Genomic DNA, 142942 nt, shown 5'->3' with positions numbered 1-142942 from the left:
GATACAGATGGCTAAGTAATATTATTGTGATATACCTGGTACTAAGGTTAGAGCAAGGCATGAACGAAAGAAGACAAGTTTCAATCAGAACAAGACTCTGCCATCTATTACCACTGTAGTCTTGGGTCTTCATGGGGAAAAATGAGTGGTTGATAGGTCATTTCTGAGATCTTTTCAATGTTAAATCCTGAAAATCTTTCTTAACTTTACTTCCTAGGAAATAAAGCAAGGTGGGGCAAAAGATGAGACATGAAAGACAGAAAAATAAGGCCACCAGGCCTTTGGAAGGTACCACTGGAACTGCAACTGTTGGTGCCACAGAACCTGCACTCAGGAGATAACCAAGACCTATTTGTTGAACAAAATGAATGTGTGAATACTTGTAGAGGAAATATAAAATGCTCACTCACAGATGGGAAAAAAATTGATGCCACACAGAATACCAAAAAAGAAAGTAAAAGCATAGTTCATGACCAATAGCCAGTGGGAGAGCTGAGGAGGAAGGCTGACACACAGACACAGATCCTCAGGCTTCATGGTAGGGTGTCAGGATGGCCAGTTCCAGCATCAAATACTTCATGTTCGAATCTAGGCTCTGCAGCCCTCTGTAGGGTTGGCCAAGTCCCCCAACCTCTCTGTGCCTTGTTTACCTTGTCTGTAATTTGGAAATAATATTAGTACCTTCCTCTTAGTCTTGGCGGTGAGAACAGTACCAGGTGTTAGATCGGTGGGGTCAGGCGGGACCTGGGTTCAGTAACCTCGGTACTTGAGTTCTGGCTAAGAAAGAATTCAGAGCCAAGACTCAAACTATAAGAGAAAGTTTATTTAGAAAGTCACAGAGGTAGAAGAACTTGTGGTAGAAGAAATGGGCTCAGGAAACAAGTTACTGAAGTAAAAGAAGGGGTCGTTGGAGCTTAGGAGAGAGAGAAAGGTGAAGGTAATGGCCCAAGACGAGGGGAAACAGGAAAGGCAAAGGCGTGCTCCAGAGAGGGAGAGCAGCGATGGGTCCTTTGTCCTAACGGCTTTTAAGGGTGGAGATTTTAGGGGTGGTCCCAGGGGAGGATCTCAGTAGAATATTCATCAGCTTTCCAGTTGTGTCCTTGCAGGGTCTTGGTCTCCACTGATTGGTTGGTGCCAGGGCAGGGTGTCATTAGTCAATGCAACTGGTCCTGAGGTCAGCTGTGGGGTCCTTTGTCTGGTTTTGCTGCTTTCCTGGGCCTGTAGCTAAACACAACTAAGGCCTAGATGTATCTGATGTGGGTCAGACCTCATTGTCCTGGGAGTGTAATGCTTAAGGGTTATTCTTGTCCCCCTTGTTTGTTCCTCGTCTAAGGGGTCTAACCCACATGACTAGCAACAGGACAGGGGAGGGAAAGTTACTCTGGGGCCAAAACTTGTTTTCCCAGTTTTGCCCATAGCTAGGTACCCAGGACTTTCTGCCCTGTGACCTTCAGTACCTGGTCAGTCATCTTTGCTCTATGGTGTCTCGCTATTCAGAGCCAAGACTCAAACTATAAGAGAAAGTTTAGAAAGTCACAGAAAGCTACCACAATAGGGTTGCTGAAAGATAAAGTTTAGAAAGCTACCACAATAGGGTTGCTGAAAGATAAAGTGAGATAAGGCACGTGTAGTACTGGCTCGCGTTAAAGAGCTCTATGAATTTAGCCAATGGTGTTAGTCCCACACTGGTGTGAGACAGACAAGCAGCCTCCCAGCGTTTCCCTCCTGTCCAGCCTGAGTATTCCTTGATGGAAGTTATGGCAGCAACAACAGGGTGATGTGGTCAGTCGGTCAGATCCCCAGCAAATACGAGAGGAGCTGAGACAGCCTTTGTGAAGAAGAAATGTCAAGGTGTAGCTATCGCATGTGTGTGTGTGTAAGCATACTCCTCAAGGAGAGCCCACAAACGGTCCCTCTCCATCTTGAACAATCCCTCTCCATCTCAAACGGCCCCTCTCCACCTCAAACGGTCCCTCTCCATCTCATTTGAGGGCAGACCCAGAGGAAATAAGCTTGCTTCAGGCAGGAGGGAAGACTTTCCTGATAAGGCCTTGGGTGTGGAGTTCGAAAGGAGGAGCTTTAAAATGTAAACAGATACATTCTTATCCTGATGAAGTAAGGGCTTAACCCAGGCCCAGGGGTGACTAGAAGATGACTCATTCCAAGTCTCAGTCCTAAAAACTGAGCAATGGGCCCATTCTTGTGGCTGCTTTTGCTGTATTTGTCTGCATTCAGCCACCACTTGCTGAGCACCTGCAGCAGAGGGAGCACCCTTCAAGGCCCCTCTCCCTGTTTATATCCTAGGCTTTACTCCTTGCTGTGCCTTCTCATGCACCGCACATGTGCATGCACATGTATGTGCAGTTCCCAGTCAGCCTCAGTGCTGGTGTGTTCTCCAGGAGCTTACCTCTGCCCGCGGCACTGCTCAAGTCAGCCTTAGCAGCAACGTGCTTCCCTGGTGGCTGTGCCTGAGGACAGGCTGGCAGAGGTGGCGAGGATGCTTCAGCACCCAGAGCTCCTCCTCGGCTGGGTCCCCAAGTGCCCCTAGCAACCCGAGCCCCAGAAATCATTAGCGCAGGCACTGACTTCTCTCCATTTCTCAAGTGCTGAATAATGGGTGGAAATTAAAGAGAAGAAGCTTATAAATAGACCACTTTAATGAGTGATCATACTCACACACGGGGACCACAAAAGCAAATCCAAACAACAGGGACACGCAGCGCTAATGAGACCAGAAGGCTGTTTCAGTTCCTCGGCTCCGCTCAGCTCCTGTTTTGAAAGGGTGAAGCGACTCAGTTGCAGGAATATCCTGGGGGAGAATATTCCACCAAGACAGGCTATTATCAAGCTGTCAGGGAGGAGGTGGGAAAAGGCTGCCAAGACAGTGCTCTCGGAAGGAGCCAGTGCGGGGCCTGATCGGAGCTCGTCCTCCTAACACTGCCTGACGGCTGGGAAATAAGCGCCCGGGGCTGCACGGCCTCCTCCGGGCAAACTCCTCGGCCTCAGTGGGGCCAGAGCCTGGCGGGAGACTAGAGCCTGGCAGGGGACACTAGAGCCTGGCGGGGAGACCAGAGCCTGGCGGGGGAGAGAGCTGTAATCCGGCCCCATCCCTCGGCGGGCTGGAGGGCTGCCACCAGGCGGGAAGGGAGGCCAGCGTTCAGAGTCCTTGTACAGCCTGAGTTTCTGCGCCTCCGGTCCCGGCCTCCCATGGAACCACTCATTCCTCTGGCAAAACCCGACTCTCAGCGCCGAGGTGCTCTGAGTGGAAAGGACTGCAAGCATGTGTCACCACTTTCCATGTCTTACCAGGCTTCACAGTCTACTTATAAAGCACTTTGGACTTCAGCAAAAGGTGACCCTCCAACTGTCATTCACACCTGATAATTGTGTAGCATCAACTTGGCACCAGTCTGTGCACTGGACATTAAATATATGTATAATATAGATATATAAAATCTCACAATAGCCTGGTAAAGAAGGCGTTGCCATCCCTGTCTCTCTGGCAAAGAAAGTGGAGCCCAGAAAAGTTAGGTAAACTTGTCTAAATTTTATAGAGGTGAAAATGATGAGCATTGAGTCTGACTCTGAAATTTTCCCAGTGTATTACTCAGTTTTCCCCACATACTTCGGATGGCTTCTCCTTGGCTTTTCTGTCCCTTTATACAGTGAGTACCCACTATGTGCCAGGCTTTTTTTTTTTTTTTGTCTCATCTTATATCTGCGTCTGTGTGTCTGTTTTTCTATGTCTTTCTCTGGTCTCACTCACACACACACACACACTCATACACACAGACTCTCGCACACTCATACACTCACACACTCTCACACTCTCACACTCACACACACACTCTCACACACTCTCACACACACACTCTCACACACTCTCACACACACACTCTCACACACACACTGAGCAAGGTGAACAGCGCTCTCATCCCTACAGCCCAGTTATGGGGCAGCCAGTAGTTGTGGGCCCTGCCCCACTAAGATGCTTTCCCTGCTCTCCTCTCCCAGCCCCATCTCATCGCACAGTTCCCAGAAACCTCAGTCCCTATCCCCTGCTGAACAGGACGGGCTCATCTACATGGGCCTAGCAGTTGGAAGGGCAACTCCACCCAAGAGCCTTCCTTGGCAGGGTCTGAAGGGGTTTGTCCATTCGTTGCAGGTTATAGTTCGTTTGACACTACAGCACACACTGCTTTGTGGCAGCTCTTCTGCCGTTGCCTTTGACAACTGTTTAGCCCTTAAATCTTTCACATGTTTGTGTCTTGTTCCTGGAAACAGGAATCACATCTTATGTCTATTTATCTGCAGTTCCCACATGCTTGACACAAGGTAGGTATTCAATAAATATTTGTTGATTTTCTGGCCAATTCCCTCCCCTTCCTGGGAGTGGGTCTGCCTAATTCCCTCTAGACACATCTGTCTCTTGCTGGATACTCCCATCTCCCCTGCCTCATCCTTTCTTGTTTCCTCACTCCTTCCTCTTCTCAGCTAACTTAGCACAAGTCATGGAGTCAAGTTTACCTGCTAAATCATCTACTTGGGTCCTGCAGATGGAAAGAAAACCAAACTTGGAGTCTCATGTCTCTATGATGATGGAGTTTGTTGGCCATGTAAACTTGGCTAAGCCACCACTCTTCAGAGCACCCATTTCTCCCAAAATTATAGTCTCCAGGTCTGTCACTTCCGGAGCCATGCTACTGAGAGGTATCTTGCAAAGGTCACCCACATCCTACCTACAGCTAAATCCAGTAGACCATTTTCAGCCATTTCAGCATATTCGTGCTAATTGACCAGTGTTTCCTAAACACTCTTCCTTCAGCTTTCATGACATCACCTTCATCTGATATCCTTCCCATTTCCCAGCTGCTTCCTCGATTATCCTTATTTTCATTAAAATAATTAACATACTAATGAGAACTAATTGGTGCCAACTATGTGCCACGATATGCTAAACTCCCTAGGTACTGTTCTATAGTGTAGGTACTACTATTGCCCCCTCGAAGAGGAAGAAACCAAGGCTCAGAGAGGGCTTATAACTTGCCCAGAGGCATATGGCCAGCGTGGTCTGATTGCAAAGCATGTTTTCTCAACAGAAATAATATACTTCTCCATCACCTTTACAGGCTCTCTTGCTCTACTGTTCTCCTTATTTTTGGAATTCCTTGAAGCTCTATCCTGGGCCTATTTCTTCTCTCTGCCTATTCTCCCTGGACAACCTCACCCATTTCTTTGTCTTTAGTAACCATCCACATGGAAATACTACCACGCTGCGGCTTCAGCCCATGCTCCTCTCCTGAGCTCCAGGCCTTTTCTCCAGGTGCCCATGCGACAGCAACACATGATGTCGTAAGCGTGATGTGCCACCTTTTTCTCAAAACCTACTCTTCCTCTCAGACTCCTTCCCCCGGTAAAAACACATGACTATCCACCAGTTGCCCAGGTCAGGAAACTGCCATCTGTTTATGTCTCATTGACCCTCCTGAACACGGCTCCCAAGGTCCTCCAAGGCTCGGTTCCTGCCTCTCTCTCCAGCCTCATCTCTTCCAGCTCACCCCCTGACACACTTTACCTGGCTGTGGTCACCCCATTGCAGTTTCCGGCTGAGCCAAGCTCGTGCTTTCCCTCTTTCCTGTCTCTGGGTCTCCTATCAACTGTGCTTCTACCTGTAGCATTTCCCAGTCTTGTCCCTCACCTGCTCAACCTTACTTACCGTTGAGCTCTAATTTAAATGTCACTCCTTTTGAAAATTCTTCCCTAGACCAGATTAAATCTTTTCAACTGTTGATGTAGTCTTGTCTGTTGTAGTATCTTGAGCACCTAACATAGCACCTTGTGCATAAAAGGCTCTCAGAATATGCTGAATGACTGAATGAACTGCAAAATGGAGTTAATTATAACAACTCAGTTATATTGGGCAATTGCAGAAATTGCATGAGATAGTATTTGTGATTGTATTTGCAAGCTGTAAAATTGTAGAACACCCCCCACACCACACAACAGTAAAAATATTATATCATACCTGGTTGATTTCCCCCCTTTTCCAGATTCCTCGTCTTCTTTCTGGACCCACCATCTCCTCAGCAGTTAAGAGATCATGTTGTGGCCGCGGGCTTTGGCACAGAGATGGCCAAGTCCAAGAACCACACCAACCACAACCAGTCCCAAAAATGGCACAGAAATGGCATCAAGAAATCCTGATCACAAAGATACAAATCTCTTAAAGGGGTAGACCCCAAGTTCCTAAGGAACATGCACTTTGCCAAGAAGCACAACAAGAAGGGCCTGAAGAAGATGCAGGCCACAGGGCCAAGGCCATGAGTGCGCTCGCCGAGGCTTCAAGGCCCTTGTAAAGCCCAAGGAGGTCAAGGCCAGGATGCCAAAGGGCGGCAGCCACAAGCCCAGTCGACTTGCCCACATCGCTCACCCCAAACTTGGGAAACGTGCTCATGCCCGCATCACCGAGGGTCTCAGGCTATGCCGGGCAGAGGCCAAGGTCAAGGCCAAGGCTCCAACCCAGCCCCAGGCTGCGGGTGCAGGTGCAGCCCCAGCTTCGGCTCAGGCTCCAGCTCCCAAAGGTGCCCAGGCCTCAGCTCCCAAAGGTGCCCAGGCCTTGGCTCCCAAAGGTGCCCAGGCTCCCACGAAGGCTCCACAGTAGAGGCCTCTGTCTGCGGATGTGAGGACAGAAGGACTGATGTGACCCCCGAGCTGCTGTCTGCATGGAGCTGGTCTCCTCCTGTGCTATTTGTACAAATAAACCTGAGCCAGGAAAAGAAAAAAAAAAAGAGATCCTGATTATCAAAGTACCATCAGGTGACTCCAGCTGAGACTTGCCCCATGTTCTCCCACTTGGAGGCTCCTTTCTGATCCAGGAGCTGCTCAGGGTGTCTTCCAAATCAGCGCTGTCCTGTCCTCAGTGTGGCTCAACCAGCAGCTGCTGTCAAAGCCTTATACTCACCCCTTCATGCCTACAGCTCAACTCGGATCCAATCCAGTCCAGTTCTTTAGACTAATTCTCCCCACCCTAAGCAATCTAGTGACTGTCCTTTCATGAAGTATTAACACCTTGGTTCCCAAACACTCTGGTGGTCCCTCCTGCTTTCACTCACTCCAGAAACTTTGGGAGCAGGGATATCCTGACCTAAGGCTCTCCTGGCCGATGAGAAGTTGATTCGAAGGAGAATGGGGTGCCGAAAGGGTTACCAGCAAGCTCTCAGCCAGCGGATTACAGGGGAGAGACACTGGAGGGTATCAGGGAAGGGAGGAGAGCAAAGCCAGGAGCATATGTGAGGGCAAAGCAGCTGCTGGGCGAGCAGGACCCTGAGTGAATTTTCCCGGGGCATCTGCTCCCTTGACAGCAGCGCATCTCACCAGAGCAGGATGGCACCTCTGGCCAGCTCCAAACAGAGGTGGGGGTCCCTTCTCCCCTTGTGTTAACCTTACCCAAGACATGCACTTGATAGCTTATGATTTAATTTGGAAATAGAGGTGCTTATTCAGAAACATTCCTGAGCTTACAGGCCAAAATCTGGAATAATCTCAAGAGATTTGACTTTTTAATCACCACCAGGACTATGTTGTGGAAAAGTCCATCACTGTATCAGCTGTTTTAAATTCTAAAAATCTCAGTCACAACAGCAAAATGTCCACTGGTTCATTCACATAAGGGGAGGGTGTAGAAATGCCCTCCTCTGACTTTGACCCCCCTCCTTAGACTAACAAACACTCTTTGTGACCTAAAAACCTGCCCTGGTGCTCACTGTATAAAATCCTGCCCTGATGCTACCTGTAAAAACGTATGAAGCACTTAACTTGATGGGCCCTGGACCATCCATACGAGGGACAGACAAGCTATTAATATCACAGATGATTATTTATCTGGAAGTCTAAACACTGGAGACATCCAAATACTGTGCATATGCTAATTTACTCTTTTTAAGTGCCAAGTTTATTTGGAATTAGCGCACAGTGCTGACTGGATGCTCCGGTGTGCACTCCCCCTGTGTTCTGAATGCAGGCACCGGCCCCCAGTCTCTAGGTCTCTCTTCCCCCGTTCTGCTCTCACTCCCTCTCCTTCCCCTGTTCAGAACCTCCTTCCACCATGCACCCCCACCCTGGGCCCAGGGCGGCGATGCTGGCATAACACTCAGGATGCTGAGCTTACCTGCACCTTTCTCTATTTTTACTGTGCAATTTGGGGAAGTGACAACACTGTCATAATGGGTATGTTTAGGTCCCTGAGTTTTCAGTTGGACAGGTAAGGAAAGAGGGGTCTCATGAAGATGAGAAGGGTAGTGGACACATTTATAATTTCTCAATATATTAGTCCAAGAACCTAACTCCCGCCCCCACCCAAAATCCCTGCATAACTACCAGGCAGATTGATGAGCAGTGACCCTTTGGAAGGCAGCCAGTCTAAGAGTATTAGAGAGAGAATGTAATTTTAGAACCGGAGGGAGCCTCAGACCTGATTCAGTCCAACGCTCTCATATTCAGATAAGGGCAGTGAGGCCCAGGGAGGTGTTGTGACTTGCTCAAGGTCACATAGGGAGTTTGGTCTAGAACCAGCCTTCTGGGCAGCCAGGGCCACACTATCCAGACTCAGGCAGGGCCTGAGTAGCAACAGCAGGGTCTGTGCAGAGAGCTGGAGGGAGGCAATGGTGAAGGGAGTGAGGGTGCAGGGTGCTGGAAGAAAGGGAGCCAGGAAAGGTCGCAGAGGAAGATGCTTTAGAAGCACAATTTCAAACTGAATGGTCAAGCTTGAGACATCTGGGCATGAGAGGAACAGATGGGCCTGGAATGGACAGTAATCAGGCCCTGGGAAGTTCAGCAGAAGGCAAGGAAACCCAAAGAGGCTGAGTCAAAGAGGCTGATTTGCAAGCAGCACAGGGCTCTGCATACAGAAGCTGCAGCTGCAAACTCAAGGGCAGCGTTGAGATTTATGGAGTGTGGATAGAACTTCTGATCAGCATCCGTCACCTCAGCCAGGCCTGGGAATCACAGCCAAATCTAGATGAGCTGTATTATGGACCATGATAATGGGAGCATGAATGGAGGCTGTGATTGTCTATCCTGCAATCAACATTTTAAATGGCTAGACATTTTGACCTGACCAGCCCATGGCCCAGATAATGACATCCCAGAGGCACAGTGATGACCGTGAACAGGAGGGCTTCAGGGACAAAGGCCACAGTGCACAGGCCTGAGGTGGAAGAGGCCACTCTGTCATGGGTCAGAGTCCAGGTTAACACAGACCTTAGCTGGGTTGGGTGGGTGGGGAGGAGGGGAGTGAGAGGAGAGCAAATAGCCTGAAATGGAGAGAACTGAATTGACTGTTTTCATCTCGTGGACCCAGGAGCTCTCAGTGGGCAGTAGCCAAACACTGTTGCTACTGATACTAAAATGGGAAACCTCCAAACGGTTCCACTGCCAGTGTGTTCAGAAGACTTTGTCACAGATTTGAATAAGTCACTTAACTTTGCTATGTGTCAAGCTAAAGGAACACAAGGCAACAACATCTGGCTGAAAGTGGAATGCCTCTGTCACTTGTCTGGGTGTTTGTCTACCTGACATCAAACAGCTGGATTCTCATAAACATGTGGATGATGCATTGAATTTTCCATTTTTCATTCAGATCACAAAATCGTAGACTCCCCAGCTTGGCAGGAATTTAAAGGTTGCCTAATCCCTGATATTTGGCATGGCCTCAAATGACCTGTTTTGTATTATTGTGAAAATCGAACACTGAGATATGGGTGTGTTATGTCTGACTGCACATATTGTGTCTTATTTAAACTCGTGTTTAACGTTTTGCCCTCCTTGGCTGTTTAATTGAATTGTAAGATTTCAAGATGGCAGCAGACTGAGTGGAAGCTACACTGACACTCTCCCAGGTCCAAACTGGAATTAAAACTATAAAATAGAATTTATTTAAAAAATAACAAAAGTAAAAACAAAACAAAACAAAAAAAACACTAAACAGAGAAAACTATCCTGAAAAATCAAGTAAAGACGAGCTGGAGAGCACCCTCATAACCAAGGACCTAAAGTGGAGACCACCTAGAGATTGGTAGGAAGTGCAGACGTGAGAGAGGGCTGGCTGGGCTCCCACACGCAGCAGCTAAAGGTCCAAAGGGATATTTCAGCTGTGGGGGGTTCCCACTGAGGACTCTGGGGTCTAAACCCCAAGCTTGGCTTCCCAGCCAAGAGCACCAGAACTGAGAAAAGTATGCACATAACATCTGACTGTGAAAAGCAGCAGGGTTTCTGTCTGCCAGGGAGAGACGGCTAGAACTCCAGGCACCCTCTTAAAGGGCCAACACACAAAGTTCCGTGTGCAGTCACTCACTTTGGGCTCCAGCAGAGGGACGGCAGAGTGGACTAGAGCTGTGTGAGAAGAACCTAAGGTTGTGGGCTCTGGAGACGGAGCTCAGAAGGTGGCCATCTGGATTACTTTGCTCAGTCATTCCCCCATACTGAAGAGGACATGTTTCTCAAGCAACTTTTGCCAGCCAGGCAGTTTTGTCTCCGGGGGGGGGGGGGGGGGGCGGGGAGAGGGGGAGCAATTGCCCCACCCACTGCCACACCTCTCATCCCACCCTGTAGAGTTTACCCCTTGTTGTTGTCTACAGACTGAGGCTCATAAAGAGACTAATATCAATCAGCCTGCAGGCAGAGGTGGACATCTGGGAACTTTGAGTCTTTGCCTGATTTGTTTCTGGACCCAGGCCTTGGAAAAGCAGACTTTGGTATACATCTTGGTCCTGTCCAAACACCCATACCCAGCACAAGGAACCACAAGCCGTGGTCTGTTGATAGCTCCAAAATGGGTACTCAGGGCCACTCACAAAGAGTGTCTGACACTGGCCTGCACCAGCGACCATCCGAAAGACTGAGAGTCCTAGAAGATTCACCTAATACATAGAAACAAACCCAAATAGGCAGCCAAAATGGGAAGACAGAAAAAACAAGCCCCAAATGAAAGAACAAGAGAAGTCTCCAGAAAAAGAGCTAAATGAAATGGAGATAAGCAATCTATCAGATATAGAGTTCAGAATACTGATTGTAAGGATGCTCAACAGCATGAGAAAAGAACTATGAAAAACGACCAGTCAGAAATGAAGAATGACATAGCAGAAATAAAGAATACATTGGAAGGAATAAACAGCAGATTAGTGGAAGCTGAGGATCAGATCAGCGAATTAGAAGACAGGATAGAAAAAAAATCACTCAATCAGAGATCCAAAAAGAAGAAACAATTAAAAAACAGGACAATCTAAGGGAGCTGTTGGACAACATGAATGTAACAATATTTGCATCATAGGAGTGTCAGAAGAGATCAAAATTAAGCAAGGGTTAGAGAACCTATTTGAAGAAATAATGGCAGAAAACTTCCTTAACCTGGTGAAGGAAAAAGGCACACAAGTTCAGGAGGCACAGAGAGTCCCAAGCAAGAAGAATCCAAAGAAGCCCATGCCCAGACACATCATAATTAAAATGCCAAAAATTCAAGACAAAGAGAAAATATTAAAGGCAGCTAGAGAAAAGCAATCTGTTACCTACAAAGGAGCTCCCATAAGGCTGTCAGCTGATTTCTCATCAGAAACTCTACAGGCCAGAAGGGAATGGCATGAAGTATTCAAGGTAATGAAAAGCAAGGATCCAAAACCAAGACTACTCTATCCAGCAAGGCTACCATTCAAAATAAATGGTGAAATAAAGAGCTTCCCAGACAAAAAAAATGCTAAAGGAGTTTATCACCACCAAACCAGCATTGCATGGGCTACCAATAAGATCAAGAAAGAAATCAAAAACTTCCTGGAAACAAATGAAAATGAGCACACAACAACCCAAAATCTATGGGACACAGTGAAAGCAGTCCTGAGAGGGAAGTTCATAGCACTATAGGCCTATCTCAAAAAGTAAGAAAAAATTTTAATAAACTATGTAACCCTACAACCTAAAGAATTAGAAAGCTCCCCTGTGAAGCTGCCCAGACCAGAGCTTTTGTTTGCTGGGAGTATTTTTTGTTACTGTTTCAATTTCATCAGTTGTTATTGGCCTATTCAGGTTCTCTAATTCTTCCTGATTCAGTTTTACATGATCTCACTCATATGTGGAATCTAATAAACAAAATAGACTGAGGAACAAAATAGATCCAGAGACATAGAAGCATGGAACAGACTGAGGGATCTCAGTGGGATGGCAGGGGTGGGGGAGTGGGTGGGGAGAGATTAATCAAAGAACTTATATGCATACACACATAATCCATGGACACAGATAATAGTTTGGTAAAAGCCTGGGGGGAGGGGGAGCGGATACGGGGGGTAGCGGATCAATGGAGAAAAAAGGGGGAACATCTGCGATACTTTCAACAATAAAGATAAATTAAAAAACAATTAAAAAGAATTGTAAATGAATCGTTTACATGGTAAACTAGGTTATTATATATATGAAAATACAATGAAATCCTGTAATTAACCAAGACTTGTTTAAAAAAAAAAAAAAGGCTGTAGGTGTGTTAAGATGCACCAACCTTGGAGCTGCGCTCAGCACAGAGCCCAGAGGCCACTGCGCCACCTGCGCTCCTAGAGCTACCTGCTCAGTGTCGCGGGGAGAAGGCTTGGAGTGGAAGTTTGCTTCGCCTCTCTCACTCCCTCCCTGTCCCTGCCTTTAATGAGCTCCAAGCGGGTGTCTCTTCCTAGGCAGAGACTGAAGCACAACAAGGGCAGAGGACTGTGAAATTCATTACCCCCGAGATCTGCCTCGCATCCGAGTCCTTCCGTCCAGGTGGCCGGAGCCACGTCCCACTCCAGCCCCCTCCCTGCTCAGAGGCTTTCTCCAGAAACGTCCCCCAAATGCGGCTCCACGGAGCTGAGCTCAGGAAGCTCGCCCTCCCGCAGACTCGCCTCTGCCCCGACGTGTGCGGTTTGTCTCCCTGGCAGCCGGTGCAGAGCTCCTCGCTTTTCGAGGGGGCTCTTGTGCCGCCGTCCCATGCACACTGGTGGGTTCCATGGGAATGAGGGCAGCCAGAGTGAGGCGGGCAAATGGGAAGCATTTTCCAAAACTAACCAATGTGTGCACTGAGTTAAAATGAGAGTTTGGGGAGAAAAACGAAGTTAGAAGGTCCAGGAGAGGAAGAAGGGGTGAAATGGGTGGGTGAGGGGGAGGCCTAGGGAGACCGCTCTGGAGGTGGGATCTGTAGACGGGAGGCTGTCATGTTTGCGGGGCGAGTGCTCACCTAGGATGCGGGGGGGTGGCAGGGTCAGCCCATCAGCCAGCCAGCCGGCAGCGTTTGCTCGGGCCCACCCCGCACGGACCGTTCCTGGTGCTAATAACTGCGGGGCCGGGCTGCACCGCACCTTCCAGGATGAGCTGGAAAACTAGTGGAGGAGACGGGCCACCGCAGGGAAACAGCGCTTCTGTGAACCCAGGAGAAAGCAGAACAGTATTAAATAATAAACACAGCTATAACCTAAGTAGGCAGCAATACAACCCCAAGCACAGAATATAACTCAAGCAATCTAGATAGTACAGCTTTAATACACACGTATGTCAGAGTTAACATCAATGGAGTGCTGACTATGCAGCAGGTATGGTATTAAGCACTTTATACACATTACATCGTATGTATGAGAAATATGGACAAGCCAAGGAAATCTAAACATCGCATAATATGCCCGTTCATTTGGGTATTAAATAAAATGAATGAAAGGATATGGAGCAGAGGTGTAAAAACAGACTTTAGCATTCAAGGGTTTGACATAACAGTTTGTGACTATTCATGAGCAGCCTTTAAAGTATAGGACATGGGTTAATTTGTAATTTTTCAGATAAGAGAATGACTTATGGTGGGCAATGACTCTCTTAGCTTTTGGGAGAAAACTGTTCACTGCCTACTGTCTACATCTCAATAAAACTTCATTGATCTATATGTTTCATTGAGTTTGTCATCACTCTTTTGAAATGATGCTTTACTGCATTTTGTGGGGGACAGAATAAACTATTGTTTTAACTCAGAGATTGAAGACTTGCAAAGATCTGAAGACGCCTACTTCATAGAGGCAAAGGGTCCCCTGAATTTAGAGATGTTGACGTGCCCCATTGGGTGTGGGTAGATTCTCCACTGTCTCTCTTTAATCTAGTCCTAGGGAAGGATAGTGTGGAGTCAGAAGGGTCTGTAACTGCAGTTATATTTGAGCTGCTGCTGTGACAGACAGCTTTGCCCTTCCTAGGTCTCCCGGGAGCAACATCTCAGTATTATTCAGGGTTTGGGAATGGAGAACTATAGAATGCATTTTGGATGGGCCAGTTTTTTCTTCAAAGCACAACTGGCCTCATGCCATTCCTTGCTGTGCTGACGTGAGAGGCCCTGGGCTGTTCCTTAAACAAAGATGACACGTTCTCTACCATGAGAGCCTGCTGACCAGATGCCTCGTCAACTCCTCATATAAAGGCAGCCACCTGAACTTCATCAAATAGCCCCAGCAGTGCACCAAGTCGCAGTAACAGAAGTGGTGATTAAATGGGACAATAAGGTTCTTTCAGGAATCTGAACTAGGAAACTCCAAAAGGAAACAGTCAGTATATGAGAAGCATCAAGAAGATGAACACAGAGGAGCACTTGAGATAATAGCGTGGACATGCTTGTGGCAACAGTGTTGGGATGAAGGCCCACCTCAGGGTTTAGATCCGTCCAGTGCCCATGTGACATTCCACTCACCGTGAGGCCCTTGCTGCCAGAGGCTCCTGGGATGTGCCTCCCTCCTGTTGCCACTGGGGAGTCTCAGTGAGCCCCCTGACTGAGGCAGCGGAGGGAGTGTTGCTTCCTGGGAAATAGACTCCGGGACTCTCAGAGCTGCTTAAGGATCATCTATCAGGGCTACTCAAAGTGTGCCAAGGACTAGTGGGACCATCACTGTTCCACAGCGTGGAAACCAAGCATGGAAACTGAGAGTGAGCATTTGAAAACTTTAACAGGAATCTGACCTTGCCTCAAAATCCAATTTCTTGTCTGTTGAATCTAATAAAAAATGCTGTCCTTTCTGGTGGAGTTTTGATCGACTCTCATGACCCCTGTCGAAGCAGCCAGTTTTGCCTTTGCACATTCATTTTTAAATATTCCTGATCTAGAAATGGGCCTGTTGCCTCTGAGATTTGCTTTAGAACCAGGTGTGACATCTGCCTGGCTCTCCTGCTGATTGAATTAAATACACTCTCTAACATGTGTTCATTCTGAATCTGTATAAGAGTCATGATTCCACCCTTTCTTGAGAATTTTGCCAGAGGTCATTTAGAGCTTTCATGCCATCGAAGCTGTGCTATTTGTTTAAACTGAGGCCAACTCTGGTGAAAAGGGAGCAAAGCCTGGGTCCCAGCAAGAAAGGGGCTTCCTCCTGGGTCAGCTTTTGGCAACTACCATGATGCAGATTCACAGGGATTGTGATTGTGGAAGGTCTCTCACTGTGAGGTCTCTCACACGCTGGCAGTGACTCTGACTGCTGCTCCATAATGTTCCTCCCATGCCGTCTTCTCAGGATATTTTAAAGTACAGTTAGTTCTTACTTAACATCATTTATAGATTCTGCACCTAAGCAAAACAACATACAACAATTCACCTAAGGCCGCATAGCTATTAAGTGGCAGAGCCACAATTCAAACCCAAGACTTCTTATGTCAAATATAGTGGGATTTTCAGAGCACCCCCTTGCATAAGATATGCCCTCATAGCTGTTTGTTGAGTTGAATTACCCATGGCTTCCATTATTTATGTCCAGTGCCCCCCGTCTTTAGTATGGCTAACAAGGCGTGTGTGATGGGCGTGTCTGTGTCAGATAAAGCACTGAGCCATTGAGGCCAAGGTCATTGGTTCAGTTCTCAAAAAAATCAGTTACCTTTATCTCAAAAATAGTCATCTCAGTTCCAGTGACACAGGCCACTCCCCTAATCAGCAAGAAATGGGCAAAAGAATTTGAACACAGTAGAGCAAATCCATCACTAATTCTAATTCTAAGCAGTGCGAGGAAGTCCACCTTATTATTTTAATTTTTTCCCAGGAGAAGAGATAGAGAATCAGTGGAATTACCCACAGAGGGCTCTGGGTCAATATTCAGTGACTTGAGTGGATCTAACTCCAAAAAGCTTTACGAAGGAGGGGATGAGCCAGGTGGAAGTGAAAGGAAGGGCATAGGAAGAAATGACAAGCTGGGACATCCAGTCTAGCCCATGTCAGGCCTTCAAAAAGAAGGTGACAGGGTACATTTTCTGCTAGAGATAACTTGATTGTGAGGAGTAGGAGAGTGTCATGGTTCCAGGGGCTAAATTCCAAATCCAGAGCCCTAAACAACACTTTCACTCAAGTTCACCTCTTCCATCTCTACAGTTTAGACTATCGTGCCAACAAAGCAGATGCTTTCACACACACTTGAAAACTGCAGAGCTCTTATTGATAATAATGTTTATACCATTCAGTTCCCTGATCACTGATTGACAGACCTGTTTTACATCCATGGCTCCACAAGGCCCTAGGAGGAGGGCGCATGGAGCCTCTGCCTTTAAGTTATCATCCAGGGAGCGACAGCACTGTAGCATATAGCTCGGAGCAAGAAACGATGGGTGCCAATTCGGAAATGTGTTCTAGGAGCGCAAGGGGGAAAGCTGGCTGTGACCGGGTTCCTTTGGAAAAGCTTTCTGAGAGAGGACTGAACGGAATTTGAAGGATTGTTGGGATCTGAGGGCAGAGGGGGGTGGAGAGAGGTGTCCTCTTCTAAATCCAGTGCCTCACCAGTGTTCTCTTTAGCTGGCTACAGGCAACCAGCTTTGGGCAAGTGACACCTGGCATCATTGTAGCTCTCTGTGCACCGGGCCGTACCCACTTACCTGCAGGAACCTACTCAGCCATTCTGATACCCATGTCATCCTGGACGTTAGCACCCACCAGACATGCTTGGTCAAAGGGAGCAGGAGCTGGCCTACTAATACTTGCGACTTCCACCCTGCGGGCTGCCACGTCTGAGTGCATTACACAAGGGCTCGTTGGTGGGTCCTGAGTAGGCCTGAGCTCTGCCTGCCCGCGGGGATGATCAGATAAATAAATTAATCATGGATTGGCTTCTCTTTCTGCCCTGTTTCAACCTTCATGGACGTCAAATGCCCCAAACCTATTCCTTGGCATCACTTTCCAAAATGAACCACCTGCACACAAGCCCTCATCTTGGAGAGAGTCTGGACTAAGGTTAAGAATGCGCTTGTTAGTTGGTCCGAAGGTTGTGGGTTATTGTTAAGCTGATTAACAAGAAAGCGCTTGTTGCCTGGCCGGTATGGCTCAGTGGTTGAGCTTCAACTTTTGCACCAAGAGTTCCCTGTTCGATTTCCAGTCGGGACTCATGCTGGATCAATGTTTCTCTCTCATCAATGTTTCTATCTCTCTCTCCCTCTCCCCTCCTCTCTAAAAATCAATAAAAACATATTTAATAATAACAATTAAAAGAGTGAGCTTGTTGCTTTAGGTGTTCCAGAGACGGGAGGAAGTTGTGCAATATGACACAGGGGTGGGGGTGCAGATACCACACCTCCCCGGCTTCTGACCAACCTCCTCTTTTGAGTGAGTCCTGTGGGGACTTTACTTACAGCCACTAGGGGTCTTCAGGGAGCTCCCTGGGGCCGAGTGACGGGGAATCCCACATCTGTGTGGCAGGGGACACTGAGGGCAAAGCAGCCCAGCCCTGTGCCTTCCTCTCCTCCCAGATGCCTGTGGAATATGAAAGGGGCTCTTGTACTCCCAGGCCCAGGGCTGTGGGGAGGGAGAGAGCTGAACCTCGGTCTGCCTTCCACACCCTCTGCGCGGCTCTGTACATACTTCCCCTCTAGAGCCCAGATCCTAGCACTCGGGAAGAAAGCTGGGGTCTCCCCAGAACCCCAGCCCATCTAGATCAGTACTTGCTCAGGCTGCAGAGAGCCAGGCTCCCCCGACCCCTCGGCCCCACAGTGTCCCCGCCAGCAAGCGTGCTCTGAAGGGTGGTCAGAGCAGCTCACTTGGATCTTGGCAATGGGCCTGATTCTTTGGTCAGTTGTAGCCTCACAAGTGAAGCCTGATAATAGGAACCTAGAGAGTGAGTGAGAAACAGACCTGGGCTCAGTGCCCAGGGAGCAGAGGTGGTGCAACCTGGTGAAAGGAAAGCGGCACAGGGCCGCCCACCGTCCCAGTGACCGAGGCCGGCAGGCTCAGGCAGAGGAGTGGACGGTGTGAGAGGCTGACCCCAGAGCTTCCCCCTGAAAGGACTGGGGTGGCCTTGGACTTGGCGAGGAGGGGTGGGAGGATGGCCAGGGAGGCCGAGGAGGGGACGGCTAACCAGTGTTTCTGCTACCACGGAGAAGTTAAGGTGCTCTAGGGATGAGCAGTCGCGCCGGGGTCAGCCGTGGCGGCGGCTTGTTCTCAGGCGTCTCTCTGGCCCGAGCGCCGCGTCGGGGCTGATGCCGCCCTGTTGCACTTGCAGGGGACAGGGAGTAATAAGCAAGGGAGGAGCAGAGAGGACGGTGGGAAGGAAAGGTGACAGTAGCTGCTGTGGGAACACTTCAGTGTCACCACAGGGTGCCCCCTTCCAGTCACCCTAAGCCTCGGGGCCTCTGACACGGACGCTGCTGGGACACAGTGGCCAGGGCGGGACCACTGGCGCTGCCGTCCGACCCGCTGGCCAGGACTGTAGCGGGTGCACCACCCTCGCTTGACAAGGACCTTCCAGCCTCAGTTTCCTCTCTGGAATGGAAGCCCCATAAGGACAGGGACTCGGCTGTATTCACGGTAATATCCCTGGAGCCTCGGGGGGCACCTGCCAACACATATTTGCTGAGTGACTAAATAAAGCTATAAAACGGGAATGATGCCAGCACTGCTCCGGAGGCAATAGAACAGTAACAAAGCGCACGCACGTTCAGTCCCGCGCCTCGGCCTCCTCGGACTCAGGCGCCCCCACCCCTTCCGGGGCCCACGGCACGCGAGTGGGCCTCTCTATGCCTCCTGTGCCTCAGTCTCCCGATCTGTGGAATGGGGACAGGAGGACACCTACCTCAACAGGTTGCGGTGCAGCCGCAGACAAGTTAGTATACGTGAGTTGGATACGGCAGTGCCTGGCTATATCCTTGGTAGCTATTATTAGTGTTATGAGGATTAAGTGGGAAAATCCCTAAAACAGCACTCAGCGTTTCACGTTTGATTCTGTACACTCCTGAACTATTCATCTCTCTCATAACAGGTCCTCTTATCAAATATTTTTAACTATGAAGTAGGCAGCGCATCGCCTGCTCTACTGCGAGCTCTCACGCATGTTCGCTGTTATTCTTGTCGCGATCGCCGCTTCTGTTATAAGGGAGCCCTTGTGCTGCCCCTGGGCCTGCAGGCCGGTGATCTTCAGGGTCAGCCTGGAAAAGGAAAAGCAATGGCAGGCTTACCGAGGAAGGATCCCCGGGCAAACTGCTGCTGGCAGTGAATGAGCCGGGGGTAGCTGAAGGGAGCTGGTTGAAATGTTTAGCCTGAGGCTGCAGACACGGCCTGGAGCAGAGCAGAGCAGGAGAAGGGAGCGGCAGAGAAAGAAGCACAGAACTGGGTAGAGCTTGTAATACGCCAGGCAGTTTCTTCTGTAGCTTGTAGCTTCCATTACACACCAGAGGGGCTGCTTCAATTCCTCAAGAAGTATTTACAAAATTGGTATTACTTCTTTCAGCTACACTCAGGATCTTGGGAAACAGAAACGCATCAAATGGCCGCCTTGTCCCCTGGGCTTACAATCTCTTGAAGAGAAAATAATGTTAGACAAAAAAACCAAGATCACATGTAGATATGACCCCAAGTGGACAAAACAGGTCACTGCTGCAATGAATCCTCATCATTTGTTCTTTCTTGCATACATTCACTATTTGGTAGACACTACTGGGCACCCGCTGTGCTGAAGGCCATAAAGGATGGCCTGGGGGAGCTAGGTGCCCGCCCTCAAGGCACGCGCACTTTACTGAGGAACTGGTGGTGATCTGCAGGAGAATTGCTCCAGTACCGGCAGAAGGTTGTGTAAGAAGCTCGCTTGGTGTTAGTCTGATAAGAGGACTCTACTGAGCAGCCTCAGGCAGCTTTCTGAGGATGGTGGGACTTGATCTGATTTGAAAGGTTGGTAGACTCTAAACAGATGGAGGGGACATGCAGAAATACACTCCCAAAAGCAGAGATAAATATGGCTTTTATTTTACTGATTCATCAAGGCATTGAATAAACTTTTTGGGGAAATATGTATTGTAGGTCCCCTGAAAGTAGAGGTCCTATGAAACCTTTGTAAGCCAAATGGGGTAGGGTGAAGAAGCAATTACCATTAACTTGTACGGAAAAATGTTTGAGCATTACACACCCAAAACACTACCTACTAAATCGTATCAAATACACTCAACTACAACCAGTTTGATGCTATACATATCACCCTCACACATCTTGCTAACAGATACACAAAATAAATTGAGGTAAAGCACAAGTGCTCAGAGTTCAAAGCTATGGGACTTGATGCTAAGATGCTGAGTGTGGTCCCCAGAGAAGGAGCCTGGAGAGGACACTTTTGGGGCCAGGGGTGCACAGCACTTCTACAGGGATGGCTCACAACAAAACAAATGCTGGACACTATTTCACTATTTTCACCCTTTTTTTTTTTTTTGGTAAAAGTGAAACCTTCTTTGTGTTTCTTTTTTATTTTTTTAAATTTTTTAAAATTTATCTTTATTGTTGAAAGTATTACAGATGTTCCCTTTTTGCCCCCATTGATCCCCTCCAACCCGCATCCACCCCACTCCCAGGCCTTCCCCATACCAATGTCTGTGTCCATGGGTTATGCTTATAAACATACAAGTTCTTTGATTAATCTCTCCCCACCCACTCCCTCACCCCCACCTTCCCCCTGAGATCCCTCAGTCTGTTCCGTGCTTCCATGTCTCTGGATCTACTTTGTTCATCAGTTCATTGTATTTATTACATTCCACATATGAGTGAGATCATGTGATACTTGGCTTTTTCTGACTGGCTTATTTCACTCAGCATAATACTCTCCAGGTCCCTCCATGCTGTCCCAAAGGATAAGAGATCTTTCTTTTTTACAGCTGCACAGTATTCCATGGTGTAAAGTCCCCCCGTATGACTATATTGCTGTTGATCTCTCCCTTAGAGTCCTCTAGAAGTTGTTGTTTTTTTTTATAAATTTAGGTGCTCCTATATTGGGTGCATATATGTTTATCAGGGTTATATCCTCTTGTTGGATCGATCCCTTTAGTATTGTGTAGTGACCTTTCTTGTCTCTCATTATGGTCTTCATTTTGAAATCTGTTTTGTCAGATATGAGTATTGTTACCCCTGCCTTTTTTTCATTTCCATTTGCACAGAAAATTTTTTTCCATCCCTCCACTCTCATCCTGTGTGAGTCTTTTGTTTTGAGGTGGGTCTCTTGTAGATAGCATATATTTAGGTCATTTTTTCTTATCCATTCAGCCACCCTATGTCTTTTTATTGGAGCATTTAATCCATTTACATTTAAGGTAATTATTGATAGATACTTATCTATTGCCATTTTAATTCTTTATGGCTATGTTCCTCTCTCTATTTCTACTTCTAATTATAGCAGTTCCTTTAGCATTTCCTGCAATGCTGGTTTGGTGGTGATAAACTCCTTTAGCATTTTTTTTTGCCTGGGAAGCTCTTTATTTCACCATCTTGAATGATAGCCTTGCTGGATAGAGTCGTCTTGGTTTTGGATCCTTGCTTTTCATTACCTTCAATACTTCATGTCATTCCCTTCTGGCCTGTAGAGTTTCTGATGAGAAGTCAACTGACAGCTTTATGGGAGCTCCTTTGTAGGTAACAGATTGCTTTTCTCTAGCTGCCTTTAAGATTCTCTCTGTCTTGAATTTTTGGCATTTTAATTATGATGTGTCTGGGCATGGGCTTCTTTGGATTCTTCTTGCTTGGGACTCTCTGTGCTTCCTAAACTTGTGTGACTTTTTCCTTCACCAGGTTAGGGAAGCTTTCTGCCATTATTTCTTCAAACAGGTTCTCTAATCTTTGCTTCCTTTCAACCTCTCTGGCACTCCTATAATGCGAATATTGTCACATCTCATGTTATCCCACAGCTCCCTTAAACTGTCCTCCTGTTTTTTAATTGTTTTTTCTTTTTGGGTCTCTGATTGAGTGATTTTTCTACCCTGTCTTCTAATTCACTGATTCGATCCTCAGCTTCCACTAATCTGCTGTTTATTCCTTCTGATATATTCTTTATTTCTGCTGTCATTCTTCATTTCCTTCATAGTTTCCATACCTTTTTTCATGCTGTTGAGTATCCTTTCAATCAGTATTCTGAACTCTATATCTGATAGGTTGCTTATCTCCACTTCATTCAGCTCTTTTTCTGGAAACTTCTCTTGTTCTTTCATTTAGGGCTTTTTTTTTGTCTCCCCATTTTGGCTGCCTGTTTGGGTTTGTTTCTGTGTATTAGGTAGATCTAGGACTCTCAGTCTTTTTGGAGGGTCTCTGGTGCAGCCTGATATCAGATACTGTTTGTGGCTGACCCTGAGTACCCTATTTGGAGCTATCAAGAACCCTCAACTTGAGGTCTTCTCTGCTGGGGCTGGGTGCATTTGGACAGGACCAAGATAAACACTAAAGTCTGCTTTTCTAAGGCCCGAGTCCAGAAGCAGATCAGGCAGAGACTCAAAGCACCCTCTTTGTATTTCTGTTGGTTAAGGAAAACAGGCACTATTGTAGGTCTTTTGTAAAAGCAGGGGATGTGCCTGAAAGACAAATAAGACATCATTCCTTCCTTCAGACAGTTTGCAGTCTGAAGGGAGAGTCAGGCACATAAAGAAAAACAGTATATTGCAGTGTGATGAGTATAACAGCTGAGGCATGTGTAAAGCAGCCTGCAGAAGAGTAATGAGGTAAGGGCTCAGTGAGTGACAAGGGACCCAAGGTAGTGAGGGCACAAGGGACAGCCTGTGCCAAGCCCCTTTAGAAGGCACGCTGGAGGCCAGGACGAGTGAAGAGTGATGGAGAGTAAGGTGGTGATGGAATGGCAGGTAGAGACCGATCATGAGCGCACTAAAAGGGCAGCCTGTGGACTGTGAGCTTTATTCAGAAGACTGGGCTGGCAGGCAGAGGACTTGGGGATAGTGAGGTACCACGTTTGCATTTGGGAAAGATAATGATAACAATGTCTTCTTCCAGGATTTAGGGTCAGCTGTGGTTCATAAGGCTTAACCTCATAATAACCTTTATCATCTCCAGAGAGATGTGCAAACTTGCCCAAGGTCACTCAAGTAGTAGAGAGCAGAAAGAGGATTTCCTGTTACAAGGCCAAACCCTTAACCCCTCCCTCCGCTACCTCTCTCTGGCCGCAGTATGGGGAGAATGGGAAGGGGGTTGCAAGGGAACAGGCAGAGCTGTAGTCAGAATAAAAGGTAATGAGACCAGAACTAAGGCGGTGGGGGAGGGAATGTAGAGACAGAGTTTGAAAACATTTAGGAAATAGGCTCTCCTGGGTGTGCGATTGATGAAATGTGTAGATTAGAGGAGAGGGAGGGCAGGAATGACTCCTGTGTTTCTGCTCTATGACATGTTTCTCGTGGTGCTGTCAACAATGGGAAGAGCTACAAGAAGTGAAGGAAGTGGGTGTGGAGGTAACGAGTTCAGGTAGCTGTGGGACATCATGGTGGAGACCTTGGTGGGCAGGGGAGGAGGCCCAGCAGGAGCTTAGGAGCCAGATCTGGGCTGGAGAGGAGACTGGACATCGGATATCTGGCTGGGATGCGTGGGGCTGATGAGCCTGTAGAGCTCCTAGAGGACATATGCACTTAAGTTGGAAGACAGTCAGGAGTCACTGAGGCTCTTTGATTAGGAAAGCAACGTGGTCAGTAACAGCTTTTGAAATGTCAAGACTCAAACTGAAATACCCAAGGACCCCAACGGAACTTTCTTTCTGCCCCCATTCTACTCTTTGTTGAAAATAACACCTGGGTGAGGATCAGCCGGCACCTCCGCCCAGGGCAGAGGCCAGGTTCTGTGGGGCTCAGTCAGCACTGGGGAAGGGAGCTGGTCCTTGGCTGTTGTCACCCTTCGTGCCAGGGCCCCTGAGACATCCTCACACCTGTGGGCTCGCTCCACGAGGGTTCCCGCCATCTGCTCCTTGTCAGGACTGCGGGGTCTCTCCTAGCCTGGACGCGGGTCCCAGCCCTTCTTGTTCTTGTTCCTCTTAACACCTCACGACTGAAAGGTAATGGATGGAAAAGATGTTGGGAGTTGAAATGGAGTGGGAAATGTTAATATCTTGAAATTTTTTTTTGGTTAATCCTCACCTGAAGATATTTTTTCCATTGATTTTTAGAGAGAGAGGGAGGGAGGGAAGGAGAAAAACACTCATGTGAGAGAGACACATCAATTGGCTGCCTCCTGAACATGCCTCAACTGGGACCGGGGATCAACCTGCAACTCAGGCACCTGCCCTTGACCAGGAATCGGATCAGAGACCCTTTAGTGCACGGGCCGACACACTAACCACTGAGCCACACCAGCCAGGGTCATATCTTGAAATATTATCCTGTCACATAATAAAAATCATATTTTGGGAAACCAGTTCACAGCATTGGACTGGGTCCAATGGAGTGAGGACAGGAGAACAGGGAGACGAGTGAAGAGCCACCATAGTCACATGTGTTGAACAGGACTGTGGATAATGCACTTTCCCCTCTCGTTTGATCCTCACAGTGACTGTCAGTTGGTATTTATTATCCCTATTTTTACAGATAAGGTCACTGGGAGAAGTTAAACAAACTAGACAAAAATCACCTGGATAGCAAATAGAGGAGCTCGGGCTTCAAACCTGGGTCTTCTGATGAAAACTTTTTTTTTTTTTTTAAATATATCTTTATTGACTTCAGAGAGAAGAAAGGAGAGGGAGAGAGAGACAGAAACATCAATGATGAGAGAGTCATTGATCAAGCCCACAACCGGGCATGTGCCCTGACTGGGAATCGAACCCTGATGGCCTGGGTCCCAGGTCGATGCTCAACCGCTGAGCCACGCCCGGTCAGGCCTGATGAAAACTTTTAAGAGAAAAGGAGTCCTTGCGGCTCCACCACCCACAGCACATCCCACAACATCAAGCTGCCTCTACAGGAACGGGTGCTCTAGACCTCAGAGCCTAAGTGCCTTTGGAAGCTGTATCTTGCTGGAAGGTTCCACTGGGAGCCGCGGCCACACCCGCCAAGCATCCCGCGGGCTGTGGAGGGACCTCCGGCTGAGCGCCGCTTCCAGCCCAGTCAGCCCGACGCCCAGGACTTCACCGCTGAGCCTGAGAGGCCGGCTGTGGCCCCCACCCCCTCATCCAGGCTGAGGAGACCCGGACCCAGCCAGAGCCCAAGGGCAGGTGTGGCTCCCCAGGCCCTTGAATAAGACCCTGCTCGGATCCGTAGCCGCTGCAGGAACGGTTCTCTAAGAAGCGGCTTATAGCTAACCTCCCATCTGCAGCAGGCGTGGGGGTGGCTTTGGAGGGGAAGCGCTGGTGGGGGCAGGGAAAGAGACACCACCCGGGATTCGAGCAGCGAAGGTGGGAGGAGAGGGGCGCTCTGGCTTCTGGACAGGAGAGGCTGGGAGACGGAGCCTGTGCAGGGAAGAGAGAAAGGGTGACTGTGCCCGGTGGAGCCCTGTCCATAGAGACCCAGAGTCTCTGTCTCCTCACTGGACTGCCCGAGGCCCCGCCACCGCTCCAGTGCAGCAGCGTTTCTTCCTAGCCACCCACGGTGACAGGTCCCCCGCGCAGGTGCGCCAGAGCTGCCACCAGGACTGGAAGCCCGCCAGCAACCACCAGGTCAACCTGCAGCTCCACGCTTCCTCCGTGTACCTGTCGAGGCCACGATGATGTGGCTTGGAAGAACTTTGCCAGATATTTCCTTCCCCGATCTCATGAGAGGGAAGGTGCTGAGGAACTGGTGGAGCTGCAAAACCACCGAGGTGGCCGAACCCTCCTTCAGGACACCAGGAAACCAGGCTGACGACCGGGAGAAGGGCTGGGTGCTATGGGGTGTGCGTCACACTTGGAACAAAGTGTGGACCAGTCACTACTGGACTTGCACAAACTGGCCACTAACAAAATCACCCTCATTTGTGTGACTTCACTGAGACGCACTACCTGAGTGACAGGTGAAATCCATCAAAGAACTGAGTGACCATGTAACCAACTTGTGCAGGTTGGGGGCCCCGAGACTGGCCTGGCGGAGTATCTCTGACACGCACACCCTGGGAGACAGTGACGACAGCTAAGCCTTAGGCTGGCTCCCCATAGCCCGGGGGTGACGTCCCTGGTCACCAGGGCAGTACCTGCATGTTGAAGTTTCCTTTCCTTTCCTATAACTTGTACCAAATCATCCACTTATGTCTTTCATTTGTACCATTCCTTCAAATAAAGTAATTTAGTTACACACACCCCCCCCAAAAAGAAAGAAGTCAGCCAAGGAGGAGAGGTGATGGTCTGGAAGGAGAAGATACAATGGATGGGGGCGGGGGGTCCTTTGAGGAGGAGGGTGGGCAGGATTCAGAGAACAGGGAGAGGAATTAGCTTCGACAGGAGCAGGGACACCTCTGCCGTTGTAAATCAAAGCAGGAAAGGCTTGGTTTAGATTCAGAAACAAGGAGCGTTAGACTCTAGGTGACTTGTAGCTCTAACTCTTATGATTCCATGAAGTTAAACTGCACGGTGTCAGTAGTTTAATGTCACCTCTCCTTGGCAAAGCTTTAACCCAAAGACATGAATCTTTCATGAGAGATTCTCAGGCTATGGGAGGCCTGCCAGTGGGGCAGCGGGGCCTCCCCAGGCACTTTGGACACCTACCGTCTTGCTACATAAGGTACAATTAGAAAAACAAGACACATATGTCCCACTGTGACAATATAAGGTCTAGAGAAAGGTCTCAGAGCTACTAAATAGTGCCCAGAACAGATTTAGAACCATTTTCAGCTTACCCAGCAGCCACCTGGCCCACCCATCTCATTCAGCTCCAACCACCTAAAACTGAAGGATGTGGGGGAAGTATTAAGAACAGCTTCTTAGCCCTGACTGGGTGCTCAGCTGGTTAGAGCATCGTCCTGATACGCCAAGGTTGTCTGTTCTATCCCCAGTCAGGGCAGTCCATGTTTCTCTCTTTCCCTTCCTCTCTCTCTCTCTCAAATCAATAAATAAAAATTAAAACAAGCTCTTCCTCTTCCAGAAAGCTGCCAGAGAATCACTCCTTGCCCCCCTTCCAGGTGACCTCTGAAAGTGGTCACTTAATCCAGAAAACCCCATGAAATCATGCCAATCAAGAGGCTCGAGTTTTTGTGTTCACTTTAAGGACACTCATGAAACTGCCCAGGCCGTCAAGGGTATGCGTGTCCAAAAAGCCACCAAGTGTCTGAGGATGTCACTGTACAGAAGCAATGTGTGTCATTCCATCATTACAATGGGGAGTCGGTAGGTGTGCCCAGGAGAGCTGGGCACAGGGTTGGTGGCCCAAAAAGAGTGCTGAATTTTTGCTGCACATGCTTAAAAATGCAGAGAGCAATGCTGAGCTTAAGGGTTTAGATGGAGAGTCTCTGGTCCTTGAGCAAAGGTCCCGAGAGCGGGCGCGGAACTTACAGAGCTCCTGGCGACTGACCCACACGAGCTGTCCCTGCCACACCGAGATGACCCGACTGAGAAAGGGCAGGTTGCTCCTGACCCAGAAGAGGAGGCTGCACAGAAGGAAAAGATGGCCCAGGAGAAACTGGAGAAACAAAAACTTATGGCCCGGGAGTAAATTCAACATAAAATCAATGCTAATAAAAGTAAAAAAAAAATTAAAACAAAACAGCTTCTTCAGTGCTCTCCCACCACCCTCCGGGGAGCAGCCTGCCCTTTCCCCGTCCCCCCTCTTGCCCCCAGGGGCTGTCACCGTTGCCTCTCTCTCTCCTAAGCTCCAAGGGTCCCTTCTTTGCTCTGTAACTTGTTCCCTCAGCCCATTTCTTCTACCGCTCACTTCCTCTACCTCTGTGACTTTCTAAATAAGCTTTCTCTTATTCAGACAGACAAACAAACAAAACCCCTGCTTCTCCCTGGCCCTCGGAACAGGCGTGGAGCGCCGGGTGCACCCCACCTCTGGGGCTCTGGGAAACTCAGGAGGTGACGGGGCAACAAGTTACCAAATGCCTCCCCCAGTGAGCACGCAAAGCGCCCGGAACGCTGCGCCGGGGCCTGGGCACAGGAGAGGTTAGCAAATGCAAGTTGTCACCATCTTCCCCCTCCCCCTCCTCCCCATCATCACTACTTGCCCAGGCACCATGCTATGTACTTATATGTTTATTTTTAAAGCGCGTATTTTCCCTAATTTTAAAAGTAATAGATGGTTAGTGTTAAAAAGTTCCAACAGGAAAAGCATAACATAAGGATTGTAAGTGTGGTGTGCTGGCAAGGGGAAAAGCTCTGGATAAAGGCTGCTTGTGTTCACATTATGGCTCTACTGATAACTATGTGATCTTGGACATGTCACTTAAGTCTTCTGTGCCTCAGTTTCCTCATTTGTTAAAGGAGAGCAATAACAGTTCTTATATCATATGGTTCTTGGGAAATTTAAATAAGATGAAAAATACATAAAGCATTGAGCATAGTGCTTGGCACACAGTAAGCAGTTAATATAAGGTGGTTATTATTGATATTATTGCTGTTTTATAAATATTAGAAGTAATCAAAAGTGATAGTTCTTTTCATATTTTTCAGTTTTTCTATCTATATTTATATCTTTATATCTCTATATCCCTATAATATGGGATCCAGAGTATGTATACTATGCTCACTTCACAAATATTATGAATGATTCTCAAAACAACACTACAAAGTACATATTAATATACCATTTTGTCTATAAATGGATCTTCACATCCCAAGTGTTCAAAGGAAACCTCTGGGGGCTGAAGTATAGGGCATGGGTCAGCAGCCTTTTCCTTCAAAGGGCCAGATAGAAGGAGTTTAGACGTTGTAGCCTGTGTGTTTTTTGTTGTAACTACTTAACTCTGTGGCCGTAGTTTGAAAGCAACTGTAGACAATATGTGAAGGAATGACGGAGACTGTGTTCCAATAAAACTGTATTTATGGAGACCAAAGTGTGAATTTTACATGATTTTCACATATCATGAAATATGATCCTTCTTTTGATTTTTCCCAGCCATTATTGAAAACTGTGAAAACCACTCTTAGGTTGCAGGCTGTAGTGTACGAAACAGCTATAGGCTAGATTTGGCCCGCGGGCTACAGGGAGCAAACCAGACTGCCACTCTGGAGCCTGGTTGGAAATCAGAGATGCGGTGAAGGGTGGAAGTAATATCTTAATACAAACTTTCTGTCTTCTCAGTCAGAAGTACCTTCTCATTTACTTGAAATGCATTATCCCCCCAAATCTGTTTAAACCTTACTCAAGGTCTAGATCACATGCCAGATCCTCTGCGAAGCCTTCCCAAATTCCCCGGAAGAAACAAGCCCTGTTCCCCCTCAGATTCTCATGGCACTGCTTCTGTGGTGCTGTATACTGTACTGCGCCCCACCCCCCCGAATCCCTGCTAGGCCCCAACAGTGGGCGTTCAGTTTATTTGATGTGCTTGGCAACTGAGCTTCCCTATCACTCTATTGGCTGCAAGAAAAAGGAACCCATTAGAACTAGTCTCGGGGGATATTTAGAATCAGGAAGATCTTAAGGGACCTAAATTCAGGAAGCCCCCACCAGGACTAGATTTGGAAAGATGACAACAAAGAATCTTCTTTCTTTCTCTCTCTCTCTCTCTCTCTCTCTCTCTCAGGCCACATAAACTCTCATGAACTCTCATCTCGACCTCTCTGAGTAGGTTGATTTCATTACTTTTTTTTTTCCCCTTCAGCAGTCCACTCAATTCAAGAGTTACTAGAGATCAACTAGCTTCTTTGGATCCTAATTTTAAATTTCTGGGAAAGAGAATCCTTAAAAAAAATTTTTTTTTTTTTTAAATATATTTTTATTGATTTCAGAGAGAGGAAAGGAGAGGGAGAGAGAGAGAGAAACATCAATGATGAGAGAGTCCTTGATCGAGCCCGCAACCCGGGCATGTGCCCTGACCAGGAATCAAACCCCGATCGCCTGGATCCTAGGTCGACACTCAACCGCTGAGCCACGCCCGGCCAGGCTAAAAAGAATTTTTTAAAGAGATTTTTTTAGACAGAGAGGAAGGGAGAGGGAGAGAGAGAGAAACATCAATGTAAAAGCGAAACATCAATTGGCTACCTCCTGCACACCCCCTACTGGGGATCCAGCTCACAATCTGGACATGTGCCCTGACCAGGAATCGAGCTGGCAACCTTTCTATGTACAGGGTGACGCCCAGCCAACTGAGCCACACCAGCCAGGGCTGGGAAAGAGAATCTGAAGGCCCAGGGGAACTGGTTGCACGGGATAAACATAAGTGCTGGAGCTTATCTGAATGGGTAGTCCAGGGGTTATTGTCCAAGAATGGAGGGGATGTGTTGGGCATGCACCTCAAAATGCCTGTAAAACTCGCTGGTCTCAATTATCTCATGGTGGCTTGTACTGTGGTTACCTGTGGGCAGCTCCTTCTTTTCACAGTCTAGACGGTGTGCTCTTTTAGAGCAGGGACACAGTCTTACTCATTTTGGTGTCTCCAGGCCTAGCGGTGTTTTGCACACAGCAGGTAATAGCAAATCCTGATTGAATTGAATTGGAAACACCACCTTCTACTCAGTCTTTAATGCATCTTTCATCTTTACAAAGGGCACATGTTCCATTGCTAGGCAAAGACATGTGGCATAAAAGATAAATTTCCTTTTCCTGGCTTCAGCATTTTTTTAAAATTCAATTGTCTTTAGCTCAGATAACTGCATTATTTCCATTCCAGGTTTTCAGAGGCCATACAACCTCAGGTTCAGATGTACTATGAATGCAATATTAATAGTTTCAGATCAATTATCTCTTTCCAGCTTTGCAAGGCAGAACAACTCGAACTCTGGAGCTAGGCTAGTAAGGAATCCTTTCATATGTACCTCTCTCAGAGTCAGCCCAAAGTGAACTTAAGGCCCTTGGAGCAGAGAATTACTTAGCTGTGGCTAGTGGCCTAGGTAGAGGCTGCCTGCCTGTGTTGGCTTCCAGGCGGGCCTGGGAGCAGCTGAGTGCCCGGATCATACCTCAGTCCCTCTACCCAAGGCTGGGGTTGTTCAGCCACTGCAGCCAGCAAGGTCAGTCAGGAGAAGCAGTCCTTTCCTGGCCTGCTCAGAAACAGCTGGAGAGCCTCTCCCTCGTGGATTACAGCTCCTCTGATCTGCTCCCTTGGGGGAGAAGTTGGCTCATTGTTTACCAAAACCAGCTGCTCCCACCGGTGGCCCTGCTGCCTCTTTCTGCTCTCATAGACTGTAAACTTCACACAGAAGCAGCTTTCAGGGAAGGAGATACAGATACAGGCCACGGCAAATGCACTGTGCTCTAGCTTATGTCTTCCTTGCCTTGGCCAACATTGACTAGAAGGTCTTCTAAGCTCCCTTCCACATCCTGACTGGAAGAGAGGGGAGAAAAGCTAAACTGGCTTTTGGTGCCACTAGAACACCACTTGTATTATTCCACATATACCTTGTTCATAATAGACACCCTAAGACTTTCATGGTTAGGGTACTTAACAATGCAGATCAAGGCTGATCTTTCTCCCAAGAGGACTGCGTGTGAGTGTGCAGTGCACATGTGCTAGGTCTCCCCATGGAATGCATAGGCCTCCCATTTATCATTAGTTAACTCACTTAAATAACAATTATAAATATGAATTGAATGCATATGAACTTAAGCAAATCTCTGATTATCCTTTATCAGGCTCCTTTAAAAGCATTCATAGGTCTTTCACAACAATTAGAGCTTTTTCAGAAAGTTGCCTGGAAAAAGAAAAAAATAATAAAGGCGCTTTAAAAAATGGCATGTGAAGACTTTGGGGCACTTAGTCTGTTGGCCACTCCCAGAATGCTTATTGCCTCAGGCCACTGTGAGCCCATTCTTCTGATTTCTTGTAGTTTAAGATCAATGAAGAAGCTGTATTCATTGATTCTGAAGGAGGGGAGTTTCTGCGTCTCACTACAATGATGGTCTATTTTTACCTGTCATCTCTTACGAGAGTTCAGTAATGTGAATCTCTTATTAATACATTTTTTAAAGTCAAGTGTGTTTCCTTAAACTTTTTTTTTTTTTTTGCCTATAAAAATTGTAGTTCTCAATTTTCTACCCATCTCTTAAAGCTTTGAATGGAAACACATTACAGTTTGTGGGTTACCTAGATGCCTTTGTCTTTTTTCTCTTATACTCTAGCTTTTGGCCACTTGATTTATTGACCTGAAACTTATCTGGGAAGAGAACAAGATGAAATTCAAACTAATAATTTTTAAGTTCTAAAACATGAGTTTGTCACAACGCTGTTCTGAGATACTTGAACTCTACCTTGGATTACTTTGAGGGATCCTTTCAAGTAGTATTTTTAAATAACGACATCATTTCTCCTAAGTTGCTCTGTAAGGAAAATATTTTCCTTGAGTGGTTATGTTTACAGACTAACAGTTCAGGTGGAACCTAATAAAGGTAAAACAAACGATAATGCAATTAGTATGCCCTTTCAATTATCTGTGGTTCAGAAAAATCGATGGCAAGATAGATAATATGAAAGCATTAAAGAGCAGGGGCTCTGCATCAGACAGAACCAGGTTGGGGACACTTACGTTTATGAGCTGTGTGGCCTTATGCAAAGCACTTAATCTCACCACTTCTAAATGAGAACAAATATGACATCTAGCATTTGTTGATTACTTTTTATGTGCTGGGCATTGTGCTAATTATGTCACATGCATTCAGTATCTCATTTCTTCTTCAAAATAATCCCATGAGAAAGGCACTATTAATATCCTCATTTTACAAATGAATAAATTGAAACTCAGAAAGGTTCGGTAATTTGTCCAAAATCACAGAGCGGCAAACCCTGTAACTCGATGCCATGATTGCCTGGCTCTGGAGACCAAGTACATAAATGCCATATAATACCAGGTCCCTGTAGCAGCCTTCTTCTTATAGTGTGAGTGGGAGGGTTAAATGAGATAATGGACATAAAGAGCATGCCTAGCACATAGTTAGAGCTTTTATTCTTATGACACGTCATCATGTTACCAGCTAAAATTTGTACAGCACTTTACAAAGCTCATCGACACAGTAACTCAATACTTCATGATGTCATGGGAAGTATCAGAAAAGTGTGGCTCAAAAAGTTAGAGACTTGGCCAAGGTCATTAGCTTAAAAGACTGGTATCGGAACCTAGATCTTTCAATTTCATACCCCAGTAACTTCACCCTGCCTTTAATCACTGAGGGGTGGCTATATTTTTATATAATTTATTTATTATTAGAAGAGGAGACTGTTTTCAGATTAGATGAGTTTTAATCTTGCCTGCCTCTAAATTGCTGCTTTATCCTGGTAAATCTTGAAACTTGTTTCTCAACTTTCTGCCTGATTGTCTTCTTTATGTCAGACAATTCATCTAGAAATGTGGAGGAGAGAGAAGCCTCCTTTGTCTGACTCCTACAGTTTTCTCCACACTTAAATATATATGAGTAGATAGATATCAAATTATGAATGGGCTGGGTCTTTTAACTTTAATTTTTAAGTTGGATATTTGGAAAGCTGAGCATTTCCCCCTCATTAAAAAAAACACACCAAAAACAAACAAAAACACATGTTTTAAATAGAATTTAAACTCCAAAGACCCTGTAGGAGCCTATCAAGAGCATGAGCTAGATGAAGGGAATGGGGAAAGAGTGCGGAAGAAGGTGAAGCAGGGTCCTTTTTCATTTAATTCCAGGCTTGCCCCTGATAAAATTCTGAAGCAGACCATTTGCCCCTGTTATCTCCTCACCCCCTCATAGTTTATGCTACTTCCTAGTGCCCTTTATCTTTCTCTCGCTCCAATCAACCCCCAAATCAGGCCTACCTTACACCAGAGAGTCTTCTAAGTTCTAAAACTATCTACCTGCTTCCCCTAGTCTTTCAAACTTCACCCTCTGATCTAAGTGGTTATTTGATATGAACTAGGTGTTTGGAGGAAAGAAGCCTAATGAAATAATTCACACTAAGTTATGAGAGACCAATTGCCCTTATCCCCTCTAGAGGTGTTTGCATTTAGAAAAGATTACTACTACCCTGGCCAGGTAGCTCAGTTGGTTAGAGTGTCTTCCCAACGCACCAATGTTGTGATGTTTCTCTCTCTCTCTCTCTCTCTCTCTCTCCCTTCCTCTCTCTTTCAAATCAAAAATAAATAAATAAAATGATTATTACTAATGCAAGTGAATTTGTTATTGGTGGCAATTCTAGCAGTGAAACAAAATAAAGTGAAAAATAGCTATTACGTAGAATTATTTGGAAGAGATGTGCCAAATAGGGGTAGGCCAGCCCACCCAGTGTCTTTCTTGCTCCCTTCCTGCTCCCACCCTCTCCAGCACTCACGCACCCAAACACACCTTGCATCTTCCACCTTGGCTTTTCGTCTTTTCCTCATCAACTGGACAGTTATTAGAACGATTGCATTTCAGTGCTGGAGAGAGTTCTAGAATTAATGTCATTAGTTTTATAATTGAGGAAACAAGGCTCAGAGAGCAGGGCCCGGTTCACACACTGGTGAGTGCTAGAACTGGCACAGGGACCAGGTTTCTGCCCAAGAATCTAGGGCCTTGTCTTTTACACTCCATGCTTAGTGTTCAGAAATGGTGTAAAATAAATTTAGACACACTCATGCATTGACCTTGCTCACTTATCCTCTTGGATTTTCTTTCTTCTCTTTGGGGTTGGCAGGTGGAAGTCATCAGTACTGAGGCAAGATAGTCTGACCTGTTGTTCCTACCAACAGGTTCTGCCCCAGGGCGGGGAGTCTCTGTCTTCTGCCAGCTGTCCTCTGTGACTGTGGAGGGCTTGGAAAACTGAGGCTGTTTGGGGGCCCTGGCACATGCTTTCTTCTTCGTTTCTACTCATGGGAGATATCATATGGTTAAATAATCCAAGTAAAAATATTAGGGTTATCATTGTCGCTCTCCTTTTCCTCTCACTGAGCATTCGGGTTCACACTCCAATAACTGGAACCACCCTTTTCACCCCCTCAGCAGGACAGCACAGTGGTGGAGAGCATGGTCTCTGGAGAGCCAGCACCGCCTGGCTGAGTGAGCTTAGCACATTACTGAGCCTCTGTGCCTCAGCTGCTCCATCTAGAAAATGGGAGCAATAATAGTTTATACCTTATGGGTTTGTTTAACATATGTATGTGCTTAATAAATGTTAGCTGCTGTCATCGTCATCATCATCAACACCTTGTGGGTGCTTTTAGCTTGCCTTTTATATTTTTTTAAGGAAGGGAAGCCTTCTTGGTCTTTGTAACCCAGTGCCTAGCAATCTGTAAACTGTGCAGTCATTAAAGGTTACATCGACCCTTGGAGCATCCTTGCCTAGGCCTCACTGTGCATAGTGAGTCCCTGCCACTTAGAAGAGGACAGCGAGTCTGCAGCCCATAAAGGGACGGTCAGGAGGTCCCCTGGCTGAGCGAGAGGATCCAAACCCAGCCCTGGGGTACAGAAACAGTGTGCTTTTATGGTTAACTGGACTTGGGGTGCTATGGAGAAGCTGGGCTACTCAGGTCAGAGAGCAGATCACATAGACCTGCGTCTGATTTCAGCTCCACTTCTACCTCGCTGCGCGACCTCAGGTAAGTAATTTAACCTCTCGGTGCCTCATTTTTTATCATCGAAAATGAAGATGGTCTTAATAGAAATGGCTTCATGGTATAGATGCTTGGGATAATGCTGAGAATCCAGTAAACAGCTAATCAAAAGTAACATTATTATCACCACCACCACCATCATGAATGGCAGTCGTGGTGACAGGCCGTTCTAGGGGTCGGCCACGATGGAGGCATTAGGGAGAAAGGGCAGCAGGAACAAGGGTGTGTCTTGGATGTGGTGACAAGCCATTTAGTTAGTATCAAATGGGAAAAGTCACCCCGTATGCCTCATTGCACCCTACCAAGGAGCGAGAAATGTGTGTTTACATAATTTGCATTTTGTAGAGGAAGACTCTGAAGAATTTATTATAAGCCACCTCCATGCAAAAATCCAGAAGTGGTTTAGCTCCAGTTAGCTGCTGAGCTTCCCTTCAGATCCTGCCCCTAGAGGGGCGTCCATCCTGGTGTGGCAGAGGAGGCCCGTCAGGTCGGTGCCTCCACAACATGCTAAAATCATGAGTGTCTCGCGGTCGCCCGTGGCTCCTCTCGGTCCCCCGGCCCCCTGACTTCATGCGTCTTCAGATGTGCGCAGCCTTTGTGCTCCTCTGCTCGCGTGCCGGCCTCCCCGGGCCTCGCGCACCCGCACGCTCCGTGCCTGGCCTTCCATTTTTCTTCTTCCTTTTAATGCAGTGTTTGGTGTTTCCTTTCCCCTCCCCACCTTCACACTCCCACCGCCCTCCTCCCTCCACACCAATCAAATTCCTGCTTACTTCTGGCACACTCATTACCCTACCTCGGCGGCCCTCCATTCCTAGAAAACAGCTCGGGGAGCCTCGCCCTGCCCCCTCCCGGCCGTGCGCCCCCCCCCCCGCCGTACCACCACACCCCCGGCCGTGCCCCTCCTCCTGGCCGCGCCCCCCCCCCCGGGCCGTACCCCCCCCGCCTGCCCTTCCCCCCCGGCCGTGCCCCTCCTCCTGGCCGCGCCCCCCTCGCGTCCCCCCCCCCGGTGCCCCCCCCCCGGCCGTGCCCCCCCCCCCGGCCGTGCCCCTCCTCCTGGCCGTGCCCGCCCTCCTGCCCGCGCCCGCCCTCCTGGCCGTGCCCACCGTGGCTCCGTGAAGCCCGCAGCCGGCCGCGGGGAACTTTGCAGCTCGCTCCCCGCCCCGAGTTCCCACCACTTGCCACTACTCTCCTGGCGGCTGCTCTGGGATTTCTGCTTAAAATTTTGTTGTTGTTAAAGATCCAGTTAAAAAATATCCTGGGTACGAGTGGGGGCCCCTGCTAAGTTTGCTCGCAGGCTTTCACGTTTCACGGGTCTGTGTTAACGGAGGCTCGGGGCTGTGCTCGGCTACCCCGCGAGGAAGGGCTGGGGCGGCGGGGACGCGGTTTCCCCGCGGATGCGGCACCGCGCCCGCTCCCGCGCCCTCGCCCGCGCCCGCGCGGCAGGAGCCCCGGGCGGCCCGCTCGTCCCCCTCTCCCGGGCCCAGCCGACGAGACGCCGACGAGACGCCGCGTTCCCCTTTGTGGAGTCGTTTTCTGCTCTTCGTGGAGCTCAGACTGCCTCCCAGCGTGTGTGTGTGTGTGTGTGTGTGTGTGTGTGTGTGTGTGTGAGTGTGCGCGCGTGTGATTGTGTGCGTGTGTGCATGTGTGAGTGTGCTTGTGGGTGCATGTGTGTGTGTGAGCGTGTGATTGTGTGTGTGCTTGTGTGTGCGTGTGTGCATGTGTGTGAGTGTGTGTGAGTGTGCGTGTGTGCGTGTGTGAGTGTGAGTGTGCGAGCACACGTGCGCGGCCGCCGCCGGGCCTCCCGCGCCCCCTCCCCGCCGCCTTCCCGGCCGGGGCCGCCCTCCGCGCTCCCTCCCCGCCGCCCTGCCCCCCGCCCGGCCCGGGCAGTTCCCGGCTCTGAACTCGGCCGGTGCGGCGGCCTCGCCGAGGGGGGGCTGCGTGCGCAGCTCGGCCGGGCGGCCGGCCCGCCTGTCACTGGAGAGTTGGGGTTTGATTCAGGGAAAGGGGGAGGGGAGCGGGCAGGGGGAGGGGAGGGGAGGGGAGGGGGCGCCGAGGAGGAGGGAGAACGTCTTGTTTGTGGCTTGTCAGCAATTGCTCGAGACAAGCTTCCATGTGTGAAAGCTACTTGGCATGAATGCCGGGCCGTACCAAGTGCGGCGGGCGAGGGGAGCCGGAGGCGCGCACTCGGGCCGGAGCAGACAATAGGCCCCTAAAGTGTTCCCCCTAAGTTGCTTTGATGTTGTCCTAGTGTCTTGATACCGGGAGGCCAGGGATTGCAGGGAAAGGGGCTTTTTTTGTCTTCGTTCACTTTCCCCAGTTTCTGAAACGATTCTCCAGAATTTCTCCTCATAAAAAAGGTAAGAGCCCCCCGATTCCTCCGGAGGCCGCTCGCCCGCCGCGCCGGGAAGCGGGGTCTGGTCGCTGCGCCGCTCGCGAGCGGGGTGCTGCGTGGGCGCTCCCGCCGGCCCCCGAGTCCCGCCCGGGCTGGGCCGCCCGCGGCCCCTCTTCCAGGGAACCCCGGGAACACGCTCTGCGCCTCCGGGCTGGCGGGGAGAAGGGGGGATGGAGGGGGCGGGAGGGGCGAGAGGGAGCGGAGGGGAGCAGCGGGGAGCAGCGGGGAGCGGGCGCGAGGGAGAGGGGCCGAGCCCGGGCCGGGCAGCGCCGCCGGAGCGGGGAGGCCTCGGGGCTGCGCGTCCTGAGGCTCCGCCGAGGGCCCGCAGAGGGTGCGGGAGCCTCGTGCGCCCCGCGCCGGGTCTGTGCGCCCCGGGCTCCCACCCTGCCCGGCCGCCGGGGGGGGGTCCCCCAGGCCTCGTCCGGAGCCCAGACCCCGGCGGAGCCGCAGAGCCGGCGGGGAGGCAGAGCAGGCGAACTCCGCGCAAGACAACCCAGAAACTTTTCCAGTCTCGGGGGTTTCCCCGGGGGTGGGCACTGCCGAGCAGTCGAGGGGTGCCCCGTGCCTCAGTTTCCCCATCTGTAAAACCCAGAGAGCTGCCTGGGGGTGCTGTCCGCCTGCCTGGGACCTGGCGGAAGAGGACAGATGATTGTGTCTAAAGCGCGGGGAGAAGCCTTCCAGCCGGAGACGCGGGCGTCGGAAGCCGAAGGTTATCATTATTCTCGATCCTCAGCATCGCGGTCGTAAAACCATCATTAGACACCCGGGGACGAGTAGATGGGACGCAGATCAAGTGCCGAGCATTTCTAAGGGAACAAAAAGCCTTTTTCCACCTGTTGGCTTCTGTCCTTCCCTCTTGTGTCTTTTCATTAGATTTATTGGCCGATTTGTTCAGAGAATGGGGTGGGAGGGGCTGGGTTTTCCCCTTTCCTCCTCACTTGTACATATTTTTTTAAAAGAAGGTCAAAGTGAGATGCTTGGGAGAGAAAATGTGCCGCCTGTTCTAGCAGTTGATTCAAGACCTTGTGTTTTCTGACACAGGCAGGGCATGTAGTCACGTCTGTAAACTCTACCTTGGGGGTTAAAGATTTTTATTGTGCTTTTACAGATTAAATGAGATTTATTTACACTTGCTGTTTATCAGGGAGTAACTGTCTTACTGTGTGTGTGAGGGTAGGAATGTAACGGCCGTTTACTCACTGGTGGTTTTGTGGATAAACCCCTTTGCTTTTTAAAGTGACATCTTGAGGTATCGGAGTAGAGGGCTCAAATCAGTGCCTAATAGTCATGTTTAAAATTTGTCTAAAGAAAAAATGTCTGCTTGTTTTCTTGAATTGTGGCTTTCCTTTCTTCTGATCTTACACAGCGATTGCTTCAAGGCTCTCAGTTGTGGCTCTCTTTGCATGCTCTGGGGGAATGTCCCTTCTTATCTAATTCTGGGTTTCCTGTGACTCTACTTGTCCAAAAATTCTGTGGAAGTCTGGAGGCCGTGCCTCCTTCCATTCTACCTGCAGGTCACACTGAGTCCCTGTGAGAGCCAGACTGAGGCAGAGCGGCAGCCCTGGTTGAGGACATTTATGCTGGAGGCCCCGGGAACCTGACTTCTGGGTGTGGGAAGGGATATTATTGGCTGGGTCTGGCAAGAAGCTACTCTCCTGCTCCGGCCTCCATATAATGTTTCATTGGAATAGAACTGAACTTCATATTTTAAAACTTAATTGTTTTCTACTTTGTAAGCAGAACATCTTACATGGTGTGTCTCTGGCAGGATTTCAGGGTCCAGATATCTTCCAAAAATGTTAGAATTTCAGAACTGCGAGGGAAAAGAAAGGTTATTCACCGAATTTTAAGTGAAGTCACCAAAGCCCAGAAAAGATGAGCAGTGCTCTGAGGGGGCCCAGTGAAGCTGGACACCCGGGGTTCAGGGTGCCCTGAGGGTCCTCACACCAGCTGCCCTCTCCCTGACCTCTACACTTGATTTTGCGCACCCAGCACCTGGGCCCCAAAGACAGACCCCTTTTGGAGTCCTGCCTCCGGTGCTGGCTGTAGCAGCACTTGGCCCCGCTCAGGGCCCATGACACAAACGTGGCGAATGTACATCACAACCTGAACTTTCAGGAAGTAATTCCTATATCCATTTGTTTATTCCACTCATAGATTAGGGGCACTTCTTATGCACCAGGCACCTTGCTGGGCACTGGGGATGTAGGAAAGAGCAAGGCCCATGTGCCCTTGTTCTCAGGGAGCTTGCCATCTTGGTGGTAGAATCAACACTAACCACATAGTTAAACAAATGATAATAATATTGATACTACACATGGAACATCATGCAGGTATTATAATGCAGGCATAAAGTTGTATAAATAACTGACCTGAAGTTTGTAGCATAAACTGTCTTTTCCTCTTGGTGACTGAGTTCTTGCCCTGGCCAACTTCCTCTCACACAGTCCAGCATTTCCAAAGACTCTAGAAAATTCCCTCTCCTTCTCCCCAAACCCCTCTTCTCTCTCTACACAATACAATGGAGACACAAATAACATCTGCTAACCCTTTACCCTGGTACCATTAAAGAAGTTCACACTTGTTGGTGAACTGGCCTACATAACAGTCATTATCTGGGTGATTCGCGTTATAGCCTCCATGTGCCCTTAAACCCTAATGGGCATTGGAAGGGACGTGTGGTCGGTGAGGCTCTCGGTACTTAGTCCATAGTTCTTCCAGTTGATACTAAAGGTTTAACTGCAGGAAACTCCACCAGCGTCACTGTCATCTTGGAATTCCAAAGACAATAGTGTAATGAAATGGCTTTTCCCATTCCTCCCAACAAGGACACATATCTATAAAGGGAAAAACATTTTAAAACCTCTTCAATGGGTTTCCTTTTGGCTGAGTTATTAAAATTTTACTGGTTTCACCCTGGCCAGTGCGGCCCAGTTGGTTGGAGCGCCCTTCCGTACACCAAAAGGTCACGGGTTCTATTCCCCATCAGGGCCAAACCCAGGTTGAAGTTTCCATCCTCGGTCCGGGCGCATTCAGGAGGCAACCAAACAATGTTTCACTCTCGCATCAATGGTTCTCTCTCTCTCCCTCTCCCTTCCTCTCTCTCTCTAAAATCAATAAAAAGCATGTCCTCAGATGAGGATTAAAATTAAGTAAATAAAAATAAAATCTTACTGGTTTCATGAGATAAAAGGCAGGAGCACCTTCCCCTCCTGTCCCCTCCCCCCCCCCCCCCCAATTTGTGGTCTGGAGAGAATGTAAGATTGAAATGCCAGGCACTTCCTTGGAGGCAGATCTGTGTTAATGCTTCCATCACCCTTTTCAACATTGTCTTTCTCTAGTACCTAGAGGTGTATTCATTTGTATTCATTGTTATCAATCCATCTTTTTTTTTTTTAGATTAATTTAGCAGTTTAAAAGGAAAACAGACGTGCCCACCCACACATAAATCATGGGTTTGGTGTCTATACTCTGGGAACCCACACAGGTTGTGTGATTAAGTCTTGTGACAAGCCCTTGCCAGGTGGCTGAGTTGCTTGGAACGTCTTCTGTACACCAAAAAGGTTGTGGGTTCCATTCCGGTCAGGGCACATACCTAGGTTGTGGGTTCGATCCTGGTCGGGGCGTGCACAGGAGGCAACCGATTGTTGTTTCTCTCTCACATCAATGTTGTTTTTCTCTCTCTCCCCCTTCCTCTCTCTCTAAAATCAATAAAATCATACTCTGGGATTAAAAAAAAGCCTCGTGATGAGCAAAATAAGAGTAATTTTTGAGCGCCCAGCGTTGTTAAGCAGTGAAGTAATCTGCCCACGTTGTAGCGACAATTTTATCCAGAGCCTGCCATCCATCTGCATTTGGCACCTGTAGCCATTGCCTTCTCCTGTGAGCGGCTGACTTCATTTGCAAGTTTTTGATCACTTCTACCACCTGCCCCCCAATGTGTTACTCTCTGGGGAGCTGCCTGTGGGGGAGGCCTGTGGGTCTCCCAGAAAGAGTAATCCTAGGAGAGGAGTAATCTGAGTGGGGAGTCACAAAGTGAATAAAACTAGAATGTGGTTGGGGAAGATTTAACAGAACTGGGGGAGCCAGATGGCGATGATCCAGGTCACCCTTAAATCTAGGGGAATAAGAATGAAGGCTGTGATGACATTTTAAAAAGTGTAGTGTGTGGATAGTGTGTAAGTAAAAATGCTAGAGCTGACAGCCCTGTTGAAGGTAAAATCGACACAATGTGCAGGATATCCCTCAAATTCCTTGATTACAAATATTGTTTTTGCATTTTTATTTTTATTTATTGGTTTGAGAGAGAAAGAGTTTTGTTGTTTCACTTATTTATGCATCATTGGTTGATTCTTGTATTTTTGCCCCGACTGGGGATCAAACCCACAACCTTGGCGTATAGGGAAGACATTCTAACCAACTGAGCTACCCGGCCAGGGCCTGCATGTAGTTTTATTGAAGGAAATTTTGTGGTAGTTTTTCCCCTCCAAGAGACATAAGTATAAAATGTAAAATGGAAATTTTCTCTATTTCTTTTAAGCCTGGACATGTCAGTGCACTTTAAAATGACGTCTACTTAGCCCTCTTTTATAACAGCCCTGTGAAGGAAGTAATATTTCTACTCTTATGTTATAGTTGAGTAAGGTTATATGACTCACTCAGGGACTCACAAGAAAATAAGGGGCAGATGGCTAGCTGATTAATATTCCCCTTTAAGCCAAATCTCCTCAAGAGATGAGAAGCAGAGAAGTAAGACAATCACCATGATATTCAGGTGAAAGGTATTGTGTTGACATGGTATTAAAATAATTGCCTTGCCCAGCCAGCATGGCTCAGTGGTTGAGCCTTGACCTATGAACCAGGAGGTCAGGGTTCAATTCCCAGTCAGGGCACATGCCCTGGTTTCGGGCTGCATGCCCAGTAGGGGGCATGCAGGAGGCAGCCGACCAATGACTCTCATCATTGATGTTTCTCCCTCTCTCCCTTCCTCTCTCTGAAGTCAGTAAAAACATATTTAAAAACAAACAATTTTCTTATGTTTGCCCCTTTATTTAAAGACTAAGATTTAGAGTGTTGATTTTTTAAAAGAGGTATTTCCTCAATTCTGATTTAATACCTACATTTTTTACAAAGTCCATTGGACCAATTTCTGGTTTGGGTTTGCCAGTCTATCACCCAGGACTTCCCGTTCTATTTCTCTGGACCTCTTTCAGAATGAAGGGATTGAACTAAATCGTCTCCAAGTTTCCTACCAACTCTGTCATTCAGTATTGCTGATTCTATGAATGGGATCTTCTATGCACCTGGTCTTTTGGTCACCTTATACAAGGCCCTGTTAAAGAACTATGGCTACCAAAGGGGAAATATTGTGCGTTTTGTGGGTATATGGGATCCATTCCTATACATTCAAACTATGTTGGTATTTTGAGTGAAAGTGCAATAGGAAAAAGTGGGGTTTTAATTTATGGATTTTTAGAAAATTTGCCAGTCAGCAGGCAGGCACATGTGCAAGGAGACTAAAGAACCATTTTCAAAAGAAGAGGCTGTTGCGAATGCACGTCTCACTGTGTAATAATATGCGCTTAAAATGGAGGGCACTGGGCTCATCTCTTAGCTTCACCATTCTCACTGATTGTCCATGGAAATCTTGCTGTTCCTTTTTGTATTATGTTTACATATTGTTTTGAGGCTGCAAGGGACCAGTTTAAGCAGCTGTAGTGCTGATGATATATGCGGTGTGTTTAACAGTGCTTTTTGGGATGACAGGGTTTTTGACAATCTCTGTGATGTGCAACTCCTGAAGACTATTGTCAAAGACTTGCTGATATGATGATATATCTATTACATATACCTTTAGGATGTGAGTAATAAACTGCTTCTGAAATGTGGCCAAGAGTACGACAGAGAGGGTAGAAAATGAACGATGTTTTCATTAATCATGTTTTCTATGAGTAGACTATTCATTTGAAATTGGTTAAACCTTTGAAAAGATATAATTTTTAAAACTTCATGTGGTAGCATGGCCAGTGTGGCTCAGTGGTTGAGCATCGACCTATGATTCAAGAGATCATGGTTCGATTCCTCATCAGGGCACATGCCTGGGTTGCGGGGTCGATCCCCAGTAGGGAGTGTGCAGGAGGCAGCCGATCAATGACCCGCTGTCATCATTCATGTTTTTGTTTCTCTCTCCCTCTCCCTTCCTCTCTCTGAAATCAATAAAAGTATATTTTAAAAAAAATTTTCATGTGGTAGCTCTTAATACAATATTTAGATACTCAGAATAAGTTATTTTACCATGTTTAAGAAGTATGTTATGGCAAGGGAGACCAGCTCAAGGCTGCTTTGACAATTAGCAAATCAGTGACTCTTTGAATTGGTCTTACTTCTATCTGACAAAAAGAACCCAACAAAAAACCCACAAACAAATGTATATAAGATATAATTATTTTCTAACTGGGGAAGAGAATTTTGAAGACAGTATATAATAATTTTTTTTAACTTATTTTGTTTCTTTATTCTTGGTTGCTTAAAATTCCTAACATTGGATTCTTGCTTAACTTCATAACAGTCCTAGGAAGTAGATACATAAGAGAAATGATTATTAACTGTAAAGATGGGAATTAGGTTTGTGAAATGGTATACCAGCGAACTTCTTAGAATGTAAGAATATACTCTGTAGAAACATGTAACATGTTTGGTTATTGATGAATGCTAAACTATAAAGGGAAAGAAAAGCATATTCTATATGTTATTATTACCAACCTAATTTTTAGTGATCTAAGTAATTATCAAAAGTAGTGTTTAAGGTTTTTATTGATTTTTAGAGAGAGAGGAAGGGAGCAGGAGAGAGAGAGAAACATGGATGTGAGAATGGAACATCAGTGGCTGCCTCCTGCCTGCCCCCTGCTGGGGATCCAGCCCAAAGCCCAGGCATGTGCCCTGATCTACCCACAACCAGCAACCTTTCAGGGCGACGCCCAACTAACTGAGCCACACCAGCCAGGGCTCAAACGTAGTTTTATGCTGTTCACTTACAGATTCAAAATACTTCTAATCTAAAGCTTTGGAGAGCTTTAGTAATTTCCATAAAAACCATAATCACTTTTTTTCTTGAAAAATAAACGCACAGACACAAAATTAACAGTAATGGCAGTTGAAAGAAGCCAAGCCATCATTTGCTCAGAAGAGAAACTTGTGAACCTTGAGGTGGCTTTTTTTTTTTTTTTTTTTTTGCCTAATACTAGACATATTGGATTTTCTGTTATCCTTTGGGCATGTGTAGTTAGTATATGTTTGAGGTGGGAAAATTGCTAAGGGTCTGTGGACAAGGCACTTTTTGAATGTGGGTTGAAGGCAACTTGCTCTAAGGATGCCTGGATTGGTGAATTATTGTATAGAAATCTGTGACACCCTGGGCTGTTTAAGGCAGCACTAGTCTAAAGAACGCAGGATTTTAGCTCCTATGCCAGTTCCGAGGCTGCCACCTCTACCCGGAACATCCTTCTGCCTTGTCTTTTCTAAGACTCCTTCAAGACTTTCCCTGGGCATTTCTCCTGGGATGCTTTTCAGACTCGAACCACCCTGTCTCTGCTCCGCTGCTCCTGGGCTGGGCCTGTACTCATGTGGCCCCATTACACTGTCCTGAACTCATCTGCCTCCTGCTCTGGGCTGTTGCCCCCTCAAGGGTTGGGACTGTCTTTAGCTTTTGTACCCCTAATGCCTATCATAGGGCAAAACAGATCAACAGTGTTGTTGAATGAGTAAACAGCTCACATGGAAATAGAGCTTATTAATAAATGTAACCGAGAACAGAAAGAACAACAGTTAATCTTAAATTATACAACCTTATGTACCACATCAAAAAAAATGAATTTTTTATAGTCGGGGATTCACTCTTGTCCCCCTTTGCAAAGTACAAATTACACATTCATAACGAAGCATTTTCTGTATCCCTAAATCCTCGCTTTTCTTATGCCCAGCTTTTCTACCCTAAAGTTTGTCATGTTTTCCATCCTTAGACTTCTGGTTCCCTATCTAAAAGTTTATATTTTATGTCAAAGAATCACAGATGAGAAATGAGTTGGTGAAGTTTGTCTTGATATTCAGGTAGGAGCGGGAGAGGAGACGTTGCTTCTATCTCGGAAACTGGGAAAACAAAGAGATCTTTCAAGAAGTCTGGACAATCAGAGCACAGTCAGATAAGTGACTGAGTTCCCGGAATCTGCAACTGTGACTCATCTGAAACAAAGATGGGGCAATACAACTTAACTTCCATCTTCTAAAAAAGGTTTTAGTGCTGACCCTTCTAGAAAAGGGCCTTCTGGTTGCAAAGAACAGACTCATTATAGTTTCCTCCAGAAAAGGGGAATTGATTGTGAGGATGCTTGCAGAGGGAACCTGAAATCAGGTTGGAAATGCTTCAGATACTGAGGCAGCTCTAGGCCAGCCTCCTCTCTCATCGTGTTTGCCTTACCTGGGCTGTTTGCTTCCTGCTGTCTTGGTCTTCCAACTTTATTCTGAGTCACCTCTCTCAATCTCGTAGCTTTTGCTTACACCCAGCTCTGTGACTTGTTAAGACCCCCATATCCAGAACTGTACCCTGGCTACCTTACTCCCTTCATGGCTGCTTTCCTTATATTCTGTCATTTGTACTTTCCCCTGATAATTGCTTCGTTCTCTCAGAATTCCCCAATTCAGATTCCCAAAAAAGAATCAAATTAATCCAACTCATCTTTCCACTGCCCTGTCTTATAGGTCCCTAACCAGCTTACGGGGGGCGTTGCCCAAGGGTCAGAAGCACACCTCCAGTCAAGTTTGCTGTGGCAAAAGGAGGCGGGTAGGGGCAGGGTGATTGTCGCTTGGTATAAAACTGGGTTACCTTTCAGTAGGAACTACAGAAGGGCCATCTTCCCTTCTGTGTAGCTGGCAGCAAATGCATTGGACACATCTAATATTAGTCAATTATGGAGGTGTAAGAAATTAAGGATAACCAGACTAAAAATGACAATGTTTCGTGGCAGACGATTAGTATAACTGAGATAAGACTCTGGGAACAGAGCAAATTCATAACCAGGAAAGAAACTGGGAGAGCGAAGTGTATTGCAGGTAGTTCTTAGATGATGACTTCATTTCATACGTTTATTAAAAAGCAAGAGCAGGTGAAGAGTTGAAGTGAGAATATATTGACATGGATTGCAGAGACTAGTTTAAAAAGCAAGCGTAATCCTGGAGTTAGGGACCAGGGTGAGGGTAAATAGAAATACTAAGCTTCTTAAGGCGTTTCTGCCTATTCTTTCTTCCTGTATGCTCTTCCTCTGCTTTCTATTTCCTCAGTCCCTCTTACCTTTAGTTTCTGGAATAATCTGTCACCAACTAGTGATGTAACCTTGGGCTGGTTATTTATTCTCTCTGAAACTCAATTTACTCATTTATAAAATAGGCATAATAATTCTTATTTCAATTAAATTAGATGGGATACTATATTAAAGTGACTGGTATAAAAATAAAATAAAAAATAATAAAATTATATTTATTTGAACACACACACAAAGTGGCACACATTACCTAGGATCTAATAGGTACTCGGTCAGCCAACAATTATTCTAGCCCATAGGAATGAAGGAATCTTTAAACAATGTGCTGGGGAAATTTTTATATCATTTATTCCTTATAACAACCCTGAAGGACTTATTATTTCTACTTTATGACTAGGATACGGTAATATTTAATTTGTATTTGCTATGTGCAAAGCACTGAGTTAAACCCTTTCATGTGTTGTATTATTTAGCCCAAGACAGGTGCTATCAATGTTCTCATCTTATAGTTGAGGAAACTGAGGACTAGAGAGTTTAACTTGCCCAAAGTCATAAAACTAGAAAGTGACCGTCAGAGCGTGTGTATAAGTCTGTCTGAACGTAGGTCAGTCTGACTCGAAAGCTTTCCAAAGCCGTCGATGAAAGCGAACGCGGCCGGTGGAGCCTCGGCCCGGCTCACAGCGGTGCTGCTGCAGGTCCCCACTGGGGGTGCGTGTGGCTCACCGAGGGCTGTGGTGCATCTGCACCTGGCTGCCATGGTTGGACGGACAAGGGCAAATTTTGGAAAAGGTACAAAGGAAAATTTCTTAAAGGTAATTAAAATACATCAAAATAAGGTCTCTCAGGCCTGATGAAATAATTTGACGTTTGTCGAATGTCTATTGTGTGTCAGGCAATGACAAATGAGCTTGGCATTGAGAGAATGGGAGACGAGTCAGACTAAATTCTTATCTGTGAGGCGCTTTCATCCTGGTGGAGGGAGACAGATGCTCACACAACTAACTGTAAAGCACGTAGCAGTGGATCAGGAAACAGTGGGAGAGGCGAGAAGGCGGGCAGTGTGCGGCGAAAGGAGCGGCGGTGGAAGGGACAGGAAGGCTTCATGCTGGAGAGGGCATTTGCAGTGGCCTTTGAGGGGACAAAGACAGAAGGACCAGAAGCCTTCCATAGTCTCCCTGTTTTTCACCGATGGTTTTATAACGGGTAGTATTAGGTAGCTAATTACTGCGGTAATATGTTGGCAGATAATGGTGTTTTCTAAGATTAGATTCTTTGGCTAAAAATGGAGAAATATCTATTCTTATTAATCATAAGAATATATTGGCATTTTCCTGGTCTGCACGTATACATATTTCTATTGAAGGAATAAACTAGAACCCTCTGTTCTGTGCATCGTGGGTCAGGAATCTCTAGCTGTCTGGCAATCCAAAGGGCCTTCAGATCCCTCCGGCGGCCCAGGGTTCGCCGGTCTCAGCCCTTAGCTGCATTGTGTGGTAGTAAATAGCGCTAAAGTGCTGGGCGGTGGGTCATTTCTCCGTATACACTTTGGTTGGAGATTGTGCTCTGTAGTTGGGAAATTACCAATACCAGGCTTTCTGAATTTTTTTGAGACTGTCCTAATTTAAAACATTCTGTCGTGTCCCCATAACTATGTTCATGATTGATAGTCTATGTATTCCAATGGTTATTTCCAGGGACTAATTAGCAGTTCCACAGCCTAACCCTGTTTAAAGACATCTTCTGCACGTGGGCTTTTTCTGCTCGCACTGAGAACATGCACGCTCATCGCCACGCTGGAGATAGAAACCTAGCTAAGGCTTCTTGTCCTGTTTGAGTTGGCTCTTTGCTCAGGTCTCCTTTTCTCAGTCTCTATCCGTGGACATTACGCTCATCTTTCCTTCAAGGCCTGGCTCAAATGTCACTTTCCTCGCAAAGTCTTTCTCGGTTCCTAGATCCAGCCTCATAATTTGCCATTGAGTATTCTGTAATTACAAGAAAAAGTTTTAATGATATACGTCGATGTTATAACTTCACTTTAGAAATCAAAGTTTGGCATTGGGGCCTTTCATTTCAAAGAAATCTATGTTTTCTTGTTCCACGTTATCTTGTACTTTTCTTGGAATGATCATAATAGCCCGTGTGTTCACTGTCATGGATATCTTAGTAGGCGACAAACAGCAGGACAGGACTTCACGGTCTCTTCACCTGTCCCTCAGAGCACCCAGCAGGGCCCTGCCTTACCGGCGGTCGATGCTCGGGGATGTTTATTGAACTGAATTGGATTCTTAGCTTTTTCGTATTGGCTTCGGGTGTGGTCACATTGCTGTCTGGGCCCCAGTTGGAAAAGAAACATTGCTTTGAAAACACACACATCTTGCCCTAGTAGGTTCGGCTCAGTGGTTAGAGCACCGGCCTGTGGACTGAAGGGTCCCCGGTTCGATTCCGGCCTAGGGCTTGTACCTTGGTTGCAGGCTTCATCCCCCGCCCCGGTCGGGCAGGGCCCCTCTCTCTGAAAAGCAATGGAAAAAATAACCTTGGCTGAGGATTAAAATAAATAAAACCACACATCTTAACTGATTTTAGGATGAAACCACATAATATAAACAGTAATTGTAAGTATTATTAATAAGCATCATTAAAATAGCATGAAGCGATAGAATTACTTCCTTTGCATGCTTTTGCTGGCAGAGTGGGCAGGCTTGATAAACTAACTAGTCTTTTCCATCTCTAATATCTATGATTCTTTGAAATTTTATGTGGACAAGTGCAAGCTAATGTATACTGGAAGGAACAATTGAAGCAGCTCATACTCACTGATGGGCTCTGAATTACTCTTCGTGTAAGTGCTCAGGAAAAAGATCTGGAATTCGCTGTGGATTGCTCGATGGAGACGCCTGCTCGCTGTGCAGCCGCAGTCAGAGAATGAATGAGATATAATGGGCCGTATTAACTTTGAGAATGGGACAAAGAATAATGCAGAAAATAATACAGTGCACATAATTTGGCATTGACTATTTCTGTAATTACAATAAAACATTTTAATGGTATACATTGATGTTATGATTTCACCTTAAAATCAGAATTCGGTGTTGGGCCCTTTCATTTCAAATAAAACAAAGCAGAATACAAAAGATCCAGAGAAAAACAACAGACTGTCTCCAAGACATACAGAGGATTTGCCTGTAATGGGAAACTGAAAAGACAAGGGCATTTTGATTTGGATTAAGGGGGGGGGGGGCAGTTACATTATATGAATTTATTAAAATTAATGAAAGTTTCAGAAAATTGCTGGAGCTACTTCTGATTATCCTTTGTAACGGAGGTCAGAGGTAGGCAGGAAATTGAAATCCCTGGTAATCTCCAGCCCTCATTTCAGCTATTAGTTGAAGCATCTTGTCCTATAAAAAGTAGCAAGACACCGCAGCCCAGAGTCTGTGAACTAAATGGCCCATGAGAAAGACAGCCTGGGGTATTGGGAAGCACAGCGAATTTGGAAGGAGGCGACCAGAGTGCTAGCCCCTGTTCTCTAATTATCATGTGTACAACCTTGAGTGATGTGCTTATCTTCTGAGATCCCGTTCCCCCATCTGCAAAATGGAGATTATAGTAATATTTACTTCATGGGTTTGTTGGGAGAACTAAGTGAGCTCATTGGAAGTAGTTGGTGAGCTGTGATGTGTGATACTGAGAGCTGGTTGTTCAGAGCCTGCTTCCCGTTTGGCTTGCCCATCCCAGCCCCTGGGGGGCTTACACCAGGCCGTCCCTTCTCTTGAATCTTCTACTGCTTATGTTCGTGGCAGGAGATTTTGAGAAGAGGTAGGCAACATTTCCCCTGTCTCCAGAATCACCTGCAGCATGCCTATCCCCTGCTCCCAGGAAGCCTTACGATAATTCTGCACATATTTTTATTAATGCATGATTATTTAAAGGTCATCTGTTGTAATTTTCCAATAGTCCTCTGAGGTGCACACTGCAGTTATCCTCATCGTGAGGATTCAGACACTGAGATACAGACAGTTTACTCACGAACACAGAGCAATGGCCGAATAAAGAGTTAAACCCATGCTCTCTTGATTCACGAAGTCTGGAGAAGCTGACTTATGTGACTAACTGATCCTCCCCGGGGACTGACGGGCCTTCCCTCATTCCCCGGAACTCCCGTCCTCTCCGCCTGCAGTTCTCCATGCTTTCTGTCCTAAGCCCCCTCTTGACCTGGAAGAAGTCGTCTTGTCTGCCTTAGCACCCTGTGTTGTAGCTCTTAACATGTTATTATGTTAACAACAGTAGAAACCCTTATGTCCTATTCAGTTAACAAGTTAGTTAAAGCAGGAATCATACAAAATGATCAAATCATCCCTTAATCCTTTATTTCAACTTAAAACATCCCTCCAGTTTTTGATGTAGGGCCAAGGCCTTGTCATTTGAGTGGAAGGCCTCCCCCCATTACAGCTCTGTGTCCTGTTTATTGTATAAGCCACACCTTTGAGGCTCCATAGTGATTTTGTTTTGGTTTCTTTAAAGTGGAGCAAGATCTCAAAGACATTTTGTGAGGCAATCAGATTTTTCCAGGTTTCATGATGTTTTACAGTTGGCTCTCTCATGCCCAGGGTGACAGCACATTTTTTTACCAACTCACCTTTAATTCAACCTAGATCTTGTAGATACAGCTTCTCTCTTTTGCACTTATATTTCATTACTGTAAGTAAGTTTAATTAAACTGTGTAATTACGACGAGAGGAAGAACTAGCATACATAGGTTTGGGAACACACTGTCTCCCAGCGAGCAGACCACTCCACTGGTGGGAGTAGCGTAGGGCAGGCATCCTCGAAGAGCCTGCTACTCGCTGTGATCACTCAGCATGTCATGGCCTTATGTCTTCACATTTACTGAGAAATGGAGACCACAGATTAATCAGTAAGTGTCGGTCACTTAAGAGAGCCCCTGCTCAGTATGACTTCTGTTCCCTGTCTGGCCCAGAAGATAAATGCCTTAAAGGTCTAGCTTTTATCTTTCTAGTTGGTCCCAGAACCTAGCAGTGATAGGTATTTAGTGGGCCCTCAGTAAACATTGACTGACTACCTGACCATACCAACAAAAGCAAAATTCACGTTTGCCAGGGCACATCTTCTGGTGGGGTTCTTAGCAACAATCCACTGTCCAGAAAAGGTGGATTAGGAAGACAGAAAGAACTAGGAAGTGAATTTCTAATATTGTTATGAAATAAGATATATATATATACACACACACACACACATATATATGTACACACATATATCTGTAAGATATATATACACATATATATCTGTAAGATATATGTACACATATATCTGTAAGATATATGTACACATATATCTGTAAGATATATGTACTTATATATATGTGTGTGTATATATATACCATTAAATAGTTACATGTCAGGCAGCCATAAATAAGTGTATTTTGTGTAATTAACCTAGGTAACTCACTGACACAAAATAACAGTGAGACAACACGCTTGATAGTTTTATAAAGGATAAGATATGCTCTTACATGAGAAAAAAATCTACAGTTACAACCACAATGTCTGACTCTGTGATGACTATGTTCAGGGCCAGCCAGGTCAAGAAAAAATTTCCCTTACTGATAATATCCTCGCAGCACTAAGTTTATTCTGTGCTTCTTGTCACAAAGTAAAGCATTTTGAATTGAGCACCAGAAGAGGAAAGAAGTCATATCTGAAGGATATTAAACTTGACAAAGATATTCTGTGGTGGTTGATTGGTTTGGGAGATGGGTGTAGAGTGCTGGTGACGGTAAGGACACCCTCTTTCCTAAGATAAAGCAAGCAAAAACATTTATCCTTGTGCTCAATAAATGTTTGGACTAAATACACGGAGCAAGCAGAGATGGAAAATTACAGAAACTTTACATGACCACAGGAAGTGGGACAGGAAAAACTATATATATATATACACGCACACACACATCCATCCATATATATATGTATGTATATAATGTGTGTGTGTGTAGAAGGGAAGTCATCCTCCACAGGATCCGGTGTAAACCTTCTCATTAATTTTTCATATTGAGAACTTGTAAGCCAGTTCTAATTAATAATTCTTGAGGACCTCCTTGTTCCTCAAGAGATTATGAAGCCATTGTGTAGAAAAAGAAGAAATTAACATTGTACTGAGCATCCATCGTGTGCACTTAGTATGCTAAGTGTTTAATATGTGTTAGGTATTCCTTTGAATGTAAGTTGCAGTTGATTTTTGTGAGACCTGCATTACTTTATGTGCCACTATGAAAGAAAAAGAAAGACCACTTGCACATCTTGGAATCAATGAGATACGGTGTCTCGTTCAACCCTTCCAACAACCCATCAACTAAGTATTAATATTGCCAGATGAATAAAGTGAGGCTCAGAGAGAGCAACTCATTTGCCTCAAGTCAGATAGGTAAGTGTCTGCGCTGGAGTTTAACCCAAAGGAGCCTGGTCCAAATCCTCTGTCCTTTCCGTAAGACTGTGCTGCTGATGGAAATCCGTGCTTGCCCGGGACTCAGAGATTAAAAAAACAAATAATAAAAACATTGTATTCTGCTAAAAGTATTTATCTCTGGACTTATCCCCCAAGTTCTTTCCCTGGGCTGGGTCGGAGGGACTGTAAAGGACATCGGTGTCAGTGACAGCTGAGGATTACTAGGGGCGGAGGAAACCGAGATCCTCTGGTCCAGTCTCCGGTGCTTGGGGCCCTAGTGATAACTCTTCCCCCGAAGAGGCATGCAGATCAGGGCCCCTCGGCAGCTTGCGCTCCTGTTGTGGGCTTTGCTCACCAGCCCTCGTTCTGTCTGTGGAGACATGTAGAGCTGGTTTCACTGTCTTAACACCACATGGCCCCCCCCATATTTGCAGACAACTATTACGGTTCCTCTAAGGTCTTTCCTCCAAGGTGAACATTCTGAGTGCCTTGTAGGGCGTGGTACAGAAGTCTCTCTGGCTGCTACGCCGAAATCACTCCAGTGTCTGTCCCTTTAAAGAGAGGCATCATAATTGGTTCTTTTGCTCCATACAGAATAGACAGCTGTCACCTCTCTTGCTTTAGGCACCACATTTCTCTTGGCACAACTTACAAGTGCGCCTGGTTTCCCGCCCCTCCTCCGGAGGGCCCTTCTTCCCCTGCTTTCTCCCTGTGTACTCCGCTCTCTTCCGTCTCTTCTTTTTTAAATACGTGCTGCTATGTAGGCGACCTGGAATTTAAAATTCCTTTTGTTAGAATTGACACTTTGAGGATTTTTTACTTTGGGTCCCCCCGCATTTGGTGGTCATCTCTTCCAATTTTATAACATCCACAAGTGAGGTGTTTTTTTTTTTAAAAAAAGGCTTCTATAGCTTTAACTAAATCATTTCTCTACAGATTAAGCAGGATGGGGTGAAAGACAGCCCTCTGGGAGGAAATCTTTCAGTGGCTCGGTTACCAGTCCACCAGATCCTTCTGTCGTGGCCCCTATTTCCCTGCCTTGTTTGTAAGAATATCAGGGCTCCACATGCCATCCCATTTAACTTGGGCAAAACCTCCACATATCAGATAGTATCCTTCCCATTTACAGTTACACACACCGGGCCTCGGGACAGGGAAGCAGCTCGCCCAAGATTACCTGTTTTTATAAGCAGAATTGGGGTTTGTGCCAGTTTTCATGTTCCTTCTCTACAGTGGCTGTACCCATTGTGATTTACTTTGCTGAAATCCAGAGATGGTGTTTTTACCGCATTTTCCTGAGCTACATGTTAGCACTTCTGACCTCAAGGAGCCAAATGTCATAAGAGACGTGTACTCTCTTCCCCCCTCCCCAGAGGGCCAGGGTCAGGGAAGTAGACGCCACACTCCTCGCTAAGGCTAGCACTCACACCCCTATCTTCCCGCTCACCTTTCCTCGAAACAGACAAGCGTTTGTGTTTGAAGAATATTCTTGCCCTTGCCGGCGTGGCTCAGTTGGTTGAGCGTCGACCTGTGCACCAGAAGGTTGCCGGTTCAGTTCCCAGTCAGGACACATGCCCAGGCTGTGGATGGGTGTGGGAAGCAACCCATCAGTGTTTCTCTCTCTCTCTCTCTCCCTCTCTACCTTCCTCTCTCTCTAAAGAAAATAAATAAAAACATATTTTTTAAAAAGAGAATAAAAAAAGAAGAAGATTATTTCCTGGACCCTGGGGCAGTGGAACAGTAGTTGGTCCTAAAGGCCAGGACTGCCTAAGTTCAAAGAAAACAGAGAATTTTAGAAGCTGATGAAAGCTAGTTACTTAAACTCTCGGTAACAAAGTCTCTGTCTCTGTCTCTCTCTCTGAGTTAGAAAGCTTTACTTTCACTCCCTTCTTCAGGACATGGTGTGGGGACTTCTATTTCAGAATAAATCACTGTTGGAAAGTGAAAAAAAGGAAGGAAAAGAAAACAAACATAAGTGATGCGGGGAACCACCCCTGCTACTCAGACCACAGCGGGTACCCAGCCTGTGGCAGGCGGCACTCGGGAGGGCTGCAGCCCAGGACCAGCTAAGCCACCTGCGGAGAAGCGTCGGGCCACATGTCCCGCCCAGAGACCAGAGGACCCTCACTCTTCCTGGAGGAGCCTTTTAACTATTAAGATGCAACACAAACAAGGCGCTGTTACTCAATGGGCACCTCGTGATTCTCAGACATAATAGCAGGTGGTTTGCAACTAAACAATGTCCTAACAATGCGGATAATTTAAACACCGACGGGGCGCCCAGCTGTCTTCCTTCAGAGAGATTCAAGGCCAGTTCTCGAAGTGAGGAGAGGTGCTTGCTCCCCAGCGCCCGCTGTGCCCGTTTCCTACAGAGTGGAAGCCTTTGCTCCCTGGGGGAGTCCACTCGGTACCTTCTTCCAAAGCAGTCACCTAAGATAAGTGACCTCACCAACACGATTGACTGAGGCAGACCCCAGCACCGATGCAGTCTTTCAGACGGCCAATGTAGTACAGTGAAGAATTAGGGAATTAGCTGGAACTTTTCTTTTTTTCTGAAAAGCAGCTGCTCAACTCGAAATTAATTGCTAAGGGAAATGGTTCTGCATTATTTCCCATAAGCCTACCTTGGGGACTGAAGGACTGTGGGTAGTGGGGAGCCACAGCGTGGAATGTGTGTCCTAAGGCACTGTTAACATGGTACATGATTTTCAGCAACCCCCAAGTGGCTTTTTCTAACATCCATTCCATGTAAAACAATGGAAACCTATTTCCATGCTTATTTGTGTTTCCCAGCAGCTTTTAAGCCACAGTGACGATGAAAGAGCTAGACCCTTCCTAGCCCCTCTCATGATTATTCTTAACTTTCTGAAATCATCTTATCAAGCAACACCACCTAAAGAGGAATTTAAGTCTAATTATCTATGTGTTCATTTATTCATTCAACAAATATTTCTGAAACGCCTTCTGCACACTGTGTCCTCTGCTAGGGACTAACAAGCATAAAAAATGAGTAAGACTCAGTCGTCAGTAGCGAGTAGGACATGCACACAGGCAACTGGAATACAGGGAACAATCTAATAAATGCTGCTAAAAGGTCCAGGCGAAATCCTGCAGGAGGCTCGCACCGAGTCAGAAAGAGCAGAGAAAGCCCCATGGAGCCGGCATCACTCAGCGCCCGAGACCGAGCAGTGTCGGACCTCAGCAGGCATGATCGGGGGGAGCTCCGTCCAGGCCCAGGGGACCCCACGCGCAGAGCAAGGCGTGTCTGAGAGGAGCAAGGCCGCATTCGCCCAGCGCACAGGGTGAGCATAGGCGACTGAGAGGACAGCAGTTCAGGATCCACGGAGGATCTTAAACACCGGGTTAGAGAATGACAATTTACTTTCTCGCACAGGGACAAGCATTGCAAGCTCTTGAGTAGAAAAGTGCCATATGCAGAACTTTGCTTTTGGAAGATTTATCTGGCGGTGGCATGGGGGGTGAAGGTCAGGCAAGGAAGAGAGCTATGGGAGGACTCCCCGTGAGGAGCAGGAGGACTCGAGTTAGGGGGATGGCCCTGGACATGCAAAGGAGGAGCTGAGCTTCAGGGACACTAGGTTGAGGCAGACTGGATAGGATTTGGCAGCAGATTGAATGGGGGTGGGGAGAGACACACATGACATATCGGCAAAATGACGCTGCTCTTAAGAGAAACTGGTGTGTGCACCTGTGTACTTACGCTCATGTGTTTGCGCAAGGGGATGCCAGGATTAGGAGTAATCTTTTTAAAAGACAAATCAGATTTCATTGCTCCCCTGCTTAATAATATCTAAATGCCATTCCACTGCATTTAGAATAAAATCCACACTCTTTACCACGACCTCACGTAAGCTCTGCATGACCTGGCCCCTGACCCACTCTAACTTCATCTCCACGCTCCAGTGCTTCAGCTTAGCCACACAGGCCTTCCTTCAGTCCCTCAAATGTACCAACTTCATTTCTACCTCAGGGCCTTTGCATTTGCTGTACCCTCTGCCCAGAACACTCTGCCCTCTCATGACTGGCCCTTTCTTGTCAGTCAAGTCTCAGCTTAAGTGTCGTCTCAGAGAGGCCTTTCCTAACCATTAGTCCACAGCCATTCTGTCAATCACCCTGCTGTTTACTCTTTATTGTAATTACATAACCTGAAATTCTTATGTATTTGTTTACTTTGTGTCTGCCTCTCTCTACCAAAAGCGAGCTTTAAGAGTGTTTCTTGCCCTAGCCGGTTGGCTCAATGGTTAGAGTGTCGGCCCTTGGACTGAAGGGTCCCGGATTCGATTCCAGCCAACCCGTTCAAACAGGTTCCTTGGTTGCAGGCTTCACCCCTGTTGGGGCGTGTGCGGGAGGCAACCAATCGATGTTTCTCTTTCTCTCCCTTCCACTCTCTCTGAAGAGCAATGGGAAAAAATATCGTCTGGTGAGGGTTTAAAAAAATAAATAAAAGAGTGTGTCTTGTTCATCGCTGTATCCTGATTATTGGAACCAAGCTGAGCGTACACCAGGTGCTTTGTAAATAGTTGTTGAATGAATGAATGAGAAATGAATGAATGGGTTCTCGTTGGGGAATGCTGGCTTTTTATTAGGGATCACAGTCATATAGAGATAGGCAGCAAGGACTTTGATATGTGGGGTTAGAGTTGCAGAGAGGGCCAGGCTTGATATCTGCCTGCAGGAGATGAAAGGTAGGACAGGTTTCACTCCTGGGACTTTCTGAGCAAGGGCATCGCTTCACTGTTCTGCCTCAATCCCGAATGCTAAGCCTGCATTCTCCAACTTAACCGGCGTGTCCGAGTGAGCGTCTTCTCCCCTCCAGAGATTGTCTACTTGGTGGACTTAAGAAAAACGCTACCTTGTCTGAAATAGTCTTTAAATTCCTATTTTAGACTTGCCCACAGAGTGTGCGGTGCCTTAATAATATGTAAAAAATCAATAACTACTGTTCGCTAAGTACTTGTGCCAGGCGCTGTACTGAGTTTTCACACATTATCTCGTTTAATCCCCCTCAAAACCTTGTAAAGCAGTCAAGGAAACAGACTCAGAGACATTGAATCCCTTGAACAAGGTTAGATCTGAAGTTCAAGTTCAGTCTGAGGGACTCCAAAGACTACGTGCTTACCCACCGTGCAGCATCCTCCGCGATGGGGTGTGTCAGTGGCGGTGGCTGTGGGAGGGCAGAATCTTGCTCTTCCTTTGAACGTGAACATGACTTTTGAAAACAGCCAGGAGCTGTACAACAGAATCTGGTTGTGCCACTTGATAGGTGTGTAATCTCAGCCTAGTAACTTTGCCAACAGTAAAACGCTACTGAGAATGCTGTCTCATAGGATCGGCCCGTCAAGTGCAATCTGTAACACACCTGGCTCATGTGGGACCTTCCTTCCTCCCTTCCCTTCCCTTCCCTTCCCTTCCCTTCCCTTCCCTTCCCTTCCCTTCCCTTCCCTTCCCTTCCCTTCCCTTCCCTTCCCTTCCCTTCCCTCCCCTCCCCTCCCCTCCCCTCCCCTCCCCTCCCCTCCCCTCCCCTCCCCTCCCCTCCCCTCCCCTCCCCTCCCCTCCCCTCCCCTCCCCTCCCCTCCCCTTTCTTCCCTTTCTTCCCTTTCTTTCTCTTTCTTTTTAAAATTGATTTTTAGAGAGAGAGGAAGGGAGGAGAGAGAAAATGAAATTGCCGTGAGAAGAAACATCATCGGCTGCCTCCTGCACCCCCAACCGGCCTGAGCCCGACCAGGAATCGGCCCAGCAAGCTTCCCCTCGCGGGACGCTCCCAGCCAGCTGAGCCACACGGGCCAGGGCTTACTCCTTTCTTTTTCTCATAAGAGATGCAACTAACTCGATTCTTTCCGAGGGTCGATCTGCTTGTGGGCTATGAAATCCCTTGCTCCCCTCGTCTGCACTGTATTTAGGAGCACCGCGTCATCTCTTACCTTCCCCGATGAAGTCGGGCGGCAGGGAGGCTGGAGGCTGAACTGTGTGACAGGAACTGGAGAAATGGAGTCCGCAGGGCCTGATTTAAGTTACTACCCCGTCACTGTGCTAAGCTGAAACCCTGGGCAAGCCTGTCTCCATTTCCTCGTGTGTCAAATGAGGCGCTGGTACTTGTCTTCTGTGTCACAGGGTTGTGGCAAGGACCAAACTGCAGCCATGAAATAACTCCGGAGAGCAAAAAGGTGTATATAATTGTAGGCTATTGTTATCATCACCATCATTACAAAATGAGAGTCTAAAACAATAATAGTGCTCTATTTGTAATTCATAAAGTTGAAACCACGCCTCCCTTTATTCTTCTATTCAAACAACTCTCAAGCTACCCCCTTACCCTTTATCTTTATCCTTAAAGTTCTGGCTTAAATGAAATTGAGACCTGCCCTACCCAGTATGGCAGCCACTGTCCTCATGTGGCCATTAACATTTAAATTAATTATAATTAAATCAAATTAAAAATTTAGTTCTTCAGTCACACTAGCTCATGTCAAGTGCTCAGCAGCCACTGTGGCTAACGGACAGTGCGGATGAAGCGCATTTGCACCTCCCGGGAGCTTCTGCTGGGCCGCACCACCACCGCTCCTTGAGTCCCGTGCTTCCTCATAACCCTTCAGCCACCATAAGACGAAGCTAGTTGCTCTTTAGATGAAGAAACTGAGACGGAGGAGTTGCCAATGACCATATGATAGAATATGAAGAAATGAGAGAATGTTAGCCATCGTCTGTTTCAACTTCCTCATTTTATACATGAGAAAATTTAAGCCAAAAGAACTGAGATCGTTTACTTGAGCCCATGCAACTCTTCAGTGGGCTCCCATTGTCTTTTCACAGTGTAGCTGAACACGTAATAGAGTTGGCTTATATCCCTCTTGCGGGGCTACTAACACCACCCGTCTCAGAAGGAAACATGCCTAATACGACTCAACAACAAAAAACAACCCAATCAAAAAGGGGCAAAGGACCTGGTTAGATACTTCTCCAAAGAGGACCTGGTGGGACACTTGTCCAAAGAGGTGGCCAATAGACATATGGAAGGATGCTTTATGTCACTAGTCATCAGAGAGATGCAAATTAAAGCCACAATGAGATACCACCTCACACCTGTGAGAATGGTTACCATCAACAAATCCACAAACAAACAAGTGTTGGTGGGGATGCAGACTGGTGCAGCCACTGTGGAAAACAGTATGGATTTTCCTCAGAAAATTAAAAATAGAGCTGCCTATGACCCAGCAATTCCACTTCTGGGAATATATCTGAAGAAACCCCACAAACTGATTCGAAAGAATACATGCATTCCTTTGTTCACTGCAGTGTTACTTACAATAGCCAAGATTTGGAAGCAGCCCAAGTGCCCATCAGTAGAGGAGTGGATAAAAAACTGTGGCACATTTACACCATGGACTGCTACTGGGCTGTGAAAAAGGACATCGTACCCTTTGGGACAGAATGGATGCACCTGGAGAGCATTATGCTGAGTGAAATAAGCCAGTCGGAGAGAGACAAGTACCATATGATCTCACTTATACATGGAATCTAATGAACAGAATAAACAAACAGGAACAGACCCCAGATACAGAAAACAGACTGACAGCTGTCAGAGGGGAGGGGGTTGGGGTCTGGGTGAAAAAGGTGAAGGGATTAAGCAAAAAACAAAAACAAAACTCATAGACACAGCCAACAGTATGATTACCAGGGGGCCAGGGGGGCGGGGGAATGCAGAAGAGGGTGGTAAAAGGGGGGATAAACGGTGACAGAGACTTGAGTTTGGGTGGTGAACACACAATACTATACAGATAATGTATTATAGAATTGTATGCCTGAAACCTGTATAATTTTATGAACCAATGTCACCCCAATAAATTCAATAAAAATTGAAAGAAGAAAGAGAGAAAGAGAGAAGGAAGGGAGGGAGGGAGGGAGGGAGGGAGGGAGGGAGGGAGGGAGGGAGGGAGGGAGGGAGGGAGGGAGGGAGGGAGGGAGGGAGGAAGATGATAGATAGATAGATGATAGATAGATAGATAGATAGATAGATAGATAGATAGATAGATAGATAGATAGATGATAGATAGGAAGATAGTATGCCTGAGACAGAATTTACAAGTTGCTTGCGGTTGTCACTCGCATCCTTCTGGAGCCTGGCCGGCGCTGCTGGTGAGCCCTCTCTCTGCATCACAGTGAGGATATGCAGAAAGCTGGAGAGCGCACCCTTCCACAGCTGCTTCTATTAGGCTACAAGTGCCCTAGAAGACTTGAGAACCAGAGTTCTCTGTGATTCAGAATTTAAATCAACTGCCCAGACCAGCTCAAATTCCGTGAGGTTGGCCTCACTTCCTCCTTACACTCATTTAAATCATGAAATATTGGCTTTTTAAGCAAACTGCCAGGGGATTTAGAATGGGGATTGCTGTTCTGCAAGATTATATACAATATGTGTGTAAAATACTAAACAGCTCTTGGTACCTAGTAGGTGTCCAGTGGATGTCTAATTCCCTTGCAGCTCCACCCACGTCCCCCCATCCTCTCCCCAGCTGCCAGCCCTTTCCTAGACAGCCAAGACAGCACTTGAATTCCCAAGTTGCTAGACCCCAAACTACTATTTTTTAAAATTCTTATCCCTGTGATTAATCCTCATTGAGTGCCTACAATCAAGGGCCCAGTTTATTAAGAGTTGTAAAGTTATAAAGAGGCACATTTCAAATTTTATCATCAAGACAAAGGATCTGCGTGGGATAGAGCATTTCTGGAGACAAGAAGATACATTTAAAGTATGAAATGTGCCAGAAAGTCTCTGCTGTGCAGTTACCCCACCCCTCCACATATGTGTGTGGACTGAGCAAGCGTGAAAATTTCTGAGAAAATTTCATTCTTCAGGTGAAATGCTTATTGGGGCCTTATTGGGAAAGGGTTTAACTGGATACTTTAGAACAAAATGCGTACAGGCAGAGGTGGGCCCCAGATTTGTGGATCCCAAAGATTATTCCATTTGGGGGACCTTCCTAAAGAAAAGAATATTCAGAATTCCTTAGGTACAGGACCTTGGAAGGGGGCTGCGAATGTGAGGGGCCCTGAAGCTAAAGCCTCATTGGATTTTGGCTTTTGTGGAGGGGTTTCCACCTGTGTGTTCCTTTAAGATTAAGTCCCACATAGGAGGTGCAGGGGGGGTGCTAGGCGGCAGTAATCATTGAATGATTCTAGGTACATGAGGTTATTTCATCAGAAATCTTTTATTATCTAGTCTTGTATGGAAGCTACAAACAACAAAAAAGGTTGAATTGGACCCTGTGGGAAATAGAGTCTGGGTGGCCAGGAAGTCTGAGGGGACATGGGCAAGGACCTCTTCCGAGGGGGAAGGGGTGCTGCTCCAGTGCCAACACTACCTGTGAGCAGGCTTATTGGACTTGAGGCAGTGACGCTGTACCCTTTTTTCCTCTCTTGTTTTCTAAAGAAAGTAATTCTTTGTCAGCCTCCCCTATTCTGACAGACACGCACACGGATTTTATAAATCCGTTGGCTGTGACCACCATTTCCTGTAAGAGTGAATTCTGGGACTGTACAGAAGCTAGGAAATCAAGCTAAGTTTTTCAGAAAAGACTTTTTAAAAAACCTCCTTAACATGGTGCTATTATAATAGCAACATCATCAATATGTTTATGAAGAGAATTCTGTTCTGGCCTGCTTTTCACAGTCACAGATAACTTGTTTCCAAAATACTCTAATTGAGTTGACATTTCACACACACTTGGTACTTACGAGGGAAAACCAAAATGGAACCCATTTATTTATTTTGAGCCAAGTAAAAGCCAGGAGAAAATACTTCATTAAAAACAAAACAAAACAAGATATGCTCAAAAATCAATATATTTTTAAAGCATCAAGCTTGGCCTGTAGCCGCCCTCAGTGGGGAGCAATGCCTAACTCTGTTGAAAGAGCATATATGAGGAAATAACGAGGCCATAAGAAGTTAAGGCAAGTAGTGTTCCTGCATAATGAAGCCTAAATCCATGCTTGCCTGGGACTCCCACCAACCTCAGGAACCACTCCTAATTCAGAGATTCCCTTGCCTACTTGGAAGGGGGCACCACTGCTAGTGACCCAGCAGATCTGACTGCCTTTCCACTCAGCTGCTGGCTATCCATTTCAAATTCTGTGTTCCTTTTCAGCTCTAATAATCACCCTTTCCAATGCGGGCACCCTGCTCTGTAACTCACTTGCATACACAAACACAATCAAACCCTATACACTCTCCTTGACAAAGCACGATGTCTCCTTTCTTATGGAGGCCCTTGCATATCAAGCTTTAGATGTACTCACCTACCTCTGTAGTCAGCAGCTTATTTTTTTAGATGTTCAAGCTATCCACTCATCCCAAGAAAGTTTTAGTTGTATTACTTCTCCCAATAGGGCTCTTCATGGGATTGAAGTGTTTTAGGGAAAGACTGTGGTCAAATTATTTCGAAAGAGATGAGTTCCACAGCCTTGAGGGGCTTGAACAGCTAGCGGAGCAAACTTCCTAACAAATGCCTTGTTGACCAGTTCCACCTAGAATGCTGGCCTTCACGGAATCACACAACTTCAGAGTTGTAAGGGATCACAGTTTGGTCCAACTCCTAACTGAATGCTGAAGTCCTGCCTCTCTTTCAAGTTCATACCTGGGCAATGCTGAACCAGGAAGGTTGTTGGGAAGTAAAGCAAAACAAACCAGTTTCTTAGTGATTTCACTCGCAACCAATCTGAACAAAAGTTAATAATTTGTGATTTCTATGCACCTGCCCAGGGGAAATCTTTTACTTTTTTCAACTATAGAAAGGGATCAGATGAAATAAGAAGGCAGACTCAAGAGGACTACTATTAATCTCTTACCTGATTCCCTCTTTCCCACGGGTCTTCCTAAAAGACATAGGAAATGAAATAATTAGACTTGAGGACATCTTGAAGGAAGGCCGCCTTCTGTGGAGTCCTAGCAGAGGGCATTCCAAGAGAAGGTGCATTTCTTTATGTACCATTGAATATGTGCTTACATTTTCCCCGTGGCTATTTTTTTAAAGCCTCACCCGAGGATATGCTTTTATTGATTTTTTTTTTTAGAGAGAGAGGAAGGGGAGCGAGAAAGAAACATTGATGTAAGAGAGAAACATGGATCAGTTGCCCCCTGTACGTGCCCCACCCAGGCATGTGCCTTGACCAGGGATAGAACCCGCAACCTTTAGGTGTACAAGACTACGCTCCAACCACTGCGCCACCGGCCAGGACCCCATGGCTCTTTTTATATTTCTGTCCTGTTTCTCCCGCCATTCTCATTCATTCATTTATTTATTCAGTCATTCCCTGAGTCCCCACCACTGTGCCGGGTGCCAGGAGTCCTAGATAAATGTCCCCCTCCGTGGAGCATACTGTGTGGGTAGTGATGAAAAAACAGGCCAATATGAAGTGGCAAAAGTTATTACTAGAAGCCTGGAGGAGGGAAGGTGACCACCAGGTGGCCCAGGGAATCGGAGGAAGGAGAAGACTCTTAGGCGGAGCTTTACAGCTCCAGAGGAGTCTTTGGGGTGAACACATGGGAAAGAGGCACGTGGCGGTGCCCAGTAAGGGAACAGAGCGCGCAAGGCCTTGCAGCCATTTGAGAACAAGCCTTCTAGGAAACAAGTACTTTCTTGAAAAGGATTTTTTGGGGAGAGATTAGAAGAAAATGAGCGAGGGGCCAGAAAAGGAAGGAATTGTCCCATGAGAGGAAATTGAACTTTATCCTGTAAGATCCCGACAGTACTTTGGGATCGGGAAGACGGGAACCGAGGATGCTGAGAGGTGGTGAGGCCGTGGGCAGTGCGAGGGGGGAAGGGGAATATTTAAAGTATTTTGGAGGGGCAATCTAAGGTGATATGGGAGTGGAAAGTCTAAGGTGACTCTGGTTTCTGGCTTTGGCACCTGGGTTTTAAAGGTGCCATTTTCTGAATGAAAATAAAATAAAAAGGGGTCTCAGCCCCAGGAGAAGATTCGTTCTGTTTATGCTGACCCCAAGGACTCTCTGGGCATCCCGAGGGTGCTGCCTGCTGGAGCCTGTGGCTGCAAAGCTCCGGCTGGGGTCCAGCGTGGGTCAGCCCGCCAACATTTATTGTCCAACAGCTGTCTGGGCTGGAGATGTTGGTTTGAGAGCCATCTCTTTGTAAGTGGCGACCGAAACTATGAAAAATCACCCAGGGAGAGCGTGTTGAATGAAGAGAAGCCTTGGGGTGGAACGCGGGGTCCTCGATCCTTAATGAAAAGGTGGACGAACGCGGAGAAAAAGTGACAGGGGCGGGAAGCAGGAAGGAGCCCCGGCGCAGGGCCGCGGGAGGCGGCCAGGACCAGCTGCACAGGTCCCCACGAGGGGCGGGAAGGGCGGCCGAGGCTGCAAAGCGCCCGCTGCCTTTGCCCATGTGAAGCCTTTTGTGAGCCGGGGGAAGCAGTTTCCACGGAGGGGGCGGGTGGGAGCATTGCGCTGTCGCCTTAGGGGGCCGTGTTTCCAAATCCTCATAGGGGTGCCTCTCTACCTTCTGCTCCTTCCCCTCCCCATCCCTTTGCCTGGCCACAGCCGCTCTCCCTGGTACATCATTGACTGATTTCCCCCCTGACTTCAGGCACATTTCCAGCCACTCACGGACACCTTCGTGCGCACCTTGGACGAAACCAAAACACATTCCCTTTCATCTGAAAAGGCTGACTCTCCTCCTGTCTCCCCTTTCCTAGTCAACTAAGACCAACTTTTTATTTTCCATCCTCACCTGAGGGTATTTGTTCCATTGCTTTTTACAGAAAGAGGAAGGGGGTAGAGAGAGAGAGAAACATTGATGTGAGACACATGGACCGGTTGCCTCCAGCATGCACCCCGCCCAGGGTCGGGGATGGAGCCTCCAACTGAGGTATGTGCCCTTGGCCGGAATGAACCTGGGACCCTTCAGTTCGCGGGCCGACGCTCCAACCACTGAGCCAAACCGGCCAGGGCGCATGAGACCAACCTTTTATCCAGTCCCCTAAGCTAGAAGCTTGTACTCATTGAATTATTTTCCTGCCTTACTTCGTACATCCAAATAGTCATGAGATCTATTGAGTCCGCCTTTAAAAATGTCTCAAAATTCAGCGCTTTCTTTACCCATCTAGCACTGTGTACATACTTCTTTTAGGATTTATTTCATTTCATCACAATCTTGTATGTGCTCACGTTTCCTCCTCTAATTGAGATCCTTGAGAATAAGTTTTCCTTATTTAATCCTATAGCCCTGCCCCAGTATAGTGCCTCGTACCTGGCAGATGCTCAGTATTTGTTGAATGAATGAACAAACAGGACCTTTTCAGATCTGACATTTGCTTGCTGTCCGAAAGCTTATGGAAGCCTTTCTCTCTCCGTGGTTCTGTCCTTTCTATTTTCTGATCCGCCTGCCAACTTACCTGCTTCACTTTAGCTCTAGTTGGGTGACATGTGACCTTTGCCTGAAGAAAATCAGCTGCATTAAACCAACTAGTTATGAATTTTCCCTCTACCCATGCATAGGAGGAAAATTTTTCTCAGACAAGGAGAGTGATAGATCAGCTAGTCGCCACCGAAAGAGACCCTAACGTTGGCTCAGAATAGAAACCCAGCAGGTGCCAGCTGGCGAATGAATAAATGAATGAGCGAGAGCTTGACACCCAGGAGAGCGTGAGTCAGACCCGCGTCCGAGAAGCACCGCTCTGCCCCGCAGGAGGATGCTCTCCACGGGCCGCTATGGCCTGTTTGAAGTTGGGCCTTTGGGTGAGGTCCTTGCTAGGGAGAGTCTAGGCCTTCAGTGCCCAAAATGTGTGATCACATTTTTATTAACTGACACTTGAGATAACAGTGTCAGGGCTGGCATATTCCTTAGAGGGCTGAGTGGACGCACAGTCCTGAAGCGTCAGCCCGTTTGGCCAGGTGGGGGAGAGGGACAGGCGTGGGTCCCTGGCAGCTTCTTGGTGCCCTGCCATTTGTCGGGGTCAGTCTGGGATTGCCCAGAGTTCCATATTCGCCCTGCCATTTCTCTGACTTCATTGACTGTTCCCCCTAACCAACAAGTGCAAAACATTTTTAATTTTATTTTGCCTCGGATGAGGAAAGCAGTATGTCTTCTCGGGCATGTATCCCAGCACGGCTGTCCCCAGAGGGGCACAGCTGGTGGGCTTCAGCACATAGTGGAAGCTGTCTGGGCCCTAGTCTTCTCATCTCTCAAATGAAGGGGGTGGTTGGCTTCCCCACACTCTCCCTTGGACCTGCCCTGCGTGATTTGGGGGTTCCGAATGTTTTCCTCACCGCCCTAGTCACAGGAGCTGTCCCCCTGGTAGCACCGAAAATGATTAATCAAAACTATTCACACAAAAGACAGAATGAGGATTAGAATGGCACGAGGCTTCCTCTTATAAAGGGCTTCTTCATTTTGCCAAAGCATTTATTTATTCATTAATATATTTATTCATTTTTCACCCTCTCAAATTAATCACTAATCATTAGATTCTGTTTTATGGTTTCCCCTAAGAGGCAGGTTCCTTCTCTTTCAGGATGCCTTGAAAGTGTGCTCTTCTAATGCGTCAAACTAGGGTTCCCTGCGGCCCAGGGCCTGTCGCTGAGTCCCTCCCTCACCGGGGTGCCCATGCTCTTGGCAATGGTAAGGAAGGAGCCCTTGGCTCCCGCAGGTCTTCACCGTAAAAACCCCTGCCAGCAAAGTAAGGGATGGAGGCCGGGGATGCGGTGTGCGTGTGTCCGCTGCTGAGGGCTGAAGCTCTTGAGCCTTCTTGCCTATGAGGAGCTGGAACCAGCCTGGCAAAGACAGACTTGAACTTGGTCTCAGGTAACCTGCCTGTGCATCTTCCACCCACCAGGCTGTACACCATGGGGCCCACCCAGATGACCCTGAGGACACGGTGGGTCACAGACATGCCTAGGCATGTTCTGTCATAATTAGAGGCAATTAATTAGTGGGCCAGAGGCAATGCTCAGTGTTGCCCCACGTTTGCAGCATGCGGTCGCTTGTGGCCTTCGTGATCTCTTTTTGTCCTTACAGCTCCAAGGTGGGGAGGATTGCTCTTATTAACCCACTTTCCGCAGGAGGAAAGTGAGGCCGCCTGGTCCGAGACCTGGGTTTTCTGATTCCAAACTCACTGTTCCTTCCTCCTCCTTGTGCCTCCTGACCAACCATCACTGATGCTGCCACCCTGCAGGCGAGGGACCAACTCGACACGCCCCTGGGCGGTGTATTCAGTGTTTCTCAGTGTCCCATCCAAGCCAAGCCCCTGGTTTGGAGGAGATTACTGATCTGAGCATCTGGCCAGGGTTTACCCCCCCCCTAGGGTGATGTTGAGGTCCCTGGGTTCTTCCTCAGCAGGAAGAGAGCAACCTCTTCCCTGCACCCCACTCCCATTGTCCGCCACAGAGAAATCTGGGTGTGATGGGAAACAGACCCAGGAGCTGCCTTCACCACAGGGTGCAGCTGTGGGCAGCCCTCCAGAGGAGTCAGAGGACAGCCCCAAATGCTGAGGGTGACCCCCCAGTGAGTGCCACAGGAAGCACTTCCAGGGAAGATGCACCTTCCCAGGCTCCACGATTCTGAAGAGGTGCATAAGCTTCCTTGGTTTTGCCCCCAAATTGTGCACATTTGCTCCACATACATTTATTGAACGTCTACCCTATGCCCAGCTGTGTTCTGGGCACCGGAGATAAAGCGCCATACGGAACAGTTCTGTCCTGGAGTTTACAGTCCAGGGGAGCATAGACTAGTGGCCACGCTTAGACCAGGCTTGTGCTGCAAAGTCCCCTAAGAGCCAGGGACCCATGCTTTTCTCTTCCAGCCTCTTCAGGAATCAGTAGAAACCACTTCCAGGAGGGGCTGCAGCTCAGGTGGCTGAGGAAGCTCTTGACATGAGCTGATCCTAGGTGACCAGCCACTATTGCACTATGGTCCCCTTCACATTTCTCTAAGAGGACCAGAGAGTGTCTGCAGGCTGAAGGCTCCAGTTCTCTGCAGTATTTAAGAACAGAAACTTGGGCTTTGTTTGTTGGGTTTTGTTTCCCCCGATGGAATGATCCAGCGAAGAATAGTTGTGTGTGTGTGTGTGTGTGTGTGTGTGCGCGCGCGCGTGTGTGTGCGTGCGCGCGCATGCCCACATATTTGTGGAGTCTCTTTTTTAGACTTTGGGAATTAAAGAAAACCAGAGAGTCCCTAGAACTCTTTGCACAGAAAAAAAACAAAACAAAATAAAACAAAACACACCCAAGTGCTAGAATCCAGAGAAGATTTTCCACAAGATGGAAAAAAGTTAAAATACATAATTCTGATAGAGGCAAATATTTGTCCCAATGTAGGAATTCTAAGGCAGGTAGTCTAATGAATGTAAGTTCCTCAGGGTGCTTGTGTTGGGGTGCAGGGGAGCATCTTACTCTCCTGAGAATGGAGATGTATCAGACACACAATGAAGACTTCTTAATTGATGAGTGTTGCCGGCTAAGAGCAAGATTGAGAGGCTCACCCATAGAGTAGGACCACAGATTCTCAGAGCCAGAGGGACCTTGTGTCTTCTCCAGTTCCTTCAGCTACAGATGGGAGGTAGGGGGCAAGGTAATTCAGTGTAACAGTGATTATACCACTTACAACAGGGGGGAGGCTCTGGAGTAAGACGTGGGCTCAATTCCTGACCTTATCCTTTAATAACAGTGAGGGGTTTCTGTTTTATGTTTGTTTGTTTTAATTATTCATTTATTTAGGTCTCAGTTTCCTCATCTCTAAAATGGGGAGTATTACTGTGAAGGTTAAGTTAGAAAATTCATGTAAAACAGTCAACATGGAAGGAAAAGTGACTTGCTCAAGTTACACAGCTAGTTAGAGATCAACCTGAAAATAACTAGCTTTCCTGACTCCCTGTCATGTGCTTTTTCCCTACAACCACTGCACCGAGCCAGCAAAGAGCAGCAGGACAGGTAGGATGTAAGTTTAGTTCAGAAGGGGTATTCCTGTTATCACTGAGGGCTCCTGTGTACCAAGCGCCACTCTGCCTTCCACACGCGTCAACAGCAGCCCTGAGAAACACTACACGGCATCATCATCACTCCTAAGCCAGAATGGCAGTAAGGGAAACTGAGGCTTAAGGAGAGTAAGGGACTTACCCAGCCAGATCTGCCTGACCCCCAAACCCATGCCTTCCTGCATGCTGGGAAGACTGGTGAGAATCCGAGGGAGGTTAAGTGTGAAGTGAGGGGGAAAGGGTCTCTGGACAGGCTGTGGTGGGTCACCCTTCATCACTGCCACTCTCTTAGTGGCTGCCCCTTCACGAGACTGACTGTCATTTGTGGAAGGCCACAGTGTGATTCGAGTGGACAGTGTTTTTCCACTATGTGTTTCACCGTATAGGAGATTCTGTAGATAAATGAAGGTCCTACTGCCATCTGGGACCAGGATTACAGAAGAGCAAACTGTCTGTCCACCTTGATGGCAGGGGATGGTGTTTTATTTCCAGTGCGAAGTGCCAAAGAGTTCAGGAATGATAAAATCACCCTAGTTTTTCTCATGAACTCCTAGAAGTCATCTTTGTTGGTATAAATGAGATCATTTAGCCTAATTAGTTCCAAGCTTAATTAGCAGTAATTATCCCAACATGGGAGTAATATCAAGCAGGAAGTGCCGAGTCCTCGATTAGATAGATCTCTAATTGGTGTTACAATATTGTAATTAAAGCGTGTTTGTTCGCCTCTGCTGCTGCACGTGATTTGTTTTATGTCTGATTAAACAGGGAGACCCATCAGCCTTTGGGGGCCAGGACTTCAGATCTGACTCATGTAACATGTTAGCCCTGTGACAGAAACACTTAGAGACCTGCCTCCATGGTCGCGGAGAGTGTGCAGCCCCGAGCTGAGGGCACTCCTGCCGCGAGGACGAGCACTGGGTCTACTCATCTCTTCCACTCCCATGTGGCCTGCGCGAGATAATAAAAACTTTAAAATTTTAAAACATAAGTATTTGGCCAAAGGGTTATTTTGTAAGTGTTATACTTTTGAGGGCTGCCTCATATATAACCTGGAGGAGACTGTACGAAAAGAACAAATAATTACAGCTATCATTTATTGAGCACCTACTATGCGCCAGGTCCTGTGCTAAGTGCTTTAAACAGAAAAGCTCATAAAATCTTCAGAGAAAACCTCTGCGATAGCTATTCTAAGCTCTGTTTTATAGAAGAACCTGAAGATGAGGGAGGGGCTTCGCCAGGCTAAGTCCAAGATCATCCCTCAGGTCTCCCCTTGAACCTCAGTGCTCCCGAAGGCCACCTCTGACCCCTCGACCAGGTCAGCTCCTGGTATGGTTCCTTGTCACTTACCCTCACACACCTAATTATAACTTTATTGTCCATCTTCCCCATGATTAACTAGTTTGTGCCTCCTTCACTGTGCCCAGAACCTAGCAAAGTGCCAGCCATGTAGCGGGTGTTTAACAAATAAGAGCTAAATGAATTGTCAGAAGTCACCCAACTCGAGTGATTTAAACTCAGCTTTGTGTGGTTCTGTGGCCTGTGTTTTCCAGCGCATCATGCTTCCTTTTTTCAGGTAGCACAAGTACAAGGAATACATGTTTTGGGAAGGGATAGGGGAATTGATTTTCTTTTCTCTCACTTCAAAATGCTGTATTATAATTTTGCAATAGATCCCTTATTCCCCATATTTATCTATTTAATGCTGCAGCCTTATGTCATAATTTAGCAATTTTTGCCCATACACAAATAATTGGTAATTAGATCTAATGAACCCAAGGGAATTAGAGTAAATCAGATAGAATTTATGTGCATTTATACATCATTGGATTCTCCAAATTTTTTAATGTAACTAGCACTCTCAGAACCTGTATTTCACTGGTCCCCAGTTGTGGTTTTGGCACACCCCAAGAATATCCACTTATTTTGGACAGCGACATAAACTTTTCTGGATCTTTTTAAATTAACTTGGCTACATATTTAAAAGGCAGTGTTGCACATAATACCTTGAGGAGAGTAAGAGGCCAGCAAGGCCAGAGTGGATCCAGTGCCTATAAAATGTTGGAATCCAACTGCTATTTAATCTTGGTCACTGATGTCACATACAGGGATTAAGAAGCTCAACAAGGATATTTGTTTACTCATTAAAACAAATTTTAAACTTAAAGTATAAAATTCACAAACAGGTGTAAATGAAAAGGTCCCCTTCCATCTTGCCCCATCCCTCAGTCACTTCAGAGATAACCAATTTTTCATCTATCTTTCTAGAGATATTTTATGCATATGCAAATATATACACTTTAAAAATATTATTTCTTGACAAAACAACAGAATACACACTGAGTCGTAAAGGTGAACTAGCTTACTTCCTAGTCGAGGCAAAGATAGGAAGTGAGAATGAGAAATCCAATAGGTAGAAACCAAATGTGCAAAGCTCTGGAAGTCTCTTTTCTTACAAACCTTTTCCTAAACATTGTGATGCTAGATTGAGATTTGAAATATGGTGCTAATGAATGAGACAAGCTGCTTGACTTACGAAAACAATGACGTCATCAAGTGAGTCCTCAGTCCTCCTGGGTTTTTCTATTCTAACTCGTAGGATGATGTTTCCATAGGGCTCTTTATTTAATACCAGCATAATGAGGCAGAGGTGATGGGTTCCAGTCGCTGGGACAACTTAACTTCCTGCTGGTCTCAGTCACTAGAAGAGTTAAGCAAGAAAGTGAGGAGGAATTCATGCAAATCCAGTACCATTAAAAAAAGAAAGTGTAGGCCTGGCCCTGCGAAGGCAACCGCAGGTGGGACTCAAAATTCAATAAATCTAGGAGCTTCTTTCATAGCCAGTTTTTAAGTTGATAATTTTGTATGGCCAGTGAATGATGTTATAAATATCTAAACGGCCCTTGGCAGGAAAAAAGGTTCTCTGCCCTTGATTTATATAAAGGACTTCATCATTACGTTATTTGTGTGGGCAGGGCTTGATGCATATCTTGGATGACTATTTTAGTGCAAGAAAATCCACAACGCTTCCTGCTGTTATTACACTAATATTTGGGATCTTTTTTTTTTTTGGCTTTTGAATAACCAGAAATGATCTAACCATGATATTAAAATAACTGGACTTGTTTTTATACAAGTAGAAAATAAACCAGGTTAAAACTGTTGTAGTATGAGTGTCTTTATGATATCCAAGGAGTGCACTGGCCAAGGTCATCATGAGCTGACTACTGTTTATATTTAGAATTTATTGAGCCCTGCACATGGTAGGCTCTGTAGAAAACTTGGTGCCTTGGGAACTAGTCTTAAGTTATTTATCCTCTCATTTTTATCAAAGACTTGCCTAGAGTCCCTGTGGCTTTGTCACCAACGGCTCACCTTGGATGGAAATAGGCTCCTTTTATGACTATGGGAGGCTTCCATTACCCTAAGTAAAGTGTGATTCTCTTCTGAAATGTGCCTTTCGCAAACAAAAGGACCAATGCGATGGAATGTTCTGGAAGCATTATCTAGAGCCACAGTAACCTTTTGTCTTTATTGTAAATATTCTGTTCCATTACATCTATAAATGCACTTGTATTTTGCGTCCCAACTTTTGGCTTAGAAAATATAAGCACTAGAGCTGGAACAAAGTGGCTTTGGTTTGGGCTCCAGCCCTTTTTGTTTCTAGTGGAAAGGTAAGCTTTTGCTTTGCTTCTCCAGACCACAGCCTTTCCATTTGTAATGAGATGTTGGACCAGTTGATCCCTAAGGCCCCCTTTGTCTTTGGCATTTTACCACTATGAGCTCTGGAGCAGTGCTTCCAAAGATTTCCCACCGATTGTCTTTTTTGTGTGCGTGTGTTTCTTTTTTTTAATGTCTTTATGATATCAAGCTCTTGAATGAATCTGGCCACAATCCATACGTTGAATCAAAACATTATGTCTATAAGGATAAACTCCAAATATTTTTGAAATATAAAAGTTAATTGATTGTTTTCCTTTTACCCAGCTTAAATTTAGAAAACTTCCCCCCCTGTGAAATCTTAATGCAGTGTGAGCTCTCCCTCTCCAGGTATATCTCCCCGGCTCCTGGCAGCTCTTCTTTGCCGTTACAACATTTCCAAGGATCTGCCTTTCTCCTGCCACTGACTAATAACTGTGCGACTGACTTCAGTTTTTCTCCTCCCGCCGTTAATAAATTTAGTTAATACTGCTCTTTCAGGGCAGGGACCAGGTGACATTAGTCTTATTGGGCTTCCTCCTCTCTGTGCCAAGTGCTTGGCACGTACGAAGCATCCAGAAAACAGTGGTGGAATTTCTGACCATTGCTCCCCATAGCATCCTTCAGACCCTCCCCCACTGAAACCTTTCTGGACTGACCTAGCTCAGACATTGCATTCCTCTAATTTGCATTCCACAGTACTTCTGTGCACATGGCTTGTGTCATACCAACTCGTGCAGTTATTTGTTCCAGTCATTTCTGTTGAAGTATAAGTAGAGCAAAAGGGAAAGGTGCCCAAGCTTGGACTTAGGAAACAGGTCCTGTCTTTCTGCTAATTTACTAGTTGAGTGACCAGGACAGTCATTCAACCTCCTATGTTTCAGTGTTGTTGTTGTTTAATCTAAAAGATAGAGGGAGGGAAAAGGTGAGGATGGATTAAATGATTCTAGGCCTAGAATTCTGATTTGGAGCATATTGGTTCCCTACCAAGATTATAAACTTCTCAAAGGCAAAGAATTTCTTGTTTCTACAATATGGAATAGCTACACGGCTCGACATGGATGGTGCTTAATAAATTCTTTCTTAGAACATGATTGCAATGCTATCCCTTCGGGTGAGAAAGCTACAGCTGAGAGTGCCCCCTGATCTCGGAGCCCAGGAGCCCCCGAAGGGGCCGACCCCTCTGGGAACTGCGGCCTGGACTCGGACTGCAGCAGCTCGGACCAGCACCCTGCCTCGGTCATGCAGCCGGGGGGTCCGCCTAGCAGCTCTGCCTTTGTAAGCAAATGTGTTTATGGTTCGCGCTGCCTTCCTCGGTCAGATCACTTCCCTACAAGTCAGGAGAGCTGCGTGCGATACGGTTGAATCCCAGCCCGGCCGGGCGGGGCTCCGGTGGTGCCCAGCAGGCCGGCGGCCGGCGGTGGGGAGGCCGAGCCTGGCGGCTGCAGCCGGAGGCCACGGTCCGGCCGCCTCCCCGAGCGCACCGCTTCCTTGGCCTGGGCATCGCGCTTATTTCTCCTTTCATTCATCTTTCTTTCTCTTCTCTTAAAAAAAAAAAAAAAAAAGCAAAACCAAAACAAGGCATTGTATTTCCTCCGTTTGTCTCCAACTGGAAACCCTGCAGTTCTCATTCATTTTAGGGCAGAAAGCTCTTCCTCTTTTGCCCAAGGGGCGGCCAGGACAGTTAGTGACCTTCCCTGCCTCCCAGCCACAGGCCCGGCATGGGCAGGGGCACAGGCAGGGGCATGGACAGGGGCAGGGGCACAGGCAGGGGCATGGGCAGGGGCAGGGGCACAGGCAGGGGCATGGGCAGGGGCGGAGGCAGGGTCAGGGGAACGGCAGGGGCAGGGGCATGGGCAGGGGCGGAGGCAGGGGCAGGGGAACGGCAGGGACATGGGCAGGGGTAGGGGCATGGGCAGGGGCAGAGGCATGGGCAGGGGAACGGGCAGAGGCATGGGCAGGGGCAGAGGCATGGGCAGGGGAACGGGCAGAGGCATGGGCAGGGGCATGGGCAGGAGCAGAGGCATGGGCAGGGGAACGGACAGAGGCATGGGCAGGGGAACAGACAGAGGCATGGGCAGGGGTAGGGACAGGGGCAGGGGCAGGGGTAGGGACAGGGGCAGGGGCATGGGCAGGGGAACGGGCAGAGGCATGGGCAGGGGTAGGGACAGAGGCATGGGCAGGGGTAGGGACAGGGGCAGGGGCAGGGGTAGGGACAGGGGCAGGGGCATGGGCAGGGGAACGGACAGAGGCATGGGCAGGGGTAGGGACAGGGGCAGGGGCATGGGCAGGGGAACGGGCAGAGGCATGGGCAGGGGAACGGGCAGAGGCATGGGCAGGGGAACGGGCAGAGGCATGGGCAGGGGCAGAGGCATGGGCAGGGGAACGGGCAGGGGCAGGGGCAGGGCAGGAGCAGAGGCATGGGCAGGGGAACGGGCAGGGGCATGGGCAGGGGTAGGGGCAGGGCCTGGGGACGGGCCCCCGCGGACAGCTGTGGAGGGAATGGATGGGCTGCGGGAGCCGCCCCAGGCCTGCCCTGAGCTGGCAGCTGCCCCCGAGGGAGAGAAGCGTGATAGTTTCCCATACGGCAGGAAAGGGGTGACATATTAGGTGGAAGAAAGCTAGCACGTATCTGAGTGCGTGTAAAGAAAAGGCTGGAAACGGACAGGGAGGAGTTGTGGTTTAGGTGAAAACCGCGAAGGAAGCGGAGGACGTTACCACCTCCTCGTTGTGGGCAGAGGGCCCTCCTCTGGCTCATCTGGGCCGAGAGGCTGTCTTCCTGCGGGAATTTACTGCTCCCACCCTTCTAGAAAAGCATGGCCCTGTGCTTTGTGGTCTTAACGAGCTTACACTTGATTTTTAAAGCATAAATATGCCGTAAAGTGTCCCCATTTCCGAATCTGTTTTCCCAAACATGCTTCCCTTATCTTAAATAGAAAAGCCTAGAATTCAAGCCCTCTGGGATATGAAGGAAGGAAAACCTACACAAGTCACCCAAGAAATTTCCCCACTTGACTTTAATTCTCCTTTGCTTTCCTGGAAGAGAATTTCTAACTTTTGACTTAGCAAAGACAATGATTAGTAGTTGTGTTCTCCTAATAGCAGCCATTTATTGAGGACTTTATATTATCTCTTGAACTTCCAAAAGTCCTGAGAGACAGATTCTATTATTTCCATTTTTATAGATGAGAAAACTGAAGCTAAGGAAAATCAACTCCTACTATGATCTTGGAGCCTGAACTCGGGTGTAGCCCTTGCGCTCTCCCCTGCCTCTCCTTAAAATCTGATTTGAGAAGTATTTCAGCCACTGATGCCACACACTTGAAGATCTGAAACCTTGCTGTGTCCCTACTGCCTAATGACCCTGGGCACGTTATTTGACCCCTCTAGACCTTACCTGGTATGTCTTGACTTGTATGACAACTGCTTAGGTAATGTTGGGAAAAGTCCTCCTTAGTGGTCTCTCATGAGAATTAAATGAAGCAGAAGTAAAGCGTAGCATATGAACTGGCGTACAAACTCCCCCAGAGTAGTCATGCGCTCATTGTGTGTAGGCCAGGTTCCAGACCAAACTCTGAAAGAGCCGGGGTTTGCTTGAGGGAACCTTCCATTTCCTTGAACTGCTCCAACTTACATCTCTCTTTCTCTAGCCAAAGATACCTCCAGGTGTAAATGGCTATATTACTACCTGAGAAAGAGAAGCCATACCTCTTCAATCACACAAACAAAAGAAGCAAGGTTGTAGAATTCTGCCCTTCTGAAGCTTGAGACAAGGGTTGTTTCTTGGTTTATTGTTTGTGGAATGGCAGGAGTGCTGAGGGGAATAAAAAGAAGCCATCCCAGTCCCCCAGCCACACAGGGCACAGGACCGAAGGCTCACGCTTCTTTCTCTGGATAGTTTCAGTGTAGGGTCAGTCACAGATTCCAGGTCTCAGCTGCTTTTGATCAGAACTTTTTTTTCCTGCTCCTGTGATTTTGCATGAATCTTAGAGCCTGGCGACTTTCAGTTGTTCAGTTGCTCGGGTCTGTTTTCCATTGTGGATTTTGTCAAGATTTTACATCTAGGTTGCATTGGAAAGGTTTTTCTTTTCTTCTCTGACTATTGTGTGTGAGCTTCAGATTCTGGATTTCCCCCCAGTTTATTTTAAATATAATAGTAGTGTATTTTCCTAATTACGAAAAGTAATAGCTACTCATGTCAAGAATTAGAACAAAAGAATAAAGAAAAATTGAATCACGTATGAACCCAGCATCCGGGGCACTAGTCACAGTTTAATGCATTTTCTCCCATCTTTTCCCTATACATATGTGCATTTCTGTCTGTATAAATTATGTGTACGTTTATGTTTTGCAAAATTAGGATGTACACATTTTGTATCCTGCTTTTTTTCACATAACTTTATATCATGAGCAGTTTTTGCACATACTAAAATATATTTTGCAAAAGATTTATGACTGTATAACACTTCACTGCATGCATGTACCAGGGCATATTTAACCATTCCCATCAGCTGGATGTCTGGATGCTTCTTTGTATATATTTCTATCTCAGTTTCCACATTGCCTTTTATAAGTAATCCCTAGAAAGGGAATTATTAGAACAATTAAGGAAAATAGTATATACTTCAAATTTTTTATTAAAGAAAGTATTTATACCTAATTATTTTAATACTGACAGCCTGCATACAACTTTTGATATATAATGCCTCTGGATATATAATGCCAAGCTGATTCCCAGAAATGTAGCTCTAGGGTAGGGCAAACCATGACCCATGGGCCAGATCTGTTCAATGGCCTGTTTTTGTATAGCCCAGGAGCTAAAAATAGTTTTTACATGTTTAACTGGTTGGGGAAAAATCAAGAGAAGAATATTTTATGACATTAAAATTATATGGAATTCACATTTCAGTTCCACAAATAATGTATTTTTGACACCCGGTCATATTCAATTACATATTGTCTGTGTCTGCTCTCACCCTACAATGGCAGAGCTGAGTAGTTGCAACAGAGACTGTCTTGCAGACCCCAAAATATTTACCATCTGCCCTTCACAGAAACAGTTTGCTGACCCCCGCTTTTGTATGTAATCCCACAAGTTGCACATGTGTGTTCATTTGACCACACACTGAACACTGGGATTTTCTTATTCTTTGTTAATTTGAACAAATATTTACCAAGTATTTACCATGTGCTAGGGCTTCATAAAAAAAGTACAGTTTACTTATTATTACTGTGATTCCTAGTTAAGATGAATGTTTTCATAAGTTGAAGTGATTTTTTTTTCTATTAACCTTCTTTATGTGTGAAATGTTAAATTTCAATTCACATATCTATGTCTTTCATATTGCTTTGCATGAGCTCTTTATAGACGAAGAGTATGAACTTCTTTCAGTCATATTTGCTGAGATCCTATTTGTTGGAAATATTTTGTTTCCATTAGATTGTTGGCCTTTTAGCTTTATAATTTACTTTACAGAATTTCACATTTTTATGTAATCAAATATCTTTATTTTTATCCTTTGGTTTTAAAAAAGTTATTTATTGATTTTAAGAGAGAGAGAGAAACATCAATTCACTGTTCCACTTATCTATGCATCATTGGTTGCTTCTTGTATGTGCCTTGACTGGGGATCAAACGCATAGCCTTGGCGTATTAGGATGAGCTACCATTCCAACTGAGCTACCTGGCCAGGGTGTTATCCTAGAATATGTTTTCCTGTCCCCAAGGTCTGATAAATATTCACTTATATTTTCTTCTAGAGTTTTTTTTTTTTAACTGATTTATTTTTATATTTACCTCTTTAATCTCTCTAGAATTTTTTATTATATGATTTGAGAGGAGGATCTTAAAATTTTTCCAAATAATTATTCCAGCATTATTTCTTGAGTAATCCTTTTGTGCCCTACTTATCTGTGACATTACCTTTACTAAAGTCTTATGTATCCTGGGATATGTTCCTGGCCCACATTCCAGTTCTCTTGAATGGCACTTGTGTGCACAACTGTGTGTGTGTTTCACTGTTGCTTCCTTGTGGATGTCCACTGTTGTTCCTGATTAGGTCTGTACAGTATATAGATTGTGGCTGGACTTTTGAATTTATATGTTTTTTTCCTGCAGTGTATTACTCCTTTACAATTGTAAATTTCGGTAGCATCGCCCCTTCTCATGGTCAGTTTGCCAGGAATGCACTGTAAGCTTATCTCCTAAAAGTGCACAAATGCAAAGAACCTTCCTACCAAACAAGAGACAAAGGGCCAGGGCCAGGCCTTGCGTATATGTGGCCTATGAACCGCGTGGCTCATTCATAACCACTGCAGGTGACAGAGGCTTTAGCGTTTGTAACCTAGGAGGTTGGAGGTTTTCTGGCTGAAACAGTATCAACTGGCATAAAAAGAGCAAATCTCTGGAAGAGGGTCCCAGAAGAGCTGTTACATGATGCACAGCCCCTAACCTTCTGTTATCCGCTCACCCCAACCCGACCTTCGTTCACTGTGGAGTTATTTCATTTACCAGGTGTGAAAATTGGATTTTACCACAGAGGAGGGTAGTTCTAGCCTATCAGGTCTGCTCTTTAGGGAAGTGGAGACTGCGGTGGGATTTGTTAAGAGATTTACTGTGCATGTAACATATAATTAGAGACGTGTTTCTTTAGAGTGGATTTTCAGTCTTTGTCATTTTAGGAGTGCTACCTTTTGTCTTCGTGTTTCTGTCTGACAGCCTTCTTTCCCGTGCAGGTTGCACACATCCCACCTAGGATCTGAATATTTTATATGGCACCATTCTGACAAAAGAGAAAACTCAGGGCTGTGAAAAAAGAGTACAGCTTAGGGGGATGTCGGGGACTGCCTGTAGTTTGGACCTGATATTAGCCACACATTGGTACTAAGAGTGGAGGGGAGATGATTAAGTAATTTTCATGTTGATTAACCACTGTCTGGTCCAGGCCTCGGTTTGATGGAGATGTTAGGGTCACTCTGAGACTCTCTAATGAGGAAATTCTTGGCAACCAAGAGTTTAGAATTAATTACCTGTTGTTAGGGACTATATAGACAGCCTCAAAGTTAGTATCTGGTTAATCAAATCTGCTTTTTGAGAACGGCACCTTGTTTACTATCATGGCAAAGGAGGTGGGTGAATTTATTACTGCTTAGCATTTCCAGCACACTGTTCCCGCTGAGTGCCTTAAGCTTATTTATGTAAGTATATTGGAGGCTCTCCGCAGCTCTCCCAGGAGATAAGTGGGTGATAAGATTTATTATCACCTGCTTTTCCAAGGAGGAAATGGGAGATCCTGAGAAGAGAAGGGACTTGCCTGGGTTGGCAGTTCCGAGCTCCCATCACTTGGTTAGGGGATCCTCAACAAAATGGTGAAAAAGGCAAGTGCTTCCTCTGTGCCCTCCTCCCAGGCCAGGTGTCCCACCTACGCTGCACCCTGTGTCCCACCAACCACAGTGAGCGCCCCTCAACATAAAAAGTATTATTGTTCTTGGCCTTTACCCTAAGCGGGCTCCTTAGAGCCAAACACATCACCTTCCCCACAGAGGCGCCTCACTCCCCAGCTTTTCTTCTAAAGGCCCTGCTTTCCCACCACCCAGCTCAGATCCCTGGAATCACCTGTGACCCAGCCCCTCCGCCCACTTCAGGTGCCAGGAGCCATGTAGACCCTGTCCCGCAAATGTCTTCACATGTGTCCCCTCCCTCCCCCTCCCCTCCCACAGTTCGGGCCCACATGACTCTCCACCTGGACTACTGTGCTGGCCTCACCTGGGTCCCCACTCTTTCCTTGGCAAACGCTGCTGTCCGTAAATCTCCTCCACGCGGGGCTGTGACAAACACCGTCCCCTCTGCGGCCTCTCAGGAGCTCCCACTGCCTTTCGAATTAAGTGCAAATGCTTACCCGGCACTCAGAGCCTGCCTTCCTTCTCAGTCTTCTCTCCTAAGCCAGTGACCGCCCAGATCCCCGGGACCTTGGGGAACAGGTGCCTGGGCCGCGGAGGCACCGGCCGAGCGGGTCTGCCCCGGCGCGGAACCTCGCGGGTCCACGGCCCGCCCCCCGCGCCCCCGGAGCACCCGCCAGCGGGGTCCTCGCCGGTGCCCCTCGGCGGTTCCCGGAGCCTCAGAGCCCTCCCCGCCCCGCCCCATCTCCACCTGTTGAAATTTTTCTCAGGCTTTAAGTCCCAGCTCAAATATCTCCTCCTGCGTGAAGCCTTTTCTGCCTGTTCCGCAGGAGCAGGGTGCAAGGTCCTGAGCGTGAAATACAAGGGCCTTTCCCACAGTGCAGCCCGCGGCGGTTCCAGCCGCGTCTGCGGCCTGGTTCCCGCCGCCCCTGAGCCCCCACCGCGGCGCAGGCTCCCGACGGGCCCTCCCGCACACCTCGGGAAGGAATGCGGCGCCCCTCCCCCTTCTCCCTCCCCCATCTCTCCCTCCCCCTCCCCCCGTCTCTCCCTCCCCTCCCCCATCTCTCCCTCTCCCTCTCTCCCCCTCCCCATCTCTCCCTCCCCCTTAACCATCTCTCCCTCCCCTCCCCCATCTCTCCCTCTCCCTCTCTCTCCCCCTCCCCATCTCTCCTTCCCCCTTAACCATCTCTCCCTCTCCCTCTCCCCCTCCCCATCTCTCCCTCCCCCTCCCCCATCTCTCCCTTTCTCCCCCCTCCCCCATCTCTCTCTCTCCCTCCCTCTCTCTCTCTAGAACTTACCCCACTAGGCTCAGCTCATATGTCACTTCCTCCGCGCCACATTCATCACAACCCAGTCTTTCTAGACTCTCCCCCTCCCCCACGGGCATAAGTCACGCCCCCGTCGGTGCTTCCTCGGCCCTGAGTACCTAGTGGAGAGCCCGAGGGCTGCGGCGCACTTCGAGGTTCCCCAGTTTAACTTCCCCCGCGGCACTGCGCCTGGCTGAGGTTGCGTGCTGAGGACCCGCAGAGTCCGTGGCCAGTGGGTCCTGAAGCGCACCCGCGAAGGAGTCTCTCCCTCCCCAGCCACCCACCCCAGGGCGAGCTCTGCTCCTTGCTCGCCTCCCGCGGCGTTTCTCCTCCCCGCCTTTCTGCGCCGTCTGTACCCCTCCTGCTGGATCGCAGGCACCCTCGAGGGGAGAAACCTGGGGGGATTTCGCTCGCTCTCCCCAACCCTAGCTCCTCACCAGTGGCGGGAGCTCAATAAATGTTTGTTTAATTCAATCGTAGGGTGTTGTGCTCAGCTTGCTGCTAAACAACCCAGTTAAGAGGTTAACTAATAACACTCGGAAAAGTTCTTCTGCTTGGGGGGCATTTGCATTTTAATGGGGTTCTTAAACCCCGAAGGCAGTGTGCTCTAACTGCAGGTTTGCGGGGCTGTAGGGAGGCGCCTTTTGGGTGGTGCTGGATGGGAACTGGAGAAAGTTGTTTTTCCAGCCAGGGGCCCTTCAACATTTTTGTGACGCGGACCCCCTCGGGCAGTCTGGTGAAGCCTAAGGACAGAATAAAAAATTTAAACCCATATAATAAAAGAAATAGAGTTACAAAAGTAGTTACAATAAAATAGGATGGAAATACGGAAAGCACCCAGTTTGTGGCATAGTAACGTGAGTACTTTACTGGCCCGTTGATCGAAGGCCCGCTGGCGGATCTGGTAACCCCTGTAGTTCTGCCGGGGCGAAGAGTGTGAGCGGCGTCAGGGACATCGCCCGCGGGAAGGTCACGGGAAACTGCGACTCTACTGATGAGAAGTCTTGGGCGGCTGCAGTCTATTGCCTTCGTTCATGAGTGAAGCAAATGATAAATTTCGGTTAGAAGTTGGTGAACTCAAGGTCTGGTTTTTCCTCCCCCAAATCCTGGCTTTGGATTCCACCCCGGGCCTGGGACTGAGACCCCGCTTAGCTGACATCCCCTCCCCCGCGTGATGTGGGTGGTCGGTGGTCTGGAAGCCAGTGCTGCTCGACCCTGGGCTCGGTTTCTGCACGCACTGCCCCTATCTTGAGCCCCTAGGTTCTTTGTTTTTTTGAGGGGGGTTACCCTTTATTTTCCCAGCCATGGACAGTAGTCTACATTTGCTTCGTTTCCCCAGAAATGTGGGGGAAAAAGGATTGTCGGGCCTTGGGGGAGGGAGGGGACCTTTAGTTCCTGGCCCAGGAGGAGCCCCTCCCCCAGGGTTCTCAGCGCAGGTGGGGGTGGGGTGGGGGGTGGGGGTGGGGTGGGGTTGGAGGTGGGGTGGGGGTGGGGTGGGGTGGGGGTGGGGTGGGGTGCGGTGGAGACTGGGGGAGGAGCGGCCGCCGCGGCCCGAGGTGGGAAAGGCGCGGCGCCGTGAACGCGCGCGTCTGCAGGCTTTTTCCAAGTGCAGAAATCAGTGCGGGGCCAGCGAGCCCGACTCCGGGGTGGTCCAGCGTGGCACCCATCCTTCTCGGTGGTGAGTCCCTGCGTGAGATGTCCTGCTCCTGAAACGCCGCACTCCCTGATGTTGATGCCGTTTCTTACGGGTGAAAGTGCGCGGTTCTCTTTTTAGCCTCAAAAATACAAGGAGCAGATTCAGCCGGTGCCCGGTGGCGCTTGTGCGTTGGTCACTCGGGCAGTTCCCCCGCAGATTCGCCCTCCCGCTGGCCGTGCTGCAGGGCACGGACCTCTGCCCTCAGTGGGGTCAGCCTGGCGCACACACGTACATTTGAATCCAGGCCGATTTGCTGTTACAGGGTGACCGTCACGTTGCTCAGCCCAGGCGATCATCCTGCCTGCCCCTTTGGGTAGTGACACCCGAGGGCAAGCCCGTGACTCCCTCCTTTTCTCTTGCCTGTTCCTTGGGCGAGCTCCGTCACTCTCGTTGGTCAGCTGTCGCCGCTGCGCCTCCAGCCTGCAGGTCACCTGGCCCACGTCTCCACCTCAGGGTCAAGTTGTCATTTAAAGCTCAACTCTCTTCCTTGGCAAACCAACTGCACCTTTCTAAAAACACCTGGCTTTACTGAGATACAATGTACATAGCATCAGTTCACCCACCTCAAGTGTGTGCTTCAGTGATTTCTCTTTTTTTTTTGGTAAATTTACCGTGTTGTGCAACCATACCAAAATCCAGTTTTAGAACATTTGCTACCCCAAAAAGATCCCTTACACTCATGTGCAGTCTATTCCCATTCTCACCCCCACTAATCTGCTTTCTGTCTCCTTAGATTTGCTTTTTCTGGACTTTCATGTAAATGAAATTATACAATATGCAGTGGCACCTCGGTTTTCGAATGAAATCCGTTCCGGAAGACCCTTCGAGTTCTGAAACGTTCGAAAACCGAGGGATCCACAGCCGACAGCTGGGCCTCAGGATCTTGCCCTCAGCGGAAGCCGTGAGGCCTGTTTGATTTCTGAGGCAGGTTGGAAACCCTGGGTTTACGGCGTTTGTAACCCAAAATGTTCGTGGATGGAGATGTTGGAAAACCCAGGCACCACTGTATAGCCTTTTGTACGTGGCTTCTTTCACGTAGCACAGTAATTCTGAGCATCCGTGTTCCGGCGTGTATCAGTACCTCATTCCTTTTCGTTCCTGAATATATTCCATTGTATGGATACACCGCGTTTTATTTACCCACTCATCAGTTGATGGACATTTGGATTGTTTCTACTTTTTGGCTATTAGGAAGAATGCTGCTATGAATGTTCACATACAAGTCCGTGTGGACATATGTTTTTATATCTCTTAGGAGTGGAATTGCTTGGTCATATAGTAAACTTACGTTCAACTTTTTAAGAAACGACTGAACTGTTTTTGAAGGTGGCTGCACCCTTTACGTTTCCACCAGCAATGTACGAAAGTTAGTTTCTTCCCCTTCTCACAACTCTTGCTACTGTCTGTCCTTTAAAATTTTACATTTGTTTCAGGTGTACAGTATAATAGTTAGGCAATTATATAACTTACGAAGTGATCCCCCTGATAATTCTAGTACCCACCCGGCACGGTACATGGTTGGTACATGTTGTCGACCACGTTTCCTATGCTGGGCTTTCCGTCTTCTGCCTTTTCCATCCCGGTCATTCCGAGTTGGTGTGTAGTGTCCTCTCACTGTGAACCAGGGTTATTTTTGAACCACTCCCATTTCTGACCACAATGTCCCTTTTTCCACCAATTGTATGGCTAGAAACCAAACGTAAGCTGTTCTTCCTTCCTCGCGTGTTTACATGCTGCCCGGGGAGCGGCAGTAGCCTTCCTCAGGTAGCACCTGGATTTGCCACGTCTGTCCCCCTCCTGCACCCCACCTGGGTCTGCGTTATCCCCCCCCCAAAAGCCCGCTGCCTTCCAGCTGCTCTCCCTTCTGCTTGGAGTTCTTAATTCAAATCTTCCTTCCTGTAGCTGCAGATTAATTGTCAGAATAGCAACATGAAAAGGGTAGGCATGGGTGGAAGTCAGGGGACCAGTGCTCTAGCCCAGGAAGCACCCTCGTTATTCCAGGACCTTGAATTAGTTCCTTAATCTATCCAAGCCCAGCCTCCTTCACTGAGCTCCTTAACCTCTCTGAGCCAGTTTCCTGGTGTGCAAGGAAGGATAACAATAGAGCCTATTTTATAGAGTTGTTACAAGGTGACCATAAAATCCACGTGCAGTCCTTAGCACAGTGCCGGGCATATGGGGAACCCTCAGGCAAGTGCCGGCTAATATTATTCTTTCAGTGATTATCACGACTATTATTGTTATTTATTATGATGGAGGTATCTTCCAAGCGTGTCGCGTGGTTATCGTGAGGATCCGATGTGGCTATGAGTATGAAAATGCCTCGGAGACTGCCGTGCAGATTGCAGCGGCTTTATCTTTACAGGTTTCCCCTTGCTCCAGGAGGGAGCAGAGCAGGAAAGCTGCGAGGGCGCAGCCGTTGGCACCAGCCGAGCACTCGAATCGGGACCGTGCTATGTAACAGTTGTGAGGCTTAGGCGAGTCATTTCACCTCTTCATTTTGGTTTTCTCGTCTGCAAAATGGGTATAATTATAATCACATTCAGGATGATCTGTAAGGTGCCTGTTCTAAGTGGTGTGTAGTAAAGTGTGGCCTTTTTTTTTTTTTTTTTAACACAGTGTATCCTTCTTGCATGCTTATATCCTGTGTAACAAATTCCCACCTTCTTTAATCAGCTGTACCCCCCACTGTATGAGACGCTGACACCCACGCTGAGAGGCTGGCCTGTGGGGCCGTGAGAGCCTTCCCCTCAGATTGACTTGGGTTTTAATCTAAACTCCTATTTAGCTGCATGACTTAAGGACAGTTACATACCCCTTGAAACATCTGGCCCCTTAACTGTAAAACAGGAATAACAGTTTATACTTCACGAGTCGTTATGTATATTAAGTGAGACAATATTAATGTAGTACTTAGAACAGAGTTTGGCACCTGCACGTAATAAATACTCAATAGATGGCAGCTGTCATTATGAGTGTTTGTAACCACCTTAACTATTAGCATTTTCTGTCCGCACATACGCTGTTCTTTCATTCTCTGGTGTGGCTCCTTGTCTCTCCCTCCTGGGTCGTCTTCCTCTCCTGGAACTGCCCCAATCCTATCCTTAATTTAACACTAGACACACACTAGGTGCTTATTCATTTTTGGTTGATAAACAATAACTAAGAAAGTAAATGTCATACAAAAATTTAAAACCAGGATCCCCTGTTAGTTTCCTTTATTAATATAAATCAAGACTGATCTTGAGCAAAATCATTTATTCTGAAACACAGCGTGGAGTGGAACCGGGGGCAGTGGATAGACAGTCCCAAACCCAAGGTCAGCACTGTTTGTTAACTTAGTAAAAGCTTGTTCGTCTTTACTGACACAAGCGACTTCTTTCCTTTTCCTCATCACTTCTTGGCATCTCTGTTCAAACTCACCCCTTCCTCCAATCCCAGAGGACCCGCTGCCCTCAGAAAGTCCTCCGAGTATTTCCCTCCAGCTCAAATTTCTGGGGAAGGTTCTCCAAGCTTCAGAATTAGCCTTTTCTTTCTTCCCCGCAAGAGTCCCTCAGCACAGTGAGCAGTTTAAGGAGGATAGGAGTCTGACCAGATAACTTATTAAAATAAAACAGAGCTGACCCTTTATTGTGTTACTCTTCCCAAGGGCTTGGGGAATTCACCTCTTAAATCCAAAGGTATGAATTTGTAATAGCAGAACTTAAAGGAACACACTAGGGGAGTTGAAGAGAGAGCAGTGAGTGAGATTTGGTGTGAAAATACGTGAAGTATTGAGGAGATGATCTTTTTAGTGCTCCTAAAATCTCCCCTAGGGCCAATTCCATTGCAGATAATTCAGAGATACCACATGTAATAAAAATAACCAACATTTATTGGGCACTTACTATGTGCCAGGCACTATTCCTACATGCAGTCACTCATTTATTCCTCATGCTACCCTGTGAGGAAAATATTATCATTTCTCCACTTTATGGAAGGAAAATACTGAACCCTAGAGAGGTTAAGTAATTTTTCTAAGGTCACACAGCCCTCTAACGGCAGAGCTGGGATTCAAAGCCAGACAGTCTGATTGAGAGCTCCTCCACGCAGAAAAGACTTCCCTTGTAAGCATTCTGGGAAAATAGAAGAGCCAGCTTCATGAGAAAAACCGTCGTCATCATAACATCACAGCAAATGAGGTGTGGTGCCACTCTGTGTAGGGCACTGCATAGGACACTAAAAAGGCAGAGGCCGCTGCATGTCTTCCAAATCAACCTGACCCCTGACCCCTGACCCCTGACCCCTTCAGGCTGCCTCAAATGCCACCACTTCCTTGAAGCAGTTTCTGCTCACCTCGCCCACCCCCTGAATGGTGGATCTCCTCTGGTTGCCGTTTTACTCTTTGCCTCTGCTCTGCCACTTAATTTATTACTTTCTATCTTGTATGTGGTTATTTATATACGTTGCTGAGTCCTTTGCCTGGCTGACTCCTACACAGTCTTCAAGCTTCCACTCAGGTCTTCTTGTGTTCCCCAACTCTCCGTCTGGATCAGGTACCTCTCCTCTGTGAGTCCAAACACCTGATATTTATCCATATCATAGCACTTATTATAATTGATTATAAATGTTTATTTGTCAGCATTCCTAACTAGATAGATCCTACATCCCAACAGCAGGGAACATGTCTCATGCTCATTGGAATCTTCAGTACTTTGTACAATACCTGACACAATGAGGCACTTACTAAACTCTTTTTTTTTTTCATTCCTCACCCAAAGATATGTTTTCGTTGATTTTAGAGAGAAAGGGAGGGAGAGAGAAACATCAATATGAAAGAGAAACATTGGATTGGTTGCCTCCCGTACATGCCCCGACTGGGGATCAAACCCGCAACGTAGGTATGTGCGCTGACCAGGAATCGAACCTGCAGCAACCTTTTGGTGTATGGGAGGCCTCTCCAACCAGCTGAGCCACCCGACCAGGGCTAAACTCTTTTTTTTGAATGAATGAATGAATGAATCTCCCATATAAATCTGATTACACTTTGAGGACAAAACTGAATATCTGATTTCATTTTTTGAACTTCCCAAAATGCTCTGCACATAGTAGATGCTCAGTAAATATAGCAATGATTAAATGTGGAACACAAAGAGGTATAAAGTCCTGCTCTCAAGATACAGGAGAAGACTGAGAACTGTAATAAAACACAGATGATATTAAAAGTCTGCATATATTCTAAAATTAATAGATGTTCTTTAGTAAAATACAGTCCGATACTCAAACCCACGTCCAGGCAACTCTAAAGTCAGTATTGTTCCTGTTATAACACATTGTTGCAATCTTAGGGTAGAAGGGCCCTAGTTGGGCCCAGAAGAGCCAGTAGGATTTAAATAATTATAGAGAAATTGGCACTGTGTGAACTATAATATATATAAACAAGTCTTTATGGAAGATCTCTCTGGAAAGAGCATGGAGAATTGACTGATGAGGGGAGAGGCTGGAGACAGGAATGTCTATTTGGAGGCTATTACAAGAGTCTCAACTTGGGAGCAGAAAATAAGAAATTGATTTAACAGTGAATTTGTGGACACTGGTGACTGGGAAGATACATAGCGAGATGGAGATTTGGAGTAAGGATTACTCCAAAGTTTTGAGCCTAAGTGAAAGACAATGAATTTAGAAGTAAGACTTCGTTTTGAAATATGCTGAGTTAGTTTTTTGACATGTGAAGTTGACTTCTAGTTGGGCAAGCTGAACAGATAGAAATGCAGGGTTTAAGCTCAAGAGAGGCCTGAGCTAGACCTGTAAATGTGTTGGTCATCTGAAGAGAGGTGATGACTAAAGTTAGTGAGAGATATCTAGGGAGGATTGGAAAGAGAAAAGATAAAAGAACCAAGGACTTTAAGGAAACAAAAATCACAAGACAAAAGGAAGAGTTTAAGTCAATAAAGAAGACAGACCTGTAGGTATCTATCTGAAGGAAATGAAGTCACCATCTCAGAGAGACACAGTATCTGCATTCCATGTTCATTGCAGCATTGTTTACACCAGCCAAGACATGAAACAACCTAAGTGTCCGTCAACAGGTGAATGGATAAAGAAAATGTGGGGTGTTTATAAGTTGAATATTATTCAGCCATAAAAAAAGAAGGAAATCCTGTCACTTGCAATAACATGGATGAAACTTGAGGGCATTATGCTAAGTGAAATAAGTCAGACAGAGAAAGACAAATACTGTGTGATCTCACTTACATGTAAAATATAAAAAACCAAACTTACAGCCCTAGCTGGTTTGGCTCAGTAGTTAGAGTGTTGGCCTGAGGGTTGAAGGGTCCCGGGTTCGTGCCTTGGCTGCAGGCTCAATCCCCGGCCGCTGGGGGCATATGCAGGAGGCAACTGATGGATGTGTCTCACGTGGATGTCCCGTCCTGTCCCGTGTCGTGTGTGTGTGTGTGTGTGTGTGTGTGTGTGTGTGTGTGTGTCGTCCCCCCCCCCCTCCGCCCTCCCCAACTCCATCAGAAACAGAGAACAGATTGGTGGTTATCAGAGGCGGGGGCGAGAGGGGTAGAAAATGAGTTAAGGTGTCCAAAAAGTACAAACTTCCAGTTATAAGATACATGGGTCCAGGAATGTCATATACAGCGTGGTGACTATAGTCAACAGTACCGTATTGTATATTTGAAAGTTGCTAAGAGAGTAGATCTTTTTTTTTTAATTTTATTTTTGTTTAAAATATTACAGATGTCCCTTTTTTAAATTTTTTTTATTTTGAGAGTAGATCTTAAAAGTTGTCATCACACACACAGAAATATCTATGTGACGCGATGCGTGTTAATTAAACAGTGTGGTAATCATTTCACAATATATACATGTGTTTTAATTTGTACAATGTCATATGTCAATTATATATCAATAAAATTGGTGGGAGGAGGAAGACAACATCAGAATATCATTATGTCTTGGACTTCAAACCCTAAGAGATCCAGAAAGAGCAGGATGTTCGTTAGGTGGATTTGGTGATTCGGCTCGGCCGCGCTGGAGAGAGGGGTTGGGTTCTTGCAGAGTAGGACAGGGGACCGCAGTGGCAGAGATTGTACGTCACCCTCTTCATAAACTGGGAACAGAAAGGAAGGGTGGAAAAGAACATTGGTGTCAGAAAGGTTTTACCGAAGATACTAGAGCAAAGAGTAAGTAAATGGAAGAGACAGAGCTGAGCGAAACCCTTCGGAGGTGAAATGAGATGACAAGGTTGGTCTCCCAGTGTAGGTGTACTGTATAAAAACTGGAATCAGTGCTGTGGGAAGTGCTACAGGAGGCAACGGGAGTACATTAAAGGATTGCCACATAACAGGTACAAAAGTTCAGTTGAAGTTTCATCGCCTTAATTTTGGTTGGGGTCCATTTTCTTGGTTTCATGGTGTGTGTTTTTTCTAGTAATGTTTGGGAACCCAGAAGTGAAAACAAAGAAATGTGGGTTACACCTCAGCATTAGGAATCTCCATTGCTGAAGTAATGAGTGGTCTAGGATTCCAGAAGGGCAATGTGGCCAGTGAGAGCGAACTGGGTGCGAACCACGGAGGCGAGGCCAAAGCTGCGGTGGCTGAGCAGCAGCTTCAGAGAAGGGAAGCTGGGGAGAGGTTAACTGGGAAGTGGGGAGAGGCCAACAGTGACGGCAGAGCCCAGGAAAAATAAAATAGGTGTTTCTGAAGGGCAAAACTCCTAGAAAAATATCTAGGAGAAAAATACCTAGGAAAAATATCTAGAATAAAATGAAGTAGTAGAAATACTTGCACAAAATTATTGTGGGGAAAGAGGTGGAGAATAAGAAATTAAATAGTGAATTAGAGGAAACTGAAGAGGAAAAGTGACGTGGGACTATGAGGACAGCTGTGAAGAACTGGCATGAAAACCGAAAGACTGGGGGAGAAGTGATTAGAGCACGTGGAACACCCGAGTTGTTTCTTAAGTCGTGATGGACTATGGTTGGATTGGAAAACCAGGGGAGGGATCAGCATTTATAGATCAGTCATTTAGGGCTCAGAAGTAGCGGACTTGATGTCACATGACTTGACTTTTAGAAGGCAGACAAAAGTAGGAGGCAGAACGATGCAGGCGTGAGTGTGAAAATAAGGGGAGACATCGGTGGTGCCTTCGTAAGGGAGCTGTCACATTACAAACCTGTCAGAGCGTTCAGATATGGTGTCTCTAATTCCCAGACTGGGAAACAGATGCATGGTGACACAGAACAAGACCCAGGCTCACGTCATAGTGCCAGTGGTCCCAGGTGGAGCTGCAGGAAGAAAGGAGGTGGGGATATTGATTCTTCCTCACAAAAAGGACACTTAGCCCTAAATTTCCCCAGCAGGAATAAAGCTCTGGGACTCCCCACTCACTTAAGTGGACCGGTGAAAGCTGGGCTGGGGAGATTTGTTTCTCCTTCATGGGCAACTGAAAAAAGCAATCACTTCCTGACTGTCTTGTCACAGCATTGGGCAGCGGCACTATGAGAATCAAGGTACATTCCATTTTAACCCTTCATTTTCAGTCATAAATGTCTCTCTTGATATACCCCTTTGGGGTTGAAATTCACCATGTTTGTTTTGGATAATGAATTGGTAAGAAACGGTATAAGCAGCAGGAAATTATGGCCAAACTTTGACCAAGGTGAGAATTCGTTAGGGCCTCTTAACAACCCTTGCACCAGCTGGCCACATGGGCTCAACCTTTCTGAGTTTTAATTTCACCTTTCCTAACGTAGAACTTCATGTTCCCTCTTCCAACAATAAATATTGTTAGGAATGAACAATCCTGGGAAGTTAGAACTGTGCTGTGGATTTCAATTCTAGTCCCTAAAAATGGGCATCATCTTCACAAGTCATTCAACTTCTTAGAATTCTTATCTGTACATTGAAGGGGGCTCCTCTAACCCTAAAATTTAGGTACAGTCTAAGTTTTTCAAGAGCTAAGGGAACAAAAGCATTTTGAAAGTGGAGTTTACAGGTAAAAACGACTGGAGGCAAACTTAAATAGCAGAGGCTGTGATTTGCCAAAGAACTAAGAAGCCAGTCCTACATCATTCTTGTTTGCATCGCAGTGAGCTTGTCATCCTGAGAAGTACCTTTCAGAAAGCAAAAAAGTAAAACTCAGGCCTCTTTAGTGTGAAAAGCTTTCTTTTCTTTTTTTTATAAATCCTCCCCCAAGGACATGATTAGGGAGAGGAAGGGAGAGAGCGACAGAGAGAAACGTTGGTGTGAGAGGAGCACGGATCGGTGGCCTTCTGTGCGCTCCCTGACGGGGGTCACACCCGCAGCCCAGGCGCGGGCCCTGACCCAGGACCCCACCGCAACCTGGTGCCCAGGACCCGCTCCACCAACGGAGCCGCTCCGGCGGGGCAAAAGCCTTCATTTCCAAAAACAATTTTATCATTTGGATTAAAAACAAGTTATCTGAGATTTGTCGAGTAGCAGAAACAATTTGAAGCTTTTTATTTATAGGATTCTTTAAAAAATGATGTCCTCACTCTCCATTGGTGTGTATGTATATACGGTGTGCCTGACCCTTATACAGAAAAATCAAATTTTTCCCAAGGGAAATGTAAATGCACGGAAGTTGGAAAATTCAGAGGACAAAAACTTGAGTAAAATAGATAAATATTTGATAGAAAAATCTCATTTTAAAACATTTCAATCCCGTGTGCAGTGTAGCTGAATTACCATTACTATGGAGATCTTAATCATTAGATATCATGACTTCAGCATGTTTAAATTGATATTATTGCCCTTCTGCCCCCAGTGTTTCACATTTAATATTCATTCGCATTTTTCTTCTGGCTCAGGACATAATTTTGAACTTTGACACACATAGTGGAGTGAGGGTGTGATGCCTAATAAAATGGTTAAGATGGTTTGCATGTTTTTTTTAATTTCTCTTTATTGTTGAAAGTGTTCCCGATGTCCTCTTTTTTCCCCTCACTGACTGACTCCCTCCTCCCCACTCCCACCTCCTCCCTAGGCCTTCACTGCACTTTTATCTTAGTCCACGGGTTATGTGTATACACATATAAATCCTTTGGTTAATCCCCCCCCCCCCCCCCCCGAGATTCGACAGTCTCTTCCATGCTTCCATGTCTCTGGATCTATTTTGTTTGTCAGTTTCTTTTGTCCATTAGATTCCACATATAAGTGAGATCGGGTGATACTTGCCTTTCTCTGACTGGTTTATGCATGTGTATTATTGTTATAATGAGCTCATTTCTGAGTGTTTGAGTAAAGGTGATCTGGTGTGGAATACCCCAGCCCGGAGCTTATTTTAGTAGTGGTTTTTTTCTTATAGCTACAGTCCATGAATCCTTTCTTTCCACCTACATTAGCAATCCCAAGTCTTTCTCGGGTTTCATTTCTTTTCTTATGTCTGTACCTGACTTTCGCCTCCTGCCTTCTTTTACAGAGGTTCTTACCTATGTTACACCAAACGTGTTACTGCCAAAAATTGATCCAAAAAAGCATTTTATTTTAATTATTTCCCATTTGGAATTCTTCATTTGATCTTAGATCTATATTGTTTGTACCCACTACTGTGTTTTTTCTATATTTATATCCTCAGTCATAATGGAAGACAGAGAAAACATCTTGCTATTGAAAAAAGCTTTTTCATGGGCTCTAAGCTGGGGAGGCATTTTATAGATACTTATATGACCAGTTAAGAGTTTTAAATGGTTTCCAAAGCTCCTTATCATTTAGGGCTCTTCTGTATCATCCTTTACAACCAACGCCATTCGTTAAAAGATTGCCCCAAGGAAGACTTCCTATTTTATAGACAGAGAAACTGACACAGAAATAAGTAGCCTGGTTAAAACCGTGGGTGACAGAAGCAAAACCAGAAGAAAATTTCTCTCCTCTCTTGGCCATGTGGCCTCCGTCTGTCTTCAGGGGGCAGACAGGCAGTCTTCACTCAGCCCACTCAGGAAAGCAGGGCGCACAGTTGCAGAAACATCTGCATCAGGACTCCCCGGCACGGGGATGTGACAGGCGCGTTCGGGGGGCTGTGGAGCAGACGGGGCTGTAGGAACTGCTGGTCGCCGCGGCAGCGAGGGCCACAGGAGAAACGGGCTGAGCTTTATTCACCACGACGCCCATTTTTCCTGCTGAGAAAAAGTGCAATCTAATGGGTTACCCTCGCTTCGCAGGGGACAGTGCGGGAGGCCCGGCCTCGGGCTGCCCAGAGCAGCGGCTTCCGAAAACCCCGGCAGCGCCGCCGCGACCAACGACCCGGGGACGGAGCAGAGGTTCCCGGTGGGCAGCGGGTGGCGCCGCGCGAGCGGGGGGCCGGGCCGAGGCAGGGGAGGCCCCGCGGCAGCCACCTGCGGGGCGGCGGGCCCTGCCCGGGGGGAGCGCTTCGCCGGGGCCTGCGCTCCCGGGAGGAGAAACCCTGCCCCGCCGGGGCGGTGCGCAGATTCGGGGCGAGGCCCGGGGGCCGGACGGCGGACGGGCACGGGGGCCTGCGTCCTGCAGGTGAGAGGCGGCCCGGAGACGGACGCCTGGGCCGCGGCCAGGGCGGCGGGCGCGTGGGAGGACAGCCCCCTCCTTTCAGCAGCTCCCAATTCGTTTCTGTCAAAGATGGCCAAATTCCACGCCGCCCTTCCCCCTCCGCGCCTTTTCCAGTCCCCGAGGGTCGCTCCCCGGCGCCGGGGGAGGCGGCGGGGAGGGGTTCCGGGTGACGGTGTGCGGGAGGAGGGAGGTGCGGGGAGGAGACCCCCCCGGCCGCACCTCCCACCCCGCCGGCCCTTGGGGAGGTCCTTTTAGTGAGAAAGAGGGCTCTGCGGCTTTAAGGTAGGGAGTGGGCGGCACCTCGGGCCGGATGACTTACTGGGGAGGGAATCCAATGGGCGTGTCCATGCAAAGAAGGGGGCGGGGCTGGCCGTGGGCGGCCCCATAGTAAAATATCGGAGGGAGGGGCGGGGCGGGGCCCTCGAGGGGGCGGGGCTCGGGGCGGCACCTCTCCGGGAAGGCAGGGGAGGGGGAGGAGGAAGCGGCCGGGTTGGTACCATCGAGCGCGTTCCGGGAGGGGGACAAGTGACATTCCCTTGGTTGGGGGTGGGCCCTTCCCGGCGGCCAGGCCGGGCGCGGAGCCGGGGAGGGGCAGTCCCCTTCCCTCGCCCCCGGGACGTCGGGGCCGGGGGGAGGGGGCGCTTCTCGGCCGGCGTCCGAGGCGGGGCCGGCGGTGCATTTCGTGGCGCGGCGCGGCCGGGGGAGGGCCGAGGGGAGGGGGAAGGGGCGGTACCGGGAGGGGGCAGCCGGAAAGGGGGAGGCGCCGGTGGACAATGGAGCCTATGTGTGCCTGCGGGAGTGGGACCGCGCCGCCGCCGCCGGGGGGAGACGCTGCGCCGCCGCTGGCCCCGGCCCCGGCCCCCCGGGGCTGAGAGCCGCCCGGGACCGAAGCCCCCTCCCCTGCTCTGCTCCTTCCTCTCCCCGCTCCCGCCTCCGGGGTAAGCGGCCCCTCCGCGGGAGGAGGGGGAGGGCTGGAGCCTGGGGGCGGGGGCGGGTTGGGGGAGACGGCCCGCGTCCGCGTGTTTGGAGCGGGTCTGGGGGCAGGGGTACCCCGCCGCGGAAAGCCGTGGGGCGGGGGGAGGGGACGGGAGAAAAGGCGGGGGTCGGGGTTGCGGATTTAGTGAGTTGAGTCTGGAGAAATCTGCTGGGGGAGGCGGGGGGCGTCCTCTGCCCGAGCTCGCCGAGCGGTGGGGAGACACGGAGGCATCTTGATTTTTCGAGGAGGTTGCGTCCCCGTCGGTGCTCGGGGACGCTGAATGAGATGGGACGGCCCCGGAGCCCCGGGATGCGGGGCATCGGAGGGGCGGGACGGAGCGCTGGAAAGGGGATTCGGGTTGCGTCTGGTTGGGTCTGTGAGAGCCCACAGATGGGTGGAGCGGTAAAGGGGACCCTGCAGGCCAGGGACTTGTTGAAGGGGGGGAAAGTGGGAGCTGAGAAGACTGTGGGTACCAAAGGCAGCAGGTGAGGTGACGTTTAGGTCAGTGAGTCATCGTGGGGGTCGTGGACACACCAGTGATTTCCACAGCGGTGCCCCAGCCGTTGACCTTTGAAAGTTGCAGAGACTATTAAGATGTCACTGGTTAGTGCTGGGCGAGCCGGGTGAAATGGAGATATCCACAGGAAAACAGCAGCGGGCTGCATGTTGGGAGGGAAGAGTCGGAGGCCTGACAGTGTTGCCGGGGCCTCCTGCGAAGGCTCCCAAGCCCGGAGGAGGCCTGAAATCTGTTCTCTGAGAGCCTGGTCTGTGATGGAGAGGAGTGACTTAGAGCCTAAATGGCAGCCCTTTGGGGACTAAGAAGTTATTAGACAAGGTAGAGAAATGGACATGCCTATCTGTTGGCGGCAGAGCCTGAGGTGGGAATGTTAGACTTTGGTTAAGGCCAACATGCTAGATCCCTGCCAGCGACTAGTGGGAAAAGGTGAGTGGCTCTGTAGGGTTCCATTGGATCAGTGGTGTGTGGTTGACCATTTGTTAGCATCTGATATATTCAAGAACTAAGTGTTTGTTCTTGGGCCAGAGATTTGGGCTCTTGTGCATTGAGCGCGAAGTGATGGTACAGATTTAGCAGTTTCAGGATAAGATGTGAAATGATTGAGAGGTGGGCTGGGGGGAAGGACATTGGTGGGTAAGGCGCATGTGTGGCCTAAGAACCTTTGATTCTTCAGGGAGATTATGTAAATAGTCCTGGTGATTTTTTTTTTTTTTTTTTTTTTTACTGGATACTAGTATTTTGGGAGGTTTTAGCAGGAAATTAATGTTAGTGTGAATGATGTTATGGTCCTAAATACAAATTTTAGAAAGACCTCCTTCCTAACTAGTGACAAAGACCCAGGCTATTAAAGACAGAGATGGATTAATAAAAGGAGCAAATAGTTAGATGGCATAAGGATGCTTTGAGAGATGAAAATTCCATTAACTAGTGGTTTGGATAAGAGGAGAAAATTTAACGCAGAGTTGAAATGGGTGACATTGCATAGCTTTAGGACCTGGGATCTAATGGTATTGAACCATTAGAATATTACTTTGTAATAACAGGTTTGAGTGTAAGATGGTAATAGTTCCATAAGATATGGTAGGTAGATAAGAAGGTGATTGGCTATTGGATAAAGGAACAATTTCCATACTGTTCTCTTCATATAAGGCAATTTGTATGTAATTTTGCTTTTGAGCTAAGGATTCCTGACCTGGATTCTTAGATGACTAGCATAAGTGAAACAGTACTTATGTACATTGGAATGTATTCTGTGGGATATTTCCCCCCTAGCCTTCAGGAGTGTCTGCTCCTCTGAATCAGAAGAAAATGTTTTCTGGCTTGTAGGGGGAAAAAAGGACAGAGGTTTCACAAGCTTTATAATCAACCATGAGTATTTGCTCATGGTGACTTGGTCTAGTGGTTAGAGTAATCAGGAAGCTGGCTCTCCCATTGACTTCTCTGTGACTTTGAACAAATCTCGTTTATTCTCTGGTTTTCCCGTTTCTGATGTAGTGATACCACTGCACAGACCACTCATGACACATTGCAGTGCTTAACAAGTTAGTGCCTATCTGCAAAGTGCTTTGAACACTTCTGCGAATGAGAGATTATTATATAGCTCAACCTTTTTCTCACTTCTAAAAAACTATCTCAGGAACAGGCCAAATTCAGCTTTTGTAGCAGTTATTGGCACGCTTGATTAAGGAACAAAAAGGAGTAGCTTATACATCTGTCTTGTTCTGTTGTCTGGGTTTTGTTTTTATTATTTTTGAAAGGTGATGCTCCTTCCCCATATAGTGGCAAGACAGAAATAGTGATGCCAATTGTAGAAATGTAAGCAGAGGTCTCGTTGGGAGAGTGGGAACAACCTCGCTGCAAGTGCTAACCTTAGGCTGACACCACCCTGAATTTGTGATCTTGGACATGTCACTTGGTTTCCTGGTGGCTTAATTTTCTTCATATGAAATAATGCTGGTGGAGTGCCTTACTTGCCTATCTGCCTTGGTGACTATGATGTTAGGGTTTATAGAAACGATTTGCTCTAGATCAGGGGTTCTTAACTATCTGTGTCCCATGTACCTCTTGGCAGTCTAGTGACCCATTAGGACTCCTGAGAATCGTGTTTTTTAAATGCATAAAATAGAATTACAAATGGCATACAAACAGTAAAATGTTAAACAGCTGTGATAGAATCATTTCTGTGCTTCTTTATAATGCATTAAATAGCAAAAAGTAGCTGCAGTTCTAACAATACTATAATTTTGTAGTGATAAGTGTAACTACCGTGTGACCATATCTGCGCACACACTGCCTTTGCGATATTTTCTCAGCATCTCCGCCATGCTAAGAACAAGGGCATAGAGAAGATATGAAATAAAAGGCTGTTTTGCAAGCGGTGGTGCTGTTCTTGGTTGTGGAGAAAGTCAGAAACTGATTAGGATGAGGTTTTTGAGTCTGGTGGACTCTGCTGTTTCTAAACTCCCCAAGTCTTCATCGGGATGGATGTGGGCTCCAGTGCTCCAGCTTACAGTGTGAGTTTTAGTGGTTTTGCCTTCCTTTCCCATTTCTGACCTAGACCTATTCATTTTCTTCCAAATACTGTTTTGGCCTCAGCACATTGGGGAGTGGGGGGTTTTCTTTGCACTTGGTGAGAATTGGGGTATGAACTTTTCCATTCCTCTCATCCCTGTAGGACTGAATGTGGGACTAACTGGTGTCACTCGACTTTGACTTAAAAGTTCCCATCTGTGTGGGAAGCAGAGACCAATCACTCTTGGAAAGTTCCTGCGTCCCAATGTAGAAGAGAAAGCAAATTGGACAACCCGAAAGGTAAAGAGCCTGGTGATCAGCCCGTCCCTCCTGTGACTTAATCTGCGTGGGTTGTATTTTTGTGTCTTTTTCTGTAGGGTCTCTTGTAAGTTAAAACTGCATTTGTTTATTGCTGTAGCAGTTCCCAGAGGCAGAGGCCATCAGGTTCAGTGTCAGTCGGAACTGCCAGTGCAGGCGCCTTATCCATTTCTGTGAGCAGGGACTTCGCCTCGTAGGAAAGGCAGGTGGGGAGGAGTTAGAACGGGTGTTTGTCGTGTCGTCATTGGGTGGTGCGACTTTGAGGCAAGGTGGCAGTGCACGAGCCACATGCTCGTTACCCTGTGTGGGTCACCCAGCAGTTACTGAGTTTCTGTTGGCTGTTGGGTGCTGAGATGATGAACCTTTTCCGGGAGTTCCCTGCCTGGGTCGAAGGGATCCAGTCTTATCAGTGTTGTGAACATACTGCTGTGCGGCCACGGAGGACATTCCTGGGGTAGGTGGGAATCAAAAACCATTTCACAAAAACAGGAACATTTGTGCTGAAATTTTACTTTGGGTAGCTATTATTCTAAATGATGATAGTTGTAATTTACTTTTGAATGCTTAAATTTTGTCAGAACGCTTTAGCTTGATACACGTTTTGATTTGCTTGCTTAGTTTGTTAGCTTGAAGATCGATGGATGTACGTTTTTCCCCTGCGAGTATGAGAACATATATTAGTCCTTTGTCTGCTCCAGGGTTTTCTATACATGCCCGCTGTGTAGTTTCCTTTGTGCCACACGTTGGGGAAAGATCGGTTCTTCCTGTTGTGTTTCTTCGGAACAGAACCTTTCAGTAGCTGGCCTGCCAGAAGTTAAGAATGAGCGAGGAATGGAATCCTGAGGCCTTCTAGTTCCACATTCTAAGCCTGATACTATGCCTTTTATGGAGCAGTGGTCACAGCCTAGAAAAGTTTGTTAAACATGACATAGTTGTAATAAACTTGACTTCTTGGAGCAGGAAAGTGGGAAAGGATCATTGGACGAGTTGAAATTGGAATCGTAGTGGTGATTCTGGCCTTGGTCAGGGTAATTTGTGAGTTTATTTACAACTTTGTGGCAACCTGTAGGGTCTTCTTTTAAGGTTTCCTAAGTAACTTGACCTTAGGACATTCTGGAACTTGGTTCTTCCTTGCAGTTTGAAAACTGTAAATTCTGGGCAAAGGGGGAGGCTCAGCGTTACAGTTCTGATTTACAGGGACACTTGTTGGACACTTGATGAGAACCTCCGTGTTTTGTTGATTTCCCGAGCTCTTCAGTGTAACGTTTTGCACCCAGTAGGCACTCAGTCACAGGAAATCACGTGGTCCAGTTATTCAGCCCCATCTTCCCCCTAAAGTACATGAAAATAAATTTCCTTGCTGAGTGCTTGCCCAGTAGAGTTACAGTTGAGAGTAGGGAGCAGCTGTGAATGGTTTTCATTTTGTGAATTCAAAAGCGTATCTGGAATTTTGTCTCTTTCGCCTTTACTGTCAGCTCTCAGTTGTCTATACTAACAAGGAGTGTGCAGAAGCAAAAGTAGGTCTTTTTCCCACTAAACTCCAAAAAATTTTTTAAAAAATCAGTTTTACTTGGTCTTAGTGTTTCCCCAGTCTCTGAGAATAAAGTGGGCAATTGGGAAGGAGGGAGGATCACAGGGCCTTGAACTGCCTACTGATTGGGAAAGACGCCTTTTATACTCATTCCGTGTATGTGGGAGATGACAGCTTCCTTTTAAACTCATATTCTAGAATAAGTAGGAAGCTTGTCCTTTTCTTAAGATACTCAGTAACAAAATAATATTGTTGATTTTTAAAATCCACTTAGGAGTTTTTCTTCTTTCCTCATCTTTGTCCAGGTGAGGGTCACTGAGCCAGGGCCCTGGACTCCAGCTCGTCACCTCCAGGATGAGCACTGCAGTGTCGTGACCCTGGGGGTTTGGGTGAGTAGCCTGGTGGGTGATGCCACTAGAAAGCTTGCCTGGCTTAGACGATCTTGGGCAAAAACTCCCATTTTTATTCAACAAATATTTTCTGACCAAATAACGTGCTGGGCCCTATGGTGAATGCTAGGAATATGGGGGTGAACATATCAGTCTTGGTCCCTGCCGTCATGGAGCCTGGCGAGAGAGGTGAATGTTACACGTAGGATCACATACTTACAAAACATGGACAGTGTTGTGAAGGTGAAACAGGATGCTGTGAAGAGTGTAATGGAGAATTTCATGGAGATGGGTGGCCTTCAGGTGGCCTTCCTCGCTGAAGAACTACTGAGGCGGAGACTCAGTCATTCAGCAAAAGTACTCAAACTGAGTATTTAGGTTGGAGAAGGGAGAAAGGTGTCAGGAAGGACTCCCCAATACTAGCATGAGGTGGATGGATGATGGTACCGTTTGCTAAAATGTGGAATACTGAAGGACAAGTACTTCTGGGAGGGAGGCTACATAGAGAAGGAGACTTCATCTTTGGTCTTGTTAAGTTTGAGACATTGAGAGCGATGTCAGGTTGGCAGCTGCGTGTATAGGTCTGCAGATGGAGATAGAAAATTGGGGGTTGTTGGCATGGAGAGAATTTACAGAACGAGAAGAGAAGCACCCAGGGGAGAGTCCTGAGGAACTAAAATTGTAGAGCTTGGGTAGAGAAGGGGCTGGCAAAGGAAGGGCTGGCATGGGAGGAAGAAACGTAGGAACGTGTGGTATGTTGGAAACCGAGAGAGAGAGTCTCCTCATCTGTGAAATGGGGAGAGCAGAGGCTCCTGCCTTCTGGGAGGCTGCAAATAGGCTAATATGTGTGGACAGGCTCAGAAGAGAGTTTCAAGAAGGAAGTGATCAGCTGGCAAGTTCTAGAGATGGAATAAGATGAGGTTAGAAAGGTGGCCAGTGATAGCCTTAACAAAAATAGTGGTTTCTCTGATCCATGGGTAGAAGTTGGTTTAAAATGGTTTAAGGGTGAATGGCAAGTCAGGAAGTAAATGAAACTGTATCCTGTCAGCTCTCTGGAGAAGCTTGGCTCTGAGGGAGAAGAGAACTAGAGCTGGGTATTGTTTTGTTATTATTTTTCAGTCTGGAAGATCCTACAGCATGTCTGAACGCTGATTGGAAATATTCAGGAGATGCAGGAGATGGCCAATTAGAGAGAGTGCTCACTAAGCTGGAAGGGTGGGGATAGACCAGCATTGGGGGACTGGCCTTTCGGGAAAAGTGGGCTGTTTTCTGTTCCACTAAGAGAGAAGAAAGATGGACTAGGTAGTGATGAGAATAGGTTTGCAGGTATGGTGAGGACTTCCTGCCTCGTGGCTTCTCTTCTCCTTATTAAGGCCTGGGCAAGACCATGCACTGGAAGTGGGGAGGGAGGGAGGAGAGTGGTAGTTGGGGATGGAGAAGGTATGAAGTGACATTAGGTGGGTAGGCAAGTGAGCTTGCTAGAGAACGCTAGTAGTCACAGGAATGGCTAACCTGGATGCTGTGTTGTGCTGCTAAGCACTGCATATGTCCTTGTCCCCAAGTCTCTGCTTTGACAGGCATTACAGTGATATCTGGCTGAGTGCCAGCTCTCTCTCTTACTAGGGTATGACCCAGCTTACCTGGGCAAATCATTTAACATTTCAGAGCCTCAGCTTCCTCATCTATAAATAGGCATAGCAGTGCCTCCTGCCTTCTGGGGTGGTTGTGAATGAGTGATAATGCTCAGAAGGATGGCTGACACCTAGTAAATGTTTTAAGTATCATATAAGAAGAAAAGAGGGAAACATTGTATATATTGATCTGAAGAGTTAGGAGATTTATTTTGGGGAAAATAATCTCTCTCTGGCTATAATTAACCATTCTGTGGAAGAGCTTTTGCAATCCTTAAAAGTAAACAGTTGAGTGCTAACTTACAAATGTAGGAGCTGAAGAGCCTGATTTTATTCTTTGAAACTATGTGATAAGATACTTGGCAGATTTTTTGTTCAATTGTTCTAAGTGTAGGAAGGTAATTTATTTCATCTACTCCTATGGATTAGGGGTTGAAACACCCGGGTTTTTCCACGTGCCTGCTTCAGCCTTCTGTGCTATCTCTCCACCCATAGAGTAACGGTAAGGAGGCGACCAAGAGCAAAGAGCCAGGTCAACAAGCACTCGCTGGAGACCTCTAAAAGCCGCTCACACTGTGTGCTCTGTCCGTTTGTCTGGGAAATGCCTGTTGATCAGGTTGGACCAAATTTGAGAGACTATGGAGAAGTGTTTTGAAAGTAATAGTGTTTTATGTTCACAGTATTATTGGAAATAATCTTTGCTACCAGCTTATCAGAAATGCCTGACATATTGAGGTGACTTGATATTCGTAATACGTTTTGAGTCCCTTTGGGGGAAGAGTACAGCACAGGTGCCAGGCGGTTCTGTTGTGGCAGAAACTGAGTAAGTCACTGAGGGGTCAACCACCTCAGTACGCTATCCTGAGAAGCATAGAAAGACCAAAGAGCTTTAAAACAAGGTTCTTGTCTTCAAAGAACGTAGTGTTTGTAGGGGATGCAGTGTACACATAAGACTATTCAGTACAACATAGGATTGGGTGTTAGAGTGTGTGGTGCGGACAGAAGGCTCCAGAAGAAGTTGTGGGCAGGGACTCCATAGGTGGGAACAGCCTTTCTTTTCCTGAGGAAAATGTTTCCTGGTGGCTTTCTCCATGGGAGATGCACTTGCTACTTCTGTTTTACCAGTGATTCCTGATATGTAGTGAGAAGTTACAAAGTGGTTTATGATTGTTCGTGTCGAACTTGACAACCGCAATCAATTTTATAGCCTAAACTCAAGGAAAAAACCACAGCTGGAGGTGTTGCGGGATAAAAATACATCCTTAAATATAATCAAGACCAAAATGTTTGGGGAGATGCTTTCTCCTAAGGTTGGCATAGAAATATTCCATAGGCTTTTATTCTGGTTCTTTTCCTGACCCCTGTGAGAAGAGAAGTGACCGTGTGCCTCAGGAGGTCCAGGCACCCCTTCTGGTGTCCCAGGGGAAGGAGCGGGACTCGTGCCCGTCTCCAGTGAAGAGGCGCACCTCTCACCCTTGGCAGTGATCCTACTGGTGCCCAAACCCAGAAGACAGCTAACCCTCCCAGTTTTAGTCGTGTGTGTGAGCTGCCACCTGAGCCACTTCTAACTCCCTCTGATTCTCTAGCCACTAATCCTGCGTCTGATGGCCTCCCCTGTAGCCCTGTCCCCATCAGCGAAGTCTCAGGACGTGGGGAGGGAGGTGGTTGCATAGAAACCATATTTTCCCTAACTGAAGGGCTTTTTCACTTGTTCTCTGGCGAGGTTTGGGACTATTTTCTTGACCTTTATGCTTCAAATTAGCCTTGCAAATTGGCTGAAAAAATATCTTAGTCTTCAAAGATGTTCTCTTACCTTCAGCATTGTGGATCGTTCCCGTGCTCACCCGAGCCTGCAGTCCCTGTCACTGCTCAGTGAGAACCCAGGACACATACTCAGCATGATTTACTAGATCATAGAAATTGGGGAGGAACTGATTGTATTTGGTATTGACTAGAGCTGATTCAGAAGAACCTCCTGTAATGTCCCCTCACCCCAAGCCTTGGGAATATAAGCCTCGATTTGTTTGTCTCATGGTATGAAGTTGGGCTGGGTTTGTTCCATGTCGGTGCCGTTGTTTGTCATCAGAAGTGAAGCACCAGATAGTGGCCATGGATTTGGAGGACCCAGTGGTTTTCAAAGCGTTGTTTTGAAAACAGAAAAATTCAAGTTTCTGAGGGTTTTATATTTGGAAGTAGAGAAATGCAAGGGATATGTGGCTCAAGAGAAAATGTTTTCTCGAGACTGCCTGGTACACGGTGCTTGGGTGGGAGGCTCGCATGCCTGGCAGAGAGCCTTGGTCACTCTCAGCAGCTTTAACGCCATGGCCTTTTGGCCAGAGTGTGAACATCGCCCTCTCCTGTAGCCCCGATGGAAGCTGAGGCATGATCTGGCTGCTGCTTCGTCGAGGTGTCTACTGCTCCAACCTTGATCCTGCTCTAAGGGTGTTTTATGTCTCTGTTCTGCTCCCAACTCTCTTTGGGTGGCCTTTTCCCCGCAGTGCGCCCGGAGATGCGAGATTTTCCTTTGGCGGCAGGAGGCACCCCCCCAGAGAATGCCGGAGCTGCAAGGGGCAAGGACCCACGTCCACAGCAGAGGAAAACAAAGAGGAAAAAGGCACATAGGTGGCCAGCGCTGAGGGCCGCCCCCCGCGAGCAGTGGGCCGCTGCCGCTGCCCTGAGCAGCTGTTTGTGCTGCAGCCCGAGAGGAACTCGGGGAGCCCGTCCCTGTCTGTGACTGCAAGCTCAGGATTCCGATCAATGCATTCCAGTAACCCTAAAGTGAGGAACTCTCCGTCGGGAAACACTCAGAGGTGAGGGCGGCCCGCGGGCTCCTCGGAGGGACCATGAGCGCTCACTGGTGGAACAGTGTGTGGACCTAGAAGCACGAGACCCGAATGGGGAGAGGAAGAGACGTACTCAGCAAATGGCAGTAGGATAGTAAACAGGCGACGTTTCTGTTCAGAGTTGGTGGCTCTGTCCATCACCCCTGACTGCGCTCTTTGCTGCGCCCCTCAGCCAGGGACAGACGGTACAATGCGCTAAACCGGGCCAGTGAGGGAGCTGAGGCCTGGGATGGGGAGGAGGCCTCAGGTCCCAGAATTAAACAACCACCCCTGGGCTGCGAAGCTTTTTCCTCTGGTCCATAGTACTTCATTTGGCATTTGACAAGAATTTTTCTTAGTCCCCTGGGGCAGTGGTCAGTGTCTGTTGGGGGTGGGTTTAGATCCTGGAGGGTTTTTCTAAGCTGCCAGTCACAGTGGGCCTCTTGCTCTCCGGGACCTGCTCGTATTTTCCAGCACAGAAGCTGGACTCCGGCACAGCTGTCCCGTGTCATCAGCTGTGGGTGGGGGTGGGTAGTATTTTGATCTTCGCAATACCTGTTTGTTTACTCTGCGCTAGTCTTAGTGTAAAGTCACTTCTCTGTGTACATAGAAACGGTTGTCCTTTATTGACAGAGGCCCTAGAGATGGGTCCCTGTGTGGCTCTAGGGTTCCTGAGGCTGGCAGGCCACTCTGGTTGATACTCCCTGAGAGGGGAGCAGGGGTGGAGGGAACGAGCAAGTGGCTGGGGTGAAACGTGGGTGGTTCCTGAGTCCTTAGGGTCTTCTTGACCATGATAGAAACTGCTTCTCCCCGATTGTGCTGAGCAGCTGTACCCAGTGTCTGATCGCCCTTTGTTATTTGTCTCTTTTAGTAGCCCTAAGTCAAAGCAGGAGGTGATGGTCCGTCCCCCTACAGTGATGTCCCCATCTGGAAACCCCCAGCTGGATCCCAAATTCTCCAATCAGGGTAAACAGGGGGGCTCAGCCAGCCAATCCCAGCCATCCCCCTGTGACTCCAAGAGTGGGGGCCATACCCCTAAAGCGCTCCCTGGCCCAGGTGGGAGCATGGGGCTGAAGAATGGGGCTGGAAATGGTGCCAAGGGCAAGGGGAAAAGGGAGCGAAGTATTTCCGCCGACTCCTTTGATCAGAGAGATCCTGGGACTCCAAACGATGACTCTGACATTAAAGGTATGTCTATAAGATCTTTGAGACTCAGAGGGAAGTAGGTCTCTGAGGGAAGGCCTCTGACTTGGCGAATGTCAGAGAGCTGAATATAGCCAGGTGGGGAGAGCAGGTGTCAGATTCAGGACTTTGTGGTTTAAGATGGGGCTGTTCCTTCTCATTTTCCTGTACCAAAGAAGAGCTCGGAACCGCCTGTCGAGGAATTCTTCCTCTTGAGGATGCAGGTGTTTGGGTTATGGTCACTGTTCATGGCCTAACCACGTCCTGATGGACTTTCTGGCCTCTGTGCTGTTTGTACTTCAGTATCGAGCCGTAGCCCCAGTTTTCTGTGGGGGCGGCCCACACTGGAGCAGTTTGCTGGGCGGCTCTTCTCCATCAGATTAACCCTCTAAGACTTGGGTTTTGTGCTGTCTGGTTGCTACTTTGCCAGGGTTGTGGGCACTAGGGGAAGCCCTGCACTAGTCCGGGTTGGTCACAGCTGGTTTCCGTGTGGTAGAAACCTGGTAGGCACGAAAATGGAGCAAGCCACGGAGAAGATGGGACCGGTGGCTGTGGGTTTAGGCCCTTTCCCTCCTGGTATAGAAGCAAACATCTGAACCGCAGGCCAGCACCTGAAGTTAGTATTCAAGAAGCGTATTCCCCAGCCCGAGTTAGAAATGAAAGCCCGGGTGAGTGCCCACCCTCTCCCCCCTCCCTCAGGCATTGGGGGAAGCCTGTTAGCAGGGCCACGCTGCCGGTGCGGGCGCTGCCCTGGCCGGGGGACAGGCGGTTGCTGTCCTCAAGGATTTGAGTGCATCGACAGCAAGTTAGGAACTTTGTAAAATGCTCACTGCTGATGGAAGCCAAGTTAGGGGGCTCTGGGTTCAACTCGCAGGGCCGGTCCCAGCGGCTCCAGGAAGGTTTCCGGGAAGAGGGGCCGTGTATGCTAATGCCTGAGGAATGTGGGGCAGAGAAGGGGGGGCTCTCTAATTGGTCCCTTGGGAGAAGCGTTTCAGTCTCTGTGAGTAAGAGGCTTCCTGTTAGCAAGGCACTTCCTCCTTGACGTGTTCAAGGTGGGTTTGTGTTGTTATGATGCTGTAGATGCTGGCAGAAGAGAGTGGGGTTCTTTCTGTGACATGAGTTTTTCATTCTTTTAGAATGTAATTCTGCTGACCACATAAAGTCCCAGGATTCACAGCACACACCACACTCGATGACCCCGTCCAATGCTACGGCCCCCAGGTCTTCTACCCCCTCCCATGGCCAGACTACTGCCCCAGAGCCCACCCCTGCTCAGAAGACTCCAGCCAAAGTGGTGTATGTGTTTTCTACTGAGATGGCCAATAAGTAAGTTGATGGCTGCGTCCTGCTGTTGGCTCGGCTTACGTGTCTGGGCACCTAAGTTCTTATTCCCGTTGAAAATGGATCCCTCCCCCCACTTGTATTATTATGACTTAAAGTTAACAGCATAGAGGGAGGTAAAATAAAGCAACAGCCCCCCCACCCCCGCTCCCCAAAGGCAGCACAGCTGCTTTCTCGGGGCATCTTCCAGATGTGCTTACGCAGACATACAGTGATACCTTTTTAACACAGAAGGGACTGATGGTGTCATATGCTTTCCTACAGCTCAGTATTCTTTTTAAAGTGACATAAGTATTACATGTCTACTTTAGAATAATTAGAAATGTAAATTATTAAAAAAGAAAAAATATCTCTGGAACTCACCAGGATAACTACTCTGAACATTTTGGTACATGTGTTTCAGGTGGATGGATGGATCAATGGATTTTTACTTATAACAAATGTGAATGTACCCTACATACAGTTTTCTGACTTTTTTTCACTTAAGATTATTAAATTAAGATACAAAGGGAACCTTGACAGCCTTGGTTTGTCATCAGGTGTTGTGGGATTTCATGTCCCCCTGCTCAGGCTGGGATTTTGAACTAGGGTTCTCAGTAAAATCTTGATTTTTTTTTTTAATGCCTCTTTTGCGATTTGCTAATGGCTATCTTTTAATTTCAGAAGTTTGACGGTAAGTGATAGACATATAATGAAAACCTGATTCTGTGGATTTCTTTTCATTGAACATTTCTGGTGGTTCTTTGTACTTCTCCCTCGTCTTACAAGTTCAGTCAGGGTAGAAGTGCTTTGGATTTGCAGTCAGTGAAGTAGAAACAGGCCCCAGTGTGCATCTCTGTCTTTGCAGAGCTGCAGAGGCTGTATTGAAGGGCCAGGCTGAAACCATCGTCTCCTTCCACATCCAGAACATCTCGAGCAGCAAGACCGAGAGAAGCGCAGCCCCTGTGGTACGTTGTTTTGGAATTGGAATGGTGGTTTAAAGGTTCTGCAGCGACTAAAGGTGGGAGATGGAGAATGTCATTGAGAGGGCCATGGTCTTGATGTGATAAGCTGCGTTATGGGCATTTGCCCTACTCCAGTGTTTTGTGGTTTGAGGCCTGCCTATCCCACTGCACTGGCCTTTCCTACTGGCGTGCTGGTGTATCAATGAATTACTGGGAGAGCAAAGGTGCAAAATAAAAAAGGATATCTTAGGATTTCCTTCATGTAACTGTCTCTTGGAAAATCTGAATTCAGACCCTGTGTATAGAGCAGATTAAAAAAAAAAAAAAATCTCTCGAATTAGTTGAAGAGCAGAAAAAAGCAACAACTAAAACTACAATAGTGGAGTAGATGCCAATAAATCATGAAGTCACAGAGTCATAAATAAATCAGAGCCTCCGTGACTTTCAAAATGATTCTTATTTATTTCAAAGGAGGAGGACCATTGAATGCTCTTAATTGCTTGGTATTTCCAAAATTATAATACATGTTCATCTGTTTCCTGTCTGGAACTTGAGCTTCTAATAGAAAACTACATTGGAAGAAGCATACAGTGGCTGGATTAATGCAGGTAGTGTTCCAAATGGAACCAAAAGATGTTTCTGTCTGGCATTGTTGAGGGGTTCCACCGAGTGCTGTGGGGATATGGAGATTAAGACACAGTCTGCTTTCGGGAAGCACGATGTCTGCTACTGGGAGCAGTCTTGACCATGGGACAAGTTAAATGGCTGTAAATGGCTGAAATGACAATTTAAGAGAAAATAGATGACATTTCGACAAAGTCCTTCTCTGCTGACATAGCAGAGCTTGGGCTTTCCTAGACTTAGAACAGGAATTTCATCTTCCTTGTGCATCTCCACTACTACAGAGGATAGATATAGCTAATATTTAAATTGTGTGTGTATTTATCCATCTGTATGTATGTTTTAAATTTATACTTAGATATATATATATTAAATTTATATTATCCTAGAATGCACAGGCTACAATGCAACTCAGACCAACATTTTATTGACTTAATGACTGATCTTAATACAGTTTCACCTCTACCTTCTCTGATAGTAAAATGTAGTCAGAAAAGGAGTTAGGCAGGAAGTTGGCAGTGAATCACCATCACTCCAAATTGCAAATAAAAGGGATGGCACTAAAATTCTTTTCTTCTGTCAGTGTCACCTTATATGAAATCAGTGCCCACCCCCAACAGACAAAACCTGATCAACAAAACCAAACTTAAAACAGCACTGGAAGGAAATGGAGACCTCCACACTCCACTTATGGATTCAGGGGTGTGGAAGGCACTTTGACATACAGAGTCCTACAGGCTCAGCCGTCCTGACCCACACCAGTCTCCGCAGGCCTATGTGCATGGACCCCTGCAAGTGAAACATTCGTACACATAGTCACAGTGTGAACATTCAGTTGTGTTTCTATGCAGATACACATAATGACTTACGTACCAATTTGCACACAGGTAAACATTCCAGAAGGGAGGTGGAGAGGTAAATAAGAGCCTTAGGGTTTTGGAAATACAAACTGGATTAAGTGAACAGGTAGGAGCAGATGAACATCAGATAGGGACCACGTGGCTCCCTGGAGGCTGGGGAAAGCTCCCTGAGGCAGTTTGTGACTGGGCCTTCTGCTCTTTAGCACCTTCAGCACTGCCAAGGGTTAGGCCCGGAACATACATGTCCTTCTTCCAACACTAACAGTACCAATGCCACCTGCTATGGGTGAGCGCCTTCACCCCGGACTCAGCATAGCGTTGGTACTTATTAAATAATAATTAGGTGACCATCGGCCTGTAAAAAGGGCAGTCTACTTTCTATTGGAAAGAACAGATCAGGAGACACCACGAGCTAGATAGCCTCAGATTTCTCCACAGATGCTTCCTGCCTACAGATTATCTTACTGCAGTTAATGTACAAATTCTTATCAAATATAGAATCAGTGATCACAAACTGAAAACAGAAACCAGAGATGCCAGGCTGCCTGGAAACTCAAGGAGAGGAGTACGTGGTCACCACCCTGCCAGAGGAGACCTGAAATGCGGCGGCCTTGCCTGCTGCCTCTGGCTGGTAGGGGATGGAGCTGGGACGAACACTTTCTCTCTCACTGGGAAACATCAGGCCTTTTGATTGACAGTGAGACGTCTGCATACACAGTTGTACTTTCAGTGAAAAGAAGAAAGTGTTAGGTGCAGCCTCCCACACACCAAGAAACTAATCTTGCTCTGAATCAGAAACACATAGTAGACATGTGATATCAAACCTGTTCCTCGAAATAGATACTCAGATGTATTCACTGCGGCAGAGTGGCTCTCCCTGGCATGCCCAGTAAGTTGTGGAAACCTAACCTTCAGCGAGGGGAAGAGGGTGCCAGTTGACAGCAAAGTGGAAGAAAAAATCAAACGTCTCCACGTCCGAAGTGGCGTTGGTTGTACGTGAGCAATTCCTACAGCACGTGTCAGTGTAGATTCGTGTGACTGGGACAGGTCCTTTATAGCACATCTTGCTCTTTTAATTGCCCTTCTGTTTACCAATGATTTTTTAAATCTCATTTATCTTCAGAACACACAGATATCTGCCCTTCGGAACGATCTGAAACCTCTCCCACAGCAGCCCCCCACTCCAGCCAACCAGGACCAGAATTCTTCCCAGAACACCAGACTGCAGCCAACTCCACCCATTTCGGCACCAGCACCCAAGCCTGCCGCGCCCCCGCGGCCCCTGGACCGGGACAGTCCTGGGGTAGAAAACAAACTGCTTCCTTCCGTAGGCAGTCCCGCCAGCTCCACTCCACTGCCCCCAGATGGTGCTGGGCCCAACCTGACGCCCAACAACCGAGCAGTGACCCCCGTCTCGCAGGGGAGCAGTAGCTCTTCAACAGATCCCAAAGCCCCCCCGCCTGCACCACTGTCCAGTGGGGAGCCCCCCACACTGGGAGAGAACCCCGATGGACTGTCCCAGGAGCAGCTGGAGCACCGGGAGCGCTCCTTACAAACGCTCAGAGATATCCAACGAATGCTTTTCCCTGATGAGAAAGAATTCACAGGCGGACAGAGTGGTGGACCCCAGCAGAATACTGGGGTATTAGATGGACCTCAGAAAAAACCAGAAGGGCCGATACAGGCCATGATGGCTCAATCCCAAAGCCTAGGTAAGGGACCTGGGCCCCGAACAGATGTGGGAGCTCCATTTGGCCCTCAGGGACACAGAGATGTGCCCTTTTCTCCAGATGAAATGGTTCCACCTTCCATGAACTCTCAGTCTGGGCCCATGGGGCCCGACCACCTGGATCACATGACCCCCGAGCAGATCGCGTGGCTGAAACTGCAGCAGGAGTTTTACGAAGAGAAAAGGAGGAAGCAGGAGCAAGTGGTGGTGCAGCAGTGCTCCCTCCAGGACATGATGGTCCATTCGCACGGGCCCCGGGGCGTGGTCCGGGGGCCTCCCCCTCCTTACCAGATGACCCCCAGTGAAGGCTGGGGGCCTGGGGGTGCGGAGCCGTTTGCTGATGGGATCAACATGCCACATTCTCTGCCCCCGAGGGGCATGGCTCCCCACCCCAATATGCCAGGGAGCCAGATGCGCCTCCCTGGCTTTGCAGGGATGATAAACTCTGACATGGAGGCGCCAAATGTCCCCAACCCAGCATCTAGACCAGGTCTTTCTGGAGTCAGTTGGCCAGATGATGTGCCAAAAATCCCGGATGGTCGAAACTTCCCACCTGGCCAGGGAGTGTTCAGTGGTCCGGGCCGAGGGGAGCGCTTCCCGAACCCCCAGGGACTGTCTGAAGAGATGTTTCAGCAGCAGCTGGCAGAGAAGCAGCTGGGCCTCCCTCCGGGGATGAGCATGGAGGCCATCAGGCCCAGCCTGGACATGAACAGGATGATCCCTGGCTCCCAGCGACACATGGAATCCGGGAATAATCCCATCTTCCCTCGGATACCGGTTGAGGGCCCTCTGAGCCCCTCCAGGGGGGACTTTCCGAAAGGAATGCCCCCTCAGATGGGCCCTGGTCGGGAACTTGAGTTTGGGATGGTTCCAAGTGGGATGAAGGGAGATGTCAGTCTCAACGTCAGCATGGGATCCAGCTCTCAGATGATACCTCAGAAGATGAGAGAGGCCGGGGCGGGCCCTGAGGAGATGATGAAATTACGCCCCGGCGGCGCAGACATGCTGCCTGCTCAGCAGAAGATGGTGCCCCTGCCTTTTGGGGAGCACCCTCAGCAAGAGTATGGCATGGGCCCCAGGCCGTTCCTTCCCGTGTCTCAGGGTCCAGGCAGCAGCAGTGGCTTGCGGAATCTCAGAGAATCAACTGGGCCCGACCAAAGGACTAGCAGCCGGCTCAGTCACATGCCGCCACTACCTCTCCACCCTCCCAGTAACCCCACCGGCCTCGGCGCCGCTCCCCCAGCCCAGCGCGGCCTGGGTCGGAAGCCCTTGGATGTGTCTGTGGCAGGCAGCCAGGTGCACTCCCCAGGCATCAACCCTTTGAAGTCGCCCACCATGCGCCAAGTCCAGTCACCAATGCTGGGCTCGCCCTCCGGGAATCTCAAGTCCCCCCAGACTCCGTCGCAGCTGGCAGGCATGCTGGCGGGCCCAGCTGCTGCTGCTTCCATTAAGTCCCCCCCTGTCCTGGGGTCTGCCGCTGCTTCGCCTGTTCACCTCAAGTCTCCGTCACTTCCTGCCCCGTCACCTGGATGGACCTCCTCCCCGAAACCTCCCCTTCAGAGTCCTGGGATCCCTCCAAACCATAAAGCGCCCCTCACCATGGCCTCCCCAGCCATGCTGGGAAGTGTCGAGTCAGGTCAGTATGCTCGCGGCCTCACAGTTGCACCTTGTAGCTGGACTGCAAGGGCCAGTTTTATTTGCTTTAAGAAAACTGCTGTCCTGACTCGGTTATGCAGCCAGAGGAGGCGGCCTTTGCCAAGATGGACGTATTTGTTGGTGAGGTGCGTGACCAGTACTTCCTGGGGCTTATGCACAAGTGTCCGATCCTGGTGAAGGACTCGGGCTTTTAGTGCCCAATGTGCTTGTCAGATGGAAATGGGAAATCTGTGTCACTTTGCAGAATAATTTACATTTGCCAAATAAAATGTCAACATTGGATAAATATGGCTTCTTTAAAGAAGACCTGCCCACTTCAAGGGGCTGCCCTCGTGTTGAGAGATTCTGAAAATAGTCAGCAAAGGGGAGAGCTGCTGAGGGACCTCAGTGGTTCTTGTAAACACCTGTTGACCACAGAAACGGTTACGGAAACCTTCTTGGTAGACTGCTGTTCTCGCAGATCAGCTACAATTTATTGGTATTTTCCTCCTAGGGGAAGCTCTCACTGATGATGGTGGTTTTGTGAATGAGACCAGAGGTGGTCAGTGGAAGATGAGCACTGAGCTGTAAATACTGGGTCCGAGCTGTCTCCACTTGAGAAAGATTAGAATCAGAATAAGACAGGAGACTCACCCTGTAAGTCAAGGTGTTTCTGTTGGGTAGCAGTTCACAAAAGCCGTACAGTGGAGCAGCCCCCTTGGACCTTTCTCGTTCGGACGTCTTGCGGAAATTAATCAGGCGCGGGTGCAGGGTGATGGGTTAGTAGCCGGGGTTGGGGCACTAGCCTGGCCTCACATACCAATCCCTGAGTGACATTCTAAATTGCAGCTGGCGAGGGAACTATCCGCTTATTTCCCATTCTCTTCAGTGAGTAGTTGTCTGTAAACCATGTCGTTCCCAAGCTTGAACTAATATTTTTAACACACTCTTGGTGTGTGCTGTCCCCTCTGCGGATCTGTCACCTCCACGTCTCCCTCTGTACACACACGGAGCTCGACTAGAAGGGTGATTTGCGTCCTGGGTCTAATAACACGGTCCTGTTCCTCGCCTCGCTCCTGGCCTTGCTCGTTCAGTCAGAGGCCCCCTGGCCTTCCGGTGGAATCTAATTCCCTGCCTGGCTTTGTTCCGCTTTCTCCTAGGTGGCCCCCCACCTCCTACAGCCAGCCAGTCTGCCTCTGTGAATATCCCGGGAAGTCTCCCGTCCAGCACACCTTACACCATGCCTCCAGAGCCGACCCTGTCCCAGAACCCACTGTCCATTATGATGTCTCGAATGTCCAAGTTTGCAATGCCCAGTTCTACCCCATTATACCACGATGCCATCAAGACCGTGGCCAGCTCAGACGACGACTCCCCTCCAGCCCGTTCTCCCAACTTGCCATCAATGAATAACATGCCAGGTGAGAAATCAGGAAGATGGGACGCAGAGCTAGTGCTGGACAAGAGAAACTTCTTGCATGTTTCTTTGGTAACTGTGGCCCTCAGTACGTGGAGGTTCCACAAGTTGAAATACATTCCATCTAAGTTTCAGCAGAATCAAAGTGTCTTGACTAGAGGAAGGTAATGCAGGCTTTCCAAGCTGCTTACAGAAGTTCTGATGCTTCTGTTACCTAGATTTGGGGGGGGGGGGGGGGGGGCGTGGTCCTCCTGGAGCAGCACTGAAAGCAGCTTTTAAAAAAAAAAAATCTTTTTTTAAAAAATCCTCACCTGAGGATGCAGCTTCTTTTTAACATGCTAATTGGCGTGTCTCTAGTTCTGAAGTGTTTTCCTGAAAGGGCCGCCTCAAACCACAAGCAGCCACAGGATTTCAGACAGTGGAAAGCCCCTATTTCCTAGAGAAGCACTGTCCTTGGGACTAGAGAGAGAAAATTCCTTCCGTACTCCTGCACTCCTTCACCCCTCTCTATCCTGCACCCCCCCAAAGGAAATAGTCTGGGGTGGTGAGGTGATCAGCAGAGGGACTGACTTTTCAGCCATTCTGAGTATTAGGAATGCTCCTTATTTACCAGCAGGTTCAGGTGTGCCGTGCGGACAGCACAGCATCATGACACCCTCAGTGCTAATTCCACAGACACCAAGTATGGACATGTCCCAGAGACTGTAATAGAACCTGCCTGCCATGCGTGTTCATTAAAAGTTACCATTTCTCTAACATTTCACGTAACCTGGGGTGTGGAGTGCTCTCTGGGGCGGTATGAAGTGACAGTGCCAGATGTCAGTCCATGGAGCCTGCTTGGGTTCCTGTTGTTGTTTCTGATTCTTGGACTTGAGGACGGCTTAATCCTTCTGAGGAAGGACTGTATTAAGTCATTTAGGCAGATTGTTTGCTTCTATATTAAATGTTTCCAATGAAGACGACTATACTCATTTGCATATTAATTTGTAACTTTTCACACAGGAGACTTTCTTCCCAGTGTCTTCTGCATACTCTTATGTCATACAGTGTAAGATAATATATTGCCTGGTAGAGCTGTTGGTTTGTGTGCCCCCAAATGTATTATAACCTTATTGAGGGCAGGGTTTGTTTGGTGTATGTTTTCCTAGCATAGTACCATGCACATTGTTGCACAGTCATAGTAATTTTTTTGTTAATTTGATTTTTTATAGTTCTGAATTGCTTTAAGTTGATTCCTTTTATGTCTTTTTTTTCTAGGAATGGGCATTAATACACAGAATCCTCGAATTTCAGGTCCAAACCCCGTGGTCCCGATGCCAACCCTCAGCCCAATGGGAATGACCCAGCCACTTTCTCACTCCAATCAGATGCCCTCTCCAAATGCCATGGGACCCAACATACCTCCCCATGGCGTCCCGATGGGGCCAGGCTTGATGTCACACAATCCTATCATGGGGCATGGGTCCCAGGAGCCTCCAATGGTACCTCAAGGACGATTGGGCTTTCCCCAGGGCTTCCCTCCAGTGCAGTCTCCTCCACAGCAGGTTCCTTTCCCTCACAATGGCCCCAGTGGGGGGCAGGGCAACTTCCCAGGAGGTATGGGTTTCCCAGGAGAAGGTCCCCTCGGCCGCCCCAGCAACCTGCCCCAGAGTTCAGCAGACGCAGCACTTTGTAAGCCTGGAGGCCCAGGGGGTCCCGACTCCTTCGCTGTCCTGGGGAACAGCATGCCTTCAGTGTTTACAGACCCAGATCTGCAGGAGGTCATCCGGCCTGGAGCCACCGGGATCCCCGAGTTCGATCTGTCTCGCATTATTCCATCGGAGAAGCCTAGCCAGACTCTGCAATATTTCCCTCGAGGGGAAGTCCCTGGCCGTAAACAGCCCCAGGGCCCCGGGCCTGGGTTTTCGCACATGCAGGGCATGATGGGCGAACAAGGCCCCAGAATGGGACTAGCGTTACCTGGCATGGGAGGCCCAGGGCCTGTGGGAACTCCAGACATCCCTCTTGGCACAGCTCCATCCATGCCAGGCCACAATCCAATGAGACCACCAGCCTTTCTCCAGCAAGGCATGATGGGACCTCACCATCGGATGATGTCACCAGCACAATCTACAATGCCTGGCCAGCCCACCCTGATGAGCAATCCGGCTGCTGCCGTGGGCATGATTCCTGGCAAGGATCGGGGACCTGCCGGGCTCTATCCTCACCCGGGGCCCGTGGGCTCTCCAGGCATGATGATGTCCATGCAGGGCATGATGGGACCCCAACAGAACATCATGATCCCCCCTCAGATGCGGCCCCGGGGCATGGCCGCTGATGTGGGCATGGGTGGATTTGGTCAAGGACCTGGCAACCCAGGAAACATGATGTTTTAAGCTGCTAAGATTGGATATGCCGATCCTTGTCAAGAAGAGATTTCGGTCCTGAGGGCTGCTCTAGGGGAGTCCCAGAGACGGTCATGCAATAGGAGGGCAGAGACCCGAGGGCTGCTGTGGGGGAGGGGGGACTCGAGAATGTATGGATTTACCTGAAAACAAATGATTCATTTAATCAACAGGTGTGTTTTTTTTAAGATTTATTTTTTAAAAATTATTTTTGTGGACTTGGGTATCCCATGATGGCGCCTCCTTTTGGGACTCTGTAGCCGTGCTTTGAGAATTGCCATCGGTCATGTGTTGCACCATTCTCTGTATGTTTACGTCCTTTGGACTGGCTTCTCCCAGGATTCTTTTCTGGTTTTGTTTTTTGCTTTGGGCTTTATTTTTTTGTGTGTACTGTACTATATTGTAAAAGGGATTTTAGCAGAGACGTAAGTCTTTGGGACGAGAGGAGAACAGGAATGCTGGGCTGTTTACTTTAGGTGGAGAATCCATCTTCAGACCTTTGGACTATTTTCTTTCAACTCCAGTGTATAGAAAAACCAAACTACGACCTCAGAGCAGAGTATTAATGAAAAGCACAAAAAAGGAACTAAGTTCAGTGAGGGGCGGGGGGAGGGAATAATTTTTCTTTTTAAAAACAATGGCGTTTAGGACATTCTGTTTTTCAGTTCAAGTGCTCTTCAGCACTGTCCCCCCCAGTCTGCAAACCCACCGTTGCGCTCCTCTCGGTTTCCCTTCCCTCTCCTTCCCAGCCTCCTTGGTTAAGCGTGTTTTCCGTGTCCCCGTGGGTGACCCCTGCTTCCCTCTTCTCTTTTTCCCTTTGGCAGCTGCAATTACATGGTGTTATTTTGGGGAAATAATCTGACAAAGACTCACCTTCCATGCTGGGCATCTTCCTGGCTTCGGGAAGGAGAGGCCTGTCTTTGGGATGCTCAAGGGTCTTCTTTTCCCTTTGTCGTTTTTTTCCCCAATATACCTGTTTTTTTGTTCTCCTTTTATTAAGAATCCCCAAGTGAATTTTATTAACGTGAGAGTGGAACAGATGCTAAAAGCTACCCAGGATTTTGTTTTTAATTTTGTGGTTCCTCCTCTCCCCCCTCCCATGCGTAAAACGTTCTGTGTAACCTCCATTAAATTTGGTACAAAACCACTCACCAGAGCTGTGGTGTCAGAAAAATAAAATATATTGTTTCTTACAAAAGTGAGCTGCCTTTTTGTTTGTTTGGATTCCTGTTGCCATGTGACTCAGAGCCTAGCGCCTGTGTTCAGTTGACCGGTAGGGTGCAGGTGAGGGGAGAGCTGTGCAGGCCTCACGGGGGAAGCATAGCCCTTGCTGTTGCAGATTTACCCCGCGCTGCTGCTCTCAGCCCCGAAATCCTAGCTGCAGGCAGAGCAGCAGCCCTGGTCCCTCTGCTGAGCTACCTCTAGCTAGAGGCTGCTAATGGTCTTGTCTAGGAATTGCTTTGAGGGCCAGTTCAATGGTGTGAAGTAATTAAGGCCAAAGGTCTAGTCATTTGAATGAGTTAGGAAATGTCCCTGCATCTTGGATCTTGTTCGGAGAAATACTCTTACGATACCTTGAAAATCACGGGTTTGCACAGTCCGTGGGTTTCTGGGGTCCTTTCTGTCTCCGCCTCCCTGGCTGCTCACCGCCCGCCGTGCCCCTGCCCGAGCCCCACTCAGGCTGCAGCTCCCACCACGCGTGCCTTCAGCACGCTGCGAGGGCCGTGTCTAGGGGACTAGCTGTTTGCGTTTCTGGCAGGTAGATTTGTTCTCGTGTGTGCATTTCCTTTGAGTTGTAGGTGTTTTTAGCTGAGTGAGTGGGTGGCTGTGAGCATGTTTGTTCTTAGGTGGGAATCTCAGTGAGGAGCAGCAGGTGCAGAGTCATCTGCAAACTCGGACAAATTGGGCTCTGCTGGTGTTCCAGTCTGCTTTACCTGTATTCTCTCCACGCGGTGGTTTTTATTTTGTTTTTTAAATCTTCACTCGATATTTTTTCCCATTGTGGAAGAGAGAGAGAAAGAAACATTGATGTGAGAGAGAGACATCGATTGGTTGCCTCCCAAAAGCGCCCTGACTGGGGCGGGGATCGAGCCTGCAACCCCTGTAGATGCATGCACTTGGCCAGAATCAAACCCAAGACCCTTCAGCCCACGGGCCGACACTTTAACTGGCTAGGGCTCCACAAAGTGGCTTTGAGAGCTGGTTTCTCCTTCACCTTCAGCAGCCCTGTCTACTCAGACAACAAAGCGAGATGGCCACTTGAGCACCTGCTCTGCCAGTCACCTCTGTGCGTCTTGCTCATTCCGAGGGGCCCTCTGAAGCAGGTGGTAATCCTCATTTGCAGACGAGAAGACTGAGCTCACTAGTTTAAGAATTCTGACCCAATCAGATCTATTCAAATGGTCCTAGGTGGTGAAAATGTTATGCTGTGGAGAAATTAGGAGAGCAAAGTGAGGATTTTGTTTCATGAATTTAGCTCTATTCCTAGGTTCTCTGGATTTGACGTATATAGAACAGAGCGGAAACAGCTAAGTTTGGGGAGCATGAGATGAGCCCTAAGGAAGTTTGGGACCTGGCCTTTCTCCACTCATTGGTCTGGCTTCTTGGGCAGCCCCACTCCCTGCTGCACATAATAGTGCTGTGGTCACTAATGGTGTGTGGCCTGGTTGCTACTGTCTCCAAAAAGCCAAGGGCTGGCAGCTGGTGAACCCCACTGAGAGAGACTGGGGATGGGGCCCTCCCGGCGCGGCCTCCTGCTGGAGAGCCTGCAGCAGTGCAAATCAGCTTCCCCAATAATTGAGGTTTGAAAAAACCCTTCATAAACCTTCATTTACTTTATCAGCATATACCAACAACATTTCATCACGATGATACCTGATAAACTTAAGTTTATTTGGGGTTTAAATATAACTTTCTAATTTACTGAGATTGCTATGAAATAAAATCGGATTTGAGAAATGATGCTATTTCTTGGAGAACTAATGATGCTACATTTTAAAAAGTCAGTGAAAGGGTGATGTTGTGTCATAATCCTGTGAAAGTCCAGCCATCCCCTGCCCCCTAAGTTTTGGTGCTGCAGGGAGCTGTAATAATGATATATTTATTTGTTTCAGGGGTGTGGATCATAAGGACTAAGGAGAAGTTTGTGGTATTTTCCCTAAAACAATTCGAAACAAAATAATTTGCTTTTTAAAAGAATCTGCTCTTATAAATGAAAACAACCAAACAGTTGTAGGGGTCTTATGAAGGGCGGGCATGAGAAAATAAATTTTTAAACAATTTTGCATGTAGGGGTGGGCAAGAGTAGGTTTACAGTTGTGAGTATGCAAAACAGTTTATTCTTGTATTACCGATTGATTATCGTATTACAGCTGTAAATGTACTTTTGCCCACCCCTGTATTTTAAACCTACTCTAAAAAAGTGATACAAAGTTTCTCCCGGGCTCCCCACTCTGGTCCTTGGAGCTGGCTTTGTGAGCTCGCCCTGCGCTGCACGGGGTCCTGGTTTGCTTTAGCGCTCTGCTGTCATCTTTGAAATTCTTAATAATCTTTGAGTAGGGAACCCCACATCTCCGTTTGCACTGGGTCCCACAAATTATGTAGCAGTGCTGGCTGTCGTGAGCAAGCAAAACCTCCGCAGCTACAAGGAGGCGCTGGGATCCTAGTCTCTACTGCTTTCTCCTTCCCAGTGGCCGGGGGCTACCTCGGGCCGCGTGATCGCTGGGTTCCATTTAATCCGTCTACACTCTAGCCATTCCCTTCACCTTCCTGAGTACTTTCAAAGTGCCGAGAGCCGAGGAAAGCTGTGTTTCACACAAGGACGCATGCACTCAGCAACCATCAGGGCGCCTCCTGCGTCCGCTGTGCTGACGCTCCCAGGGGGACGCGCGGTTACAGGGCTGTGCGATCGGCCCTCCAGGGGAAGTGCGGACAGTGCGACAGGCCAGAGAGGCAGGTACAGCAAAGCCCAAGGGGAAGGTGGGTTGTGAATTTACTCTTGAGGGAATGTTTCCTGGGTGGAGGGTGGTGGTGGGCATTTAAACAGGAGGTGGGAGAAGCAAAGGCCTGGATGGGCTTAAGGGAGGCGGAGAAGAAACGAGCCTCAGGTGAGAGGAAACCTCTAAGGAGTATGAACTTCAAAGTTTTAAGAAAGGGAATCGGGTGATCAGGCTGGCTCTTCAGAAACCTACTGCACTGGGGTGTGGAAGATAGGCTGGGGGGGTGAGAACCACAGGAAACCACTTGCCAAACACTGGCTTATTCTACAAAATCCTTAGACTCACCTCTTCTGTTTTAAAATACATCAAATTATATATCCCATGCTGTTTAAATAACGTGAGCCCTACTGCCAAGTTTCTCTAACCCAGGCCAGTAATATTTTTCAAAGTCACAAACCCCTGTGTTTAAGAAAAATCATGGAATCTTAATTGGGTGGTGAAACTTGAATGACACATTTAAGGCAAATGGTTTATAAAACACAAAAAAACGGTTTGTGACCAAACAGTTCATATTGGAGGATGTTAAATAATAAGCTAGGTTAAGAAGGAGGTATGTGATGAGAATGATATAAATGAAAACTGTCTCCCTCTTTCACAGGCTCCTGATCCGGGTTACGGTGACACGTGAGCTGCTTGCTGCCTACAGGTGACCACACCTCTGCTGTTAACTTCTGGCTCGGTGCTTAGCTGTGCTTGGCAACCAGTCCTGCTAGGGGAGGAAAGTTAGTGCTGATCACAGAGAGAGGAGATAGAAAGAAGGCTCAGAAACTATTTCCTCACACACTGAAAGCGTGGAAGAAACCAGTTAGTTCACCAGACACACAGGAGCTCAGTCTCCCCTTGGGAAATGCCCCCAGAGCCCAAAGCAACCAGCCCTAGGCGAGTGGGGAGGAGGCACGGGACTGGATGGGACTGGCTCTGGGGCCTTGGTTCTCCCCCTGCCGCCCACCCACAGCTTTGTGCAAGGCAGGGCCTCCTTTCTCTAGTGTGGGAGCTAGGGTCGGGGGGCAGAAGGAGCCCCTAAATCTCAATGGTATTGGTAATTAATTAGTGTTGAGGGTAGATTTAAGTTCTCAAGATTTTTTAAATCATTATTTTTTTGCCACAGCCTAAGTTCTTTCTGTTAAGGACTCCTGGGAGCCTGTGTTTATTTCTCATCTTTACCAAGCTTCCCGGAGCTTTCAACTTAGAGACTCCACGGCTCCCTGGGGAGCTGCCCTCCTGGGGGACTCCTGCCCAACCCCGCGCCTCCGCCCCTCTAAGCCCAGGCTTTCAGCTGCGCTGCGGTGCTGGCCTGGCCTCCAGCGAGCTCAGCGCCGCGTCAGGTGCAGTGAGGCGGGGCCCGGCCCCTTGCTGGAGAGACATCACCACTGCGCTCCGTCAGCACTTGGTTACAGGGGACCATGCTGTGACTTATTTTGTTCTCCAAACTGCAAAAGGTCTCCTAGGCTTTGGTGAAATTCTCTAGCTGCCAGTACAGTTGAGAGATTAAAAACTGTTATATGCACAGATTTATTTATACAAGTGTATACGTATCTTTAATATACTAAGATATCCAAGTAATTAAATGCCAGTTCTGAAATGTCAGCACACGGCCGTGAAGGTTAGTTTTTTCCTTGTCAATGAAGCTGGAAAATCCTCAGAATTGTCTTCATTCCTATGTATGTAGTGCCTGCAAAACCTTTAAAATATAATCATAATTATTTAAACAATAATACCAATAAAGAAATACAAGGATCACATTCCATACAAAGTGTGATCCAGGCATCACTCGGCCCAGGAAAGGAAGACCTTTAGCATGTAACAGAATTCATGGTTCCAGCACAGGCCTTCACGAGAAGGTCTCACGGTTACGTAAGCATTGAGCACCTACCTTCTCTCGGGCACTGAACTGGCCCAGGAGAGCACAAGGAAGGTTTAATAGCTGCCTACAGGGAACCCACATCTACACAAAGGTGTGTGTACTGGCAATGACTGCAGAACAGAAGTGTATTCAGTTCTCACTCAGTATTGCCGCATCCATGTAGAGTTAGAATGAAGGTATTGGTCTTGTGATCAGACCTCTGACCTGCTTCCTGCATTGGTCTCTCCCCTTCCACCAGATCATTCCCCTTAGCATATGGCATGCCCTAGGCTTGGTCCCAGGCCTTCTGCTCACTTCTAATTCATCCAGTCACAAATTACTACATACTATCCATGTGCTGGTGAGTCTAGAGTTACTATCTCCCTCTCAGCCTAGTCATAGGAGTTCTAGACTCACCTGCTCAACTAGCACGTTGACACTGCCTTTTGAGTGACTTGCACGCACCTCAAACTTAACAAGTCCTAAACTTAACTTCTGAATTTCCCCCAAGTCTAATCTCCATACCCCTCCTCCCCGTCATGGTAACTAATAAATGTCTGTCCACCTAGTTCTCATATAAGATACACGGGAGTCATTCCTAATTCCTTTTTTTTTTTAATTTATCTTTATTGTTGAAAGTATTACAGGTGTCCCATTTTCCCCCCAATTGACCCCCTCCACGTTGCTCCCACCCCCCTCCCCGGGCCTTCACCCCCTTATTGACTGTGTCCATGGGTTATGCAGATACGCATATAACTTCTTTGGTTAATCTCTTCCCACCCTCCACCCCCCTTCCCTCTTCCCTGTGAAATATGATTGTCTGTTGCATGCGTCAATGTCTCTGGATCTATTTAGTTCGTCAGATTCTTTTGTTCATTAGCTTCTTCTTAAAGAAGACCCTTCAACTTTCCCTGTAGTGCTGGTCTGGTGGTGATGAACTCCTTTAGCTTTTTCTTATCTGTGAAGCTCTTTACCTGACCTTCAGCTCTAAATGATAGCTTTGCTGGGTAGAGTCATCTTGGTTGTAGTTCCATGTTTTTCATCACTTTGAATATTTCTTGCCACTCCCCTCTGGTCTGCAAAGTTTCTGTTGAGAAATCAGCTGACAGTCGTATGGGGGCTCCCTTGTAGGTAACTAACTGCTTTTCTCTTGCTGCTTTTAAGATTCTCTCCTTGTCTTTAACCTTTGGCATTTTAATTATGATCTGTCTTGCTGTGGGCCTCTTTGGGTTCCTCTTGTTTGGGACACTCTGTGCTTCTTGGACTTGTAAGTCTATTTCTTTCCCAGGTAGGGGAAGTTTTCTGTCATTATTTTTTCAAATAGGTTTTCAATTTCTTGCTCTCTTTCTTCCCCTCTGGCACCCCAATAATACGAATGTTGGGCCTCTTGAAGTTGTCCCAGAGGCTCCTTATACTATCTTCATATTTCTGGATTCTTTTTTCTTTTTGCTCTTGTGGTTGGGTGTTTTTGTTTCCTCATGTTTCAAATTGCTGATTTGATTCTCAGCATCCTCTACTCTACTGTTGATTCCCTGTAAATTATTCATTTCAGTTTGTGTAGCCTTCATTTCAAATTGGTACTTTATTATGTCATCGATTTTCTCAGTTGTTTTCATAATAATATACTGAACTCTGTATCTGTTAGTTTGCTTGGATCTATTTCATTTAGTTCCTTTTCTAGAGATTTCTTCTGTTCTTTCCTTTGTGACATGTTTCTTGTGACACATTTTGGCTGCTTCCAGGTGTTTGTGTCTATGTATTAGGTAGAGCTGCTGTGTCTCCTGGAATTGGTAGAGTGGCTTTGTGCAGTAGGTGTCCTGTAGGGTCCAGTGGCTCAGCCTCCCCAGTCCCCTGAGCTGGGCCTTCCAGGTGCTCCCTGTGTGGGCTGTGTGCACTGTCCTGTTGTAGTTGAGCTGTGGTTGCTGTTGGCGTCACTGGGAGGAATTGACCCCATGGCCAATCGGCTGTGAGGACCAGCTGCAACTACAGCCACAGAGCTGCTGTGCTGGAGACACCCCTATGGATCAGGATTTACTTCAGTGGGGCTTTGGTGTTCACCAAGTGCACCCCTTGAGTGTCACTTGTGGATGTGGTAGGGTTGTAATCCAGCGTGGTCGAGTCTGAGCACCAGGTGCACTGTCTCTGGGGCCTCCTGGGGATGTGCAAAGTCAGCCTGTGCCAGTGCCTTGCCCAGGGCCACCCAGCATGAGCTACACAGCAAACCGTAGTTGGCTGCTCCTTGTGCTGGGCTTGGAGGTGTCCAGGAGAGGCCAAGCTATGAGCAATGCAGCTGCCGCTAGTGCCAGGCCTGGGGCCACTTATCCAGCCGTATGGGGCCCGCTGCTGCTTGTTTGAGAGATTTTAGGAAAGTCCTAAGCATGGGGCTGGAGAGGCCACTTGCACAGAGAAGCCCCTGGAAGTGGCCTGGATGAGCTGCAGGTGGGGAGGGGCGGGGCCTCTGGGAACCACGGGGCGGGGCCAAAGGTGAGAGTCAGGTGCTGACCATTCGAACATGGCGCCTGCCTGCCGGCTGTGCGGGGAGGACTCGCCAAAGGAGCCATGGCCTCCCCCAGCCCTTCTGCCTGGGAGGAAGCCGCCCTCCGCCTGTCGCCCGGATCTCAGGCAGGTTAGTCCCTCCCCGAGTGTCCCGGGTCCTTTCAGGCTGCTCCCGGCACTGGGCTCAGAGGGAGCGTCCAAGTGAGTCTGTGCGGGGCCCTTTAAGAGGAGCTGCCAGGGCTCCCGCAGCCTCCGTGACCCTCAGCGACAGTCCCCGCTGGTTTCACAGCCCGGAGTTGTAGGGGCTTCTCTTCCCGGCCCTGGAGCCCTGGGCTGGGGGCCAGGTGTGGGGCTGAGACCGCTCACTCCTCCAGGAAACCTCCACCGCCGAGATGTCCTCCTGGGTTTAACCCGTGGCACCGGCTGTGGGCCCGCAGCCAAGTCTTCAGGATTCAGCCCCGATCCGCCCACATCTCCGCCCCTCCTACCAGACTCGGTGCTTCTTCCAGTTCCCTGGTTGTAGGGCTTCTGTTCAGCCAGATTTCAGGAGGTTCGGAGCGATGGTTGTTCTGTATTTTAGTTGTAATTTTGATGTGGTTGCTGGAGGTGGCGGGTGCAGCTGTTACCTAGGCCGCCAGCTCATTTCCTCCCCATCAGTTCTTTACTCTCTGTAAAACCATCAACAACTCCTTTTATGTTTATTTCCAAAATTCATGTTAATTCTGTCTACTTTTCTCCATCACTCTATTCAAGTTACCACCTTTCACCTAGCCTTTTACATTAGTTTCTTTTTTTTTTTTAAATATATCTTTATTGATTTCAGAGAGAAGAAAGGAGAGGGAGGGAGAGAGAGAAACATCAATGATGAGAGAGTCATTGATCGGCTGCCTCCTGCATGCCCCCGACTGGGGATCAAGCCGGCAACCCGGGCATGTGCCCTGACCGGGAATCAAACCCTGACCCCCTGGATCCTAGGTCGATGCTCAACCGCTGAGCCACACCAGCCGGGCTACATTAGTTTCTTAACTTCTACTTCCACTCTTGCTCTCCCTCAGCCTGTTCTCCACATAGTAGCTGAGTGGTCTTAGAAAGGATGGATCATATAAATCTTAAGTCATTTCCTTCCTTAAAACTCTTTCATGGCTTATCCATGTAATTCATATAAAACCCAAGATCTCTGACATGGCCCCAGCCCCCTCCAGTCTCACCTCCTGCCCTCCCACCCGCTCTGTTCAGCCAAACCTTCCTTAACCCAGGGCCTCCAGGGTGCGAGCTCTTCTCGCGTCAGGACCCACACACTCGGGTTCCTTGGACCCGCGCTCGCGACTCCAGCCCTTCCCAGTGGCTGGCTCCTTTACACCCCGCGGGTCTCAGCTTATTTGTTACCCACCAGCCCCGACACACACACATTTTGTGCCACAACATCCTGTTTGTGTCCCTTTAGCGATTCTCTCTCTCACCCACTCCATGAAGATCCCACTCCCCTTGCCCATCGCTTTCACCGGCACCCGGCGCAGCGCCTGCATTCTCAGGGGGGCCTGTCAGTGTTGGGTAAGTGAACGAAAGGAAGGATGTGTGGGTTTGGGTGGCCAGGGAAGATTTCGAGGTGACTGTGGTACATGAGGCGGCCCCTACTATAATGCTGGCGGTGGGTGACACAGAGAGGGAAAGAATTGTCCCCAAAGCCAAGAAATTCCTCTTGATACGGGAAGCGGAGGGAAGCCACTCTGGTGTTGAGCAGGAGAGTCGCGGGCTAAGCATTCTACAGAATGAGGCTGCAGGGCCCGCGGGCCGGCGAGCGCAGGGCGTCACTCGGGGCTCAGCAGGCGATGGAGAGCGAGGGGCGAAGCCAGGGGCGCTGGGAAGGGGCAGCCCAAGACTGCATCAGATACCGGGAAAGGGAAGCGAGCGAACACGGGCAGGGCTCCGGGCCGGAGAAACCGAGAGAATCCTGGTGCTGGAAGGGACCAGCCCGCTGCGCTCTCGCCTTCCCGGCGGTGGCCCTCCGGGTGGGAGGCTGTCCTGTGAATGTCATCAGTTCTAGTTTTTAGCAAGTCAGGCCGCTTTTGGCTTTTCGTCTACGCAGGGGCCAGTGCAGGAGAGGGACGTCCTGGGGTCACGGGCCAGCCTCCCCAGCGGCGGGAAGCAGCTGTCCCTTAACTTCCTTCCCGGGCCACGGTCCTGCGCCCTCCGTCAAGATGCACGAGAGCTGGTTTGGGCTCCCTAAGAGCCTCACAGCTTCCCCCGCTTTCTCAAGCTTTAAGCAAACCCCTCAGAGGCACGATCCCCAGAACTGAAGAGTGTTCGGTGCCCCAGGACTGTCTGATCAGCACAGTGACACCGTTACTTCCTTTTATCTGGACGCGGTTCTACTAACGGGTGAAAGTTTACTTTTCTTTTTCTGCTATGGGGCTACTTTGGAATTTTAGGAACTAAACCCCCCACGTATTTCTCATGTGAAATAAGTCCTTCCCCCAATTCTCTGTACTTTTGCTTATTTTTTTTTTATCTTGCATTCAGAATTTTAAGATTATTCCTCTTTAATTTCTCTCTCTTATTCCAAAACCTTGAAGTCCTTAGAAACTAGTTCTAACATTTTCTGTATTGGTTCTAATTTTTCTATGAAAAGCAAAGCTGTTAAGATTTTCATTCAAGTGATGAAAAGGCCCAGAATAAAGCCCTGAAACTCACAACTAGAGCCTCTTTTTTTTTAGCCATTTCTTTTTATTGTGTTTTAAAAAAAAAGTAACATAAAATTTACCATTTTAACTATTTTTAAGTGTACAGTTCTGTGGCATGAAGTGCATTATTGTTGTGTGACAGCCATCCCCATCCATCTCCAGGATCCTTTCATCCTGCGGAACTGAAATTCTGAACCCAATAAACAACAGCTCCCGTCCCCTGGCAGCCACCACCCTGGTCCCTGTCAACATGACCACTCTATGTACCTCACACAGGCGGAGTCATACCGATTGGACTCTTGTGACTGGCTTATTTCAGTTAGCATAACGTCTGCAAGGCTCACACATGTTGTAGCGTGTCAGAGTTTCCTTCTTTGAAAGACGGCGTAACATTCCGCTGCCCGGATCTCCCGGGTTGGGTCAGCCTTGCTCTGTCCACGGACACCTCGGGTCCTTCTCGCCTTCGCTATTGTGAGTCGCGTGCTATAAACGCGGGGTTCCAAATATCTGTCTGAGTCCCCGCTTTAACTTCTTCTATTTTTTTGGCTTTAACTTCTTTTAGCCTGTTTAATTTCTTTTTTTTTTTAAATATATCTTTATTGATTTCAGAGAGAGGAAAGGAGAGGGAGAGAGAGAGAGAGAAACATCAATGATGAGTCATTGATCGAGCCCACAACCCGGGCATGTGCCCTGACCGGGAATCGAACCCCGATCGCCTGGATCCCAGGTCGACGCTGAGCCATGCCCGGCCGGGCTAATTTCTTTTTTCTTTTAACTTCTTGACAGAAGTGGACTTGCTGATTCTCAGCTTAACTTTCTGAGGAATTGTCATATACTTTTCCTCAGTGGCTGCACCATTTACATTCCCACCAGCAGTATACAAGGGTTTTCCAATTTCTCCACATCCTTGCCAACATCCATTATTTTCCGAGTTTTAAAAAAATAATAACCATCCTAATGGTTGTGAGGTACTATCTTGTGGTTTTGGTTTGCATCTCCCTGGTAACTAGTGATGCTGAAAATCGTTTCATGTGTTTATGAGCCGTCTGTACATCTTCTTTAGAAAACTGTCCATTCCAGCCCTAAAAGTTTGGCTCAGAGGTTAGAGCGTCAGCCTGGGGACTGGAGGGTCCTGGGTTCGATTCCCATCAAGGGCACGGACTTCGTTTGCAGGCTCAATCCCTGGACCTGGTTGGAACACGTTTGGGAGGCAACCAATCGATGTGTCTCATGTGAATTTCTCTCTCTCTCTCTCTCTCTCTCCCCCACCCCCTCACTCTCTCTAAAAAGCAAAGGAAAAAATATCCTCAGGTGAGGATTGAAAAGAAAATTGTCTATTCTAGTCCTTTGCCCATTTTTGAATTGGGTTGTTTCATGTGTATATGTTGAGTTGTAGGATTTCTTTATATATTGTAGGTATCAATCCCTTATCAAATATATGATTTGTAAACATTTTCTCCCATTTCATGGGCTCCTGTTGTGTCCTTTGATGCACAAAAGTTTTAAAATTTTTATGAAGTCCAACGTATATATTTTTTCTTTTCTTGTCTCTGCTTTTGGTGTCACATCCAAGAAATCGTTGCCAAATCCAATGTCATGAAGCTTTTCCCTTATGTTTTCTTCTAAGTATTTTATAGTTACAACTAATCTTTAGTGACAGCAATCAGCAATTTATTAATTTTTAAAATGCACTTATAAGTCTATTATTATCCAGCTCACATATTCCATCTACCCACTAAGCAATTAATTCTTTTATTTATTCTTTTTCACCAGTACCTAGAGCTAGGAGCTCTGGCCACAGGGGTGAGCTGGTCGGGGATAGTCCTGCCCTGCCCTCACCAAGCTCATGCTGGAGAAGTCAGACTGAACAAGTGGTCACAAGCACGGATGTGATACAAAAGAGAAGGGACCCGCTGACATGTAAGATTCAGAAACATAAGCTACGCAGAAAGACCTGATCAAATCTCTTGGGAATCTCTGATCTCTTGGTCTATCGATCCAAACAGACCACTTTTCTTTTTATTTGTATTCATTCATTTGCCTACTTGTGTTTTCTAATTTGGCCCAAAATAGGGTAGGGAACTTTGGAGTTTTATTTTGTTTTACATCAGAAGCTAAACGAGAGGGAAATAGCAAAGACGCGAGGGAAATATACCCAGATGTTAACACTGGTGGTCACCGGGCTCGCCTGAGGGCGATCATTCAATTCTTTTTCCTCATTTGGAATCTACTTTCTACAATGACCATTCTTTGATTTGCTTTTACAGTAACAACAACTAAAATCCCTATATACAAAACAAAAAACAAGATGCTGGTTTTTTTTAATATGAAAGACTAGGCGCTGGCCGGGTAACTCAGTGGGTTAGAGCGTCACCCCCATACGGCAGGGGTGCGGGTTGGGTCCCTGGTCAGGGCACATGTAAGAATCAACCACTGAACGCATCAGTAAGTGAAGCAACACACCTGTGTTCCTCTCTTTCTTTCTCTAAAAAAAGTGAAAGACCAAACGATACCCAAATGTAACCCGTGGTTATTCCTCCCCAAGTGTCCACAGACTTTTGAGTCCACTCTACACTCCGCTAGGGACAAGTAGCTCTAGGTGTTCAGATTCTGGAGTTTTCAGTTTCGTGGATTTAAAAAACTAGGCGCATATCTGCCTTCGTATCGTGGCTTTCTGAGGCTACAGTCTGGTTTTGTCTCTCTCCTCTGTTGACTCCTTTCCCCCAGACACTGGACTGACTTTTCACTTCATTAGCTTCCCCTGCCCGCCCCCCTTAATCCAAGCGTCTGTGTCACGGGTAGGAGCTGGGGAAGCGGGGAGGTGCCCGCTGGGGGCTGCGGAGGCAGAGTGCACAGTGGCGATGCGGCCTCTGTGTGGACAGCTGGAGACAGGGCAGGGGGACGAGGGACTTGGACTAGCTGTGGCGATATGGAGATGAGGGTGGATGATCTCTCCATGGAAGTGAGAGAAGAGGGCGCCAAATGGAGGGCCCAGAGCTAAGTCGTGACAGGTTGGCATCAGCAGATGAGGGGAGGAAGTTCCAGCAACAGACACTGAAATTCCCGGAGGAGGAAGAAACTTTAGACATGGTCTAGCCCACCTCCTTCGTGTAACCAATAAGGAAATGGTTGTCCGGATACGGAATCAGTCCGGGGGTGCCCGCAGAAGTACAGAGTTGTATAACCGGGGGGTGTGGGAGGGTGGCCTTCAGGAACAGGAGGCCGTCCACAGGGCCAGGTGCTCCTGAGGAATCAGGAAGGCGGGGACACCAAGAATGGTCCCCGAATTGACTGACTGGTGCCTTGGTCTCCCAGGGCACAGTTTTTGTGAAGCAGAAGGAATGGAAGCCAGGCTGCGAGGGCAGCTGTCAGGGGAAAGGGCCTGGCTGTGAAAGAAGGGAGCTACGGGTTATAGACGCAGTTGGTTGGCAGCTCCAGGCAAGAGAAATGGGGCGATGGCTAGGAAGGAAGCAGAAACGGCGTTTCGGAAAATGGAAGTGGAAGGGACCAACTGAGTGAGAGAAACTGAGGGCAGGCGGTAACTCCTGCCGTCCTAGGATGACAGTCACAGGAAGCCGGAAAGGAACCAGAACACCGTGGAGGTCAGCAGAGAAAGGGAGACCCTGGAAAGTGAAAGGAAGGTGCCACAAAAGGCAAAGGAGCCACAGACGAGGGACAGCCACAGAGGACAGACGTGGGGGGGGGAGCCGAGCTGACCCCGAGGTCAGAGGTGGACGTCTGAGCCCTGCGGCTGCCTCTCCCGCTCCCGGGGCACTGACTGACCGGAGCTGTTCTACATCCGGGCGTCCGAGGGTTTGGGAGCCTGGTACCAGAGGACGTGCACATAAGCCTCGTCCAGGCTGCGTCGTCAGCGCTTCTGGCCCGCCCGGGCTCCCTCACAGGGCCGGTCTGAAGTGGCTGCTCTCGTGAGTGAGGGCCGCGCGCCGAGTGCCGCTGGGCAGCGAAAGGTCTGCTGGAGCCGGGCGTCTGTCTGCTGCCAGGGGGGGCCCTCTTGCTGCTCCCCGGGCCCTGAGAGGCAGCAGAGGAGCCTTAGAGAAAGACGGGGGGGTGGAACTTCAAGAGGGGCTGGTGGCAGCTTTCAAGCTGCTGTCCCTGGTCTCAGCCCTGCGGCGCGAGGTGGGCAGCAGCCCTCCCGGCGGGGTCATACTGGGGTCACCAGGCTCCCACGCGCTCCCTGCCTCCTCCTTTAAAGATCAAAATCGTCAAATTAGAGGACCGAGCCCTGTTCCTGACCACATGAAAAGCAAAACGAGGCCTGTCTCTGACTCACTGTCCACAGGGAACCAGGATGCTGTGGAATTAAAGAACCACTGTTCTCAGGGTGGGTGGAGACTTTAAAACACTTATTTATTCCACCACCTGGCTGGTGTGTGACCCTTTACAACACTAGCTAAATGGCACGGAAACTCCAAGTCCTCCAGTGACAGGAAACCTCTGAGGTAGCCCAAGTCATCCATGGCCGGCTCATAATTTCAAAGATTTTCCCCATATTGATCTAAAGTGTGTATGTCCCCATAGCTTCCACACTGGTCTGCGAGTGGCCTGGGGCCCAGAGAAATAAAGTATGAGATGTGCCCGCAGCCCCTTAGCGCGCCCCCTGGGTGGGCCTGCTCCGGCTGACATGCTCGGCTGTCTCTGCCCTCGAGCCTGGCCCTCAGCTCCGAGCACAGCCCCTCGCGTGTCCCGCCGAGCGCCCTCGGTGTGTCCTCGCCGTGTAGCGCAGCGCAGGGCCAGCGCCCATTCCAGGGACCAGCGCGGCCACAGCACATTCTGAGTTTTGAGGAACACATCACACTGGACAAATTGCTCACTACAACCTCTATCCTGTTGTGAGCAATTGACTTTGAGATCAAGAACTCTGTTTATCCTCAGTAAGTTTCATCTCATATTTGGCTCAAGATACAAAGAAAAGACATTGGCATGGTCTATCTAGCATGCTTACCACTCACTCCCTCACTCATTCAGTAGCTATTCCCCCCCATTTTATGTCCTCAGTCGATGTGACCAGCCTGTACTCCATATGTTTATTCAGCTGTATTTTCATGCACACCATTGAAAAGGTGCCGAAGGGCAGAGGCTACCACATAACACACAACACCTCCCTGAAGAACAGATGAGCACTGAATTATTTCTTTAATTCAGCAAATTCATTCAATAAATGTGTTGAGGCCCTACTCTGTGCCTGAGAAGTACACAGCAGTGAGCAAAACAGATGAGGTTCCTGCTGATTACAGTGGGGGAGACGGAGAAATATAAAGTAATAATAATAGCTAACATTTATGGAACATTTTCTTTGTGCCAGGCAATGTTCTAAACACTTTACATGTTTATTCTTTACAAAAATCGGAGGTAAATACTATCATTATTCCCATTTTATAAACTAAGTACACTGAGGCACAGAGGAGTTAAGTCACTTGCTCAAAGTCACAAAGATCCAGAAGGATGCGGCCTTGACGGAGGCAATCTGACTGCAGAGTCGTGTGTGTTAACCACTGGCTTCTGTTGTGTCTCTGCAGAAATAAACATAAATCAAACACACACATAAACACATAAGGAAATATTCTCATGAGGCAGAGTCACATTTAAGCTGAGGTGTGAATGACGAGGAGCCAGCACCTCAGGATCTGAGGGACGAGCAAGAGGAAGTGCGATAGGCGCTGCGTTGGAGCTGGGCAGGGGCCTAGCACACGGGCCTTGTGCACGCAGGGATACTAGGCGTTGGGCTACAAGAATTCAAAGTTGTAAATAAGCCTAACGGACTCAGTATCCAGCCTACACATAACCACCTTGTCCACAAACATACCATGAGTGATTTCCTTTCCTGGTCCCTACACCCAGAAGCCCCTTTACACTCGGAGCAGTTGCCCCCAGCTGTCGCCGTCAGTGGAGTACGTACAGTAAGACACTCTGGGCACTCAGTCGGGCTCAGAATCCATTTCACCTCCCTCTCGCTCCAGTATGTGGCCAAGTCGCAGCCTCTCAGGTCTTCAGTTTCTGAGGATTTCCCCCATTGCTCCGTGTTACTCGCCCCTAGAAGGGAACCGCTAAGGAGTGGAGCACGTGGGACACCTGACCGAGGGAGCAGTCACCCGTCCGGCCTCTTCCCTCCTTCTCTCCGAGGCCCAGGTACGCTGTGTCTAACTTTGGCTCTGGTTGCTAACAGCTCCAGGGACTGCTCTCATCTCCCGGAAGCCCCGCTGGTTTGACCCCATCAAGTTCTACTTACCCAAGTGTTATACAACCGTCCCCTTAATTACACACTCAGTCACTCCTCCCGAGCTCAGCAATTTGTGGTCTCCAGGAACCCCAGCTGCTTTCTGGAGGCAGCTCCCAGGCTCGTGTCTAAGGCCCCGGCGCCCAGAGTTGAAAGCCTGGCTGCTTTTCACACTCTACTTCCTCCCAAATTAATTCTCTGCCGACTTCTGTCCTCTGCAGTGATTCAGGGCGGCCGCGTCCTCAGATCCTTCCTTTACCTTTGAGACTTTTGATCTCTCTCGAATCCAGATCTGCCTCTGTGGAAAGCCTGCCTCAGAGAAAAATGTCCTGCCTTCCAACCAATATAAACAGCCCTCCCCCGAGGCTGCAGCCTCCTGGCATACTTCACTTACTGGTTTACCTGGCTGTACCCTTGATTCAAAGCATATACTAGTCTTCTCTAAAAATGGGCACCGCCCTGGCTGGGTAACTCGGTTAGAGCATCGTCCTGATACACCAAGGTTGTGGGTTCGATCCCTGGTCAGGGCACACACAAGAATCAACCAGTGAATGCATAGATGAGTGGAACAAATTGACGTTTCTCTCTCCCCTCACCCCTAAAATCAATAAATGAATAAAAAATTAAATCTGCACCAAACGGAGCAACTTGAACTTCTGGGCAGACAGTGAGCCACTGAGTTCTAGTTTCAAGCCCCAAATACATGAAGATGCAGATTCAGTTCAGATCTGAGCAGCTACCATGTCCCAGACCCTCCCCCTGCAGACAGCCTCTTGCTCCTCAATGTACAGAGACCTGCAGAGTCAGGTGAGCTGCCCAAGGCCACGGGCCCAGGAAAGTGGTGAAGCTGGAACCCAAACCCTGGCTCTTTATTCCACAGTAGGTGCTTCTTTCACCATCCCACATGTGGGTCAAGCACCCCTAAAACAATGCCAGGATCTTACCACTGATGGCACAGCTTCCAGGGCTGGGGACCCACTGCCCCAGCTGCCTCGGGCCACTCTGGAGGAGCCACAAAGAGGCTTTCCTGACAATAACGTGAGCGTGCCTTGTTTGTTGAGCACTTTACATACTCTGAAGAGCTTCAGATCCCTAATCTGGGAGATCCCAAGATAATTCTGTGAGGAAGTGCTATCTCAGAGCCCCATTTTACAGAGAATAAAGGCTTGTTAACAGGGAGTTAACATGCTTCCCCAAAGCCACACAGATAGCTCGCACAGAGGGAGGACTTGAACTCACAGCTCGCGACTCCAAGACCAGTCCTCTCAAGATCTCAGACATTAGTTTGGTTCTTTACTTCAAAAATTAAGAATGTGGGCCGTGCCACCCTACCCCACACCCCACCTTCAGTGAACTGTACATTTCAAAAGCCAGATGGGGAGAAAGACCTGGGAAGACCAGCCTGTTGTTGGGGTGTTTTCTGCTCTCTTCACCCACGCTGGGACAGGGACCAGGTTCCCAGAGGCTGGCAGGGTGGACTGGGAGAGTTGGGGCTGCATGGCCAACCCCCTTGGCCACTAGAGGGCAGGGTCTGAACAGAGCACACAGCCCTCTCCAGAGAATCCCCAGGCAGCCAGAGGGACACATTCCTTCCCTAGTAGCCCAGGGACACAGCGAACTGCAGGTCTAGCCACAGAGCTGAAGAATGATGCTTCCTTGGCATATAGTAAATAAAGCGGCTGCTCCTAACCCCTCCTGGCCTCCTTTGCAGGTAGTGGGCAGTGCCCTAGAGGGTTCCAGCTGAGGAGAAGGGGTACCATGTACCACCTGCAAAGACCTGAGTTTCTTAGGGCAGCAGGCTAAGTCCTGGTGCTGTGAGGACTGGGGATGGGATGGGAGCTCTCTCTCCCCTCTCTCCAGATAGATCAGAGTTGAACTGTCTGCATGGAACTGTAAAGGGGTGTGAGGACACAGCAGAGCTCGGTGAGTGGGCCCTCAGGAAGCCTGTCAGGCGAATTCCCGATGGTGTCAAGCTACCCAAGCAAGACCAGCTCTGTCAGAGAGGAGGAGCGACCACTCCACTCTATCCTGGGGGGCCCTTTACTTTGCCACCCAGGGTGAGACCCCCTCTGGAATTAATTTAATCGTAAAAGCACTCATTCTAAAGCATTAAGAGAAAGCAGTCAAGGCCAGGGGCATGTTAGGAGTTTATGAAGTGCTTTTCACAGCTACCCTCAGGACAGATTGTTAGGCAGGCAAACATTCATGTTCCTGTTTTACAGTTGGGAAAACATAAGCTCAGGGAAGTGAGGTGACTTGCCCAGTCACACAACTGGTGAGTGACAGAGCCAGGGACACTCCCCTCAGTAAGGAAGGGCAGACAGAAGGTAGTGCCTGCGGAGAGGGCAGCTGGAAAGCGCATCCCTAAAGCTCCGTAGCAGCTGAGGAAACCTGTCACAGCTGAAGTCTAGCGGGGAAAACAGCGAAAGGGCAAAAAAGAACACTTGAAAGCTCTCACATTCACTCATCCTCACAACAGCCTCATCAGCAGACATCTCACTCCCTCCACTTTACATGAGAGGAAAAACGGAGAAACATACAATCTGGTGTCAGAATTTGAACCCCACAGAAGCCTTATTTTCTTTTACTCCACGCCGCCCCCTGGTGGTGAGTGGGGAAGAGCGCACAGAGCCACCTTTGTAGGAAGAGTTCAGAATCCATCCAAAACATGTTTGTTGAAGTCCACTTTGTGCCAAGTCCTGTACTTGGCTCTATAAACACAATAGTAAACAAGACAGACCCACTGAGAGACAAACATCGACATGGGAGGCATCAAGATAGGCAGGGATTAGAGGGCAAAGGGAGTGTGCCAGGGGTCAGGGGATGGAACAATGTGTGAGGCCAGATTCTTCTTAAAACAGTTCAGTCTGTCCAAAGGGGACATGTGAAGGGGTACGAGGGACGAGGCTGGAGAAGCAAGCAGGAAACGTGTCTCAAAGGGTAACAGAAGACAGGAAAGGGCGTAAGCCATTAGGAAGCCACTAAGTACCCTGGAGGCTGATCTTGGGCCCAAAAGAGTAGTGCCCGAGGGGATATGTCCATTCACTCAACAGATGTTTGAGCATTTGCAGGCTCCAGGAACCATTCTTGATGCTGGGGACACATCAGTGAACAAGGTAAAGTCTGTTTTTGTGGAGCTTACAGTCTAGTTAGAGAGAGAAACATATAAATACACAGATGTGTAACATTAAGCACTGATAAAAACCATGGTGGGAAGAGAGGACAAGGTGATTGGTTTGCCGGGGCTACCATAATGAAAGACTACAGACCAGGTAGCTTAAACAATAGAAATGTATTTCCTACAAGTCCAAGATCATGGTGTCAGCAGGGCTGGGTTTCTTCTGAGGCCTTTCTCCTTGGCTTGTACATGGCCATTTTCTTCCTCTGTCTTCACATGGTCCTCCCTCTGTGCCAGTGTCCTAAGCTCCTCTTCATACTGGATCAGGGTCCACACATAAGACCTCTTTTTACCTTAATCACCTCTTTCAAAGCCCTATCTCCAGCCACATCTGAGATACTGGGGGTTAGGACTTCAAAATATGAATTTGAGGGGACATAATTCAGCCCATAACAAGGTGACAGGATGTAACTAAGGCTGGAGGTAGGGGGAGGGGAAGGGTCTGAAATACTTTATGTAGGGCCCGGCCGGGCATGGCTCAGCGGTTGAGCGTCGACCCGGGATCCAGGCGATCGGGGTTCGATTCCCGGTCAGGGCACATGCCCGGGTTGCGGGCTCAATCAGTGACTCTCTCATCATTGATGTTTCTATCTCTCTCTCTCCCTCTCCTTTCCTCTCCCTGAAATCAATAAAGGTATATTTAAAAAAAACACAAAAACTTTATGTAGGATAACATGGGAGCATCTCTATGAGATGACACTGAGTTGAGATCTGAGTGAAGAGAGGGAGCCAACCACAAAATGTCTAGAACATTCCAGGGAGAGGAAACAGCTTATACAAAGATCCCAGGTGAGGACATGACTTAGGGTACATGGCGTACAAGATGGTAAGAAGGCGATGGTGGCTGAAGCACAGTGGAGAGGAGGGGAGAGGGTGTTCTAGGGCCTTGGGGACCAGTGGGATGACTGTCTCTTTGATATGAGAAGCCAGGGGAGAATTCTGAACAGAAGACTGCCACGATCTGACTTGTGTTTTAAAAGCAATGCATATGTTGAAAATAAATTGGGGGAGAGGGAAAGGGCAGAAATAGAACTCTGCAATGAATCCAGATGAGAGGTAATGCTGAAACTAAGACAGCAGCGATGGAAGTCTTAAGTAGTCAATTCTGGATATAGTCTGAAAAGAGACACAACAGGATTTACTGATGGCTTAGATGTAGGAATGAGAAAGAGAGGAATCAAGGGCAATTCCAAAGCTCTTGGCCCAAGCAACTGGGTAAACGGTGGTACCATTTACCTAGACGGGGAAGCCTGTGGAAGAAGATTTAAAGAGGCATAAGAATTGAGAGCAGATTGTCGACAATGGAAAGTTTAATACATATTAAATATCTTAAATATCCATGTGGAGATAGAGTACACAATTGGAAATGAGAATTCAGGGGAAAGGTCGAGATTTAAGATATAAATTTAGGAGACATTGTCTAAATACTATGGGACTGCTTGAGGTCACTGGGGATGGGTGTAGGAGAAAAGGTCCAAGGACTAAGCCCTGAGACACTCCAAGACTTAGAAATTACAAAAAGGTAGAATCTGAGAAGTTGAGAAGCCGGAGGAAAACCAAGAGAGTATTTGTCATGGCAGCCAAATGAAAAAAATATTCCAAGACTGCTGATGAGAATCTGAGTAAGACTAAAAACTGGCTACTGGACTGAGCACTCAGAGGTCACTGATGATTTTGACAAGGGCGGTTTCCGTGGGTGTTGAAGGGGTGAGCACCTAACCGCAGCTGGTTCAACACAAATGGGAAGGGAAGAATCAGAGAGGGCAAGTATAAAGAACTCTTCTGAGAAATTTTGTTGTAAAGGGGAGAAAAAAATAGCATAGTACTTCCAAAATGTGGGAAAAAAATTAACAGAGAATTTTACAGCATAATTGTGTGCAAATGGCAATAACTGGCAGAAAGAGAAAATTAACAATGCAGAAGAGATAAATGTAGGAGTCAATGTAAAGCTGGAGGGTTGGCTTTGGATAGGAATGGGAATGGTTTGTTCCTAGTAACAGGAAGGCCGTATGGCCACCAGCACAAATGGGGTAGCAGATCTGGTGGTGGTGGTAGTGATGGTGGTGGTGAGACTAAAGGTCTCTTCCAATTGCTTTTATTTTCTTAAAGTAATTATCAGAGTGAGGACAGGAAGGGGATATTGAAGATCAAGGATAAAGAGGTGGGAATAGATTCACAAAATAAACTAGGTAGGACAGAACTTAACTGGTTAAGACAGAGGAAAATGTGAAATAGGAAGACAAGGACAGACTTCTGGTTTCGCGACTGAGTGGATGGTGGAGGTGTCTTTCATTCAGAAAGGTAAGCCTGTGAAGCAGCAGGCTGTAGGAGAGAGGGTTTGATTGTGACATGGGACATTTTGTGTCTATGGCACATCCATGTGGACAGGGGTGTCTGAAGCTCTGAAAAGAAACCTGAGCTAGAGAAGTAGACCTGGGAGTTGTCAACATAAGGATGGTTGGAAGTGGAGAGACTTTATGATTGCTATTTTCCCTGAGAGGTAAAGGGGCTGGTTGTTTGAAATAGATTCTGGGGAACAATGGGAAAACTGATGAGGAAACGGGGAGATTAACAGGAACCCGTGGGGGCCCCGTTACAGGGGAAGCTCTTATACTGAGAGCGGTTGCAGCCCACCATTGTGGAGCCCTCTCCCCACTGCTGCAGCTCCAGCCACCAGAAGCCAAGCCTCCCTGCATCTTCCTGCTGGGCCTCCAGGGCATGGCTCCAGCTTCCCACCCAGCAGCCAGCAGCGGTCCCTGACCTTCAAGCGACCCTTTAACCTACACACAACATCCTTTCCTCCTTGCTTACCTAGGTAACTCCTACTCAGCTTTCTCTGCCTGCTGGGCCAGGCGTTTCTTCTTTGTACCCAAATAGCTCCTGATGCCTCATCACAGGAAACATACTGCACTGTCATCACTGATTTACCCACCTGCCTCTCCCACTGGACTGAAACAACTTGGGGACAGAAACTTTTCACCTTTGTAATGACCACTTCAAATCTGTGAAATGAAGATAAGAAAAAAGAGCTGAGCCCAGGTGGTGTGGCTCAGTGGTTGAGCATCGACCCATGAA

The 142942-nt window shown here is 47.8% G+C and overlaps 2 protein-coding genes and 1 pseudogene across 13 annotated transcripts; all 3 read left to right on the top strand.

Annotated features, from left to right (window-relative positions):
* The first annotated feature begins 6125 nt into the window (after positions 1–6125).
* Positions 6126–6745, top strand: LOC308549025 (large ribosomal subunit protein eL29 pseudogene; annotated as a pseudogene). The gene has a single exon. The product of its transcript is annotated as a large ribosomal subunit protein eL29 pseudogene (transcript).
* A 31165-nt stretch (positions 6746–37910) lies between these two features.
* Positions 37911–107235, top strand: LOC308548717 (uncharacterized protein; the record flags this gene model as incomplete). 9 transcript variants are annotated; one of them, XM_081120696.1, is made up of 5 exons in its annotated part: positions 37918–38197; positions 100434–100634; positions 100796–100932; positions 102787–102870; positions 107000–107235. In XM_081120696.1, the coding sequence occupies exon 5, from the start codon at positions 107011–107013 to the stop codon at positions 107233–107235; it is 225 nt and encodes a 74-aa protein (XP_080976822.1). In that variant the 5' UTR covers positions 37918–38197; positions 100434–100634; positions 100796–100932; positions 102787–102870; positions 107000–107010. The 9 variants fall into 9 exon arrangements, with proteins under 9 accessions (XP_080976828.1, XP_080976827.1, XP_080976825.1 ...); XM_081120694.1 differs by lacking the exon at positions 100434–100634 and adding an exon at positions 77885–78099; XM_081120697.1 differs by lacking the exon at positions 37918–38197 and adding an exon at positions 97396–97566.
* On the top strand, positions 107227–120637 carry BCL9 (BCL9 transcription coactivator). Of its 3 annotated transcripts, none has more exons than XM_081120692.1 (7): positions 107227–107311; positions 108195–108289; positions 109642–109831; positions 110694–110793; positions 113395–115636; positions 116796–117056; positions 118310–120637. In XM_081120692.1, the coding sequence occupies exons 1-7, from the start codon at positions 107259–107261 to the stop codon at positions 119425–119427; spliced, it is 4059 nt and encodes a 1352-aa protein (XP_080976818.1). In that variant the 5' UTR covers positions 107227–107258; the 3' UTR covers positions 119428–120637. The 3 variants fall into 3 exon arrangements, with proteins under 3 accessions (XP_080976818.1, XP_080976817.1, XP_080976819.1); XM_081120691.1 differs by having other exon boundaries at positions 108195–108511; XM_081120693.1 differs by lacking the exons at positions 107227–107311; positions 108195–108289 and adding an exon at positions 109097–109173.
* The last annotated feature ends 22305 nt before the right edge of the window (positions 120638–142942 follow it).

Source organism: Miniopterus schreibersii, assembly GCF_964146895.1.
Source record: "Miniopterus schreibersii genome assembly, chromosome: 19".
Taxonomy (NCBI): domain Eukaryota; kingdom Metazoa; phylum Chordata; class Mammalia; order Chiroptera; family Miniopteridae; genus Miniopterus; species Miniopterus schreibersii.
This window is presented reverse-complemented; position numbering and strand designations above follow the sequence as displayed.

Excerpts from the sequence above, each read along its gene's own strand:
- BCL9 (XM_081120691.1), top strand. The coding sequence starts at position 107,259 with ATGCATTCCAGTAACCCTAAAGTGAGGAACTCTCCGTCGGGAAACACT. Across the intron at positions 109,832-110,693 it reads TCTACTGAGATGGCCAATAA|AGCTGCAGAGGCTGTATTGA; the intron begins GTAAGTTGATGG and ends CTGTCTTTGCAG. Across the intron at positions 110,794-113,394 it reads AGAGAAGCGCAGCCCCTGTG|AACACACAGATATCTGCCCT; the intron begins GTACGTTGTTTT and ends ATTTATCTTCAG.